This window comes from Anser brachyrhynchus (genome assembly GCF_964034855.1).
Source record: "Anser brachyrhynchus genome assembly, chromosome: 2".
NCBI lineage: Eukaryota > Metazoa > Chordata > Aves > Anseriformes > Anatidae > Anser > Anser brachyrhynchus.
In genome coordinates, this window is record NC_137695.1 from 31,948,749 (window position 1) to 32,053,683 (window position 104,935).

At 38.9% G+C, this 104,935-nt stretch overlaps 1 protein-coding gene and 1 long non-coding RNA gene across 33 annotated transcripts; one reads left to right on the forward strand and one right to left on the reverse strand.

The window, feature by feature from the left end:
• Positions 1-17,072: 17,072 nt before the first annotated feature.
• On the reverse strand, positions 17,073-89,954 carry LOC308189874 (uncharacterized protein). Of its 30 annotated transcripts, XM_080580443.1 has the most exons (5): positions 76,792-89,954; positions 76,627-76,670; positions 72,052-72,099; positions 41,172-41,206; positions 27,537-27,683 (listed from the first exon to the last, which is right to left on the reverse strand). In XM_080580443.1, the coding sequence occupies exons 1-5, from the start codon at positions 76,909-76,911 to the stop codon at positions 27,661-27,663; spliced, it is 270 nt and encodes an 89-aa protein (XP_080436569.1). In that variant the 5' UTR covers positions 76,912-89,954; the 3' UTR covers positions 27,537-27,660. The 30 variants fall into 30 exon arrangements, 5 of the variants coding, with proteins under 5 accessions (XP_080436569.1, XP_080436566.1, XP_080436567.1 ...); XR_013946667.1 differs by lacking the exons at positions 27,537-27,683; positions 41,172-41,206 and adding an exon at positions 69,939-70,066 and having other exon boundaries at positions 71,959-73,664; positions 76,627-76,667; XR_013946668.1 differs by lacking the exons at positions 27,537-27,683; positions 41,172-41,206 and adding an exon at positions 69,939-70,066 and having other exon boundaries at positions 71,959-72,099.
• Positions 24,493-72,122, forward strand: LOC308189875. Of its 3 annotated transcripts, XR_013946691.1 has the most exons (9): positions 24,493-25,798; positions 27,338-27,542; positions 42,617-42,666; positions 45,671-45,940; positions 49,516-49,755; positions 54,530-54,693; positions 64,114-64,655; positions 65,120-70,134; positions 71,983-72,122. It is a non-coding gene; the product is annotated as an uncharacterized lncRNA (long non-coding RNA). The 3 variants fall into 3 exon arrangements; XR_013946692.1 differs by lacking the exon at positions 54,530-54,693 and having other exon boundaries at positions 64,114-70,134; XR_013946693.1 differs by lacking the exons at positions 49,516-49,755; positions 54,530-54,693 and having other exon boundaries at positions 64,114-70,134.
• Positions 89,955-104,935: the final 14,981 nt, after the last annotated feature.

The window sequence follows — 104,935 nt, forward strand, 5'->3', positions numbered from 1 at the left end:
CCCTGGAGGTGTTGCGCCATCCCTGGAGGTGTTCAAGGCCAGACTGGATGGGGCCTTGGCCAACCTGAACTAGTGGGTGGCATCCCTGTCTATGGCAGGGGGGTTGGAATTAGATGATCTTTAAGGTGCCTCCCAACCTGAGCCATTCTATGATTCTATGATTATTGCTTCTCTGAGTTGTAGTTTAAAAATGATCTGATTCTTGGGACATGTTGCTTAATACAATTTTTATCTATCTTGACTAATATGGGAAAAGCACAGAATCACAGAATTTTAGGGATTTGAAGGGACCTTGAAAGATCATCTAGTCCAGTCCCCCAGCCCTTTATTTATTCCCTTTGCACAAACGAGGAGTTAGCTGGATCACCTTTTCCCTCCTCCTTGGATAGCCTTTGCATGGGAATCAGGAGCAATCCCCTTTTGGTTCTTCCTCTCCCATGTATTTGTTTATATAGACTATATTTTTAGATTTTCCTTCTCCTTTTCATGTGAAGCTTGTTTAACTTGGATGCTTTGATATATTGATGTCTGTTGTCACTGAAATATATGTGATTAACAACATATAATTCTTGCGTTGTGTTTTTCATATCTATTCAACAAGCTTTTTCAGTATGATTTCTAATATTTGTGCATAAAATATTACCTTTTCAGGTGATATCTCTGATTCTCTCCTTTCTTCCTCCTAAATATTTGCTGCTACAAAATAATCAACTGATTTTGTAATAAAAAGTGCAAAATACGACCTTCTGTATTTTTGGTGGTAAATTATCTTTATCATTTTTAATGGAGAATTCAAACTTGCACTTCCAGCTAGCTGGAAGCTGGCTGAGCTGCAAGAACTCTGCTTTGTGGGCATGAGTGTAGACAACACCGGGCTCAGTTAATATGATAATCATATCAGATTTTTTAACCTTTGCAAATTTGTTTGAGCCTTTAAGCTGAATACAAATCCGAATTTTTTGAGTGCATAATATGAGAATTCATAGTGTGAGAATAAAAGAGGAAATTAAGCATCTGAGAGAATTTCTAGGAAAAAGAGATGACCCCGTGACACATCTTCACTCTTTCTTGTTTGTCATAGGTTATGGCTTCCCCTCGTAAGGGTAGGTGTAGAATCCCTAGAATTACAGCTCAGTAGAAGAAACCCTTAATATAAGTAGAGAAAGCATATTCAATTCAAATTAGAAAGAAAATTTTCACTTTTGTTTTTGACTGTTTAAAATGTCCTCCTTCAGCACCTGCAGAACTGAAACACCCTTGTCAGGTACCTCCTGTCTGCTGCTGCCATCCCTTTGGGTCCCATGTTCTCTTCCCGTGCTCCAGGGAAGGAATGCACAGGGTGAAGCACAGCACCGCTGCAGTAACAAAGGGCAGTATTAAGAACCGTTAAAAAGCTGTTTTCTGTATTAGCATCTATGATTTAGATGCTTTGTTGGGTCCTAATATCGTAATATATCCTAATATTGGAAGCATTATAGCTTTAAAAAAGGGCAGAACAGGTCTGGTTACCTGTTTTGGAAGGAGCCTGCTGGGCCTGCTGTCTGCTGCCACAGGTGAGCCGGTCTCACTGCGGGAAGCTGAGGGGGGGCTTGCAGCTCAAACATGTTAAACCCTGACCACGTTTCTTCAGCAAATGAAAACAAATGGTTTGACCCTTTGTTTTGTAAGCCAGACAGTGTCAGCTTCCTTCTTTATGACAGTAAGACAAAAAACTCTGGGTTTAAAAAGAGAAGCAAAAGTGCTTCAGCGTCACTGATGAAGGAGAGAAATGATAATAAAGGATTCGTGTTTCAGTGACAAATTACACCTATATAAAAGATTTTGTTCTTTCTCCTTGTGAGTTGTTCTTCCAATTCCCACATGTGATGGGTGTGAATTTTTGATAATGCTGCTGCTTGTTTTGGTTGGACCATGTCATACTGAAGGCTGCGAGCAAAGTGCCTTGCCCCATGGAAGTCAATCAGCTTTTGCTTGGATGGTGAAAAGATTTTCCTCTGGAGTTTTGAAGATTGCTGCTTGTGCTAGGTATTGCCTTTCAGGGGGCATTTGAGCAACCTGGGAAGGTTGCCGTGTCTCATCCAGTGCTAGTGAACTGGGTGACTCAGCTATAACCTTAGCAGGGTTAATATTACAGCTGTGGAAGTCTGTGCTCAGTGTATATGTGCGTCCAGCCACTCCTTGATTCACTGGTACCAGGGCGTGGTATGGTGGGGCAGACATGGCACCCTGCTAACCAGTGCCTGTGAAAGCCATAAAAACCCCTCTTGTACTCACCCTTGGGCAAGCAGAAACTGAGCCCTGCAGTGGCTTGAATTCCCATGGCAGCAGCTCTCTTACCTGTGTGGAGCTCCACTGAGGTCCTGCATTTCAGAGCATATCCACCTTGGGAAAGTAGCAATTACAAAAGCCATCCTTGTTATTCACCCTACCCGGTGGGCCATTTTGTGGGGAACACATCTCATGTCATGGAGAGGCAAGATACCAGCCAAGATCAGACAAGATATTGAGTTGATAAGATGAATTCTAGAGATAAAAACAAGGCAAATAACACCAGAGCAAAGATTTGTAGAGGGTAATACTGTTGTTTGGTTGACTTCATCAGTAAATAACATGGCATGACAATTAGTTTGCAATATACACTCATTACATTATCTTTACAATTTTAATCACACAGGCATTTGTGTGGAAAGGCTTATAGTGAGTTAAATGATGATGGACCACACTGTGATGTTTGTTTCTTAGTTTTTCTTTAGTTACCTAGGAAAGCTGGTATCACAGCGAATTCCTAGTTCTGCTTATAAAAACTGCTGTGATGCATTAGTAGGGATATTAATCAATGCACAATGGTAAGTAGATCTTTTTTTCTTTGTTTTTGAACCCGTTGAAGATAACCATCTTGCGAATGAATATAATTCAAGTGCATTGTGTAATAACCAGAAATTATTCAAGAAACCCAGATTCACAAGAGGATGTAGGCACTGCATTTAATCACCTTAGCTTTGACAATGGCAAAGGCATTGCACCCAGCAGTGGTCCTGGCAGGGCTGAGCAGCTTTGTGCTGATTTCCTGGCGAACTCAGCAAGGGCCCCATAGCACATGTGCCTGTGCCTAGTTCTGAAGGGGCTTCATCCAGCCATTGGGCTCCTGTAATTCTTGTGCCCCACCAGCCTGCTCCCCAGGCTCCCCTGGTACGTATGTGCCAGGATGACACTGGAGGATGTTCTTTCTGCCTGTGTACATGGGTTTCCTTGAGCAAACAAATTTTAATACCAATTCCTTCTGTGTATTTATTCCTGTGTTACTGATACTATTTTTATTAAGCTTTTTTTTGGACCAATATAATCATAAATAAGTTCTTAGGCATATAGAGATTTTTTTCAGTTCAGCATGGAAAAATAACAGGTGGCAGATATCAGTGTCACATCTGACTGCATGAATCCTGGAGCACTTGCTTAATCATTGTACTGCCTTTCTAGGATGTGACAGTATAATATTTTGTGTCTTCATATTTCCTTTCAACCTGCTTGATCCCTTCAAATAATATACATACCTTATGATAACAGTCCTTGAAAAATTATGTAAGGATTAAACGATGTTGATGGCAAGAAGCTGGGAAGCCCTTGGGTCTGTCTTACCTAAAGACAGTACCTCACCTCCATCTAGCACATGCTAGCAGCCAGGCTGATCATCACAGGCTGATTCAGATCTGCTTTCACAGAAAGAAAAGGTGCTGATGAAGTTCTTATACTGTACAAATCTGTTTTAGCTCGTATGTACATAGCGATGAGAGCACAGCTCCCATGTCAGCTGTAATTCTGCATGGTTCCTGCAACATCCATCTATAATTCCATGAAAGAATTTTACACATGCCTAATATGCCTTGCAAATCAATAAAAAAAAATAATTAGGAAATTACATAAACACAATGCCCAAGCAAATTTTACAAAAAACAGCATGAGAAGGCTTCAGAGAGCACATATTTTTGTGGTTGAGCGGTACATCTGGCTCCTACTAACACAGGTCTGGATCTGAGGGCGCAATCAAAGAGCAAATAGTACCAGAGATGAGAACTACGCTTCAGGCTCAGAGTACTGAACATTAACTTTCACTGCCAAACAGAAACATGAATAAATGGAAAAACCCTGCAAGTGTCCGTTAGGCTTAGGCTTTGACTGACAGCCAAAAATCATTTTTAGAAAATTTCTGGTTCATTTCAATGAAGCCATTAAAAGAAATCTAGATATGACATGCTGCTTTATTTCTGTGTGTGTCTTTCAAAAAAGTCACCATTGTGGAAATGTCACTTCTGGTATTACAAGATGATTCACAACAGATGCTGCTTTTTTTTTTTTTTTTTTTTCCCCTCTGTTGAAAGCAGAGCTCTAGGTAACAGTCAAATGAATAAACTGCTCCAGTCTTGCCTGAGCCCCAGAGGTTTGATTCCACTGGACCACTGTTCTTTTTTAGCTTTGTATTCCTGTGAAGGACATAGTTATGGAACATAAGCATAATAATATAACTGGAAAAAAGATTTATTGAATTAGATTTTACAGTGGTTATACTGGCTGCAAGCTGTATTCTCAGCTTCCCAGGCCAAAGCCTATGTTTTCACTTCTAAGCCTTCATCTTATTCCAGTACTGTCACCTTCAGCCCCCTCCAGTGTTTTGTCTGCTCTTTCGGGATGCTCTGATTCCTCTGTCCTTCAACTGCGCTGTGCTATGGCCCCAGGAAAGGCTTGTATAGGTGTCAGGGGAAAAATGGAATCTATTATTTTTGATGGTTTTCACTGAGATTTACAGAATAAATGCATTTTGGTAAAAGAGGGACACCAGGACTGGATCTTGTTGGCTCCACCCTCCAGCCTAAAAGTACAAACTGTTCTGTATGGGATGTTTATTTACTGCTGTGTCAGCTCCAACAGGCAGAGCTTCCTCTTCCACCAACAGACCTTTATGTGACACTGCGTTTCTAACTGTGCAGCTTTCAGACAATCCTCTAGAGTTCTGCCAGAAGAAAAGCCATCTCTATTTAGGTTCAGGTGTCTCTCTATCTGAAGATCAGTGCAGAGGTATAGAACCTCTGGAAGGCATTTTGCCCCCCCCAAGCTGCTGGCATGCCCCAGGGTGCACACTGCCAGCCCCCTCCTTGGGAGGAGTACAGTGTGTGCACATATGGCGCATCCTCAGGCATGGAGCATCCTCAGGCACTTCAGTTTTCTCTGCACCAGGGGAGTGCCCACACAAAGGTTGTGTTGAACTTGGTGATAAAACAGTGGGGGAACTGTGGAGAAGTGTGCACCTGGAAAGAGCTTTTCCCCAGGGCTTTGTTGCAGTAACAGGAGGAGGCACAAGGACCTGCAGAAGGTCCCCGATCCTCTCTGCTCCAGCGTCCTCTTGCCAGATGCTGGGAACCTGCACACCGTTATGCCCCACCATCATAGGCACTGAAGGGGCCACCAAGCAGGGCCCTGCTTGGTGAGGCCACCTTCAGGGCCTGGAAGTATTTTTCCAAAGGTTTTTAAATGGCTTAGCAACTCTTTGAGGAGCCTGAGGTAATCTGAGATCTAACTTGTTTATATCTGAGTTTCTGGATAATGCGATTTTTAATAGAATGATAACATTTGTGGTGTTTGGATTCAATAAATTACTTACTGAAACATCAAAATCTACAAAAAATTAAATGCAAACACCACTGTGTTTGGAGGTTTGGCATGGGCTTTCTGTAGAGTAAATATGATCTTTCTGTATTTATAGCTCTACAACCCTTCACATTTATTGATGTGGTCCATAAGACAAGAATTTGATCATTCCCAATGCCTCTAGTTGGCACTGTTGCATTACTAATAGTTAAAGGACAACTGTTCTTATTTTAGATTTGCTGGATTCCAGTGATAAGTTCAAAATACAAATTGTTTAAATATAAAAGTGATTACATATAAAAATTCACAAAGCTTGGAAAAGCAATTAAAATCAATTTTGAAAAATCAGAATGCTTTTAATTTTATATATATTTTTTAATTTCAATTTTGGAAGTTACATGCACTTAAAGTAATTTGTGAGGGGACAGGGGTAGAAACCCAGACCAGATTTTAAGAAAGAGAGCCAGGAAATTCAGCATGTGTTTTGGAAGAGATTGAGAGCTCAGAAATATTCAATGAAACTTTCTGACTGCCACAAGAAATGAAAAGCGGCTGCATTCCCCTACAGTCAGAGTGTCCCAATAAAGACTTCACAAGCAGGAATGCTCTCCAGAAACACATTGGAGTACTTTGGTGCAGCTGTGAGAGTGAGTCAAGCAGGCATCTGTTGAAAGACATGCCTGTTGCTGCAATGTTTTGTGATGTTTTCCTGCAGTGACATCACTGTATCTGTTTTAAAATGTAATACCATATAACAATCACAAGACATTGTAGGCTGTAAAAAAAGAGTGTTCACAGTATCTTTGTGTCTAAGTATTCTGTACAGGTATTCCTTTAACTTTTATTATAATAAGAGGTTTATCCCAGGGCTTGCTTCCATGAAAGACTGACGCAAGAGGGCATGAGAGTAACTCAGTATCTCTCAGCTTTTGTCTCCCTTTTACTCTCTGTTCTTCAGCCAAACCTTGATCCTGCAAATTTCTGAGTCCTTGGCCCCATTCCAGCACAGCACTTGATGCATATTTAACTTTAGGCACATTAGCAGCCCTATTGATGTCTATGGGACAACTCATATGCTTAAAGTTAAGCATGTTCTTGTGTGTTTATACTGGATCAGAGAATACAGGATTGAGCTCACTGGCAAGTCTCCAGGAAGGCTTCTCCTAAAGCAGCCAGACAAACTTCTCTCCTGATGTAGACCTGTACTGGTGCAGCAGTGTTTATTTGCAACAGGCAGTTACTTGGAAAGGGCTTTTGCTGATAGTTTCTTGTGGACTGAGAAGACCATGCTGCTTTACCAACAGAAAGGTTTCAGCTCACCTGAGTGAGCACTCTGTGGAGTCACAACCTGAGGTCCCTGAATGAAGTGTGAGCTCACTCACTGCAGTTGATCCATGGAGTTGTCATCCCATCATCACCAACTTGTTGTTGATGTTGAGCAACACAGAACATTTTTCATTCAGTCTGAAAAGAATAAGTATATTCATAATAAAGAAAGCTGCTTTTGCATATATTATCTTTCACAATATATGTTAATATTTAGAGTATTCAGAAAACTTGAATCAGATTTTATATTAAAAAAAAAAAAAAAAACACAAAAAAGCAGTGCCAAAACCTTTAAGGATTACTATGGACTCCTTTTAGTACAATTCACACCTGAGAAGAAGGACAAAGATAGTATTATCTAATTGAAAACAATTTCTCTTTGAGTAGGTCTTCATTCTTCTGAACCGAACAAAGAAGAGGGGTTGAGTTCTTCATTGCAAGAAATCTTCTGTATTCACCAAGTCTACTTGCCCTTTTCTGTATCTGTTCTAGTTCAGGTTTCCTGAACAGAAGCGTACCTCAGTATGACAGATATGATCATACCTGGGGCCTGTATGACTGCTTTGTCTCTGGAAGTACATTGTCTGATATGACCCAGTGTTACATATGACTTTCTTAAGGATTTTCTGTATTAATTGCTAATGTTCAATCATAATATGATCCATCCTATGGTTGACCATGAGTCACATCTTTTCACCACATCTTTATTTTCCAGGATTTTTTCCAATTGACAGTTCTCAAACTCTGAGCAGAAATATCTGCTAGTAGTCTTTGTGGAAATAATTCTGTGTAGGAATGTCTTTTCCATCTTTAACAATCTTTATAAGATCTAGATGGGCTAGCCTGTACTGTGAAGAGAACTGGAACCACTTGTGTTTCTCCCTATAGGAGGATTCACTCAGTCTATACCTAGCCTGAAGAAGTTAGTCTCCCTAAAGCTGCTACTTTAGGCAACAGAGATGAAAATAGATGAATGCAAACGTATTGGTTAAATCTACTCTAAATCACCATCTGGAGGAGCCAAATGGGACTGGGATGGGAGGTGACAGATGAGGAGACCGTAAGAGTTTGTCTCCCACCGGCTAATGTTAGTCTCATTAGGTATCCTTCCAGCCACATCTTTGGAGGATCTCATTATATCTGCATTCTTCTTTATTAAGTTCATAAAAATAGATTATGTTAGACCCCAAATGAACCTTAGGAGACTTTAAGCCCCAAGATCTGGATATGTTAAACACTGAAATCTGTGTTACTGATACTCAAGCTAACCTAAGTGTGTCTATTATGAACCCTAGCCAACAGCATGCACCTGTTTAAGTGATATTCTGATGATGATAATTTCCAAGACCTGCATAACAGCTTCCAGATGTGGCATGCTCTGATATATATATTTTATTAATAATAATAATATATATATATAATTATTTTTTATTATTTGAGAATAAAGGATGATTTGAATTAGTGAGGTGTCTCAGAAAACAGGTATAACCTGACAGTTATATGTTATTGTTGTTGGTCATGTTGCACAAAAGATGGCGTAAGTGATTCCAGTGGCTTTATCTTTGACCCTTTCTTGAAAAAGTAACTTGTTGTTGTTGCTTATACATGTGAAGTTCTGCAACAGGCATTTGGCTGAAAAATTTTGGTGCAAAGTTTCAAGATGTGTGGCTTGTGGTGAGGTGGGGTTTGTAACTGCCATGGAGTTCTGTTCAGGTTCTGCCTTGCTGTACTTCCATGGTGAAATGCAAATTGATGAACTTTCTCTCTCAACTTCCACCACTGAAAATTAGACACAGCCCGCAGAGAGACCACTACGTTCAGATTAAAGGCTGTGAAGTGGTATTCATGTTTCTTAACTTTATGTTCCCACTGAGAAAGATACCTTGTCTATGCTAAAAAAGACTAAGCTAGACTCGTGTTCTCAGTCACCATTTTGAGAGGTCCTTTCTTTCTCAATTGACCAAAGGCAGATGTTGAGGAGATTGGCCTCATCTGCTAAGTGAGTGCTGTGCTATCACCTCCAACCATCTTTTTCTTTTGGAAATGTGGTGGTATGCCTTCTGAAACATAAGCCCATCTTTTGACAGTATGCAATTTTATCCAGAAAGTTTCCCAATTGTTTTGATAATAATAACTATATATAGTTTTGAAAATTATTTTTCTGTCAAGGTTTTCCTAAAGGGTGAAAAATCCTTATTTTAACCATAGCAATTCAGGATACCATATAAAAACCATTCTTATGCTGTCCAAAAATAATATTGCCACTCTGTTAAACAGCAGAGCTGGCTGAAGTTTATTTATTTATTTATTTTAATTATTATTCTTAGGGAAGAACATGAACGATAGCGAAGAGAGAAAAATTTTCATAAAAAGCTGAGTTTACAGGGCTGGAAGTTAGGGCAATGTGAGGGGATATTTTTACTTATAAACTGAGAAAACTGTTCAAAGTTTGTCATTTGAGACATGCATGCAAATTACATAAGGCTCTGTGACATCCCTTGAGTGAGGACAAGGAAAATTGCATAGTTACACCAGTGCTTGTATGATTTCAGTGCTGCGACTGGAATGAAAAAGAATGTCTGCCAATGACTGAGCTAATTTGCCCATACTCCAGGAAAGACAAATTTAAAAGAATTAATAAATAAAGGAAATAAATTATGTTATTAAAATATTTAATTATTGCAGGAAAATCCAACACAAATTACATACCAAAGATCAGGAGACTTGCTGGAAAGCCTGTTGTCTGTCATAAGAACATGAACTGGACCGAATTCTGAACTATGTCCACGATGTAGTGATAACTGGAGAGCTAATTGGCACAGGTTCTCACTGGTGGGAACGGGACTGGTTGGGAGAATGCTAGTGGCTTACAAATACTTTCCCCTTCTCTTGCATGTTGATTTAATTCTAGTTCAGCTTGCTGGTAGCCATAAGTTGCATGAGAGTGCTATATGGATGTAACAGCACAATTTACTATGTTTTTGTATCTATCTGAGATGAAATACCCAGATCCAGTGTGATTATAACACAAATGCCATGGGAATTTTCCCTCTGGCAAATGAAGACACCTGAAACATGGACACCTGCATCTGAGCAAGACAACCTGTCTCTCTTTGCAGTCAATGGAGATCAGCTCAGTGAAGCCAAACTGGGATTACTCTAAAGAGCAGGTCTCTTACATTCACAACATCCTCCAAACCAAAAAAAAACAGGCTTAGTCAAAAGATGGGCCATGACAAGATGTAGTGGGTTTACGTGGCAAGGTTTTGGTAGCAGGGGGCCATAGGGGTGGCTTTTGTGAGAAGGATCTAGAAGATGCCCCATGTTTGGTAAGGGCCCCACTGCTGACCAGAGCTGAGCCAATACGTGATGGTGTTTTGCGCCTCTGTGAGAGCATACTTAAGACAGGGAAAAAAAAAACACTGCACCACACAGCAGCTGGGAGAGTGAGAGGAGTGAGGAACAGCCTTGCAGGCGCCAAGGTCAGTGAAGAAGGAGGGGGAGAGGTGCGCCAGGCGCCGGAGCAGAAGTCCCCTGCGGCCTGTGGTGAGGACCATGGTGAAGCAGGCTGTCCCCCTGCAGCCCATGGAGTACCATGGCGGAGCAGGGTTCCATGTTGCAGCCTGTGGAGGAGACCATGGTGGAGCAGGTGGACCTGCACTGACAGAGACTGCGGCCTGTGGAAGACCCCTGCTGGAGCAGATTCCGGGCCGGAGCTGCAGCCCGTGGAGAGGAGCCCACGCAGGAGCAGGGGGTCTGGGGGGAGCTGCTGCCCGTGGGGGACCTGTGCTGGAGCAGTTTGCTCCTGGGGGATGGACCCCGTGGTACGGAGCCATGTGGGAGCAGTTCTTGAAGAGCTGCTGCCTGTGGGCAGCCCATGTTGGATCAGTTCGGCAAGGACTGCATCCCGTGGGAGGGACCCCACAGCACAGGGGACGAGAGTGACCGAGAAGGAGCGGCAGAGAAGAAGTGCTATAGACTGACCATAACCCCCATTCCCCCGTTCCCCTGCGTAGCTTGGGGGGAGGAGGTGGAAGAGGGTGGATGGGGGGGAGGGTGTTTTTGGTTTCTTTCCTTTGTTTCTCACTTCTCTAGCTTGTTAGTCATAAGCAATAAATCTTACTATTTCCCTATGCTGAGTCTGTTTTACCTGTCACAATAATTACTGCGTGATCTCCCTGTCCTTATGTCAACCCTTGAGCCCTTTTCATCGTGTTTTCTCCCCGTTCCTCTTTGAGGAGGGGGAGTGAGAGAGCGGTTGTGGTGGAGCTCGGCCACCCACCCGAGTAAAACCACCACTTAAGAATAGGAAAAAAACAGCAATTCCTTGTACTACACTGATCACATTTCAGAGAAACTGTTCAGAGGTACTTCGTGAAGCCAAAATTAATTGTATATCACTGAGACGGTATTTGGGTAACAGGGTGATAGGGTGATACTCTAAAACCTAGTAATTTATTTCCCGATCTTCCTGTCTTCTTCATTAATCTCTGTTGGCCAGCAGGTCATGCTATTTTGGTTTCTTTTAAAACATGCTTTTAAAACTGGAGAAATCAAAGTTTTCTTCAATTGCTTTAGCAGAAATCTATTTCCCATTTTCTAATTGAGTGCAAATTGTTTGAAAAGTACCCTTGGGAGGTCTCTTCTAGTCTCGTGTTCAAGGCAAGATTGACACTGAGTTCAGACAAGGTTGTTCAGGGCTTTGTCCAGTCAGGTCTTGAAAACATTGGAGGAGAGGTATTCTGTGACTTTTCTGGGTAACTTGAAATGATTAACCATTTTTCAGAGATTTTTTTTTTATTGTGGAACGAAGGAACCTCTCTGTTGTTCCAACTTATATTCATTTTCCCTCCAGTGGAAAGTCTGATTTCATCTTCTTTATAACCTTTATGCAGGCACTGTTAAGTTCCCCCTAAGCCATCTCTTCCTCACACTGAACAAGACCAAATCTTCCAGCCTTTCCACAAAGGACATTTGCTCCAGCTCCTGACCATCTTGTTGGCCACTTGCTAAAGCGTGTATTTTTTGAAGGGTACAAAACTGAATGCAGCTTTACAGATGCAGTCAAATAAGTGCCAAATAAAGGGGAAGAATCACTAACAGGACTCTTGTTAATTCCGTCAAGATTTTTTTTTTTTTGGTCTTTTTGAGGACAGGGCATGCTGCTGGCCTATGTTTAGCATATTGCCAAACAAGACCCCAGTCCTTTTCAGGAGGGCTGCTACTAAAGCCAGTCAGTGTCCAGACAACATCACTGTAGTGGATTAGCTCAACACAGGTTTTTGCAGGACTTTGTATTTTTATTTCTTGAATTTCATTACACTCCAGAAATATAATCATATTAAATCTGGCTTAGAACAAAGCACATTTAGTTCCTCACCCCGCTCAAACAGCCAGCAGAAATGGTTAGGATGGAAAAGCAGAAATAGTTAGAATAGAACAACACAGAATAAGACAAAGCAATTTAAACCAGGCAGGAATCTAAAGGGATACTCTTGGTTTGATTTAACAGTTCACAACTGAATATTTAAAGATAGAACCTACAACTTTATATCCATAAACATTCTATTTTCATAACCAAGTCCTAAATGAAGGAAAAGTTCTTGGGCATGAGAAGAACCAAACTGGTTTTCTCTTTTGTTCATGACACAATCTGCAAGTAACTCTTTAATCTACCTTTGATATACTCATATGTCTCTCATATTCATAGAGGAAGCATCTGGAAAATGATATTTGAAAATTTATATATCAAAATTTATCCCAGAGGTGGATCTTAAAATATTTTTTGACCTGTCAAAGGACAGGAAAACCTGGAAAAAATCATCCCAGCAGGCATAATTGAAACTAGTAGACTAGCTGTGCCGAGAGAAATGGTATTGCAAACTTATAAGTATAGTTATTAGAGAAAAACAAAACAAAACAAAATGAAAACAAACAAAAACAACAAAGAGCTAATTATCTAAGACTATCCTGAGCACCCATTTTACATCTTTATGCAACTGTACTTATCTTTCTTTTCTTCTTTTCCACTGTCCTTTGGTTCTGACTTTTGCTTTTTAACAAAATATCGTACACAATGTCTTTGGTGAGTGGTGTATCTGGACTGTATTCATTTACACAAGAAAAAGGATGTAACTTGATCTCTGATTTCTTAATCAATACACCCAACAAACAATCAATATTTACTAAATCACTGAGAAATGTTATCAATGAAAAATAAACATTTGGACAAAGTTATTGCATAATGAAAATAGCAGAAGAAATAAGGGGAGAAAGTAGAAAAGGAGAACAAAAAGGTCTGATACCTCAAGAAAAATTTCAGATTGCATGGTTCTTCACTGCCAGGGTGCCAGACACTCTTAAATAATGCAGAAAACAAATTCACAGTTTTTAAATGTCATTTTGAAATGACAGAACAGTTATATTTCTTCTCAAGTTGCAATAATTCATCCTAAAAATGATGGTCTAGTTAATCTGATGCAGGTTATCCAAGCCAGTTGTTTGGGTCTATCCAAAATGCATCAAAAAAAGTCTGGAACGCAAAAAGGTCCAAAGCTTTCTTTATGCTCTCTTAGCTGTCACATTATTTTATGCACAACACTCCTATCTCAACAGCTGCCTGTTGCACCACAAGATCAAAACAAAACACAAAATTAGTGCTCTCCAGTCTCTAGCCATGTCCTGTTTCTTTCAGTATGAGTTTCATCCTACACCAATGAAATCAACTGTGATGTGGAGGAGGCCTTAAGTTGGTGATTGATAAAATACATTGCTCTACATCACATGAGTGCAGTTGGTATAACCCACTGAGGAATGAGCTGGTGAGGTGAGGAAAGCACAAGCGATGCAGTCAATTGCACAACAGGTGAAGATGAGGCTCCACAATTGTCTCTGGGAAAGATGAGGAGGGATTCTCATTTATTCTCTATTCTAAAGTATTGCTGTGTAAACTTGAATGAGAAGAATAAATTAAAAATATCTTTTGTAGCTGTGAATGCAGACATGCAGACTTCTTCTGTGACTATTGCCGTTGAAGAAATATATCTGCCTCCTTTGATTATCTTTATTACTTAAAGGTAATTAACTTAAAGATAATTTACCTCAGTGAAGGAATGAATGAGAAAGTAGCTTTGGAAATTAATTAGTTCCTGCATCTTTTCTTTGTACATCTTAATAGTGCTTGAACATCTTGATAATGCTCCAAATTTTTTAACTTAAAAGTGAAGATCTAAGGTAGGTTTAAGGTAGGTTACTTACAACCAACTTCTATTAAAAAAGCAAACTAAAAACTCATGTGGTTTCCTTGTAACTCCTTATTCTATTCTCGTTCAAAATTTGTATCATTATGTTATATCACATTTACCATTGTCTTCGCATGCTTATGATGGCTGACATCAGGAAAATAGCTCTTGATCTTTGTCTTTGACTTAGGTATTTTGCTTTCCAAAGTATTTAATAATCTGTTAATTTTATGTCACAATTTAACTACTAATCAATATTTTACACTCATTCTTATTGATTTCCCTGAATTTTCTCTTGTATAACATTGGCTTGAATAATTTACCCAATGTTTGCTTGAACTATACTTTCTGTAACTCTGTGGCAATGCCTGTAGGTCATACTCATAAGGAGTCTCAGGAGCTGTATTTCCCACTCCTTTGGACTATCAATTTCATAAATGACTTTGGAAAGTCCCATTTCTGTATTTTGATAGCAAGGTATTTTTGGTATGCCCCATTTCTGTATTTTGATAGAAAGGTATTTTTGGTATGTTTGTGCCCTTGGGAAATGTAGCATACTGTGTTATGATGATACTGTCTACTGGTTCTAGTTATAATTTTTCTATGCTTATATGTTATCTCATATTATATCTTATATCTTTATTACATATTATATATTATATATTTATTATATATTATATATCATATATTATAGTGATACATTCATCAGAGCTTTCATGGAATAGTTCTGACACAGAGTTGTAAAGTCCGCGTGAGTTTTCATAGAAAATTTTAATGTAGCCCAATTGTAAGCTGAGCAAAGTGAAGACTACTAGGAAGTTGAAAAAATCAGCAGTTATATTTTCATTATTCCTGTTCTTACTGTAATTAATATAAAAAAAATGAACAGTAATAGAAGTTTTTCACGTGAAGTGTTTAATTTCTTTAATTTGTTCCTCATTATATGAATACTACATCCTGAATTATTGCTTTGTATTTTCATGGCAATGGTTGTGGTAAAAACAATTCCTTAAATATTAACGGTATAAAGCAATGAGCTTCTAAAAGACAATGCAGGTGATGAACAGTATTAGAAGACAAGGGAAAATGTAATCTCTTGCATTAGTGAGATGGAGATTAACTAGCAAAGTACTTACAAGGAATCTCTGAAAAACAGTGCTACCTTACTCTGGAAGTTCAATGTGCAGTCAGTTGTGCCTCTCCCCAGCTAACAGCATTATTTCCTACCACAAAAAATAACTTGTTTGAAGCTTTTAATAACTTTGCTTCATTCTTCTTCGGTTCAGAGAACAGGATGTGCAAGAGAAGCTTAACAAACCACTACCTGTATCAACCAAACTACTTTTACCACAACGGGACCTAAATCTTTTTTCAGAGATGAATAAGGTGTAGATATGTCTAAAAATGCCTAGACGGGACTTCCTTTTCAGTACTTGGCAGTATTGTGATACAAAGCAACATTCTGATAGCTTTTTAAATTTCATATTTCAAAAAAGGAAGGATGGTTTTAATAAAATAGATCTCTAATAAAAGATATCTTTAATAAAAGGGGGAAAAGTTAAGCTGATGTGTTAAAGCAATCAATTACTGGTAGTTCAGTGACATCTTTTCACAGATGGAGGTGCTCCATGGTACCGTAGCTTGTTTAGGTCCTTGCACACAGGGGTGAGCCACTGTAAGGTATCTGCCTAAGGAAATCCCTTCTGAGGGACAGATTTCAACTTAATGAAAACACCTTGAATTAAGATAGGGTGGGAAAGAGATTTTGGAAATAGGCAATGAGGATTTCTGCTTTTGGGGTTCTTCAGCTAATGTGAAGTCTATGTTGGCGTTACAGAGATTATAGATTTGAGTAGGCAATAGATACTTTATTCATGGACTCCCTCAGTTGTGTTAGAGGCTATAGATAGAAAAGGAGTATTCCTTCCTTTATAACTATCTCACTGGTGAACTTTGCAGAGGAACCAAATTATCTCAGTTTTGCAGAAACTAAAATTAATAAATTAGCACAGGTTAAGTAATACAAACCCATGCCTGCCTGACAGATTTGGTTTATATCATGTACCACAAGATGATTTCCTATCTCTAAATCACCCATTTCAGAAACTGGTAATTTATTGTTTTAAAAAAAAGATGTATTTTGTACACAGCCATCTGTAAGGTCTCTCGCTTACATTTTCTTTAAATTCCTGGCTAAACAACAGAAATCAATAACCTCATCCAAAGTTTTCATTGTCTTTGAGAGCCTTTTCACTGACTTTAGAAGGTGCTGCCTTTGGCCATGAAGAAACAATGTCTATTGATACTTACTTCTATTTGCCTGGTATGTTGGCAAGACATAACTGTAGATCTTGTGCAGCTCTGGCCACAGTGGTCAATGAAAAAATCAAATTAAATAATCCAGTAGAGCTATATTTCTCTCATGATTTCTATCCTTTCAGTGATTGCCTATGTACCTGAAGTAATTCATACTATGAAATGCTGTTTTATGTATGCAGTCTGTTCTTTCTTTCCTTCTGAGACTGACATGTACAGAAAATTTCAATAATCATGAAGTCTGGCTCTTGACAGGTAATGTGACCCAAGCAGCTGCCCTTTAAGTAAGAAGTTGTGATTGAAAAGGCATCTTCTTGAAACAAGTAATTGAAACTATCTGGCCTTATTCTAGACATTTATGGTAGTGTACTGAATTGTTATAGGAAACATGAAGGGATGACAGAAAACATCTTCAGATGTGGTCATGGACCTCTGAATGTCTTTAGAGAAAAACAGAGTTCATAGAGTTCCTGCATATGGAAAACAAACATTTTTTTTCACATACTTCTATAAAAACAGAAAGTATAGTGCATTTTTTGTCTTTTTCAAGCCACATGGCAATATTTGGGAAACGTAATGCTACAATGTTGGATAACCATAGAAAATTCTAGTTTACACTGGGATGCTATGCATAGATCCATTTAGGCTCAAGATCTTTGTCTTAAGCTCCAATACTTATCTTAAGAAGTGACAGAGACCTTGTGCCAACAAGTAAGTCCATGTTAGTTTGGATGGAGTATTATTTTACCTCACAATAATGTAAGGATTTTTAGAGGAGTGCAAAAGAGGAGAAGGGCTGAAAGAGTGACAGATGGAAGGGATGAAGAATGCAATAGAGAGGAGTTAGCTGTGTAATTGACCTGACAATTTGTTAGTAAAACTAAGGATGAATGCAAATGTGGAACTTATATATGGTGTATAACAATACTGGGTAGAAAGACACACATAAGATTTGTTTTGTATCTGAGTTATTTGAGCTTCTGTGTACAATTTGTGTCTATATAATCCTAGAAGCTAGTGCAGTTGGAATAGACTAGTCTATGCAGGCCATAGCTTGTAAGGGGGTGGTGCGCCTGATATTAAGTACAGTCACTTTTGACCTTCCAATGTGAATAACCAGGTAGCTGTTTCTAACTTGCTTGACCAAAGTCAAGGTATGGGGTTCTAACTCCTTCTCAGCACTTACAGTAAGACCTACCCTGCTAAGTGAATTTAGAAACACTGCAGATTGGAAGAGTGACATCTTAAATGTGATAAGACAGCAGAGAATCTTCCTCTTTTGCATGACCTAGTTTGTTTGTGTATAATGCTTCAGATCACCAGTCTCCCAACACTTAGCTCTGTTCAGGAGCTTTGTTATTGAGGTCTGACAGCAGAGTGCTCAGCATATGTGTTTGGCCAATATGCATCAGTAGCTAGCAAAACAAATAGGATGCTTGAATGCAGTAAATTATGGCTGTGAAGTGGAAGAGAAAGTGTTATGGACTCAAGCAACATCAATCCATGTGTTGACATGTAGTAAATCTCAAGGCTCAAAGATTTTGCTAATTAAAACACATTTGAAGGGGAAAAAAGAGAGTGTTACTCCAGAGTTTAGTAATGCTAAACACAATGCTGGAGAATGTTCTTGGGGGGATGGCAGTGTAGTGGAAAATATGTGTAACTCTTTACAAGAATCCAAAAGAAAGAGGGAAAATGATGTCATTAATGCATTTATTTAGACGTCTTCCTAGTGTTATTAATTTTTAGTGGCTGGCATAGAATAAGAAGAGATCTGTACGTTTGAAACATCTTGTGCGTATGAACTCATATTTTAGCTGGAGCTCTGAAACTGTCCGACATAAATGATGGTAAAAACAATACTGTGGTGGATTGACTTTGACCAGTAGTACTGTTTCCCTTAAGCAGTAGTTAACCAGACTGTTAACTACTCTGAATTAATGGACAAAATAGCAACCCAATTTTTTTGTATGCTCTTCTATATATTGTAAGTTATGCCTATAAGTTATAGCATAAGTTATTACTTATACATTTATATAAGAAGAGTCTTTTCCCCGCCAGTTTCCCCATCAGATACCTGTCTTTTCTTAAATATACATAAAATTAAATATACATTAAATATACATATAAATAGTGGAATGTTAAAATATCTCCACTGTTGGACATTTTAAAAAGAAAAGACAACACCAGGGGTATTTTTTCAGTTTTCAGAACACAATGTCATCAATACATCACGAAGTGGTGGTTGTATTTTTTTCTTCCCTCCATCCTAACAAAACTGAGTCAAACTTTGTTCCTTAAAATGAAAAGGTAGGTTTATCTGCATTTACCTCAAGTATTTTATCTCAAGTTTTTAAAGTCCTTGTTCTTCCTGCTTGGCCGTCTTCCAAAATTTGTTTGATAAAGATCCTTTTAAGTTCCTCTTTTTTCTTCAGACACTTTATTGCAGTTTGTCCACCAAAAATACTAGTTCCAGGAGACACATGTGAGTCTCTAAAGATCTCAACACTGAAAAAATACACACAGAATTCTAACACCTTGAAACATTTTTTTTTAAGCTATTAAATGCAAATCATTAAATAAATGTAAGCTATTGGACATTCAAAACTATTTAATAGAGTAAAGGCATGAAGACAGAAACCTGAGAACACTCTCAGCAGAGGTAGCTTTTTACTCTCAGTAGTCCCTACCCCACAAAAAGAAAAAAAAATTGTTGCCAGCAGTCAGACACCTACCTAGCTGCTCACTCACTCCCCCTCCTCAATAGTAGAATGAATGAATGATAGGATGAAAATCTTGTGGGTTGAGATAAAGACATGGAGATCACTTAGAAGTTATCATCATGGACAAAACAGTCTTGAATTGGGGAAAATTAATTTAATTTATTGCCAGTTAAAATAGATATAGATAGTGAATGATAATCATAATTTAAAAAAAAATAATAATGCAATTATGCCTTCCTCTAGTCTGTCCTTCCCCCCACCCCCCCCCCACCCCTTTTTTTTTCCACAGAAGCTCAACAAGGTGATCTTCCAGGCTCTATAGAAGATAGGGATTTGCTTTGAGCATTTAAATGTTTCTCAAAAAAGAGAATGGACAGATGTGGTAAGAATCATGACTGAGAACTCTGCAGACTGTCATGTAGACTATGTGTGGTCCCCATGTACCTGCAACTGACAAAGAAACAGCTGATGGTTTCTGTTTCTGTTCAGTTGTATTATTTGTTTGAAATTTATGAGTTCTGTCAACATATTTTAAGACTTTCTGAAAGTTTTTCTCAGATTTCATACAGTATCATATCTGCATTTCTTTAATCAGTTTGTATGCAACATAAAAAAAAGACAAAGGAGAAAGAAGTTACTTGCTAGGGCAACAAAGACAGTAAGAGTACTGGCCAAGCTGCCCATTCTGGGGGTAATCCTTCCCTTCCTTCTAGCAGGCATAGTGTTCCAGGTGTGCCAATTCCCTTGCGTGACCACTGTGATGCCTTTTTGAACCTTTCTCCCTCTTATGCTGCTTTGCATATTCTTTTTCCATTGAAAAAGAAAGAAACTAAGTTTTAGAGTTTGGGGGATGAGCGACATGAAAAACATTTTATTTATATATTTCCAGCTTGCTCCACCAAGGAAAGAAAAGTAGATAAATGAAAACAAATGGCCCCATGAGAATTTCACTGTTGTTAAAAAGCTATTTTTCATTTAAAAAAGTAATTTCACTGAACAAAATTAAACATCTGTAATTGTGCTTTTGTTGATTCAGAGCCTGCTGAAGCCAACTGGGAGCTTTCCCACTGATTTCACTGATTTTGGATGGGGTCTCTTATGAACTAATGATGTGTTGTTGATTTGATGTTTGTTAAAAGGGAAGCCAGAACTTTCTGAAACTTTTCCTCAGACTCATTATCCTCTGCTCAGTTTTGTTTCTGTATTTCTTTGATGAATGAATGTATGACATCAAAAGGAACAAGGGAGAGACGAGTATGAGTTTACATTTCCCTTTCCCAGAACTTGCAAGGATACTTCATTTATTGTCTGTTGTTTTAATGTATAGCAGGCCAGTGTTCATGTTGCTTTCAAGATGGAAGCAGAGATTTTCATTATTCTATAGGAAGCATTTCCACGGCAAGATCCTTTGAACATTTTCCATTCCAGACTAAGGGAGAATACAAAAAAGCCATGGGATACCATTAGAAAATCTGATTTCATAACATTTTAAAAAGCAGCCTGTCTTCTTTTAATCAATTTTCTAGGATCCTGCTGAGGACCCCTCCTGACAGTTTGTCATCTTGTCAAAAATAAATTTTCTTTTGCCTTTGCTCTGATGGAGGTGGGGCCTTTTTTACAGATGGCTTGGTAAAGTGAGTAGGAACCCAGAAAGAGGGATAATTATTCATAAATGACATTTCCCATTTCCGTGGTTTTTCTTGAACAGGAAAGATACTCTAATGTTTGGTTCTAATGAGAGGAAAGGATTTATTGTGTCTCTGTCTTATCTCCTGGGAGTGTAAATGCTTTACTTTCAACTCTTCAAGTAGTTTTGATTTTTATTTTTTTTAAAATCCCAAATGCATTTTACTTTCTTTTGGCACTTAACTCTAATCATTATCCAGAATCCTGGCTACATAAAGACAAAATGTTAGATAACTGGACAGCTACTTAGCTGTCTAACGTAAGCTTTTCACAATAACCCGCAGGAGTACATCATTTTAATGATATCATTTCTGAAGGTTAATCTGTACTGGGCGTGAAGCATTAGGTCACATTGTATGTTTGTTTTCAAGCCCAGGAGGTGTGAGGGAGGAAGTGTTCCCTTCTGGTGCTGAATAAAGCAGATACACAGTCATGGCAAGATGGCCAGCATGAGTCACAGGTGGGAAACCGTCGTGGCACTGAAGAATTTGGCTGTAGCCACTGTCAGCATTACCTCCATTTGAGGATACTTCCCCTTCCCACACTGTATTGTTCACTTCTGACTCACCCTCACTCAGACAGATAAACCTGGGAGTCACCATAAAGAGTCTGTAGAGCTACAGGAAAGAATACATCACATAGTTACATGCTCACAGCTCACAGGTTTTAGAGCAGCTGTTTTCTTCTTCAAAATGTGTGGAACCAAATTGTAGAAGAGGGAAGTACATAAATTAAGTAAGGTTGAAACTTCTGGGCCTTAATTGTGCAGCACATTGACTAAGCACATTGACTTTACCTGCTCTAGAGAACCTGCTTTGGCAGAGGGGTTGGACCGAATGATCTCTTAAGGTCCCTTCCAACCCCTACAATTCTGTGATTCTGTCATTCTGTGATTCTGTAAGGGCATGTGGCATTTGGGGAAGCCAGGGGGGTCTTTTCAGGCTGAGCAGCTTCTCTGTAAGCTGTCAGTCAGAGGACTGGGCCTCATCTTTTGCTCCAGTGAAAATCCTAGCTTTCTTCTTACAACATATTATCTGCTAATAAATTGAGAATGGTCTAAGACCCAATGAGGATGAATAGTTTCCAGTGGTAGGAACTAGGGAGCTGTATAAAACTGTTATTAAAAGGTGAATATAATAGAATAACAACCTCCCTCTTTGTCTTTCATTTAAAGGAAATGCTGTGTTAAGCATTAAATGGCTCAATGACTGCTACACAAAGGGGACTTTCTGTACTTTCTTGTGCACAAGGAACTCAGAGATGTTATGTGAAAACCCTTGCCTATGTAGCAGACCTAGCAGAGTCTTGAGAGTTTCCAGAAACTAGTCTGAAAATTATAGGCAGCATTGCTAAAGTCCACTGATGAACTGTGGGAAAATCACTGCAGTCCTGTGTATCTTAAACCCTTTGAAAGAAAACCACAGGGGCATCATCACTGCTAATTTTGAAGAACTCAGGCAGCACAAAAGAGAAATAGCCGCTTCTCCATTACAAGACCATGATTCATGTAACATTTCTTTTCTTCCTCCTGCTTATATAATCCCAAAGTTTTTTAAAGGCTATTGTTGCTTTATTAAAAACAGCTCAGCTCCAGTTTGCTATATGTCCATTACTCTGTGAATTTATTTTTATCTGATTGCTGAACTCAAGATGCCCAAAGTGTTCCGTTATCCTCTATAGGGTTTATGTGGCATGGTTTTGGTAGTGGGGGGCTCCAGGGGTGGCCTCTGTGAGGAAGAGTCCAAAAGCTGCCCCATGTTAGATAAGGGCCAGTTTCAGCCTGTTCCAAAGGGGAGCCACCACTGCCAGAGTTAAGCCAATAAGCGTGTGTTTTTTGCAACTCTGTGAGAGCAGACTTAAGAAAGGGAAAAGAAAAGGAATGAGAACCAGCCCTGCAGACGCCAAGGTGAGTGCAGAAGTGCCCATGGAGGAGCTCCCGGTGGAGCAGGTGGATGTGGCCTGGAGGAGGCTGCAGCCCATGGAGAGCCCCCGCAGGAGCAGGCCCCGGGCCGGAGCTGCAGCCCGTGGAGAGGAGCCCACGCAGGAGCAGGGGTCTGGGGGGAGCTGCTGCCCGTGGGGGACCCGTGCTGGAGCAGTTTGCTCCTGGGGGATGGACCCCGTGGTACGGAGCCATGTGGGAGCAGGTCTTGAGGAGCTGCTGCCTGTGGGCAGCCCCCACAGGCTCAGTTTGGGAAGGACGGCATCCCGTGGGAGGGACCCCACATGGAGCAGGGGCAGGGAGTGAAGGAGTGGCAGAGATGAAGTGTTAGGGACTGACCGCAGCCCCCCTTCCTCATTCCTCCACACCACTCAGGGGGAGGAAGTAGAAAAGGGTGTATGAGAAAGAAGGTGTTTTTAGTTTGTTTTTAGTTTCTCACCGCTCTAGGTTGTTATTGATAGGCAATAACTTACATTAATCTCCCTATGCTGAGTCTGTTTTGCCCATGATGGTAACTGTTGAGTGCTCTCCTTGTCCTTATCTCAATCCTTGAGCCCTTTCCTTCATATTTTCTCCTACTTTCACATGAGTTTAACTTCCCAGCTGAGTAAAACCACCACATCTCCTCATTTAAAATATTTTTTTTCCTACATAAAGTGCATGTAGGCTTCAACTTGTGTAATATACTCCTTCTTGGTGAAAGAAAATGTCTACATGGTGCTTTACTAAATATGCCATCTTATATTTGGCAAAAACATATCAAAACTGTTTTCAAGGAAGAGGATATGGCTGAAAAAATAACTCAGAGAGTCATGAGCTACATTATCTCTGTGAGAAAGAGAATTTTCATCACTTTTTCAAAGCCAGCTTCCTACAGCATGTGTGATCAGCACCTGCCAAGCACATGGAGAATGTATGAAGGGGGAGTTTTTTCAGTGTTTAGTGAATAAGCTGCTCATGAAAGGAAGCACAACAACAATGTGCTTACTCAAGAAATAGGCATAGCAAAGGCAAAAACAGTGCAAAGGTTCCTAGACCTCCAGTGCACTTACTCCATGATGAATGCTCTTTGCTGCTAAGGCAGAGAGAGATGAGCTTTGCTTCACTGCTTACTTCAGCTCTGTCCCCTCACCTCTCCCTGCCAACCAAACAGCTGACTCTCACATTCCCTGGCTTTATGGAAATTCCTCTGTGAGAAGCTGGACTGCACCCATAGGAATATTTTAGGAATATTCACTCTGATTGTCCACAAGGTGATTTCTGCCCTTAGCAAGAGTGAGACTATGCATTAAGCTTATTGACATGGATGCTGTAGACAGCAAAGCTCGACCACAGCTTTGCTGCTGGTAGTTTCTGAGAGAGCTCCTACCTCTAGCAGCCTGCCTGGGGTGCCCTGTAACTTTCCCAGTTAACATTCAAGTTTGTGCACAGCAAGTTACACTGACTAAAAGATGTAGCCAGCAGAGGGCAATGAAGGTTAGTTTTTGGAGCGATTGTATAAAACAGTCCCAAAGTGGTCAAAAATGTAGGACAAAAAGGTCACATAAAAGCATGTTGTGAACTATTGCTATACATCTATTTCTATTAATTACTATGAGACCTAAATGAACCCTTGTAATCATGTGAGCTATAAACCTCCTTTTTAACAGTCATATTAAACAATGTAGTTCCGTATTTATGACAATATAGTTAATAGTCTTTTCAACAGGGGGAAAAAAACTAATAAAAATGATACTGTCCTAAAATAGGACAAAGAGCTTAAGCCAATAGCCAATAAAAGTGTAGCTCTTCATATAAATCCTGTTTTATTGGTCTGTTCTGGAGAGCAGTTGTTTTGTTTAACTTGATAAACAGGCCATTTTTTCCCAAGACAATTAGGTGCCTCGAAGAAAAAAGACGGAGGGCTGGGAAAGTCAGTTCTTGCTCGGCTCAGAGAAGAAAAACTGCTTCTTTCAGTCAGATGCAAAGCTCTTTATCACAGATACTATCCAACATGCTGGAAATAATGTGAACTTACAGTAGAGAACAATTTTTTTTTAACTTGGTTGACATCTGCTAGGGACATAACTTATATCCAGGCGCTTGGGCAAGCAGTTGGTGCCAAGAGAGTGCAACATGCAAGTGTTATTCACCTCTAACAATCTGGGCAACATCTTTTTTATGAGCCTAATTGTGGCTCTGAGTGCCAAATATTTTAAAACTGATCTTTTGGCATTGCTATGTTAACCAACGAACAGCTTAATAGCAGGAAATGCCTGGAGTGTTAGTGGGAAATAGTATTTATTTATTCTGTAGAAGACCCTGAAGGAGCCCTTCAGCACTGGGACCCCATTGCGACTCTGCTATGCTGTACAGGAAGGCTCCTCTGCACAGTAGACCTGGGTTTTACTACTATATGTGTCATGCCTGCTCAGCGATCTGGGGTATGTCGCTTGATTTTTTTCTGCTGAACTTCCCATCTTGAAACAGTATTAGTAATTCCTCTATTCAACGTGCTATCAGAACAATATCTGCAAATGACTATATAAAAGCTAGGCTGTGTTTTGATAGGGTATAGGAGAGAAGAAGAATATCTATTTTGTGCATGTTGTAAGTCCAAGAGAAAAGTGCTGGGCTACTTGACTGAAATGAATAGATCACTGCCTCCCAAAATTTCAGCAGAAAGCTTGCAGCTGTAACTGTCATAGTGCAATTCCTGTCTGACTACTCAGAGTAACAGAGCCTGGCAAGGAAACTACGAGACCTCATGCAAGAAAGAAAATACTCCTTTCAAAGAGGAAAAAAAAAAAAAGGAAAGCAATTCTGTGCAATGATGGCACAACCTTGAAGAGCTCAGGAGAAGGAAGAGCGAAGTCCCAGAGGAAGCAGAGGGGTGTATACCTCATACACCCAGAAGAGCTTCCCAGGACAGGAGCAATTGGCTGGTGGTAAGTGCCCTGATGTTCCTGGCTATCAGCAGTAATGATCATTATAGCTAAAGCTCTCAGCGCCTGTGTGTACTTAATTCAGAAAGAATACAGAAGATATTACCCTGTGTCAGACCCAATAAGGAGACGTTAATAAGTACCTGTTTGCGCACGAGGCAATAGTTGCTTTTATGATGTCTCGTCAGCTAACAGCGAGGAGCCCAGCTGGCGCCAGCTCAGATGTGAAGTGGGACCTACCTGGAGAGATGGCAAATATTTGACTTGGTGCTGATGAGCTAGATTTCAGTCATGGCACTCTGCTCCCTGTCAAGTGAATCGTGGCAGAGGTAGTGGGTGTGCTTGAACCCTAACGAGTCTCCTTTTAATGACTGCTGACTTTTGTCTTTTCACTGGTCTGTCTCAGACTGAGACCCCAGCATCCCAAACTGGAGGGTTATCAGACGCAGCAGCGAGTTGTGAGTAAAGGGGCTTCACATGAGTGCAGAGTGGTACATGAGGTGGGGTGACAATCAGCTGGAACTTAGACTATGTGCTCACGATTGGTAAATTAAGTGAAATTAGTGAGCACAAGAGCTGTAGACAATTCCCAAGGAAATTGTATCCATAGGCTTTAATATTTTATAGTATACATACTTATATACATATTTATTTTGAGGCTAAGGGGGTTATTACTTCAGTCCTTCAGTCTCCTATGTCTCACCCATATGACACAGGGAACTGAAATGAAGATATAGAAAAAATAAAGCATGTTTGCTTTTGATTTAAAGACCATAATAAAGCATTCACATGAGCACAAGTGAAGTGTAATCACAGAGTGGCTCTGCTCTGAGCTCTTTGACTGCTGCCTTGAGAGCTAAGAGAAGCTGTTTCAGGGGGATAATGTCCTGGGGAGGGGAACACAGAAGGGTGACAGTCCATCCCCTGGCACGGGGACCTGCTGGGTCTTCTTTTTTCATAAATGCAGGCTTCCAGGTGTGCAGTGGAGGGCAGCCTGCTTACGCTTCCCCTCTTCTAGGGATGGCTTCCCTCCTGAGTCATCAGGGCCAGCTGAGGATTTGATAAACATAAGGTTGCTCCAGTTTAGCTGCAGCTCGGTGTTTTAATGGAGTCAGGGCACTGTAATGCAGCAGCACTTCTGCCAGCCTGATGTACTCCGCCAGCATAGATTAAGTGAAATCAGTGAGCATGAGAGTTGTAGGCAAGTCCCAAATAAATTACATTCAGAGAGTTTAAATATTTTATTCATTTTATTTTTTGAGGCTAAAGGGGTTGGTAATTCAGTCTCCTATGTCCCATCCACAACTGAGACTTTCTCCTAGCTACTCCTACCCTTTGAGGACAGATAGTAAACCTTAAGGAAAAATGCCAACATCCATTGATATCCACTCAGATGTGCAAAATAAAAATCCCTAACTCCTTGCCCTCCTTGCCCTTTAAATTAATCATCAGGGGATTTTCTTTACTTTCCTGTCTTGAGCCGTAGGAAGAAGAGGATAATGCTGAAATTTTTTTTCTTTTCTTTTTTATTTTTCCCGAGAGATGTTCACACATTAGAGCAAAGTTGAAAGCACTAACCAAGGAATAGGCAACCTTCCTTCGTGTACCTCCCCTCACAACCATTTCTTCAGTGGCCAGAGAATTATCAGCTGTTTGGGGAGCGGAGGTGAAAGGCAACTCCAAGACAGTCTCTTCCTAACCAGGGGAATGGGCATTGGCCCCCCAGGAGCCTCCCAGGAAGACACAGGTGAGTTGGAAGGCAGCTGAGTCCCATACAGATGCACTGTGGAGGTGTGTGAGCATGACAATGCCCTGGTAAAGCTCTGTGGCTGGTCACTGGACATCATCTTTGAGCTGCATACAGATCAGGCATCGTGGCTGGTGGTCCCTATGATGAACATTTAATAAGAGATCCTATTATAGTTAAATGATGAAGAAAATCTTGAAAGCCTATCAATTTATGAGAAAAGTGCAATTGGTGAAAGCACTGGGAAATACACTGGGAAGAAAGAGAAATTTTGATATTTTCAAGAAAAGCAAGATTTAGTTTCAAAACTTGTGAGAGAATCACAAATGCTTGAGGTCTAATCCTTTCTCTACCATTCTTGCTTTGGCTTCAGTGAAACATAGCCAGTCCTATTATTAAATGTGGAGAGTAATCTCTAGTGCCCTTTTATATCCAATGACAAAGTTTTATGGTTAGCACTTGCATTCTCTGAAATATCTAATATTAGGATTCTTTGCTCATAAGATCAGAGTTATGTATTTTAAATAGAGGAGCAGAAAATAACAATCAATAATAGAATATCACAAATGAAATAAATTTTTGATTCTTTTTGTATTCAAAGGCTTGAAGGTGAAAGCTTAATTTACTTTGTATTTTCTGCCACTGCAGCTACAGTTAATGACATTTAATTGAATAAGATAGAATAATGAAAAGACAAAAGAACAGTTGATCAGAGAGGTGAATGAAGTTTTTGAGTTTTATACAATAGGGAAATGGGAAGTTGACAGTGGTGAAGAAAAACATCTTAAGGGAACAGATTTGTGTAACTTTTAGAATGTTTTACATCTTCAAAAGTAAATGCTTGCTGCTGTACAGGAATCAGCTATGCCATTGTTAGAGCTTTCAACAAGGAAGCTGTGTAATTTGTGACTGGAGAAAGCAAAACACAGAAGGGTAAAAATATTTTGTAACCACAGTACAGTATAGAAGCAGGAAGTGAATTAGAGCTTTCTAAATCTGGAAATATTAATAATCAAACAATATCAGTTTATTTCCAGGTAGTCAGAATTAGGTCATTTAAAAAAATGTCTGTAATCTGATAGATAAGCTAGCAATGCATGCATTCTTAAAAATGAAAGTGCCTGCTCTCAGTATAGGCTTATTATATCTTACGATGTATCTTTACATTGAGGACTTCTGTGTTTTTAACAGCAAGTTGTAATACGTCTTTGCAGCTATGAGTTGTTTCCCGCCTTCTGACCAAAAAGTCAAAAATAGACTGGAAATTTCCATTTTGATAAGAAAGCCTTAAAACAAAAAATGGCATGGGTGTGGTAATGCAAAATGTATGTTGACATCACGGGCTCTCAGCCAGGTCTGTTCTGAGCTGATCCTACCTTCTCTCCTTCCTGCTTTCTCCTTTCCCTTCTTTTCCTTCTTTTCTATTCTTCATTGCTCCAACCCTATGATGGCCAGATATGAAATGCTGCCAGTCAGGATTCCCAGGCTTCAAAGGGATCTCTCATCAGCTGAGACAAAGCCTCTTTTGTGTAGCTCTTGGAGAGTGGCTCTGGCTGCTTCTGCGCAGTTAGGGAACTTTAGTGTTTCTCTTCCCTCCAGCCTCTCGCTGCACCATCTGGATGTTGCAGGGATGGTTTTTGTGTTTTCCCCAAGGTTGCAGGTGAAGTATGATTGCAGTCAGTGTGATATTCTGCAGGGACATATCATTCTACATGAATGGATGCAAACCAGTCTCTGCCTTTTTTCTTCTTCTTTTTTTTTTGGTCAGGAAATCTCTCCCTGTAAGGTATATGTTTTAGCCTTGTGTTTTGCCAGCGTAGAACAGCCTTAAACTACAGGAAATAGGCAATACACTTGTACTGGAAATTCGTTACCAAATGGAGTTCATGGATACAGTAACAGAAAACTGTGAAAAAGAAAAGTAATAGAATTAACACTAAAAACTTTTTGATACAATTGGAATGAGGTTCTGAGGCTCAGAAAATACTACTGTGCTTTCTGAAAGGTGTCTTGGATTTTGCAGGATCTGTCAGCTTGATTTCACAGGGCTTTGCTCTAATTTTCCATGTCCTGTTCTCCAAAAATGTGAGTGCAAACAATGTGCCAAGTGCAAGCGCTGGGAAGAGTTCACCCTTCTCCTTTGAGGAAGTGATATTAAATGGGTGAGAAGGCAGCACAAGAACAGCCACAGTGAGTCACATCTCTGATCTGTTTAACTCAGTATTCTATCAGCTAGGGTAGCTAGCAGGAAATATTTATCACGAATACCAAAAATAGGGCAAATATAGTAGTAGTCTTTCTGTAAGAGAATCCAAGAACTGGGAGAGAGGGATGAGGGCCACTGAATGAGGCTGAACTGAAGTTCTCTTACCTATTTGCAATGCAGAATTTTAAATTGCCTATGATTTACTCTCATGTAGAAAGACAGAGCTTATCAATGGCTTTGCAAAAGGAAAAACTTGCATTTAATTTCTCTTTGCTTCTGGCAGTTGAAGTTTAACATCACTGTTTTCTGGGGTCAGAGGCTTCTCAAGGCAGACGTAATGTCCTTCTGCATGTCAGCAGCAGAGTGCTGGTTCTCCCCAGCGCTTTCACACACTTGTATTTTCCTTTGTTTCCTCCACTTCACAAATCCAGAAGATCTTACCTCTGGTCAGTGGCTCGGGGCATCCATGCCTGTCTAGATCATGTGGCTCTTTTTTTTTGTTGTTGTAAGCCTATGGGACTGGGACTGTAGGAGTGAAGTTGAAGGTTGACACAAATAGCCTTCTGTGCTGACATAAAAAAAAAAAAGGCCTCAAATAAAGGTGGACATTCATTTTTGAGAAAAAACAAGCAAACAAAAAAACCCAGCAAATTGGAAAAATTACTTCCAGAGACTTGTTCACTTTCTTTTGGAACTGAGGGACCTGTGAGAGTAGTGGCCTAGTGACCACTTCATCTTCCCTGCTCAACAAGAAGGATGCGGGCATGCAAAGTTTCATGCGACAGTTTCTTGGGTAAGTGTTACATTTTTCGCAGATGTTTCAAGAGGGAATGCAATGTGGGATCTGCTTTCTATGATTCCAACTGAAGGAGAACCCAGAAAGGTGTGCTGTGAGTCACCTTTTGAAAATACTTCTAGATGCTCTTAGGAAATGCTCCTGGAACATTAGAGTATTGAAAAATGTCATAGTGAGCCTAAATCAGCACGGCCTTTTTACACTTTGTGGATAACAAAGGGCACACAAAGACACAGCTAAGGGCAGAGCTAGGGGGTACAACAAGGAGAAGGTTTTGCTGACCGCATTATACAGTGGTTACAGGATAGTGCAGTTCCTTGTCCTTCACTGGGCAAAACTCTAGCACACAACATCTTTTATTCAGCATTTAACAAAACCATTGCTGTGCCGTGGCTGCATTTCTGGGTGAAGCCAGTCTGACACTACCTTGGGGTAGAAATGTTCTAGGTATAACAGAAGTGTACCTTGCAATAATGAAAAATCCTTTTACAAGCTAGAGAGTAAAGCACTCAGAACAGAAGAGCTGCTCTGGTGGCCCCAAGGTGATGTCTCCCAGAGCAGACAGAGAGGGGAATGTACAACAGCAGCAGTATTTTACAATAATTTACATGAAGAGTAACAGAATGACAGAACATGAAGCTACAGTGAAAACAGATGAGATTTCTTTTTTCTAGCGCTAATGACAGTGAAACGTTCCCACTAAGAATTTTATTGAAACTATATGTTTGGGGGAGGAAAGAAAAATCTATTCTTTCTTTCTTTTTCCTTTTTCCTCCATCATCTTTTAGGGGACAGCTTCTCCCTAAAAGGTAAACTTAATTTAAAAATAGAGGATAGAAAAGGCATATTAATTTTCCTTATAATATGTCTCACTGTCCAAAATGAGTGTAAGCTTTTCCCTATTGCTTTCTCTGACAGATTTGTAGGAGGATGGATGGCAAAACCAACTGCAGCATGCTACCTTTATAACGTAAAAGGGCCAAGGGCCATTTGAAAGGTGGCTAAGGTCACAACATGTAACATGTTGCTCAGCGACACCTTGGAGCCAAGGAGTCTCTCATGCTGTGACTCAGCTCCTCCCAGGTATGTGCCTTGGCCGTCTCCCAGATCTGCAGCAAGACCTGGGCATGCAGCAGCCCCAGCAAGCTGTGCCTGCTTTTCCCTGGGGAGCAAATGCAGGGGCAGAGGCTGTCACATGCTGCCTGGATGACAGGGGATACAGGACAGAGGATGGGGATGGGGGCAAGAAATGCACTGCAGAACCCCACAGGTTTAATTCTGTCATTGTCTGCAGCCTATAACAAAGTGTAACAAAGGCTGAGACATACAAGTGGTTCCAAGCGAGCGGTGTCAGCACCTCCACTGAGTACTCCTCCTTCCACCATCCCTTCTCTCAGAAAATATAAAGTATTTGACAGGTAACAGATAACATTGCCAGGCAGGGGAGTTTCAAACACTTACAAAGCTTTCATTACTCAGACTAGGGTGGCTCACCAGAGCTGGCTGGGGACACCCCTCTATGGGCACCACAGCAAGGAGATGTGGATTAGCTGTAGGGCCCCAGCAGCCAGTACCTTCCTCCGCATTTGCAAATAGCCTGGGAGAAAGCAACCAAAAACCTTTGCTGCTTTTGCTTCCACTTTAAGGGGATGGAGTGGGAGGCTGGAGGCATGTAATATCTGATTCATGTGGTGCTTGGCGCAGAGGAGCCAAGAGTTATTACCATCCCAGTGGCCTAGGGCAAGAGAGGGATCTTCTGGGAAATAGCTGCAATGGCTGCTGCGGTTGAGCTATTCCGGTTTATACACAGCAGTAATGTTTCTGTGGCGCCCAATGTTTTAATCCAGATCAGCAGGTCTTTCCTATACTGACCTACAGATCTCTATCAAAACTAATGCAAGTCCCTTCTGCTTTCAGTGAAAAAGGTGGTTCGATAACCTTCTGCTGCAATGCTGCTCTTTATTACAGGAGTAATTGCCCTGGCCTAGCAAGTCTGATGCCTTTGTGTTTGTTCAGGTTTTGCACACTTGAATGGTAATGCCACGCTCAAGCAAAGAGATATAAACCACTGAGCCTCTTGTGTTTCTAACAAACAGCACATATCATCTTGCTGTCTGCTTTTGCTCTAATTTGTGGGACTCCTTTTCCCATAAAGGCCTGTGAACATGGCCTTGGAGATTTTTGCCTCAGGTCTCTTGTGGTGTTTTTGATTCCTCATTGTGTTCACAATGACAGAGCCCCTTTTAAGATTCAGTCTGAACTGGCGGTTCATTTTGCTTGCAGTATTCCAGCTGCTGTTAAAGACTGACTTCATGGGCTCGCCATGGTCTTGCCAGGGCCCCTCCTCCACATGCCTGCAGTTCCTAGGTGTGATTAACAGGGTTTCCTCATGTCTCAGCTATAAAACTGCATGATCAGATCCAATCCGACAGTGATGCTTTGTGATAAAAATCTCCTCTCCACAGACATGAAGGAGCACGATGGCTGTCAGGGAACCCCATGCCCCAGTCAGAGAGAAGGACACAGTCCCTGACGGGGCTGTCCCAGGAGTGCCATCAGCTCCATGTACCAGGGGTGACACCAGCACCGGCGGCAGCTGCTCTCTAGAGCAACCTTCAGTCTGAGAGTATGGGACACATTACAGGATGTAGGGGAAGTGCATTTGGGGACTGCACAAAGCTTATTATGGGATTTGTGGAGGAGGAAGCAAAGGTAGGGAAAAGGAGGGATCAAGGTGATCAACAAGGTGACCAAGGGCACTGCCTTCTGCGTGCATGTGTGTGTACGGAGCTCCGCGTACCGGCAGCTGGAGTCAGGCCCTGGGTCACAGCGGCCTACATGCCTGCGTGCAGCATCCTCAGCGAGTGAGAGTAACTGTTCTGGTGTGCGGTGGCTAGCAAATAACGAGCTGGACTAGCCAGCAAGTGGGATAACTGTCCTGGGAGCTGGATTGCAAAGCAGCTGTAAGATAATTGTGTCTCTGTGTCTGAGACCACCAGAGGACTTGGCTACCACGGGGACCGGGAGGCCCAGGGCAACTGCTGCAGAGACCACAGTGTCTGGGGCAGACGGAGAGGTCTGTCTGTGTGTGTGGTCCGTGTGTCTGGGCACAGGAGGGCTGCAGCCTCAGGGGCTCGTTTGCCCAGGTGCCAGCGACTGAGGAGACTGAGATCCAGGGGTCAGAAAACCTAGTGTCTCAGCTGGGGAGCTGCTGGAGGGATCCAACTTATGCATGCATACATGTGTATTCCTAGTAACAGAAATTCAGCCAAAGAGGGGAAGAGGATGAGGCCACTGGTGCCGTTTGCATTCATGTGAGTGCTGAGCGTGGCTTTGCTGATCTGCGTGGCCGGCCATGTCTATATGTGCATATGCGGTGTACATGTGTGCTTGTGTGAGCGCCCTTCAGCCTCGCCAGACCTGGAGGCATGCTGAGGGCAGCCCTGCCTCTCTCTGCCTGTTGGATTTGGCAGCTCCTTACAAGCTTTTTTTCCACCACCTTTTAAAAGTTGGTTTAGCATCATGTGCCATGTTTTGCTCTCACATGACATACAGGTACACAACTTGCTTTCATATTTAACCTCCTCTTGTTAACCAAAATCTTTTAAAAACACGGTTTGACAGACAGTGCTGTAATCAAAAAGCTGCTTTCTGTCTCCTGTTGACTCTTTTCTGTTTTGCAGTCACTCACTGCTAGCAGTAAAGCATTGCATTGAGTCTTATTCTAACACATTTCAGCATTTCAACTGGCTCCCCAGTGTTTTCGTAGCCCATTTGGTGCTGGGAAGAGCTGTCCATCATTCAACAGTCAGACCTTAACAGAGAAAGGGAGACCTGACGCACACACACCTATAAGCATTGCTTAACTTCTACATAAGACAGAAGGCATTTCTAACTGACTTACACAAAAGCTTCTTAATAATGTATCAGCTTTCTCTTCAGAAGTTGTCTTTTATTTTTGCCTAGTAGCTTGCCTAGTAGCATTTTTTTTTTTTTTGGTGGTGGAGCAGGTCCAGGGTAAAACACATAATTAAAACTTGTCATGCATCAATCACTTCAGGGCAAATCATCCAGGTAAGTATTTTGGTTTTACTATAGGGTAAGTGGGTAAGCTTGGTATTTCCTGTGCCATAATTCAAATTTACGGCAGCAGACTAATTTGTATGCCAGATCCTGTACAGAGAGCAGTAAATTTGGTGCCACAGCTTTACTTGTAGGATGATTCATATCAGACTTATAAACATAACATGTTATCACATCAGATGATGTCTAATATCTGTCTACCATTCTTGGAAGTGAACAAGAGTGATGAGATAAGAACTGTAACAGAACATCACTGATTTCAGGAAATTAACTCTTTTTCATTGGAAACCAAAAACTAAGTCTAAAGATTGGGTTTGTTTAGGCCTATTTTTTTTTTCCAAAGATCTGTCAGAAAATTATTCTTATACTATGTTTCACATTTAATGTGGGTTTTGGAAGCAATGTCCTGTGGTATTGACTTGTCATACCTACATGGAAAAGCTGAAAAGACTTAACTACAGAAATCTTTAATCTAAGAAAGGTATATGGTAGGTGGATACCATAAAAAACATTCAGGTGCAGTGTGGGAGTTAAAATACAGCCAGACCTGAAAGCAGAGTTGTAACATTGCTGAGAGACCAAATCAAACACAACCTTGATTCAACAGAATTGACTCATCTCCAGGTAGACACAGGCTATGCAAACAATCTAGACTGACATGATTTCTGAAAGTGAACAGCTTCTATCCAGCTTGTGATAAGGGAACATTGAAAGAAGGAAGTTATTTTGATTTATTTGGACTACTAGTTGAAGCAGTGCCATTCATACAATAGTTCATCCTAACCAGACTTTTACCAACTTCACAAATGCACCAAAGTTCTTTCAGAAGATCATTGTTAGAATTTTACTTTGCTGCTCAGCAAGTGACACTTTCTTTGTCACTCTACACTACAAAAACATTTTAATGGAAGACCAAATAATTTATTCTGTCACAGGATTTTCTATGTTTACAAAGTGTTTTTGTAGGAATGGGCCAAATTCATATTAAGGTTATCAGTATTCTTGTTGTATTTCCAAGTGCTTGACTTTGCTATTCTTATAATCTCTTGATGTGATTGGGATGTGAAGTTTCAGGGAGCAGGAAGAGTGGGGCTGTCCTGGGAGGCAGCTGGAGCCAGGAGACAAGCCCAGCCCAGCCCTAGCAAGGTGATGCCCACGTGGCAGGACACAGTCCAGGAGAGCAGAGGACAGGGCTGGAGACTGGTATTCTGCAGCATCACTGGGGCTAGTGATGACTTAAGGCCCTGGGCTGAGCTGAAATGGGGCTCCTAGCCCATGGCCAGGGATAAGGAGGGGAACCAGGTGAGGCTGGTAGGGCCAATAAGACACTCAGGGCTTTGATGGTCATTTTCATGAATTTTCTTTCTTTCTTTCTTTCTTTCTTTCTTTCTTTCTTTCTTTCTTTCTTTCTTTCTTTCTTTCTTTCTTTCTTTCTTTCTTTCTTTCTTTCTTTCTTCTTTCTTTCTTTCTTTCTTTCTTTCTTTCTTCCTTTCTTCCTTTCTTCCTTTCTTCCTTTCTTTCTTTCTTTTTCTTTCTCTTTCTTTCTTTCTTTCTTTCTTTCTTTCTTTCTTTCTTTCTTTCTTTCTTTCTTCCTTCCTTCCTTCCTTCCTTCCTTCCTTCCTTCCTTCCTTCCTTCCTTCCTTCCTTCCTTCTTTCCTTCCTTCCTTCCTTCCTTCCTTCCTTTCTTTCCTTTCTTTCCTTTCTTTCTTTCTTTCTTTCTTTCTTTCTTTCTTTCTTTCTTTCTTTCTTTCTTTCTTTCTCTTCTTTCTTTCTTTCTTTCTTTCTTTCTTTCTTTCTTTCCTTCCTTCCTTCCTTCCTTCCTTCCTTCCTTCCTTCCTTCCTTCCTTCCTTCTTTCTTTCTTTCTTTCTTTTTCTTTCCTTCCTTCCTTCCTTCCTTCCTTCCTTCCTTCCTTCCTTCCTTCCTTCCTTCCTTCCTTCCTTCCTTCCTTCCTTTTTCTTTCTTTCTTTCTTTTTAATCTATTTTTTATTTTTAACAAGCAAATAAAAATCTCCTAAATTCTGCCATGTAGTCTTCCGTGACATTGTAAAGTTTAAATCTATCCATGGACCTATGAGAGAGGAAGTGATGGAAGGAGCAGGTTGCTGTCACAAACTGGAGGAAGAGATGTGCATTGCAAGAAGCTTTTCCATGAAGCAGTTGCAGTTCTGGAATCAGCCTTGGTCTCTGAAGTGTCCTAGGGAATATGGATTTTTTAATCTTTTTTTTTTTTTTTCCTGAACTCAACCACTTCTTCCCTGTTCTTTTTAACTTCTGCACATCCTAATTTTGTATCTTGCTCACCCAGTTTCTCTCTTCTACTTCCCTCTTCTTAGCTAGCCAGGCCCACTCCTTTTCTCAGGAACAGATGTCCACATTGAGGTACCTTGTTGCAATCCCGTTCTTACCCAATTTGTCTGAGGGTAACCTGCCTAGCTCTTCCATCTAAGTTTGCTTTCAGACACCGTCCCTATCTCCTGTCTAGTCCCTTGTTCTGAGTCCCTTTGCCTAGCCAGTTCCTTCTTCTCCAGTCCTGGTTCCCTTTGGCCCTGAGCACTTCTGTCTTTGCTCCTCACCTTCACTGAATATCAACAGATATCCCTTCTCAGGCTGCATTCAAGATAACTCCAACAAAGCCCAAATAAGCTTTTACTATACAATATGTACTGCTGCATCCAACTCAACTGCAATAGCAAAATATCAAATAATGAAGTGATTCTTATGAATGAGAGAAAGCAACTATCAAGGTAGATGTCACAACATTTATTGCATGAATTATTTGTTAGATGTGCCACAGAAATGAGCTCTTTCCTAAGGAAGGAGTCAAAAGTGGTTGAAAACTTTGTAGTGTTGATTTACTGATTCATCTTCGCAAACAGGGTGGGAACCTAGAGAGGATTATATTGTTCATGGTATTTCTTTCAGACCTTCTGCAAATTAGAACCTGCCTTGTGAGACTGAAGTTTTTATTATTTGCTGTTAAATTATCCCCAGCCAAATCTCTTCTTTTTTATTTTTTTTTTATTTTATTTTTTTTTCCTGCAACCACGAGCCATACGACTGAAGTTACAATCACAACAGAAGTTCAAATTACTCTCCAGACTTTCCATGCTGACTTGTTATACTCAGAATTTATGGTCCAAAATTATTCCCACCCCTGGAAATTGTCATTTTTTTTTTCAGATATTTTAAATAACATCATTGCATCTTATGTTTAGAAAGCAGATGTCATCCACAGACTAGCAGGACAAACTCCAGGCAGAATGCTAGCTTAGTCTCTAGTGCTCCTTCAGTGCTTTCACAAATTACACTGACTTGTGTTTAAAGGGATAAATTGGAGTTTTGTCTGAATAAAGGCTTCATCTAAGTAAAGACTTCAATTGAGGACTTTAGTCCTACAATTAGAAGCATCTGTTCCAATGTAAAGCTAACATGATTATTGAAGCAACCTTTGATGACCAAAATTCTCAAGCCTGAAATAAAATTAGTCTTAAACAAATTTGGTTTGCTGCCCAGGGTACAGCTGAGCAATCAGATTTCAAATGATTGGTCTAACCCTTTATTCAGCTTGAAAAATTGGGGGGATTTAAAGGCTAACAGCTTTAAACTAAAATATTGTAAGTTTACACTATTGATCATTAAAGAAGGATTGGGTAGCTACAAAAGATTTTTGGTATCTGAAGTTCTGGTAAGTATTATCTCAGTCTTCTGAGGCTCAGGAATATAGGTGTATCACGTTTCTGTATTACATGGCTTGTAACTACAAAAATTATGGACAGTTATTTTCAGAATGAGCAGGAATAATAAGGTTAGTCTTCTCTGTACTATCCCTTGAACAATGTACACTGTATTTCTATATATATTAAAAATAATTTTCAGAATATGTTTTTAACATTTCCATAATGTTACCAATATTTGAAAGAAAGAAAAAAATTTTCAATATTAAATATTTTTATTGTGGTTGTGTAACCACAATAAATGTCAAAATCCTTGATTAGATTGTTCCTTATTATACTGTCCATGGACTTATCTAGCAAGCTTGGAGGAAAAACAGTCCAAATACATACAAAGAGACAGATGTATTAAGATAGCTTTGACATCTTTGTAAGGAGACACCCTCCCAAGGAGCATACTTGTATAGGTGTTGGTTTGTATTGTTCTAGCAAGGTCTAAAATCTGCCCCCTAAAATTCCTCTAAAATTTTCTGTAGGTACTGACCAGGAGACCTACAGTGTTTTTTCCCCTTGCTTATGCTCAAAAATTATGATTTGGCATCTGTTTTCACTATTATTTTTATTATTTTTTTTTTTAAACATGGAGGTTCTGAATGAAGTTCAGTGCATTGGCTCTGAAGTACAGTCTTGCTAAACAGCCAGACAGGATACACATGGTGCCCACTATCACGTGCTTCAAGTGTTCATGGCATTTAATTTTTTGTTCCCTCAGTCTTTGCCCTGAAAATATTTCCCACAAAATCACGACTGTCTCACTCAAACTGGGATGGAAGGTGACCCTAGGTTAATGATGATGTAAAATTTGATTCATTTCTTATTATAGAGTATGTCAGTTTAAAACAATATGTGTAATATCTTCAGACTTCTGTGAATTGTTTTAATAATAAATAATATTATTCTTTGGCAAAACTGTGAGAAAAGATCTAAGGAGCCAAACTGTGTCGGTGTAAATCAGTGCACTTTACCAGTCCTAGCCCAATACAGAGCTCTGAGATTTATCCTTTAAAAAGCTCAGGCTCATTTAATGTTTCATATACACATTTATGGCTCAACCCAAATACAGAGATTAGTCCTGCAGAGTCCCTAGGTTCATTGGTAGTGTCATGAAAATGCTTGGCTGTATTTGAGCAGATGTCTGAGCTGGTAGGGCTAGTTGGAACCAATGCTAACTAGTGCTGCATTTCTGCTATGGCTGGAGCCAGATTGCACGAGAGCTCTTCCTCTCTTGCATTACAGGGCCAAGATGTGGCTTATGCTACATGGTGGGAACAGAGCTAGGGTACTTGTATACTTCAGCTCTTAGCAAGAGGTGATCACCAACACAGTGCTTTTCAAACTGCAGTGGGTGAGCTTCTGGCAGGGTAGGCTTCTGTCCTTTCTGCACTTAGGAGGAAGCTCAGCCTTCACTCCGCACAAGGGTTTGCAGGCGCAGGGGTGGGAGTGGGAGATGTCGGTGTAGGTCAGGAGATTTGCTGTTTGAATGGTCCAGAGGTCAGAGCTCATTCTGACTAGCCTAGGCACAAGCCTATCTTATTCGGTAAACAGCATTACCTCCACTGCAACATTTATTTATATTTGGGCAAATTCTGCCAAGAATTCTAAACCAACCTTTTTGTACTTGCCTCTGGGAAGATGTCGAAAGCTTTCAGCTCCCATTAAACTCATCCTTTGCATAGGTATGGGTAAACCTTTAGTGCACTTTTCACTTCCTCATGCTTAGGACAACAGGGAATAAATTTTCTTTGGTCTGCAAAAGTACAGTGGTTTCTTATGCTTTCTCTAGTACTTGGGATCTGGGCATGCTCACCAACTTGCAGGCTTGGATGAGTGCCCACAGTCTTCCTGCTCTGCACCTTGCTGTTTCCAGCAGGAAGGAACCCAGATGCAGCGGCCAGACCCAAGTGTCCCACCTAAAGCAACAGGGATTGGAACTGCAAAGTACCTACATGCCCTACAGTCCTAGGGACTGGCAGGTTACAACTGACTGGCACATTCATCGTACTTTCCAGCTCTGCCTTTGTCCCTGTCTACGACTAAAACATTGTTCCAAGTCCTGGAGCTGCAGATAAGTTCCCATTTAACTCATTTTAATGCAACTTTCTGCACCATACTTAGGAAATTACATGCAATCTTCACATCTGGTATCTTCAGTGATTCCCTTGATGATCACTGGCTTGGGGGAGCAAGACCAAATCTGCAGAGTTTGTGTAGCTACGTTTTGGTATAGTCTAACAGATTTTCTGTGGACAAGTTTGGACATGAAAGTATTAAATCTGTAAGAGAAGAACTTTGAGAAGGCTGTTTGTGTCTTCTACGTTAATCATCATTACCACCCACATCATTAAAAATACTCCAGAAAACTCTGTGTTAGATAAGATAAAAATTCCTAAGCTGCTGGTTATAAATAAAGAATGATTCATGTTCGTATGTATTATGCTGCTAGTCATGATTTAATAATCTGTTTTAAAGATGCTAATTTTAGTAAGACATTGGATAAAACAAAATGACTTTTCTTTAACTACACTGTCTTTTTATTCCTGTAAAAACATTAAGCTTAGAAGAGAGAATGTCATAATATGAGGTGATCTCAAAAGAGACTTTTTGCACACGTGGGAGGCATGGCAGAGTGTAATAACAGGCTGGTTTATTTGTTGATGAATCCCAAGTTGACAACTCGGTGATAAATAGTGTGTGACATTGAATTGGTTATTTGTCTTTGTTTTTTTCTTCTTTTTTTTTTTATTTTATTATTCTCTCCCTCTCTCTCTCTCTCTCTTTTTTTTTACCCCACTTGGACTATTTTTCTGCTTACCTGGCATTTGGGAACAAACCAGAAAGCGAGAAAATCTACAAAGGAGAGAAAAAAAGTTACAGTTCTATTAAAGAAATTCATCTGTTTCTAAATTTCCAAATGAAATGAACTTAGGTCCAAATAACATTAAAACTCATGTCAAGCAGTCTTGAAAATGCACTGGTAGTTATGAAGTTCCCATTTAAAAAATATATCTTTCTGCACGAAACAGAGGCAGAGCATTTAACTCGTTTGCCTAAGCCAATGAAAGACAAGGAAACACGTGCTGCACCTTTCTGAGGAACACCTCCCACTGAAAACACTTGTTCCACATATTGGGGACACTGTCGCAGCTCCCTCTGGGGAGATGCACCTTTCCATCTGCCTGTGGGGGCAGAGGAAAAACTACTCTGTCAAAAGTGAGTTAGTAATTATGAAACCTACATCCAGCTACCTGCAGCTGAGGAAAAAAATGTATCCTCATTAAAGAGAAATTTCACGATTTCACAGCATTACTATTTCCTAGGCTGCTTGACAGTGCTCCCTGTTTCTTAGGTTTGCTCTTCTACTACAACAGAGTGTAACTTGGGAACCTGGCCAAAAGCGATAATCATATTTGATTAGAAAGACTTCAGCACCCAACAGTTGCAGATTATAGGCCCTTTCCTCTCTCACAAGAGACAAACCAATGGTGTACTACAGATTTATACTTTATCTTTCATGCCTATGAATGACATCATGATTTTTTTTTTGAGCCATGTGAGCCGTAAGGAGCATAATTTTCAGCTTGAAATCTTTCTTCAGAGATGAAGCTAGATTTTTTTTTTCTGATTTTTGTTATACAGTTCCTCTTTTCTACCAACATATTACTTTGCTTTCCTGCTTGTCCAGCTGATTTGAATGATAATATATTTTACAGATTTCTGTTGAAGTCTCTATTAAAATAGGAAGTGTTCTCACTCAGGCTTCAATTTATATTTTTCTACTTCTGCCTTTTAGTTTTTGACCCACTAAAATTTCCTGGAGTACACTGCCTCCTGCAAGTAGATAAACTATCTAGTCCAACCACACAGTGCTTTCATAAGAAAAGCTTTAAAGCCATTTATGCAACATCCTTGCATATTATCATTCAGCTATCTTGTCTTTTGATGTACATAATACTTTAGAAGATGCTGAGTAAATAATTTCAGCTCTTTGAAGTGCTAGACTTATTTCCATTCTGCAGATGGAAATCACTGGAGCATAACAGACAAGCACTCAATTACAGAATAGCACTGCATAGAGCAGAGATTTGTGTGAGCAAGAACTGTGTTATCCTGAGTGTTCCTAGTACAGTTGAGATCTTGGGGCACACTTGCAGCACCAACAGTGGTGTGCTGGTCAGATACACAGTGTGATGTGCAGAGAATACATCCACCCCATACTCCCACCCCCATGTTTTATTATTATATATTATATATTTTCAGAATAATGTATCTTGATCAAAGAAGGCAAAATTCAGAAACACATTTCCAAGGTAAGTAAAGACTTTTATCTTAATTACAGCACCACTATTAATCTTAGAAGTGTTTTATATGTATTTTCTACTAGTAATTTGTTATAGGTTTTCCTTGCATTTACAGTGCTGTAAGACCATAGCTTTAGAGGTGTCTGCATGCTTGTTATGACTTAAGAGGAAGTTACCTGGAAGTAACCATGTGTGACAGTATCCTGATCTGGCTCCCTTTGTTGTCCACGAAAGGATTTTCAAGGTCTTGAACAGAATCTGGATCATTCTCCTACTGCCATAGTCGTTTGCCCTGAGAGGCTCACTTGCAACCTCTTCAATTACCTTTCAAACACTCAAACTGTTGAGGCTAAGAGTTTGTATCTATTGTAATTTGGCTCCATCACATATTTTATGTAATGGGTGTGCATAGTGCCTTATCAAAACACAGAGCTCTGTGCTTTGCTTCACATATAGACAAATAATGATTAAAAAAAAATAAGAAAAAATATAAAAGCATGCATCGTTGTATATAACAAATGCTTCTCTTTTTTTCTGTTTCCATGGAAATTCTAAATTAAACTACAAGTTGTTGCTATTAAATGGTAACAGATCTGCACAGTCCAGAAAAGCACTTCTGCATTTGTGATCTCTCTTTTGTGATAACCACCACAATATTACAGCCTGCTCCTGCAGTGGCAGGAAATGATATTCAAATTTTGCATTTCTGCTTAGCCCACATAGATATTTAGCCAGAGATAATAAGAAAATACTTCACAATTATGCTAGCTAAGAGTCTATTATCCCTTCAAATCCATGGTCTGCACAGAAGGGAAAGCTGAAAGGACTATTTCAGTCATTTAGGGTATATGTTTCTCTGGCACACTCATAATCTGACCAAAGCCATTATTTGGAAGTCATTTGCACTCAATCATTTTGCCTGTTAATGAGGAGTTACTGAATCCTCCAAGCATTAATCCCATTTAGGAAAACACAAAGGCAATCTGTACCTTGTATCAAGCAATTATGATTGCATTGAGCTTGAGGAATTCAGTCATTTGTTGGAGGTTGATTTTCCCACAACAGACCCTCTAAATAGAATTACCAAGCCTTTCAAATGTTAATTTGTTAAGAAAAATATAATGGCTAATAAAGACAATTAGGTTTGTATTGTAAATACTGGACTGCAGGACTAAAGCTGCCATGGCTTGTCAGAACAGTGTGGCAGGAATCTGTAAAACTAAGGATGGAAACTATCTTCTTACCAGAATAAAGAACATGCAGATATTAGCATTGGTCCCCAAAATATATTTCACTCAATGTAAATGTAACACTGAGCTAAAGAAAGTGAGGCCTGATTTTATTTTATTTTTTTTCCCCATAAAATAGGTTTATGCAAGTAATACTGAAAGTCTGAGATTGTTAGTGAAAGAGTAATATGGCACTCTTGGAAAAAAAGCAGGTCATTTAGAGATAAGAGCATCATATATAAAAAAGATTTGTGCTTGTAATTCTTTACGTAGTTCTGCTTGTGCCTCAGCAAGAGCACTTTGTTCATTACTGGGTCCCAGACTTCATGACATAGCCCAGAGAAGAGCAGTACAAATAAGTTTAGAAAACATGAAGTTTTGGGAAAAGTATAAAAAATAGAAACTAAGGGAAAGTGGTAGGTAGCACAGGACAGAAAGAAATTATATATCTCTTGAAGGTTCTTCTAGCCCTGTTTGCAGATAGCATGGGCAACATTCTCTTTGATTATCTTTTCTCATCTCTGATTGCTACAAATAAAAAAAAAAATCCCGGGCTGAGTTTTCCTTCTTTTATTAAAGTGATACTCTGCAATCACTCTCTTTGTAACAATCATTTTATTCCCCAAGACAAATGCTCATAAACAGCCTAAACAATACAGAGAAATCCATGAAACCATTTAGGAGTGAATTTGACTACATGCCTAGATCTAGTTTTAGGAACTCAGTGTCTCAGGTGGTATGGAATACCACTTTTTTTTTTTTTTTCCATCAGCACCTGGATAGATATTATAACATACGAAAATGTCAGGGCAATTATTCATTTTTCATCTGCTAGCTTAGTTATTGCAATACCTTTTTGTTAGGGCTGTCATTCATACAGGTCATTCAGAAACTTCAGTTCATACAGCATGCTTTCCTGTGTTTGGTCATGAATATCAAATAATGTTCTCTATCCTTCCTCCTATGCTTTTTTTTTTTTCCCCACTATATTCTGTTATTATTTATCATGCAATCTCATGTGTTTATTTTACTTTGTTAACTATATATGCCTATGACCTCAGCTAGTTCAGAGGTTTTGCTTTTCCATGCACTTCTGGCTTAACCCAGGTGCTGAAATTCTCAGACACCAGATTTAACCAGACAGACTTGAGCAAAAAGGGGAAAAAAACAAAAACAAAAACATAGTTCAGGGATGTCCAACTATGTTTTGTGAGGGAAATGATGATAGGGAAATACTGACACATTTTGTTCCTTTTTTTTTTTTAAATAAATAATAAAAAATTATTGTAGGTCTTGTTTGGTCTTGTTTTATTCCTTTTTAATATTTTTCATTCAGAAGACAAACATGGTTTATAAAATCACAGGGCACAGGCGTAGAAGTAAGATGTAATACAGCACTGATAAATCATGCAGACCTTGATGTCTACAACTTTACATTCATATTCATATCTTGTCTAGTCACATCTATGTTGCCAAAGAAACTGCTTAATTTTCCTTAGACTGTGCAAAACTGGACAGAACATTTCCAGTACTCAATGCTTCTGTTTCATCCAGAAATACTGTGCAAAAAGTTCTCTGCTGTTTCAACACTTCCTCTTTCAATTTCACTTGGAACCGAGGAGTACAGGGAAGTAAGCAAATGAAAAATTAACAAGAGGAGAACAAATCACTCTAATTTTTGGAAAAATCATACTTTATTATTATTATTTTTTTTCAATTATTGCTCCATGTAGGTCATACACACAACACTCAATGCGCTTTTCTCTAATTTGCTGCTTTAACAGATGCGTTGTCCACAAGCACAACTCGCTCTGACCTTCAAGGACATGAGTAGGGTCCACCTTCTCCACCCCCCCTGTTGTGAATGGGTACCAACTCAGAGCACTACTGAGACTGCATCCCATTGTCAGGGGGACTCTCACAGATCATCCCAGAGGGCAGGAAGGAGAAGACACCCTTCCTTTCTTAGCATAGTTTATGTCATCTTGCATGTGCTTAACCGGATGGCTTCACACTAATATCTGTGGGAGGGAGAACGCCTGAGCTAAATGAAGGTAAGTCTGACATGGGGAAGGAAATCGTGTGGGTCTCTCTACGTTACTATGAGGTGAGTTGACCCCACAGGAATTACTTGGGATGAGTATGGGTAGAAAGTCTGAATTTTGTAAAACTGGAATTTACTACAATGAAGCATTTATCAATAACCATTTTTACTCTCCTGTCCTGTGCATGTTCTAAGGTAGATCCCTGTGTTGCTTGTTTCCAGGATTTACTCATCAAATCATGTGTTAATATTTTTGCTCTCACTTGTTTGCTGTGGTAACAAATTTTAATTATGTAGCATATGGAAATGTCATGGAATGGAGACATGAAATTCATGTATTTAAGTCAGCATATTTATAAGAGTGCTTTTACAGACAAAAGAGTTTGCTATCAGTGAACCAGTATTTTTCCCTGATCCTGATACTGTTGCGTAAGGTAAATAGAGCTAGCTTTGCAATGGTACAGTATGTTACATGTTAGCATAAAACATACTCTGGAAGAAGATCTAGCAGTCTAATTCCATTCCAAAAGAGCTGATGTGTTCAGAAACCTGACTTGGTTCAACTATAATTTTTGGCATTGAAAAGAAAAATTTCCAAATTTGGGAGGGTATTTGGCTCAGGATAGTACTATGCCTGTATTATCATTCACAGAATATTTAGGCCCACAAGTAGGTACTATGCATTGTTAATTGGGTTCAGCAAAAATTGAATTCTAGAGATACCACCTTTGGCAAAGAAATTGAGATATTGATCTGCGTTCAAGAAGATGTTCTCTTCTGCTTGGCCTGTTTGTGTTTCTACTTCACTGAAAAAAAGATTTTTAGCTGATAATGTTTTTTAACACTTTTATGAAAAAATAATTGAGTGTAATAAGTAACAGAGCTCTAATTCAGCTGATGCTCATTGCAGGGCAATGACCAATGCCACCCATTATGTTGAGAGACAAAGAGGCTGTCTCAGTGGGGAGGACACCAGCAGCTGTGCTGGTATCACTGGAGAGACCTCACTCTGTTCTCTGGCTCTGAAGCTGGGTGACATGGCCCAGCACGTGCCCATGTCTCAGTGCCTTCCTTGTGCCCCAGGCAGGGCACAGGCATCCAAACCACCTGCAAGAAATGTCCCCATGGCACTGGCATGGGCTGGAAGCTTTGCCTGCACCTCACCCATAAGAGTGGGCACAGGCCAGAGTCGTGCCCAGGACAGTTGGTTGAACGCTTCAGATGATCCTGGACTAGAGCTTGACTTCATGCCCTGGACCTGTATTTGCTAGTAACAGCACATCTGATATATAAGCTACATAAGACCCAAACGTCAGAGTAGTTTCCCAGAGATAGTCAAAGCATGTGATAAACATTTCTGTTCAAGTAACATGTTCAACTGAATTGCATCTCTCCAACAATACTGATGTGTTGTTCCTATTTCTGCTGGCCTCCAGAGACAACATAGCATGGGGCTAGGAAGCAAGATCTGTTCCTTCTCTAAAATAATACAAGGACCAAATCTGAAAATACTGAACTTGTACAACAGCTAAAAGGACATACTTTTATTCACAGGTTCTTTAAAACGCAAGTGTAAAACCTTTTAGTTACCACGGTAGCTAAAGATATACATTTTTAATGCAAGTTTATTAATTTTCAGGGCTTATAGATCAACTTTAATTTCAAAATCATGTAAGTCTGTATGTAACAATGACAAGAAACGTGAAAGATGCACAGTATGAAAAAAAAAAGACAAAACTGTTAAGAGATTATAGTAGGAAACAGCTTTATCGGATCAAACTGGCTGGGGCATGGACTGGATGATCTGAATCTTAAGAAATTGGAGTGAGTATGAAGTGGGACAAGGCCTTCCAAATTCAGTATGACCTCAAATGTTCGCACAGTAATGTTTTCGTTGAGTCACTGGTGTCATAGGAGCTGCTGATGGGTCTGATAATTATATTCATGTCAGGAAGCTATACTTTTTAATGGTTTCACAGTTGTTCTCACTAGTTATTTTCATAAAACTATTCATGCTTATTATGGAAGTGATTGAGGACAACCAGGAACAGGGTTATGCTGTGGTAGTCACCCTGCAGAGACCCTGAAGGCCAAAGAGAGTTACCTGATTACAAAATGCCACCAAAATGTCACACATGCCAGTAGTGGGTGGCCCCGCTCACTAAGCAGAGATCAGGGAAGTTGCCACATTAGCACAGTGATTAACAAAGCCTGCAGGAGCAGTGCTGTGCCCAGGAGAGTCCATGAGCACCCTGTGTGGCAGCCCACAGGAAACCCTGCAGGCAGCAAGGAGTGGTAGGGCCTTTCTCCTTGCCTGCCTCGCCCTCGCTCCTGGCTGTGGGAAGATGACCTTTCCTTTTCTGATTCATGGTCTGGGCTTCTCGCTCTCCTGCTCACTCTGCTGCTTTTCAGGAAACGAGCTGGCCTTGCTTTTTCTTTCAATATGATTGAGAAGGCAAGGTGAGTGTAATATGATATGGCTGTGCAGTGCAGTAATGGCTGGACTACCTGATGAGATGTGGAAATCCTGGGCTCAGTAATTTTGGGGGGTTGAGGAGATTTACTATGCACACCCTGTACATCCCAGAAAGAGGACTGCAGCTTTAATGTAGGAGAGGGGTACTCTCTGTCCGCATTGTTGAAACTGGGCTTTATGCTAAAAGGAGGCAGTCCCTGCAGTCCTTCTCTGACTGGATGTGTTTAAGAGAAAGGGAAGGCTTTCATGGTATTTCGTGTATTATTCCACCAGCTGCATGGTCAGTGCATGTGCAAAACCCAGGGTGAGCCATTCCCACAGCTGTTTGTTTGGGTGAATACTGGGTTCCCAGGACAGAGTGCAAGAGCTGAGTCAAGTGACCAGTTCTCTGAAAACTGAGATGCTTTAGAGCATGAACAAAAGGAAATCTTTTAGGTGGGTGGGAAACTTCAAAATAAATAAAGAAATAAACCACATCAAATGCTAAACTAGATACATCAAATTTATGGGAATTGTTTCAACACTGAAGTGCTTTCCCAGATCAGGTCCTCCAAGATCATGTAGGCAAGATCTCAATACTTCAGGCAAATTATCCCTTACAAATCAGTAATCAGCAAGCACTATACACAATCAGTTATTCTAATAAAGTCTTCATTTGCATTAAAGTAATGTGAAAGAAATGAAATGTTGGACTGTGTACAGTGTTATTCCTAAGAGGGTGAAATGGGAAAATGATGGTGTATGGTACAAAAGGAAATGTAAATAGTTTCTGAGACCATTACTGGAATTTCTGGCATAGGAAACATTTTCAAGTACTGTGCTATGAATAACTGCTGGAATGGATAAGGTAAATCACTATTGGTTATTGGTGATTCTAACAAATTGAGGAACTACTATAGAGGTCTTATTTCTGGTCTAAGATTCAGAAAAATGTACCCTTGCTAAATCAGAATATGATGACAGTCCCTGAGGGGGAAGTGGTTATTTCTTGTAAATCTCCAGATTTTTAGCTTCCTTTTTACCATCAGCTCCTTCTAGCAATCTTACAAGTGCAGAATAGAAGTGTGATTTCCTGTGATCTTTTTTTTTTTTTCTTTTTCTCTCTCCAGATTGAATTGACCACAACTGCTTAAAGTTCTTGTTTTGCTTTCAGTGCTGATGCTGGAGAAAAAAAAAAAAAAAAAAAAAAGAAAGCAACTCACATACATTCAGCTCCTTCTATTGCACATACAAGGGAAATGGGAATATTTGTGCAGTAGAGTCATCATTTGGCTCCAAACAACAAAAGAATATTTATTCAGCCTTTGGGCATAATATAATCTAAAGAGGGGCAAGTGAGATTTCAAAAGGTAAGACTTCTCTGTTTCCCAAATTTCTGCTTCTAATTAACTGAAACTCAATGTGAAAGTTCTTTTCATTTCCTTTCCTCTCTTTTTCCTGTCAGTCTGAGAGCATTAAATGCTGCATCAGAACTGAAGAAGAAGCTGTTTGTCATCAGTCTCTGCAGGATGCTGCCATTATGTCTAGTAACATTGGCATATTTATCACACTTGGCAAATTCCTCCTGTCACCACTGAATGCTGTTCACCTTCATTTTAATGTGTTCTTTCCACTTTGCTCTAAATAAACAAAACAGCAATTTTGTGATGTCTGCTTTTCCTGTTAAGACACAAATGCCCCAACTACCCCTCTGTAGATGTGGCTGGAATACCATTTCCAAAAATACCTCTGTTTATCAGAAAGATTACCACTTTCCAGTAAGCATTTTTTCAAAGTTGTGGCAGGCAGTTTGATCTAATTGGCATTACTGATCTAAAATATTTAGTGAAATAGCAAATCAAAAGGTTCTTTATTGGGTGCCATTTAGGTCTGGATTTACTTGTTGTTTTCCAATGTAATTATTAACTGGGGAGGTAAGATTTACAGAGAAGTCCTGAAACTAATGGAAACAACATCTACTGTGGATGGGCTAAACAGTTAGGACTCTCCGATGAGTTGCCTGAGTTCCCTCTACCTTCTTCCTATCCATATTTTGTTAAGTGGTCCTTCCAGTTGAGGCATACCAGTTTATTTTAGACCACGTAGATCAGACCTAATATTACCACGTTCAGTGAAGATACAGCTGATAAACATTTGCCTGTGATTTCATTCCCCTAGTAAATTTGTTCTCTTGGGCAGGATCTCCTACAATTCACTGAGGAAAAAATAATGGGGCATCTGTACCTGATGAAGGGGTGAGGGAAGAATTTTTGATGTTTGCTGCAGGGAGCCCATTTGCTCTCAAGCTTGGGATTCCTCAGTAAGCTGCAGCATGAAAAACTGCTTTGCTACTCAAGGTTTTCTGTGTAGCTGAGATACACACACTAGCTCAAGTAGATACTGCCTGAAGGGATATGTACGATGTCTTTCTGAGTCCTACCAGCACAGCTAAGCTGGTACACCTTTGATTTGGTCTTGCTTTTGGTTTCTAATTCTTGCTGTCAAGCTTCCAAGCCTTGGATACTCTTTTCAAGTCCTGATCGCTTGTTACAAGCATCTTATGGTACCAGTAGATAGTTGTGCAGCTTACACACAAAACTGACATCGGAAACAAATTTCCTATGAAGATGTGTGTGGGAAAAAAAAAAAAAACAACAATGGCTTTTAGACTTCTGCTTAAAATAGAAACTAGATTTTCTCTGAAATTCAAAAAAAGATGGATTAAGGTCTCTTCCACACCTGTCCTGTCACTTTGTACATATCCTCGTATGCCCTTACATTTTCTGGTGTTGGTCAAAAGCAGAAGTACAATACTGATCCATTGAAAGAAACATTTCTCTGAAACTGTTTTCCCCATCTTAATACAAATAAGGAAGTACCAGAAATTTCATTTGAAAGCCGACAGTTGCAAAATTTCTAACAATTTTGCAGACAAAGGAGATTAAAATACAGAAGTTACAGATGAAGAGCTATTGTTTGGGTGCTTATTCAAGCGTGGAGCTTGTCAACATATCCAGTCCTAGATAGTGTATTTTAATGCTTAGAGTTCTGGATGTTCAACTTAGCCCCAACTTTTTCCAAAGTGACAATTCAAATCACTGCTTGTTTCTAACAATCTTTGGGTGGTTATCTCTCATCTTCATAATATATGGATATTTGGAATAATTGCTAGTCATTCAAGTGTGATAGCTGTGAAAACAATGATTCAGAATGTGCATTTAATATTGTATTTTACATCACCATGCTGATAGCTATGAAAGAAAAGGTGGTCAGTAGTTTTACAATTCGGAACCATTTTAACTTATTGCATCTAGCATTTCTGTTAACCAGAGAAAAAGATCGTTATATTGAAGTGCTAAGGAGCAACAGATACACGTGCTTCCTCTGTGGATCTTTGGTGACATTTCTATGCTGGGGGATAGGGCTGTGAAAGTTGCTGCTAGGCATGAAGAGCTCTAGTCAGGTTAGTCTTCATATATACTAGTGTAAATGATTCTTGCATTAGGTCTTTCATGTCAAAGACCAGGTTAGCTAAGAAAGGAAGGAATAACGACACAACCCACAGCTTGTTGTAATGAGTTTTTCCTGACAGATTCTATCTTCATACACCCCTAATATCCTTTCAATCCATAAATGCTACATATTGTTAGCTTCATACCATAGCAAGTCTGGCAAATGCTTTACCAACACAAGAAAAAACACAGAAGTAGTGAAGAAGGCCGACTGTATAAGAGGCAAAACAGAGAACAAACTAAAAACTCCACAAAAAGGCAGGAATGCAGTAAGAAGTCATTCCTAAGGCAAGAGGGAAATAAAAGAAGATGGAAGGAAAGGAAAGCTTGATCCAGCTACAATACAAAAAGGAAGGATAAATAATGATAAAAAAAAAAAAGACGGAGCCATCACATATCTCTTAATAACTTTTTGACTGGGAATATCTGACCTGGAAAGAAAAATAATCTTAGTTGCTCAGATGTGGGGTTGGTTAGCATGTTTAGTGCTAAATGACCCATATGCATAGTCAGTGATGTTACTGTCCAGCTGAATAAGAAGTTATCTGTTGGCCTTCAGCCTCACCAGATAATTAGGTCTCTTCCAGTGCACACCATTCCTATTTCTTAATGAGTTGCTGTGGGTGTTGTAGGTACAGACCCTAGCAGGGTAGTGGCAGCCCCTTGTGTGGGGTGGAAACCACAGCTGCACATCTTTGGTATTGGGATTGCTAGGAATCTGGCTTTGAGGAAACTTGGACTGGCCCCATCTTTGCTGAGTTACATCCTTCCTGGTGTTACGTGAAAGATGAGGATGAGCTCTGAAGTTCATGGAATTAAATAGAGCTTTGTTCCTTATGGAGAGAATTTAAAGGCAAAGTCATCTATATGCCATAGCTGGATAATAGGTGAGTAAACACTTTTGCTGATCACTGTGAAAGGAGCTGAACCAGTGAAGAACCTGAGTTGCTGAAAATTTGTTTATCATCCATTGAGTTGGTGGTACTAGACAATGGGTGAAAGAAAGCTTGTTTGTCTTATCTACATTATATATCCTCCTTTGCTGCCAGTAATAATCCCATGGAGCTTGGTTTAAAGGATATTGTTAATGGCACCCATACAGAGATGACCGCACTCGGTATTTCTGATGTTTCTATTTCCTCACTAACAGTCTTTTAATCAAACAGCTGTGTAGAGAAGAAGGGGAGAGAGATCACATTTCATTAACATTGGCTTTGATAGACTTGGAGCTAAAGCCAGAGCTAAAATGGTACGTCACCGGTCTAAGAGAGCTAGGAGTGAGGTACAGTGTTTCTGTCTTTCGCTTGATCTGGGATGTAAATTATCCTTATCCCATTCTTACTTGAGTGCAGTTGTGGATCTGTGCCTTTCAGCTACTCTATTAAAGGTGTGCTTTTGATGATAGCCAGCACTGCTCAGCAAATAAGAATCAGTATGTTGATATTGGCACTATACATAGACTGTTATACTTTCCATATACAAGGAGCAAGGCATTTTCAGCTTAGTTACTGTACTTCCCTTAATGTGAAGGGAGAAATAAAACATTTGACTGTTAAAAAGTGTTTACTCTCCATTTTGGGTACCTTACAGATTTCTTCAAGTGATGGATTTCTTATGTAAAAAATGTAATACACAGAATCTATCTGTGTAGTCTTCATCCATGAAATATAGGGCCTTTCTAGATTTTAAGAATTAGAGGGTTAAGGAAGTACCTTTGTAAATGAAAAAGCTTTTTTTGCTTTTTTTTTTTTAACTCAGCTTCATTAAATATACTTACTGCACATTGTATTTTCAAGTCACTTAGTTTTTGTGCATGTCTCAGATGTGATACATGATTTTTATTTCTATCATTTTATTGAAGCGGAAGTCAAGAGATAGGTGATGTTAGTTGTCTTACAGATAACAAAATGCTTGAACAAGAGGTATTACTACTTGTTGAATTTTACAAGAAAGGCTACAGGACACATTCTTGCTCCCAGTCCCTGTTTAGTAAACAAACCTGTTTTCATCTTGAGGGGTATGTATATATGTGCACGTGTAAACAGAAAGAAAGAAAATGTTCTGGAGCATCATGTCTTTGTCTAAGTCCTTGCGGTGTACTTTATAGCAGCAAAAAGCGGTTGTTGCAAGCAACTCTGGTGAAAGCTTTTAATAATCACTTGGCTGGGTAAGAAAGAAAATGAGTTTCAGAATGTCATCAATGGTGGTGATCAACAGTCTGTACTTTCAGTCTTTTTCTCATGTTCTGAAGGAAACATCAGACGTGATTTCTTATGATGCTCTAGTACTTTCACAAGTTTAGAGGAGTCAGCCTCAGAATCCTGGGCAAGTGCCAGTTGGCACAGCACATGCTGACACTTTACTGTTAAATAGGACCATTATTCCTTCTTCATATTCTGTTCTACACTTCTCTTCTGTGAAATGTTGTTCCAGAGGTTTCATTGCTAAGTGATATGATCCCTCTGGTACACAGTTTATAAATCAATTTATAAAATGTGGTGAGTGCCTTGATCTTCTCTGGATTAGAGGTGATTTGCAAATAAACATGCACATTAATATATATATTTTTAATTTCACAGCCAGCACTGTAACTTTGAAAAATGAGTTACTTTTATAGCCTATTATTTTGCAGTGCCATGTCTGAGAATGGAAATCATCCAAGTCTGACAGATGAGCTTTCTCTGTGGACAACAGACGTAGATGGAGTACAGCAATGACAGCAGCATTAACAATGGCAGGACACCAGGGAGCGACTTGCAGAGCCCTGGAGCATGAGACTGGCCTGCTTTTACTGAGGTGGATAACAATTTTTCCAGACTTTGTAGCTTTGATCAGATTCAGTGGCTGCAAGAAAAAGTCCCCAGAGTTGATTTTTATAAGTCTTAGTGCAGAGGGTGCTGGTCTTTATTCATGTTTTACAGAAGTAGCTGCACTTGATAGTAACTTCCAATGTCTTTCCATACCTGAATTATGATTTTAACAGGAAGAGTGTTGTGATGGCTGACAAAGAATTGTTTGAAGAAATTGGATGCTTTAGGATATCTAGTGAAACTTCTTATAGGTTGAGGTCAAATTTAGTTACCCAAAAACTGGAGACAACTTCTTTAGAATACAATGAGGCAAAAATTAGTTTCTAATGAGCCTGTGGCAACAAAAAATGTAATACCTCTGACGTACAGCCATATAAAACTGCAGGGTTTTCATTCTTCTTTTTCATTAGCAGCAGCTGAATGATCCCCTGTCATAAAATACAGGTTTAAGTTTAGGACTTAAAAGGTACACACTTTAGAAGGAATGCTAGCAAGAAATACTTTAGATGTGCTGTTTTTTCCAAATGTTAGGAGGAAAAAAAAAAAAAAAAGGAAAAATTATTCATTTGTCTTGGTATCTAAATATAAGGTACAATAAAATGCATTATTTAGCCATGCCATGAGATTATAGGAATTTTATTCTTTTTTTTTTTTATTTACTTTTTCCTTTTTAGCCCTTACAGTGAAAATGTTACACCTTCCGATGTTCTGCAGATAATTTATACTCATCTGTCAAAAGAAGTATTTTTTCTTTTTTATTTCTCATTACAGAAACATAGTTCTTATGATTATACTGACCTAATTGTCAGTGTCTAACAACTTTGAATTTCCTCTTATTAATCTTTTCATGTTGGAGGGGAGCTTGCTGGACCACTTGCTCTGAAAATTAGGCTTCCACTTGGACTCACAAAATCACAAACTGTTTTTTAAAATGTAGACCATATTTTATAGACCATTAGTACTCACTGTGACACTTCTTGAACCATAAGGGCCACCCCATTAAATTACACATTCTCAGTGAGATAGGCGGTACTTGTCAGAGACATAAATAAAGTGTGAGGAATGATCAGGTGAGGGTCTAATCTCTCAGGTTGTGCAGATTTATTACACTAACTGCTCTTTGTTGCTAGCAGATTAACATTAGCATTCCTGGGAAATATGTGTGTTAAGAAAGAATTGACTGAATGCTCTTACTCTTTAGGAGAAAAGGAGTGACAGATTACCTGAAAGGAAAGGTGCTATGACAGAAGCCTAAAGACACAAGTGAAAGGAAGCTATTGGAACATACTGAGAACTGTACGCTCAAGAAGACTGGGTAGAGGAATTAGGAAAACATAAAAAATATGAGATATGAATATAATTTCACGGTTTAGAATAGTGGCTAGAAGTCTTGGTATTTAAACAGTCATATCATCAATGGGGACAGATCTCTCACTCTAAGATCTGGGTCAGAATTCCTGTGTGAAATCACAGACGGATATTGTTAAATGTGACAAAAAAACATTCAACAGAAAATGTTGCAGCATTTCCTTCTTGTCAAATGTTGTATATATATATATGCATATATGCATATTTGGAAGTCTGACTAGCCTGGAAAAGTATGTCAGTATCTGGTCTCAAGTATCCTTTTTCTTTCTGAATTTCCCAAGACATGGAGATTTTCACTGCAGTATGAATTAAACTGTTTGCAAGCTTTTATCTATAAAACATCATTTTAGTCACCAAATCTATTTTCTAGCATCTTTTTCTTCACAGTACTTTCTTTGCTAGATTTTTTTGATAACAACTACTAAACTTGGAAGACCACCTACATTGCTACAATGCCTTTCAGCAACTACAGCTTTCTAAGAAATGCATTCACTAATTTATGAACACTAAATAATAGCCTATTGTGTCTGTGTGAGCATTCCCATTTTTCCTCTAACAAAGCACCTATTTTCAACATATGGTTCTCAGTATGGTCATTTTCAACATCAGCATTTCTAGAAGAAAAATTGTCATCAGAGAAGATAGATGGTCACACACACACACACACACACAAAAAAAAGCCCTTTTGCTTGTAAAAACAGATACAAAAGGATTAATGTGCATTGGTGTATTAATCTGTATACATGCATTAACTTTAACAGAATCAGTTCATGTGATAAATGATGTAGTTGATTTTTTTTTTAATTTATAAAAATATAATGCAATAGTTTCTGTTTTATTCTTTTCTTCTCCCACAACAGATTGCTGCTTACTGCTAACCACAGTGCTAAAAATTTTAAATTAATAGGCTTTGTAGCAGAGTTCACAGACCCTTAAGAGAAATGGACCAATCTAAACAGGATAGCTTCCAATAAATGGGGAAGTACTTCATTCTCTACTCATGGAGGTGTTACCTTTCTGTTTGCATACTTCAGTACTGCAGTCTGTCAAGTCATTCAGTCGAAACTGTGAATCGAGTCTTGACAAACCTCTTACATTGCTGTACCAAGAGGAGAGCTCTTAAAATAGTTCTCACAGTTCTTGCTTCTGGCTTTGAACCTTAGGCTCCCAGTTCAGTAGAGCATGGTTGTATTCCTGGAGCACAAGGATGGAAACAGCCAGCAATGGTATGAAGTTGTTGATAATTACTTTAATCATCAAGAAAAACCATAATAAATATGAATTTAGGACATTCATAAGTAGGACATTCATAATATGTGGTTATATGTAGCTGAAATGTTTTCAAAAAGCAATCATTTAAGAGTGTTTTTCAGTTTTCTGAACAAAATAAAATATTCAAAACCAAACAAAAATTGATTTTTTTTTTCTGTTAAGTTATGTAACAAAACTTGGACAATGCTGGGAACGGGAGCTTCAGCAATCTTTCAGGCCTCCCATACCATGTGATAGTGCCCTAAGGCAACTCCAAGCAGCAGTAAATAAATGAGAGTCCTTGTCAGAAAGAGTTTATAATCCGTGGGCTTTCTCCAGAGCAGATCAAATGCAATCAGAATCTAAACAGGAGCTCAAAAGGGTTTATGAGAGAACGTCAGGCTCAAAATGTTCTGAATTAGTACTCAATGAATGATTGATTTTTTCCCTCCTTTTTTGTTCACTGGCAGTTAAAAGAAGAAATAAAAGTTATATCATACAGGTTTCTGCTACTCTCTGGGTACAAGGACAGGAGAAATTTTGAACTAATTTTACAGCTGGTAAAATCCTGTCAAGTAATATCCAAAATAAATGTCCTCCATTTTTTAAGGGAACTAGAATGCTAATGAATATGTCCTGATCAAATAACCAAAACTGAAGGACGATTTTATAAGTTATTTTCATTTTAAAATGAAAAACAAAACAAACAAACAAAAAACACCACACATAGAAACACACATGAAAGTGTTGAAATGGAAAATTTTGACTTTGAGGAAAATTTTGCTATTGACTCCCCTTCCTTTACCAAGTGCAAGTCATGTAATCTAGCAAAACTGGTCAAATCAGCTTGCCAACATCCCTGCATATTTGCAGTGAAAGAATTTGACTTGTAAATTTCAATTAACTGTTTTCTTAAGAAATTTAATGACCTCCAAATTACTGATCTAAAAAGCATCTTTAATTTCTTTGGTTTTGGAATTGTTTTCTCACCATTTGGGTGTCTATCTTTTTCCTCCTATCTACTTTTTGATGTCAGAGAACCAGTCTGTGACTCATGCCCTCTTCCTTTTTTCTGTGGCCACTTTTTGCCTCATCTGATATTTTTACCTTCTTTACTATTTCCTTTGTTCTTGTTGTTTTGGTCTCAGTCCTTGCACATTTGTTGTCCTACCCATCCCTGACTTACAAATGTCTCTCTCACTTGTTTTGTGACAAAGACTTACAACTCTCATATTTTCTGCTATCCTTGTGTCCCTGCTCCCCGTCTCCATTGCTCAAGTCCTTAACATCTCAGCTGGGAGGCCTGAAAGGCAGTTGAAGCAGAGTGACACATGCCCCCCAGGACCCGTCCTGCCTCTTTGTCAAGAGAAGTTACACATTACTGTTAGTGCTGCCAGAACTGAGGTGTGTCTCCCACGTTTATTAGGACATTATTTGCAGGGGATGTGGGTGAGAGATGAAAAGCAGCTTTCAATTTAAATTTTGTGCTGATCTGACACCTTGATTCATCTTGGAAGAGTTTAACCCCCAAACAGTCAGTGTCACTGTCTGGCATCATTCCAGAGTCATTTCTGTCTGCAATTTGCTTGCTGAATTCAGTTAATTGTGGACAAGTCCATGTTTCCCATGTGTTCCATGAATACATGAATATATCTTCATTTTAGCATTTGGCATGGAAAATGCTGCTGAATGTTCTCTATAATCAGTATTAACAATGCTCTCTGGTTTATTTACTTACATACAAATTTTATCAAGCCTTGTAGGAGCAGATGACTTTAAACTTAAGTGCTGCAGTTTCTGTACTGCAACAGGATTAAAGTGCTTTAATGTCAGGCTATTGTCTATCCTCTGTGTTCTAATGAGAGTATTTTATTACAGCTCTTAATATGACTGGACTGGAGAGTTTATGAGATCATTCTAGGTATTTAATGGCAGCGCGTCGCTAATTATGTCTCCTATTTTTGATTTAATAAACTTCAATGTCTGATGGCAGCCTGGCAAATATAAACCTTTCAACCTCATCAAGTTTTGAGAGGCTATGGGCAAAAATAAGCTGTCATGACTGTATATGAATAGTATTTAAGGTGCAATTGCTGATTCTTTAGCAAAGAAGCCAATAGTACATCAAATCTGATTTCTGATTAAAAGGAAATTAAGTGGGATGATTCTTGGACATGGGATTTCTAATAATGTAAAACTCTTGGTTCACATAAGTAACACAAGTAAGTTGACATAGATTCTGAAGCCCTGAAGTGGTCAGGCAGTTGGATTTGATGATCTTTGTAGGTCCCTTCCAACTGAATTTTCTATTCTATTCTATTCTATTCTATTCTATTCTATTCTATTCTATTCTATTCTATTCTATTCTATTCTATTCTATTCTATTCTATTCTATTCTATTCTATTCTATTCTATTCTATTCTATTCTATTCTATTCAAAATAGAAGTGAAAGACTCTCTTTCTTCCACTATCCACTTGCAAAGGGTTGTTGACCTTTTGCCAGGCCCATCTCTCCAAGAGTGGGAGAAGTTAAAAAAAAATAAACAATAAAAAAAATGTCTGCCCTCTCAGTCGTTTTCCTGAGGTCTCAATTTAGTTCTGTACTAAGAAACTGGGGACCAAATCTAGGAGTGAAGATTAAAATGGTGCACATGGGCTCTTTGTGGCTAGGTAGCTATCCATGTGATTACCCAGAAAAGATACAGGAAAAGCCACTGCAGAAGTAGCTTTTTAATTTCAAGTACCATCTCCCTCCTCTGATCACCCTTTGTCCAGCTAATCTTTGCATATCACCATACAGGTCATGCTTCTGTCATTCTCATGAGGAACCTGATATTGCATCCTGAAGGGAAACAGGACTTTTTTTTTTTTCCACTTATTTCAAAGCAAGCATGTTTAGACATTTTGATTTCTCTACAAAGACACAGGCACAAACACTTGCAGATGTCTTTGCGTTATGTGTCAGTGCTAACTCTGGCCCTGAGTCTGTATTATCGCCTCATATTATTGATTACCTTTCTCTTTGAGCTCAAAAAATCCAATGGCATTTTTTGTTTTGTTTTAAATTATGATCTTTCCCACCTAGCTATTGAACAAAATAATCTATTTCAGTGTGTGACTTTAGAAGACATTTAACAGAGCTAAACTTTTTGGTCCTACTCTCCAAATTGAGCTATAATGAAGAGCATGCAACCCTCACAATATTTTCTTTCCAATGTACATGTAAAACCACTAGAGTATTTTAACATTTTACTTCCAGCTTTAGCCAGTATTAAATGAAATATATCTTGGCCACCACAGAGCCAACAGGAAAAAGGTCAGTTTACAACTTAAAAAAAGAGTTGGAAAGTAACATTTTGGAAACTGGTCTTTGTAACACGAACACATCAAACACATTTCACAACATTAAGACTGCTATCACTGGAAAATGTTAGTTTAACAGATGTGTTTATTTAGGTGATTTTCAACTTAGCCTGTGAATTTAGATTGCAAGCCCAAGAAGAATGGCACAGATAGTATTTTGCTTTTGTTTAGCTTGACATTTCTCATCTCTAATTACTGGTGAATCAATTGAGATCAGACACCCAAGGAAAACTAAAGTAAAATCTTTGGTTATACTTTGGTTATACATTTTTTTTTCTGGTTATCTTGAATGCTTGTAGGCAGCGGGGTAGCTTCTCTCTGCAATCCAGCCTCTTTATACCACTCTTGACACACAAAACCTCTCAGACTCCATCTGATAGCACCAAGATGATACTCTTTGGTAGCATTTTAAACAACAGCCCACATCTACACCATACAGAACCCCCTGAGCTCTTCAAAATCACTCCAGCACCAGACTACAGGCGCTACCTTAGGGCAATCAGACCTATGAGGCAAGTTACTTTGCTTCACCTTCCAATAGCTCATATAAGATTATAGGTCCTCTTTTGTAGTATTGTACAGCTACCAAAATTGCAGCTAGCTGTAGCACATTTCCACTGTCTTGGGGAAAAACAAACAAAAACACAAACCAAACCAAACCTAGAGATAGGATAAGGGGGAATGTTTTTAAACTAAGACAGGGAAGATTTAGGTTAGAAATTAGGGGAAAGTTTTTCACGCAGAGGGTGGTGAGGCACTGGAACAGGTTGCCCAGAGAGGTTGTGGATGCCCTATCCTTGGAGGCATTCAAGGCCAGGCTGGATATGGCTCTGGGAAGCCTGCTCTAGCGGTTGGCAACCCTACCCAGAGCAGGAGGGTTGAAACTATATGATCTTTAAGGTCCTTTTCAACCCAGGCCATTCTATGATTCTGTCATTCAAACCAAACCAAAACCAAAACAAACAAAAAACAAGCAACCAGAAAAACACTTAAAAATCCTAAGATGCCTCCAGATCAAAGAGGTTAAGCAGTGCAGAATCCTCAGCATCATCTCAAACTGACTTAGACCATGCTAAGAGTGTTAGTTGTCTTGTGTTTTCATGACTGCTAGAGTCTGTTTCCTAGTCTATGAATAAAATTGTATGACGACAACTTATGTTGAAACACGTGGAAAACTCGGTTTTGAAAAGGATTCTCAGTTATTTGCATTGTCAGGTCAGAGTAAGATATAGGAAAACAATTGATTTGGTTCCCATTTAGCATTTGCTAGTGGACAGTTTTGTACAATGTATTTATATTTTATATAAAGTAAATGTGCATGGAAAAATAGGTGGGAAAATATTGGCATGCTAACAAAGGTTGAGTCGAAGAAGAAGAAGAAGAAGAAGAAGGAAGAAGGAGAGGAGGAGGATGAGGAGGAGGAGGAGGAGGAGGAGGAGGAGGAGGAGGAGGAGGAAGGAGAAAGGAGGAGAAGGAGAAGGAGAAGGAGAAGGAGAAGGAGAAGGAGAAGGAGAAGGAGAAGGAGAAGGAGAAGGAGAAGGAGAAGGAGAAGGAGAAGGAGAAGGAGAAGGAGAAGGAGAAGGAGAAGGAGAAGGAGAGAGAAGGAGAAGGAGAAGGAGAAGGAGAAGGAGAAGGAGAAGGAGAAGGAGAAGGAGAAGGAGAAGAAGAAAGTTTTTATTTTTAAATCTTAAAATTAAAAGGAAAAAGAAATTGCTTGAGGTTCTATTTTGCATAGTGAGGGTAAGGACTTATAAACAGCTGTTTCATGACAATGCACTCTTTTGCCCTGTCCACTGGCTCAGTTGCAGTATTTACTTTTGTAAGCCTCTGTCTGCTCAGTTCCTCATAACCTAGAATTGTGAGCCGAGGCAAAAAGCCATGAGGAGAAATGAGTATTACCTCCTTTGTACATCTGTAATATGGGAAGCCTCCATCCTAACAGGAGCCGCCATAGTCATTATCTGTGCCTAATATTTCAGTTGTGTATGCTCCCTGAATGAGGCATTACTGGTAATTGGCATTTCTTGGCTATTGTGGCTAAAAGCTGTAAACACTGCACTTTTAATTAACAAGATATGTGAAGAGACTCTGAGGAACCTTCATTAAGCATTTCCCAGTAATGTCAGGATCTGCTGATTTTTTTTTTTTTTTGTTCAAATATGCTAAAACGGGATTATTCTTAGACACAATTGTTCTCTGGGATAATGAGAAGAGGAGAAAACACAGGCACGGGGTTACTTGCCCCCCCCCCCCCCAATTGTTTTTATGGTGTGTGTTATTGCTCTGCATTTTTTACCCTGTAAATCTGCAGCTGAATTGTTTGTAGTCTGCCATTATCTTTGATTGTCGTCATAGACCCAGAGCAAGGTGACCACAGAGGAAGTGGAATAAGATCCAACAGTGCAAAAAATGAGTATAAACTTACATTTGTTCCTACAAGGTGCCTGGAAGCAAAGTGGTAATGTCCATCACACTCTACCCTCATTATATCACCATCTTTTGAAGCCAGGCATTTTTTTATGTTAGAGAGTGAAGTTAATGAGGATAATTAAAGTAGCTTTGATTTATTTGGAAGCCAAAGCTAAGTTAGTAAACCTAGAGTTAAAACAAAGAAACTGTTTAAGCACTGAAAGTCTTTGTGTAGCCCACAGTTTGTCATACAGATTTACTGATTGGTTTTAGCTCTACACTTTGTCTCCATCTGATTAAATGCCAGTCTACCATGGCTCTTCCAAAGTATGCTTTACAGGGTTTGTAATTTGATAATGAATATTCTGCATGCTAAAACTTGAAACTGTGTTCTATAATCTCTAAGCTCTAAACCAATATGGGCTTCTTCTTCCTATTTTCTTCCTTAAAAGTTGTGGAAATTTTTCCAGGCAGTGTGTATCATCTGAAGTCATCTGAAAAGTCATCTTAAATTCACTTTGATTCTTAAATGTGAGCTAATGTGCAAGTTTACAGGCAAAAGTTTATTTCAAAGCAATGTTAAATCCTTTGCTGAAACAGAGACTCGAGAATGCATCATAACAGAGTATCTTTCTGTGTTCTAGAGAAAGAAACTTAGGCAGTATTCCTGCAAATTATAAAAAGTGCCCCAAATAACTAGAGACATCAAAATGTCATCAGGTTGTTATGCTTCAAATTACAAACAGGTGATACCGTGATGTGATGCAAAAAGAGTCTATCCCTGAATTTCATATCAGGGCTCTCTTCAATATCTACTACTAATGATGTTGAACTGTGAACTACATTTAATTTAAGTTTGTACTTAACTCTGTCTGCTCTGACAGTTTTGAAATCATTAATCAGATACTCCACAAGCAAACTGTTACCCTCCGAAAAATATATATATATATATATATGCTTTTGGCCTTTCTTTTGATTTTTTTTTTCTTTTTTTTTTTTCCTGCCCATCTGCAGGAGCATGGCTGTCTTCCAGCTCAGCTGTTGTGCTGACTAGAGTTAAAGGTGGAAATGCTTTCTCTGTGGACTGCCATATAGAAGAGCTGCCCAACACCTGCAGCCCAACAACTATTCTCTTAAATGATTCTTCAAAACTAGAAGTGTGGTGAGAAGGCACCCCTGTTTGAATCGCCTGGGGAACTGGATGGATGTGCAACCTCATGATGCAGAAAATTGCAGCCTTCATAATTTGCATTCGGTGGCTCCATTTGTATCATCAGAAATCCCTTTTTATGCACTGACTACAAGAGCAGAGGAAGCTACATTAGACCTCCTGAAACTCACGTTGCACTTGAGCTGTTTCAGAGCAGTTCCTCACAGGGTGTTCCTGGAAGCAGGGCTGTGGGAGGAAGGAAGCCTCAAAGACATCTGAAACACAGATCCTGAACTGCACTGGGACACAGACACTTGCTCACTGAGCTGTGGAGGACACCTAAAGAAGGACTTTCACTTCTTGCCAACTAATTTCCCCCAGAGTTCCCCCATTTTGATTTTTTAAGGTATGTAGTATGCATCCCGGGGCTTTCAGCCTTGTGAGTATTTTTGGTACGAGTCTCAGTATTGTGACGGCTGACCATCCTGGAGTTAGAGAGCTGTGAAACTGCTTTCACTCTATCTGTAATTACAGATGTTTCCCAACTGTGACAAAACAGGAGAGGTTTTGCTGTGGTGTTGTACAGACTTTAGTTCTAGCCTCACTCACTGCCTCTGAAACAATTTTGTGCAAAGACTGGTTTCTCCTACCAAAGCTGTCAGATGTGCCACTGTTTTGTGATGATTCTGAAGTACTCAGAAGTACAGGATTCACTAGCAAGAGTGGCTGAGAATTTATGACCTCTAGATTTGTAGCTGAGATAGCTTCCCAGGGTCATAGGGCATTTTCAAGGAGAGAAAAAATAATGGCTTCCACCTTCCTGCCTCCACCCTCTACTTCGATAACCTGACTGCTGAAACTTTCATATAGTTACAGGCTTGTCCTCTGCAGGAGGCAGAGTCAGGTTGGCAAGACTTCTCTAGAGACTGCTGTTTTCATTTCCTACTTCCACATGTGCGGAGGCAGCACCGTGAGGCCAAAGATGAGGGGGATTCATGTGTCTTGGAGTACATAACTGAAGAGTGAACTACCAGGTAATGAAACTGAAGTACAGCTATTCTAAGAGTCAAGAAAACCATGTACAATGAAGGAAAAAAAAATGCAGGTACGTGGGAAACAATATTTTGCATTAAAACACCACTTAATATTTGGAGGGACTGTTACAAAGAAGTTGTGACCAATACAGAAGTTTCTCAGCCCTAGAACTTTGTTTAGGATAGTCTAAACTGTGTTTTCACTGTTAAGTCACGGAGGTGGGAGGCCTGACTTGTCAGCCAAACTGTGTCAGAGTTCTGGCCTCATGTTGGAAAAACCACTTAGGTCAGCGTTTGCCTCCAGAATTTTAATTCTGATGTTTGTGTGTATGAGAGAGAGACACACACATATAGTCCTGTTCCTATAGTCACAAAAGCTGTTTTTTTTCCCCACTTTTTCAAAAGATGACAATACACAAAACTCCTTCTGTAATACTACAATTTCTAGATTGTTGATACTTCTTAACAATCCATATCAGAAATTTTATTACTGAAGATCCAGAGAAGTCCTTGTAGAAGGAAATAGTTCTTGTCTTTCAAAGTGTAATACTGCCTGTCTTTACTTAATCATCATGAGGATTAATTCAGTCATATTTTACCTGCTTTTTTCAGGAGGATTAATAATAATTCGTCATTTTTGAAACTCTGATATACATTCTAACATGATGTTTGACAGGTTTGCATAATGTATGATTAATCAATTAGAAATTTTGTACATTTGCATGACACCACATGAATATTCTTCTGATCTTTCTCCAACACGCTTGTAGACACAGGGCTCCATACAGTAGTTGGAAAAAAGGAAATCTCTTCATTTGGCTCCCACTTATGAACAGCTTCAAAAAGAAATAGCTTTGCATTCACTAATACAAGAAAAAAAAAACAAAAAAAAAAACAGTGTGTCTATCAGGAAATCTGATATGTGCTACACTTGCTAAATCCTCTTTTCAGTGAAATGGATTAAGTGACATTATAGAAAAACCTAAGTGAAAAAGTGGGATAATAAACTGCATGCTTAAAATAGAAGGTAGGATTATGGTTGCTGCCCTGGAAAAAAAAAAAGATGTTCTTTGTACTGTGGAACAAAAAGCAGTTCCATACATGCTTCAAACCTTCATTCTGGATCTGAGTTTTTGAGTAGCTAGATGTTGTTACTGTCATGAAATTTCAATGGACAGAGGCTACACTTCATTCTTTGGAATGCAGATGAAACTTCAGCTGCCATCAGTGACATTTACAACTGTATACTAATTAGCAGGAACTGCATATGAAAACTCTTGTTTTATGAATTATTGTTCATAATCTGCAGATTAGAAAAGACCCCAAAACTTGAAGCATTCAGAATTATTACGGAACCAAGGTATACTCAAGTTTCTTTTTTTTTTTTTGTTTTGTTTTGTTAATCTTGTGGTGGAGTGAACTAAAATCCATATACTAGATACAAAAAAAAAAAAAAAACACAAAAAACCACACCCTCTTCTATTGTGAATCTTATTTACACATGCCCAATTTGGCATGGATGTAGGTGCAAAAGCAAACCACTCATCTGATACTAATTCTTGTATAATAATTCAAGATGGTTGACCAAAGATCAGCTAATGGAGAAAGGAATGTAATTTGTTGACAAACACTTCAGTTAACATGTGCAAAGTGTATGCTTATGCATGCTAGTTTAGTGGCCTCAGTGGTCAGTTAGAGGGAGAAAAGGAAATAGCTGACGCCTGTTTGTCTGATATTTTTGGCATATTGCAGAACATTAACTACAGTGAAATTTGGCAAGGAATTCTGATTTTTCAATGAAATAGTCTATTTTGTAACATACTTTCCCCTATCTTATTATTCTTTGGCATGTAATATACTTGGAGATTAGAAGATAAGATTAAAATATTCATTAGTCACCTAAAAACAGTTACGGCATCTGACAAAGAAGAAATGAAGTCACAGAAATCTCTTCCAGTGCAGGCTGTGAAAGGCTGGACTTGGTGCCAAATGTGGGACTGGTCAGACCTATGTTTAGAAACCCATGATAAGTTCTAAACACAGTTTGATGAAAACCTGATGCAAGTCTCTCCTTTCCCTGTCATCTGCTGACATTAAACTGTGAAGTTGCCTGTGATGTCAGCTCTGAATTATTCCCTCTTGATTGCTGACTCAAAGGCTGGATGCTAATGGAGAACTGAGATTTTTAAGGATCATCAGAGAAGGCATTAAAAAACTGAAAAATATGCGTATCTGGCTAGAGTATGCTCACATGGCTTTTCTGTACTCTGTTAACTATTCTTTAACAGTAATTTTGTAAGAGTGTTTTTTTATTTTTTAATTTTTCTTCTTTTTCATTTTCCCCCAAGGGCTGATAGGGCTGATTTCTTTTTGTTCTTGTCTTCTTGCTCTGTCCATTGAGAAGGGTTATTGGCATGAACACAGAAATTCTTTGCCTGAATTTGAATGCTTGAAGGAAATTTCATGTGGGAAAGACACTGATCACTCTAAACTAATAAGAAAGCTTAAAATATGTGCTAAAACGTATGTAAGAAACTTTGGGATATTTAAAATATTCAGAGAAATAATTCAACGAAAGCTTTGAAATTCTGCTCCTAAATCAGCTCAGACAAAAACCTAAGTCAGTGCAAACAGCCCTGCAGACACAAGTGCTTAGCTCTAGCAATGGGCTCCACACTTTTTTAAAGTTTTATCTCTTTGTAATCACAGTAGGGTCCCAACCAGATCCAGGCTGGCAGTCTAGGCTTGACTTCTTTAGATAACCAAAGGGTGCCTTTGTCTCAGTGTGGTTTCCAGAAATTCTCTTCAAAATGTGCTTCTTTTAAAACCGCTATTCTACCTTGTTACCTAGACTTTTTCTTGTCCTGCTATTGGCTCTAAACAATCTTCCATTGTCAAGAGAGAAGTAACTTTTCTGTTCCTATTTTTTTCTGTCCTGGTTGTTTTTTCCCTATTAATAAACAAAATCCATCTGTCTGCCAGTAACTATTCAAGTGAGCAGGTCAGCATTCAGCATTCTTAATCATTACAGGGCAGCTCCAAATCTGCTCATGTTCAGCTCACGCTTTTCAGTTTTGGCATGCTTTCTTAATGCTGGAAGCATTTCACAGATATTAGCCGGTTGTACTTTCCAAGAAATCTGGTGCAGTTAAAATAGTATACTTTCCATTCAAAATAAACTTTCATCCTTTTTTCATCCCCTCCTTTTTTTTTTTTTTCCTTGTTATTAGAGGAGGTGGCACTCTGTGGAAGTTCAAAGACAGATGTGATGTAATTTTGAATGAACGGTACCTCTTTATGACTTCTGAGAGTTGCTTGGAAACTCTTGCTCACACTGTGATATGGCAGTGATAAAGGAGAAAAGATTAGAATAAAACTCAGAGTGAGGAATCAGACTTTGGAGAAAAGTGGAGATCTGAATGAGTGGAGGAAAAAGAAGAAAGAGAGATGCAGAGAAATCTATCAAGGAAACTAGGAAACCAAATGCTGCAAGAACTATGAGAACAAAATCAAATTTAGGAAATTGTAACAGAATGAGAAAAGAGAACAGGAAAAATATTCAAATACTCAAAAAACCACCACCACCACCACCACCAACAACAAAACAACCAGTAATCCAATTATGCATATAAAGTAAAGAGAAAAAATACAGAGATAAAACAGAAGTTGTCAGACTTTAGAGAGCAACAGGAGCAGGAGATGAATGGAGTGAAGTAGGAGGGAGTAAATTGAAACCAATGCACTCAATCAGTTAAGAATTCAACTGTCTCTCTGGTATTTATGGGAAAGCATCCATAATGCTCACAGAATATACAGAATGCAATAGGGTTGTTATCTAACTTCTTGATACTTGCATTAGTATTGCACATCTTCTGGGCAGAGATAATGTTAGTTTCAAAGAGAAAGAAATTGTTTGAGTGATCCATTACTGATTTTTAGCCTGGTGAGAAAAAAAGGCTAAAAGTGGAACCTTTCCATCCTCCCTTCTCCCCAGACTCTGCGTGCAAGCAAGATCCAAACCTCCCTGGCTAATGTTGGTAGAAGGAAACAAAACTTGACAAGATTTTTTGTAAAAGCTAAATTATCCATGTTTTCTCATTATGCAACTAACCCAAACTGAAACCTCATTCAACATCTTGAACATTTCCAGTCCATCTCATGACGGATTTTTCAAAAAGCAAAATTAAGCTGTGATCTTTTCAGGTCATCACTGATTAAGGGTGAGGCATTTCTTGATGTTAGTCTGTGGTGGAGAAAAGCTTGTGTTGCTGTTGTCACCCACCCAGCACAAATCTCAATCCTTTGCATGTCGAAACACTACCTTTGGCAACAGCGCCCAACCGTGGGGCCAAGCTTCCTGGGCCAGGCTGCAGAGGCTCATTTATAGCATCTGCAGGAGCAGGAGTGGAGTGAGGGCTCCCAGGTCTTCCCACACTTGAGCTCTTTGCCTCTGAAGCCAGTTACCCCACTCTAGGTTCAAGCCAGCATGTGAATCAACACACGGGTATTGCTCATGGCCTGCAAGCTTGAGACCAACCCCTGCTCTGATTTGACACTAGGAGGTATCCAAAGATGTTCTGCTTCCTTGGCAGTTTACATTTACTCAGCAAAGCCATATGTACTTCTGGCTGTGAGGTCAAACAAGACAACACCAAGTCAAATCTAGAATGAGATGGTCGGACAGAGTTATCTGCTGGTGAAAATCCTTTCAAACCAGGAATTGCACAAACTGGAAACTGAGCTCAGGGTTTCTCTGTATTTGTCAGCTGCTGCAGAGCCGAGCCTAGAAAAGATTGAGAGAGAAAGGAAAGAAAACCAAGGTTCTTGACTTCTGGCAAAACTGGCTGTTTCGTAAGTATTAAATGCAATGCTTATTGAGGTCAACAGGAATATTTCAGTTAATATCAACCACCTACAAATTAATGATGTGCTGATGGGTAAACCTTGCCTCTTCCCCTTCCACTGCTGTCAGGGCAAGCTGCCTTTAGCAGCTACTTTATTTCCTGTTTTAAAAGCCTAACAATACTGCACCAATCGGGCCAGCATCTAATGGTTATTTACATCCTAACTGCCATATATTGCTTGCAAAGACTCCAGTTTTAATAGTTACACTCTTTTTGGTATTACAGTATAGTGGCTTTTTACTGAGATATGAACAGAGCTTTTATGAAAAGACTGACACATCATACCCGTGTTGTGTTCAAAGCAGAAATACAATACCCTTTTTGAGACTTTTCAGGACTCTCTGTTGTTAGATCTTTGAAACTCATTATGTCCAGACTCTGTGTAAACAAACTCATTCTACTAGGATTCAGCCTGGCATTTTAAGCCTTTTGAAGGAAGAAAATGGGCTAGTGTTATAGCTCAACAATTTTCAGATATATTTTTAATTTATTTTTCTGTCAACAGTGTCATTTGGTGTAGTTATTGTTGTTTGTTTGGATGTTTATTATTTGCAGCTATAAATTAAGGATGCTGTTTAAATAAGCTACAATTTACAGTGAGTGTCTGAAATTCATGCTAACGTTAATATCAGTAAAGAGATAAGTTTGCTACTTACAACCTTAATAGTTGTAAGTCAGTGGAGTCTAAACTATAAGCTTGAATTCAGAGTATTAGTAACTTTAGTCATTATTGATAGCAGAGCAGTCCTTTTCTTTTTGCCTTTATGTTTTAGTTTTATTGATTAGGGACAAACATGCAGAGATTGCTCTGAATTATAAAACTGAGGGTCAGATATTTTAAGAATTACAAATATTTTACCATACGTTTACAATGAATCATCCAGAATTTCTAAACTACAGAATGTGATAATTTATTCATAAATTGGGAGAGCAAATCCAAAGATGCACACGGCCACAGGAAACCAGAGGCCTTCCTGTTGTTAGTGGCTTCAGAAAAATTGTGCTGCTGGAGAGGTGATACACTTTACACCCGCTGATGTCTCAAATCCAACATTCTCATGTGTCCTGGGACCAAAATGGGGCTTCCTAAAGTGAAGCATAGTGAAGACCTGGAAAAATGTTTCCACAGTCAAGTCCAGTTGCGGATTTTAATATCATAGGCTAAAATTTCTAACTTTCTTGCCAAGAATGCATTTAAAAGCTGCAAAATATGCACTGAAAATCAATGCCAGATTATGGGCAGCTGGACTATTTTCAATGAAGAACAATGTTTAAGCCATCATTCATATCATAAACAAACCATGGCGGAAAATGTGTGCAGTCTTTCAATGTAGTCAAAAAACTTTCCTTTGCAGTCAGCGTGTTAGCTCATAGCCAGAACATCTTGGGGGCTCCTGCACAGAAAGAGGCCTTCGGCACACAGATCAGCCTCTGCACCAGCAGGAAGAGGGAAGGGAAGGGAAGGGAAGGGAAGGGAAGGGAAGGGAAGGGAAGGGAAGGGAAGGGAAGGGAAGGGAAGGGAAGGGAAGGGAAGGGAAGGGAAGGGAAGGGAAGGGAAGGGAAGGGAAGGGAAGGGAAGGGAAGGGAAGGGAAGGGAAGGGAAGGGAAGGGAAGGGAAGGGAAGGGAAGGGAAGGGAAGGGAAGGGAAGGGAAGGGAAGGGAAGGGAAGGGAAGGGAAGGGAAGGGAAGGGAAGGGAAGGGAAGGGAAGGGAAGGGAAGGGAAGGGAAGGGAAGGGAAGGGAAGGGAAGGGAAGGGAAGGGAAGGTGATACCTTTTATTCAATTTTAATTTCTAGGTTTGCTCAAGGTTTGTTCGTTAAAGTTCCACTTGAAGCCATGTTGGGTTCAGTAGGTTTACTGCTCACCTCTGCGACTGCTGGATCACACCCCTAGTCATCTTCCTGTGCAGAGCACTGCTAAAGGCAGAAGAAGGAAAAGCAAAGGTGCTAGCAGTACTGTGGTTGCTCATGTTACAGGACGCTAAAAGCAGAATACATGATCTGTGCAGTATTATTACACACTACCAAAAGCACTATTTCAATTCGAATCTGTGTCAGTTCCATGGTATTTTGAATCACACCTTCTTACCACTTGTTTCTTGGTGATAAAGTCGCACATTAGATTGCTTCACAGTTCTTGCGCTGATAAATTCAACTGTGTATGTATTCAGAAATGTTTTGTGTTTGACACATCTGACAAGAGGGACTGAGTGACCAGTTTGCTTCATCTCAGATATACTGAAGTCTTAAAATACAGGAAAGGATAGACAGCAGGCGTTTGTTTCCTGTTGTTGTAGTGGCAGTTTCCACAAGGCTGATTGTGAAACACGTTGGCACAACTGACAGGGCAGAAATATTTCCATTTTTGCTGTGTTGGGGTAGTGTGTTTTAAGCAAACTGCTGGAGCAGTTTTTACACATTGGAAGCCAGTATTTGCTTAGCTTTTCCCATCAACCGTCAAAATTTCACTTCAATACTGTGTGCCTGACGGGACTGTGGCCTGGAAGAGGATTGCCTGGGAGTCCTCTACTGAATTGCACCTGTTTTCCCTATTAGTTACTGGTGACATAAAAGAGAAATCATAATTGTCCTGGAGAGATTACAGCTGGCAGAAGTGCTGTAACAGAGCCGGCATAAATAAACCAATCAATAAAAAATGGTCTTTCCATGCAGATGTTAAGGCAGCTGTAGCTGAGAGACAGGATGAGATGGGATTAGACAGTACAGTCCCATGATGCTCAACACTCTGGAAGCTCAGGAATGTCTGACGTTAGAACAGTCTCTTGAGCTTTGTCACAGAGGAAATATGGGTTAGAATTCAGAATTTTGTTTAATGTATTTGTCTTTTGACTGTTAGGTGGTTTTTTTTGTTTGTTTGTTTGTTTGTTTTTCAGTCAGATTTCCAGGATTTTTGTCTTCAATGAGGGAGGAAAGACTAGCTTTTAATATTTTACTCTTACTTGACAGGACTGCACGGCAATACGTATATTTTAATTCCCTTAACATATGCAGGAAGTGGAACGACTAAATCAGGACTAACTCCACAGTTTCTTCTGTAGTATATGGTGTCTAGTGATTCACTATGATGTTGTTTGCCTTTGAAGGTGGGATGGAGATTGTATGGAGAAATATGGAGACTTCATCACCAATGAACAAAGCAAAATGTGCAAATGAAGTCTGAGAGCAGAGAGGTTAAACGTTTTTGATTCCCTTCAAACGTCAAGGGAATGAGTTACGACTGGTCAATATGTCTATTATTAAATTAACAGTAAGCAAAATGGCAGGAATGTGTCAATGAAGGAAAACCGTCTGCATGGAGATCCCAGGAAACCATGGTAAGAGACTAAGGCTCCTGAGTTAGCTTATCACAAGTTCCACCCCAGCTTGCATTACCACGCCTTTGATGTAACAGCAAGCCAGGTCCCTCTGAAAACTTCAGTCACTCTCTCCATATCTCCCCATCATATGGTAGGCGTAGGCTAAAATGACAATGAGAGTACAGTGCACTGTTATGGAGCCCTGTGGGCTGTGGTATTGACATGCTTTTATCAACAACCCAGTCTGGTAAAGGAGTCCTGAAAGTCTCTGCATTATGTGAAGGAATTAAGTTCTGCAGCAAAGAGATGCGTGTTCTGTCTAAGTCTAAAAGTGGAGGAGGAAAAATAAATCTGATTTGCTTCTCTGCATAGCACGTTTCCTCTCAGGCCTCCAAATCAACAGCCAAACTTAAAGAAGACACAAACATACTAATATATTATGTCAGTTCCAAAAAGGAAAGGACATTTATTTGGAGTTGGTCTAGCCCACCATGCTTTTAAGAATGAAAAAGAGTGGAGAAGAGTTAGCTTTCTTAAACATTTTAACTGAAAATTGGAGCATAAAGAATCACACCTTTACATATGAGTTCCTTCTAGAGTCAGCTTCACTGTAACTGCATCAGGATAGCCTCCCAGGGTCACTGAAGTGACTAGGAGAGAGCTTTAATGGCCTTTGATATGAGTTGTGAATAGTCCCTGTCTGAATGAGGGAATTCATTGAGCAAAAGTATAGCTCCTCTTGTGCTGGCAGCAACCGGGATGAACGTATGTGAAAATATCACCAAGAGGTGTTCTTTTATGTATTTTTTTACCTGTTACCACTACATCTTCCTGAACTCCTTGAAACGTTGGGTCACTGCATTGTCTAGAGCTCCCATCTTTGTTGTGCTTGATACAGCTACGCAATGGTGGGGAATCAACGTGTGTTGTGTGTTTTTTTTTTTTTTTTTTTTTTTTGTGTGTGTGTGTGTGTGTATACAGTTTATTGAGCAATTCACAGGTAAAACATACTCTCTGGAATTTTACAGAAGCTAGTATATAAAATGAATTCTTAGAAAGTAAGTAAACTGATGCAAGACCTGATGTTTTGGGAATGATTAGTGTTTAGTTATAGCTGCTTGGGATCCCAAGTTGGACCAAACCTAATTCCAAAGAGGAGAAGGAATAAGTATGGTGATAACACATACTGGAAAAAAATCTCGTGTTAAATATACATACATACATATATAAATATATATTTTACGTGAACATGTACACATTGTTCAAGAGATAGAGATCCTTTTGACTTATTAGGCTATTTCTATTTTTTTGAATAATTATTTCCTTAAGATGCCAGGATTCACAAACCTTGACAAAGTGGCTGCCATTCTGCTTGTGACTGACATTTTAATATAGCTCTTTAATCATGTGCATATAAATTCACAAATATATACCTATAAATCATTTTAAAATACCAATGTTAGAAATAAATACGGAAGTATGATATCTTCCTGGCAGTCCATGTCACTTAAAAAAAAAAGCAAACAGTTTTCTCAATGAAAAATATCAATAAATGTACAGCTGTTGAACGTGACACTTAAAATAGATGCCAATTCTTTTCATTCTTTAAAATAATGGAATTTAACACCCACCCACCCAAATGCTTTGTGAAAGCGCAGCAGTGCATTGGAATTTGTAGCTCTATGTCAAAGCATTTGAATTTATGTTGGGTGGCAATGAAAACATTTGCTTCCCATTGATTTCAGGATTTAAATGCAAACTCCACACCAAGAGCCTAAAAGATTTCTTAGTTGGAAAGCTCCTTATATCAGGCTGGAAAGAAAACAAATTTCAAGAAGCAAATCAGTGAGAAGAGAAAAATGCATTTCCATTGCAAAGCAGTTGAGGTAGAGTCACATTTATCTGTGTATTTGCAAAGCTTGAGTTTATGCTGTTTATGATAACCAAGTGTAGGGCTTGAAGATCTCCCAAAGAGTTGTCTGATAGCTTACCGCCAGAGTGTTGTTAGGACAGTGTTCTCCATTTCCCACCTCTGTGGAGCAATCCGCATTTCCCCTGATCCCATCAACTCAACACATCAGATGTTACTGCCCTGCTGAATGTTGCCTGGTGAATTTGTCATTCAGCAGTGCTCTCGGGAAGGTGTAGCCCTGACTGACTACATACCACCTGAAGCAAAGCACTGCGTTACTTCAATTCTCCAATGCAACAGTCTCCCTGAGGATTTCATTTTCTTCCAAGAAAATTAGCTTCCAATTATTTCATAATTTGGACATATCTTGGGCTGTGCCAAGATAAAGGAGAGCTTGCCAGCAAACTTTGTGATTCATCTCTCTTTGCATCAGCAGTACATGAACTTGTGTTTTTGTTTGACTAGAAGTTCTCTGGATTAAGCAAATACAGTTTAACGGTGCCTTGTATTAACAGCTCAGTGCCAGTAACTGACTCCATCTTCTAGCTTTATATCATCAGAATAAAGTGCTGATTATTATCATGTCACTGGTCTCTTGGGAACTACGCTTCTGGTGTTCAGTTACCAAGGGTTTGTGATAGAAACTGAGGGGAAGAGAGAACAGTTAACAAAACGATAAAAAGTACCTAGCCTCAATAGCTGAAAGTGCTGCAACTCTAGATAGAAAAGCACAAAAGTTCTGCTGGCAGCAGTACCCAGCAGTGCTTATGAAATGTCATTTCCTACGGTGGCTGGACATCTGAACAACACTTACTGCAGGTTACCAGTTTGTACCCTACTGCAGTGAAATGGTAAAGAGTAACTTTACATAACAGTCTCTGCACCATAACCTCCTATTTGTACACTTTACAGTAAACTCACAGTATCACATTCCTAGATAAACTTGCTATAAAATCTCATCTGATCAGCAGCCTACCACATTTTAAAATGTTACCCAGTAATAGCTGCTTTATCAAGCCCTGAAACTTGTGATTGATTCTGAAAATTATTCAGCATTGAGTAATAATTCATGCAAATCCTCTTTTTGGCTGGGTAAAATGCAGCTCTGGTTAATAACATGATTAGCAAAAATTCTGCAAGCCCAGAGCCAGCGCTGACTGCCCCCAGCCCTGCTAACACAGCAGAGGCTCTTGGTAGGTGGAACCTACTTACCCAGTTCCTGCAGCCGGAGACATTTTCCACTGACAGACAGGCTGCTGAAAACAAAAACACGGCTATTGCAGAAGCAGCTGCCCCTTTGTACCAGCTGCATTTGACTTGTTAGACCACAGAATTGACAGGTAATTAGATATTTGCTGTAGCCCTGCCCTGCTGTACCTGCAAGGGAAAGCCATCAGAGAAAGTCTGCCCTGAGAAGAGCAGAGCTGTGTAGGTTGGCACTTGCTTTGGCATGCCCCTGAAAATGACGAGTAGACTTGATTCTTGCTGTGCAAACATGTCAGTGACAGCATAAAATCAGAGTAAAATATTTATCTGCTAGATTCAGTGTATGCTTGTCAGTATGAATAAAAAAAAAAAAAGAACTTGTAGAAACATATCTGAAAGGAGGAGACATTTTGCCTCCTCCTCATTCACCTAAATATGCTGTCCTTTCGTATCTGTCACTGGTTTAAAAAATATTTCCTCTCACATTTGTCAGCAAACTTTTGGACAAATCACATTCCTTCTCTTTTGTCCTTGTGAAGAGGTCAAAAATAATAACACTTCCCAGGATAAATATATATGCACATTTTATTTCTTTGAACAGTGCAGCAGATACAGTGACCACCTATGTTGGGCTGCTTGGCAATCCAGGTCTTAGAGACTAATGAAAGTTTCACTTTTGAGAAGCCAGTCGTGATAGGACCTGAGAAATGCTTAGTTCTGAATGAATGGTGCAACAGCTCGTTTCAGGGATTTCATGAGACAGAAGGAGGGCCTGTACTCTGCCTAGTCTTCAGCTCAGCTGAAGAGTGTTTTTGAAGGCTTTAGGCACCATCTACAGATGAACAGGAATTCACAGAGCTTACAGGACATGAAAACACTGATTCTTAACCATGTGCGCCAGCATCAAGGCACCCCTCTTTAGGACACTTGGGACATTTGGGACACTGAGCCATGTTCAGAGTAAACACTGTTTTGGGAGAGGGTTGTTTTTTACCCTGCATTAGTTTAATGCTTCAGCAAAGAGCTACATACACGTTGTATTTCCTTGGCAGGGATGGCGATGCAGGAGCGGGTTGATTAGACCAGTCCATGAGAGGACTGCTGCAGCAGCCTATGAATTTTTCCTTTGATATTCACCCACCACCATTTCAATCCATCGTTTTATGCAGATGCCAATATGGGGAAAGATACCCTGTGTTAAAGAGACATCAAAGATTGTCACTGAGCCAATCCTGCACAAACGTCTAAAACTTCCCTGTAGTTTTTCAGGTTAAAAGACAAAGTTAGCGTGCTCTGAACATGATAGGCTTTGGATAAAAATCTAAAGGTCAAAAAATCAAAGCTTGGAAACTCAAAATGCATTTTAAGTAGGACTTCCCACACTATAGTCACTCTCCTTTATGGTTTGAGAGCAATTTTATACTGCTAAAATGTTCCTACGGCATTGTTTCCTACCTTAAAAAAAGGAACTTGAAGTAGGGAGAAAAGCTGAAGCAGCCATAATTAAGCAACTGTAGCTTCTCAGGAATGTCTCTTTTCTCTGAAGCCATCACACATGATTAAATTTGGAAGTAAAATTAAGTCAATATTTGCTACAGTGTTTTAAGTGAGATGTCTCATAAACGTCTGTTAGAAATATGCTGCAAAAAAAAAAACCAAACCCACAACAGTGAAGGTACTACAATTACAGTATGAGTCTGACAGCCAGCCCAAAGTACTTACAGATTGTAGCCCAAATGGTCTTGACTTTTAAAAATGTATGTCAAATTTGAGTGCTCCCTTAAAACAACACAGAATAGATTAGCAGTGGTGTCTAGTGGGAATCTAGCTAACGTAGACTCCCTATGTCAGAAACTTTGAAAATCAGGTTGCCCGTCAAATTAGCTTTAAAATTCACATCACTTTTTTAAAAATCCATTTCCTATTCTGTAAGTTAAAGAAATGCTTATACTCCTACAGAGCATTGGGAAAGTAATTCATTAACAGTATGATGTCTTGAGGACCTCGTACCTACAGAAATGAGAGGAAGGAAATTTCAGCTTTGCTAGGTGGCTGCTTTGGTGGCTTGTAAGATCTAGGTAAACACAATTCAAAAACCATAATAAACAATAACAAAGGTTGCTATTTTTTCATTAAAAAAATCATAAGTTAGAATTTTCATAGAGAGAGCTATTTCTGAAAAACAGACAAGCATGCAGTCATCAGCATAATACGTGGCAGATAAATTAAACCCTTTCTCACTCAGGGTCCCAAACTTTTGTTGCTGTTGTTTTGTTTTGTTTCTAAAGAGAATTCAAAGACAGAGAAGTATCCATCAGTATAAAATTAAGTTATGGAAATTTCACAGAAAATTTCTTTCTTGAAATAATATTTTTGCAATACATGGGGCTTGGTTTGGATTGGAAAAAGCGTAAAGTTACAAGAAAAAGGCTCCACTGCTTCCTTATCTGTAAATTTTCCCTTTTCAACCAATAAGCATGAAAAAAAAATATGCAAAAAATGAGGAAAAAGAAAAGACTTAAGGCTAATTCTCCTGTTTTTTACTCTGCTCTGAGTCAGAATAGCTCAATTTACCTGACTGGAAATATGTTTAGCTTAGAGGAGGAAAAAAACATGGCCTCTTTGCTTTGAACAGGCCACATGTGCAATGACCATTTTTCAGTTTAAGCTCCTTGTCTTAATGTATTAAATCTGGTATTTCCTTTCTATCTATTATGATGTCATACATTAGGGAGTAATGAGAAAGACACAGACCTCACAGTCTGGCATTCCCTTTTGTTCTGAGTTCATTCAACAAGGCCTCATTTTCTCTCCATGGCTTTCCTGCCTCCTTGGCTAGCTCTGCACCACATTTGAAGCACAAACCATGCCTCATTTAGCACAGACCTTGGCCCGCCGTTGACAAAGCGGACACACCATGCCTGGTTCTGATGCATCGCTATTTTGTTTTCACTGTTGTCACAATAGTATGACAGCAGAAATCTCCCTGCAAGTGTAGATGCCTACAGATGAGCTTTAAGATTTTGGCAGGTGGTAATATGGACTGTGCTCCTGGCTTAGCCCGGCTGCGAGGTCAAACCTTGTGAGGCTGCTGGCTGCTGATCAAAGAAGCTGCTCAGCTGCTCGTTGGTAGCTGGGGCGGGGTGGGGGGGAGGCTGGTTATTCTTAGTGCTGCCCATTTTGTAGGCTAGTCCGTAGTCACTGAAGCATAGTCATAACCTGGGATTGGTACCTGGAACGCACAACACGCATTGGTTACCAGAACTGTAAAGAACAGATGGGAGGCAAGAGGCGGATACACGTCTTTCAGGATTAAGCAGATAGCTTTACAGGCAGATTTCTCAATGGAAATGGCTGTGTAGTTAACTCTTAGCAAAAATCAATATTAGTTTTGATACTAGTCCTAAATTTTGGGAAGGATTCTGGCTGTAGATGTCAAACAGCTTCTTCTTATGACCATGTCTCCTGCCCAGCCCAGGCCTGTAGCATACTTACCCCTGCAGATCCATGTGTGCAAATGCTATTGAAACTGGTGGCAGTTACTCATGAGTATCAGCAGACATAATTTGGCTTGATATATCTAACTGTGCTGCCAAAAGCAGAGATGAAACAATGAGTTGAAATCTCGTCTGTTCAGCACACTACGGATTGGTGTGACTATGGCAAGCATTCCCAAAAGCTGGTGTTTCATGCACTCACTCTTTGTTCCTCTTGTTATTCTAAATAACCTCCACATTGATAAGATGCTAGCAGAACTGATCTTAAGGTCACACAAGAGCTTGCAGTCACACAGATGGCTTCCCTTGCCCTTTATAAATAAACAACATACAGGCTACTGTGTTCAAAAATCTGGCCATTCCTACTCATCCCAAGGAAAGATTAAGCACTGACTGAGGACAGGTTGAGTGACATCACCCTCCATTTGGTTAAAGTCCCACAATTGTTTTTCAATTTCAGCTTTATTTCTTACTCTAAAACTGATAAATGAAATTCTTCTCCTCTCATCTGATCTGAAAACTTCCTGGAAGGTGTCTATGCCAGCTGAGTCTCATGATAGCTTTGTAACTCCCAGTCCCTGCCTGGCTGGTCTCCAAAGACATCTTTATAAAAAAGTGAAGCCATATTCTGTTCCAAATGCTAACCACTCTATCTGTGAAAATCTTCTATGGCTAGAACAAATGTGGGGGAGAAGAAAAGGTTGGTTTTCTCCCGTGCAGATGACTTCTGAATTGCTTACCAAAAACTGACTGCAAAAACAATGCTTTTCTTTTTTCATTTGTATTTGCTACAGGCTAGGATTTCTGATTTATAAGGAGTACTTGCTTAGAACTAGTATGGTATACAAAGCAGAAACTGTAGTGTATTTTTTGAAAAGGAAGACATAGAGATTGAGGAAACAGGTGACAGTGAGGTTATCTTCCAAGATCCAGACAAGAACAACTGGGAGAAAAGGAACCCAGTTACCATCTGAGGAGCAAATCCTTGTCTACACAGTCTGAAGGGCTGCTAATTTCTTTTTGAAAGGCCCCAGAGACTGGCAAGTGGCTGAAATTCACAGAAACATTTGCATGTTGCGCTATCTGCTCTGCAATTACTGGCATTTCTGAAGAACTGTCCTTCCTACTGGGGTTTTGTACAGTTTGTTGTGGTCTGTATCACATCATTTCTCTCAAGAATGGAAAAAAATAATAATAAAAAGAGAAAAAGAAAAACACCTGTGCATTTAAATTACATTTAACAACCACAAAGCAACTTAAATACCTACTTATATACACATAACAGAATTAAAGAGGCAAAACCCACATTAATTTATCTTCAAAATCCCTTTTTTTTTTTTAGATTATTCAAAATTGCATATGCTTCTATTACTTTTTTTCCCCCCTCAAGGCAGTTCAAATACAACTCTCTGTTGTGTAGCTCATCATCACTGCTTTGAAATATTTTTTCCCACAAACCACTTCCTGCAGGGTCTATAATGCCAGCAAATGAGGACTTAAAAGCATGGATAAAGACAAAATACTAGGGTAAAACAAGAGCTGTTTGGGGGTAAGGTTTTTTAAGCCTTCAATCCTGAGCTCTTTAGTATTTCTTTCTCTCTTTTTACCTAGTTCAAAAGGTGTGGGAAAAAATTGTTCTTATATTTAAATAAATGGGCTGCTCTGGCTGAGGTTCCAAAACACAAAACATCCTCTAATCTTTGCAATATTAGTTAAAATCAGTGGATGAAAACTCCCATGTAAAATCTCCTAAAAGCATTTCTGTGATTAGGACAGATGACCTGATATTATCAGAATGCCCTATCCTTACTTTTTATGGGCAGAAAGGTCAGACTGAAAACTGAATAGAAATTGAATTGGCATAAGCTAGCTTTTTTGACCACAGATGTAAGCTGCATTCATAGGAAGCTTAGGACCTTGTTCTGCAGTGAGATGAATGGGGGGCAGACAGCTGTCTAACAGTTCTTGTTAAAACCTGGAATTATTTTTCCTAGTTTATACTTGCCACTGCAAATTGTTTAACAACTGTGTAATCTGAAGCAAATTCAAGAAAATAATCAACAAGGAAGTGCTATAAGAATTTCAGCTCAAGCATTTTACATTTTGTAGCCTTGGTGTTGTTGTATGTTGTTGTTATTATAATTATTATTAAATAAGGTTTATACACAAGCCTTTTCAATTTCGCATACAGGTTCCTATTTATGCTTAAGGTGTGTTGGGTATCACTGCACAGTCAAATTGCTGGGTCAACCTAATACTAGAATATTGTATTAACATGTCAGTGACTGAACAACAGAAGATACATATTTAATCACTAATTTATATCAGTAGGGATGTTTCATGTACTGTCATGGGTTCTTAAGTAAAATAACTCATCACAAAATGTATGTTAGGAGCAGGATTTTGAGGTGAAACCGCACTCAGAAAAAAAAAAAAAATCCAGAAAGTGTGGCAGTCTGAGTTCCACAACTTGCTTTTGGAAGCAATAGGAAATTGGAGGTGTAGAAAGCAAATCCTGTGGAAGAATGTACTGTAGACAGCAGTCTGCCAGCAAGGGAGAGCAAGGTGGCACAGAAAACATCTTTCCATTTTTGTTGTTTTCATGTGAGAGAGATTGTAACTACAATAGAAGGAATCGTATACACTTTGGGATACCATCAAGACTTTTCAAAGATTTTTGAAAAATTAGTGAGAGGGATGCTAACCCTGGAACAGAGATGGAGAGAGCACTTCCTGGCATTGCTGGCTAGTCAGAGCATTCACCTCAGTGCTGACAACAGCAGAGCAGGAAGGTGAACATGAGCCAGTTGCTCCAATCAGTGTTCCCTCCTCAGTCTATATGAATTACTATTAATAAAACATGAAATGCCTTCAAGAATAGTATAGCCAAGAGCCTAGTGTCAAGTTCAAGCTTGTTCATTCTCATAAAAAGAGCTGATTTAGAAGAAATGGCATTTTCCAGCAAGAACTCACTTTACAGAAGACCTCTCAGACAGTTTTATTTTAAACACAACACAGCCTATGAAAATTAAACATGAAGTGATCCTAACAGAAGAATCAAAATTTTTTTCAAAGTCAACTTCAGTGGGTCTAATTCCACTGATATACATAAATTTCAGGTTAGATCTATGAAACTGATGATTTACAGTTGCAACCTGTAAAAAACATAGAAAAAAATATGTGGATTTCCTTGTCTTTTATACTGATGTTTTCCTTTAGGCACATCATTTATGTTTGTCTCTTGTTTTCTTTGTTCCTTTTTTTTTTTTTTTCTTTTTCTTACTTTGCATCTATTCTTTTTATCTGCAAAATAATCTTATTTTTTGTTGAAGGCTTTCTGTTACTCCACTTATGCAGTTCTTAACTCAGTAACAGGTTTCATCACTAGCAACAAATAATATAGCATATGTATTTATTTATGTACGCCTTGGCAATGCTCTCCTTGGGCAGACACTGCAAGGGTGGGGCACAAAGGTATACATTTGCTTCTTCTTGGCCTTAACCAGTAGTTGGCCTTTAGATATTCAATTCTCTGCCAATGCTGTACCTTCATTTCCTTCTCCATTGTCTAAGTCCTCTTACCTATCATCACAGTGAATACTTCTGACTTTGTGATCAAAACCTGACAGAGACAAGCAAAGGCATGTTGTTAATTTTATCTATGTCCGGAAAAGTGACAGGGAGCATAGAGTCACAACCAGAAATGAAGGCCTCCCCAAAGACTGAACTCACACAGCTGGTCTGAGCTTGATCGTGTTCGGAGATCAAAAAGAGACGAAGAAGCCGCCTATTGGCATAAGCATAGCATCAAGGCAGAAAGGGCAGCACAGGGTTGGAGCAAGTTTTATGTGGAGACAAGTTATAGTAGGTGTTCAGAAACAAGCTAAGATTTCAATCTTAACAAAAATGGTTTTGGAAGTGATCTGGAATCCTGTAACTTACACTGACTCTTGCTTTTTTGTCATCTGGATACTTCTCAGCTGTCAGGTATAATCTAATTTCTCCGTAGGAGACAGATTCTATTTCATCAAAACCAGCAAACCTCTTCAGTGATTTTTACACAATGCAAAGTACTATAAAATGGTGTCAGCTGAGCTATTATTGCAGAGTTGGGGAACCTATACAGAAGTAAAGTCAGCTGGTTTCTTTTTTATTACACAAACTTCTTAGTTTTACTTGTGAATTCCAGTCCCAAAAGTGCCAAAACCTAACCTCAGCTATAACAATATAATTCCCATGAAGTCATTGGTAGTAGCTTAATTTGAGACCCGGGTTCATTTTGTTAGAAAAGTAGTTTCCACATTTATGATTTACATGGTTTTATCACTTAAACATCTTCCTTATGGAGGCATTACGTCTGTGGCTTGTGTTGCACTTCAAAGAAGAAGAGTAATATAGGAATGACTCTCTGTCTTCCACTGTCTCCAGAAATGGAAAAAGAGTGTGAAGACACCAAGATACTTCTTCACAGTCAATTATAAAACATGTGCTTAGCAAGTTTGGACTTGCATGCTTTGTGTTGTAAAACCTGATAATGTGCTAAAAATGTGTGGGAGTGTGTCTTCTCTGTCAGTCTCTGTATATGCTTGGGGAGGGGGGGTGCTGATGGTGGGATAGGGGTAGAGGCAGGGAAGCTTCCTCCCACATACTTGTCTTTACAGTTCTCCAAGGATATGTACGGAGCTGATGAGCCACCAAAACTGTATGGAACAAGTGAGACTGCTTATAACAGATCTGGCAGGAAAGGTGTTGGAAATGTTGGCTTTTTCTCTTCCCCTGTAGTTGCATAGGACCCCCACGCATTTCATTTAGCTAGAAATGATGCTTGTTGGAAGTATGCAAAACATGAATAAAACTACATTTTCTGTGTGCTGATTCTGACCGTAATGGCACTAAAATACACGGGTAGTATCTTCACTCCTCCGCATTCATACGGAGAGATCAGTCATTCTGTTGGTCTTAATGCTTGCCTAGCACCAAAGACTGCAAGGCCTGGGGCACAGCGGGTGTCTCAAGATGACAACCATCTCCTTCTGCTCTCCTCACAGGCCCTCCTGGCATCCTCTCAGTGCTAAATGCACTCCCTGGGGGACTAAGCAGAGTTTTTGCTTCCCCTTTCTGTTTTGTCAGTTGAAGAGACAAAACAGAACTGAGCTACATTCCCCAGTTCTCTGCAGAGCGCTCAATGTATTAAGGATGGAAAATCTGTTTTGTGAAAGGCCATTGGATATCAATGTTTCCGTTTGGTTCCACTTGGAACAAATACTCCAAAATTCCTCATGTGGTGGGGGCAGGGGAAGCCAAACAAATAAAAGATAGTTTCCATTACAATGTACAATATGGGTAATTACCTTTACCTCCTACTTAGGCAAAAAGGCATTTAATGTCAAACATTTCATTCTGTAACTAAAACGCAATCATTTTGATATTTGTCAGGGCCCATTTCTGTTTCAGTGAAAGAAATTATGGTTGGAGTGGTCATGATTACAGGAAGCATTTGTGTTCAGATGCCAAACGGCTCCATCAAAGCCTTCCCTATGAGTGCTGGTTATATCACTTGGTAGTCTTACTTCTGCCCTAGGCAAGAGAGAACAGACTGGCTCAGCAACAATGAAAGGGTGCAAAAACCCATAAAGCTCTTTCAGAGTTGATATAACAGCATGCACTGGGTGGGGCACAGGAAAGAAAATATACCCGCTGCTCTTCACACAAATGATCAGAAGAGCCTCCCCATAAGGAGAAAGAGACAGAGAACTGCCTCTGCTCTGCTCTGTTTGAAGTGTTATAATTAGAGCTGATTTGCTACAAGAAAGTAAGTGTTCTGAATCTAGATTAAAATTGTATTAGTGTACTCCCCGTGGAAACTAGAAAGGGATTTTATGACATAATATTAAAAATCCTTCTTGGGTCTTCTCTGGGAGTGACACCAGTCATTACGCAAAGGCTCTCGCCAGTCCAAATCAATTTTACTATTTTTATCCATAATTTCTAGAACTACAATAAAGACATGAAAAATGCTTATTTCCTAAGATGAACTGGAATAGCTCCCAGAGGATTTAATTGGTGATAACTTATGCTGCAAATGCATGCTTGAAAGTGTTTATAAATATCCCACTTCATGGAAAAAAAGTTATGAGTGGTGATAGAAATCTGTCTGGCAGAAAATAGCATGTTATCTGCCAGCAAGAACAGATTCCCAGTACAATGCAATGCAGTCCCAGCTGTGTTAAAAAGCCATATATTAAGGATAATTAAAATATTATAAATCACCACTCAGAATGGCTTACTCCAGAAGTAGCCTTCTGAGTCAACTGCTACTGAAGCTCGAGAGGAAACTACAAGGCTAAAATAAAAGGTTGAAATCAGAGAAAAGAATCCAAATAGTTACTTCTGAGAAGAATTCACTTCTTTAAGCTTATTTCTTAAGAGCACTGATTCTCTCCACTAATAAAAGGACAAAGTCAATGCTTGGGAGTGAATAATGTCATCAAAAGAGCACTTCCAGCCAATTCATAAGCAGTCTAGCAAGACTTTAGTATAAAAATCTTAGTCTTCCCACACATTCAAAACCTATCCAGAAAGTCTACTTACCTATAGTGAGGTCAGTGTAGTGCTATTGATTTCCTCCAAGGAGCATGCCCCACAGTCATTTTATTTTATCCCAGTTACTTACTTTTATTTTATATACATATATATATATGTATGCATATTTACCAATAAAAGGGAAGTTAGCACTAACTGAAACATATTGTTGACGTCTGTCAATAGCTGCTAACAAGACTTAACTATAACTGAACACTGAAAGGGGAAGAAAAAATATCTCATAGCAAGCAACACTTTTGCAGGACATTTGATATACAATATTATGCACTATAAACTACAATCAAAAAGAAAAAAAATCAACTTGATGACATATACTGCATCTGGGTCATGGGCAACTTGACAGTGTTTTTGCCTTGAGCCATGGCCATGTCAGCTTTAATGTGACATTTAATATATTTAACCATAAACATATGACACATCCTTAGAAATCCTTATTGTCTAAATAGCCTATTCTTACATGCATAATTGCCAACAACAGTAAATAAAATTCAGCATGAAGTGACATTTTGTAAGACCTTATCAGTTTTGTCCTGTGGCATTAGTCTAGCATATGCTATAAAGCACGAGCCACATCCTGGATATATATATACATATATATATAATTCTGCACATTGACATTATATTTAAGATTCAATGCTAATAGTAACAAGAAATATGAACTTTACATGGAACTGAGCTGTCCGCTTGTGTTTTCAAGACCTTTGGACAACAACGTAAAATCCCTGTAACTGACTGCAGTAATTTATGACAAGGACCAGGGCAACTTACCTTGGTAGGTGTCAGTAACTGCATCCAATGTTATTACCCAGTGCATAGAAGTACCTGAGTAGCAAATCTGGTGATGCTTAAATCTCTGGTGCTCTGTAATCAACAGCTTGGTGTGAGGCACCTTTTAAGTTGATTAATTCTTTACACTTAGAGACTCAATAAGCTTCTCTGAAGAGAATGGAACATATTTCTTTTCCAGTTTATAATGACATTGCTTCTAAATTTAGAGCACAACATGAATCTTCCAGGGTATCAAGAGTCACACTGTGTTAATAAAGGATATAATTGTTACATATTTGCCAAAATTCAGCTAAATTAATGTTCAAAATTAAGGAAAGAGACCATGAAATTGAATAGGAGATACATTTTAGTTTTGGCTTTTATCTGAATTTTTAAGCACTTATTTGTAACTCTCAGAACCTGTTAGGATTGAACCACTTGAAATTTGTCAGCTCTGTGACAGAGGTTATGCAGCCTTCTTACCCTTTTTAGGAAGACTGATAATTTTGGAAGCAGTCAGAAAGTACAAAGACATATTTCAACAAGGTGAACTGGAATTCAGGACTTGGTGAAGGAAGAGGAATAGTGCCCTCCTCAATTTCTTGCTAAGCCGAGCTCTTTCATTATTGGAATGACAGATGTTTATGCCAGCAAAGGCTACTTCTTTTTAATCAAAAACATACTTGGTCATATAGTTTGAGCTTTACATAAATAACAAAAGTATATGGGAGGACGAGTCTATGTATGCCTCTATATGAGGAAGTTACTTAGTGTACATCTATGACAGATGTTATTGCAATGTGTGCCAGTCTTTTGCTATGATGCAGACATCATAGATAAATGGATAGCAAGAAAAAAAATCATTCTTGCCATCCTTATGTCTGTGGTTTTGTCTGTAGTAAAAATGGAGTGCTACTGCAGTCTTTGTTGTCACAAAACCTGTAAATCTTGCCTGTACCTGTGTGATAGAAGAGCAGAATGTTGCACATTGCAATAGCAGAAGCAGGTGGTGACAGTGCTAACATACATTTTCAAGATTTTCTCTGGCTGTGCTTTGTGTGGTTTGGAGCTTCTTCATCTTGCTATAAATTTATTGCTTGAAATACCTTACACAGGTGAGTTCACAAACAATTATTTATATGTTGTCCTGCCCAAACTGCATCCGTTGTTGCATAAACTTATTTTTACTTTTAGTGACTAGAAGCTTTGTAGCATTTCTCCCCCCCTGTAAATTAAGGGAATTTAGCATCGATGGCCAGCTGATGATCACTTTATTCACAGACTAGTTTGCTCTTTGCTGTTTCTCCTCTTCACTTTGGCAGGGTCTCACAAGTCCAGCTTTGCAAAGAAGACAGCAGAAGCTATGTTTATTACTTATTTACATTTTTTTAAACTAGTATCTGCATTCTGCATTCGCCTTGAACTTGTGTTTAGAGATCTTTGGAGAAAACTCCATAGGCATGTTCTGAAAAAAATAAAATCTATCCTGACCAAGTGCTGAGCTTTTTGAAGGAGCAAAGGTAAAATGCTGTGAAAAGGCCATGGAAGAGGCCAGGTTAGATGATAATAATGGTACAGTGTCAGCCGACGAAAAGATTTTTTGGTGGAATAACAAGAAGAATATTTCATTAAGTAACTATATTTCCTTTGCTACTCTTAAACTAGATGACTGGATAACTGTGTTAGACTTCAAGGTTGCAATCATATCAGTACTGTATAAATACTATTGCTCAAAAAGTACCTGGTACGTTTTACGGTACTGAAGTGATTGTGCTCTGAAGTTTGGTTTACCTTTTTGACCCATTGATGAAGTGTATAGTTAAGTTTTGAATAATATAAAAACAGAAGTTTCTCAGTCACAGCTTTGTGCTAAAATAGGTTTTAACTAAAAAGAACTGAGACTTCTTATATGGTGTGATGTCTTCATCATGTTTGTGTTAAGAGAAACAAGTATGGAAAACGAGACTATCTGATCTAACTGAACCAAAACAAAGCAGACTTAAATCTTTTTCAGAAGAATTTACAAGTTTCCAAACTACCTACAAATTAAGTTATAGAAATTGATTTTATTTTATTTTATATTTTTTTAGTTACATGATATGTATTACGTACAAATATGATAACTGATACATGACTTAATAATACTTAATAATACTTATATGCTGGGAACATGGGAACAGTTATTTTCCAGAGTAAATAATACTGTTATTAGTAACAGTAGTCTCCCATGCTACAATAGTAGGATATATGCTATAAATTATTTCTGTTTTCTTCATTGGTATTTTCTGGATATTTCTTTGTGAAAGGTTTCTATTGTCAGCTAGCAAGTTCTGGCTGACATGGTAAAATCATGAACTGTTTGAATGTGCTGAGACATACCATGAGTTACCAGGGTTTTAGAAAGAATCTGCTAAAACAAGAGCCCCAGTCATGATGGGACTTTAAAAGTGAGCAGTACAAATTGGAGCTGAGCAAAATGATTCCTCCAACTATATATATATAAAAAATATATATATAGTAAAATATACTATATAATATGATATAAATGTATATAATATATAATATATAGTAATAGTATATAATATAGTATATAGTAAAAGTATATAGCATAATAGTAAAATATACTATATATATGTAAAAGAACACAGAGACTTGAAAATCTTGACCAGATCAAAAGGTCATAACTGACAAAAATAGACATTTTCAAAAAGAATAGAAACAGTTTAGGCCTTTCACAAGAATAAAAATTGATGAACTAAAAGGAGAATCAGGGGGATATGTTCATACAGTGGGAAAGACATTTAGTTGCTGGACCATTGATGTTCAGAGGAAGTCTATATGGAACAGAGAGGGAAAAAAAAAAAAAAAGAGACATAAACAGACAAACTTATGTACTCCCAGATTAAGAAGGGATCCTATGAAGACAGCAGATGCTCAGGAGCACAGTTAACCACTGAACTGACTAACTGGAGGCTGGGATGCATTGCTCCTAGAGTACTGTGCAGCTCCTCTGTCAGCAATGTGGTTGCCTCCAGGCTGACAGGGAGTTGTAGCCTAGCGCAGCAGGAAATGTTTCAAAGCTGCTATCTGAAGAAAGGAAAATTTGGCTCCCTGGTCTTCCCATCCATAACGTGCTGAGCTTCAGTTCCCCAGGTTTACAGTTAGGGTAATGATGTTTGCGTGGAAATATAAATAAAAGGTTGGAAATTGTACTTGCATCTCCATTACAGTATATGCATGCCTGTGCATGCATGCACTAGGTTTTGTATAAGTTTTTCTGTTTTAGCTTACAAGAACATTTCAAGGTTTTATTATATACCCATAATTTCTTAATTCTTGATTTATAGCAGAGATTGTGTATATACTTATAACTCTCATCTATATTTCAATGATTTTCATCTATGTTGCCTAATTTCCTTTGTTCATCAATTTTAAAATTTTCCACAAATGTTTGTTTTTGCATCTGTAATGATATGTTAAAGAAAGAAGCAATAATGTCATTTACTTTTTAGAGTTAACTTAATTTATTACATCATCTCTGTTTGTTGTATGCCTCTTCCCATGACTATATTAATCCATTTTAAACTGTTGATCTTATCAAGCTAAAACAAATTAACATAAACAGTAGAACAACAGATTTCAAATGTGGGATTAATTTAATGTAAATTTCAGTTTTATTTGCAGTGTCTTGGTATTTTGTCACCCTTGTGTAGTCATAGGTTGTTGCATTTCAATTTGGAAACCTTTGGCTGCTTAACATCTTGATCATTTAGAAGAGGACTTCTGTGTTATTTTACAGTTTGTTCTAGTTTAAAATTAAGTGAGATTATTACATTTCTTTTTCAATAATAGCTTTTCTTTTTTTTGAATACTAAGAGCCATTGAAAAAAATAACATTTTTTACCAGAAGCCCTTTCTGACAGAACTACTATGTTTTCAATAAAACCTGATGGAAATACATTTTATGGGATAAAATGGTCTTAATGGAAATATTCTCAAGGGAAAACAGTACCCCAGCCTCTTTTAATAATGGAACAGTTTTGTCAAAATAGAAACTTAGAGGAAAGTAAGGTTGATAGTTTTTCCTTTAAGCAGTTGGAGCTATAAGTATGTGTAAAGTATATATTACATAGTTTGTATTTCCTTGCCATAGTAATTTTTATCAGCATGCAACATGTCCATAACTTCTCATTTTTATTGATGGGCATTGTGGAGAATAATCCCATGAGGTCAATTTCTGGTTAAAAAGACAAAAGAAATATCTTTCAGCATACCTACCACACATTAGTCATTGAACTGTACAAAACTTTGTATAAGCCCACACTCTGCCAGTAATAAAGAATGAGGAAATTAAAGAGATTTTTTTTTAAATTCCCAAACCTTAGTATAAGAAAACATTCATGTCTTAGTTTGATTCTTGTGATCTCCCCACATCTTCCTTCTTCGCTGAAAATCACACTGCAAAAGTTTTCTTACTCTCCAGCTGCTCTGTCCCCACACCATACTGCCTCTGAGGACCATCTCATTGACTTGCTGGCTTTTACTACATCAGCGTCCTTTCTCCATTTGTTCGGCTACATGAAAATACTATTTGCCCTGTTTTTCTACTTTTCAGTCTTTTTCTGTTATCCTTCTTTTACAGAAAAAAAAATTTAAAAAAAATAAAAGTAGCTTGTCAAGGATAAGCCAGAGTGAATAAATTAATTAACAGGTCAGCATTAACAAATTGCCCCAGGCTGGCTGTAAACAGGCACCGTAGCGTGCCTGAACAGTACACAGTGAGAGGGGCACCTGGTGTCGCCTCAAAGCCCCACTTCAAAGATGTCTTTGGCTTGTTGTTGCCAGCCCAACACTCCCAAACTGAGCCACTGATGAGATGCTACTGGTCCCTGCAATCAGGGGGCTCACAGACACGAGAGAGTAGTATTTCTCCTTCACTGCTGATACATAGAAACATCCCACAAGAGGTAACTCTGAAAGAAAGGTTTTTAAATTTTTTTTTTTTTAATCAATATCAGTTCAATTCAAAGGGAAAGTCTTAAATGGACTGACACAATCTCCCTAATTATGTGCATGTTTCCTTGCCTATACTGAGATGTTATTTGGTCTGCTCTCTTCCTCAGTGTAACCTGGTATCTGTGGAAATAATAGAGAAGTCAGACAACATTCACTGTTCAAAGATATATACTCATATATAAATACATGTGACTTTTTATACCTAGAACTACACATTTATGGGATATTTTATAGGTTTAAATACAGTCAGACTGGAGTTATTTTTTCTACTCTGTGTTATTTCTTACTTTCAAATTAGTTAAAAACAAAATATTTGTAGCTCTGTGCACTTTAAATTCCTCCATCACCTTTGTTTATATCCATATTATACAGCCATCCATAATTGCGACCAATAATTCAACCTATTTACCCTTTTGTTTGGCTCAGTTTGATAACTTTACATTATGGGGACAACATCAAGGAAATTAAGTAATTTTGTTATTTCATTTGTATAATTGAATTTGTCTGAACTATAGCTGAACCGGAATCTAAACTTCGGTAGAGAGGATTAATATATGCTTGCAGATTTAGCGTGAGAAGGAATATTTTTTTTTGATCATAGGTTAATTTTATACCAAGACCACTGGACAAAGATGACTGTCATAAAAGGAGAGATCAAGGAAAGTTGAGACTGCAGCTACCCAAAGGATGGGAGTTGAAGCAGCTGTTTGCACAGGAAAAAGCTAATGTGAGCTGATGCTGAGGGGAAACACAGGATGTTGCTTGCCCAGAGGGTCAGGAACAGACCTTCTGGGAAGGAGAAACCCTTTTGAACATCTCCAGCCTATGTGTTGTCCTCACATAGGACCTAAACAGCAAGTGTAGTGCAGGGATGCAGCTTTCCTAGTGACAACTCTACAGCCATGGTGTGCAAGAAGGAAATGTGCCCAGTGTGGTGCAGGCTGGAGGATTAACTTTGATGGCAACACCAACTAGAGATCTGTGCTCAGGGCAAGCAGCCTGCTGTGGCCACTGTAATTTACACTTGTCAGATGTTCACATGGTTCTTGAGAGCAGAGAATAATTATTTCACCCTAGACATGTTATCACACATTCCTGGGCCAATGTCCATTAGGTCTGAAATGAAGTAGCTTGGATAAGTGAAGGCAAAACTTTTCAGTGTCTGGTGCTAGCTCAATTTGTTTTAAGAAGCACTATAGCTTGCTGTCCCTAATGCCCACCCAAAGATGTCAGTGCAAAACTTGGCATTGGTTCAAACACTCTGAGATCATCGGCTTAGACAACGGAAAGGCTCTTTGTAATTTGAGTTGACCATTGAATGTGGATTATACAATCCTGCTAGCCTGGCTGCCATTGTCCTCCTAAAGGAATATTTTTCTCACACAGAGAATTTAGCTCAAAAGAAATATTTGATGTCTATTGCATTTCTTTTCCCATCTGTAGAGGATAAGAAAGCTCTTAAACTACCCAAATCAGTACCCAAAACTACCCAAACTACCCTAATTCTCTACATCCAATTTTCAGCACAACGGCGACATGTTTCTCTTCCTTCAGAACAATGTGCTTAACGCTCTACAGAAGCTTATATGGGATACTTTCTATTGATGAAAGTTTCACACTAACCCCTACTAGTCTGAGATTATTTTATGCCTTTAAGGATGACAGTTCTCATTCATTCCAAAATCACTTCTAGTTGACAGTCACCTTTAAAAAAAATGAGGGCTGGTTTAAAAGATTAGATTTACAGACAGTATTGCGAAAGACACTTCAATGGGAAGCCTGTTGCATTGCCTAGCAGTTGATTTTTGTATCTGAGTTCCAGTTATTTGTTTATCTATTCTGAGGTCTTGTTTGTCCTTTTTGTTTTGTTTTGTTTTTAATGTAGACATACACTAAGCTTGATTCTGTCATTCAGTGTTTTTTTTTTTTTGGGGAGGGGGGGTGAGAGGGAGCTTTATGGCTTATCTATTTATGCATACTTGCTATTTTGGTTTCTTGTCCTCCAAATCTATGTAGAATATTTACATTACTGTTCTAGTTGCATTCTTCACTGCTGAACCATTCACCTAAAAGCAGGATGTGAATGCAGGGGGCGTTGGTTAAATGCTGTCCTTTTCCCTACAGTGAAAGAAAGGCAAGGTAAATGGATTCGATAGTTCTGCTCATTGAATGTGTGCCATTCCAGGGTAGGGTAAGTCCAAGGAGACACATAGTGAGACTTGCCTGCAACATATCTAGAAAGTAGACTTTGAGGATGTTCAGACCACTACTGAACAACACACAAGCAGGGGCAATAGAGTCAGACAAAACCAGAGCACAGTCCCTTCATTTTAAGAAAAGTAGGAAGTGTTGGCTCAGGTAGAAGTCTATTTATTGTCATTCCACATGATCTGTGCAACACACTTCTCCACCTCCTTTCCATCCTTGTGCTCCTCTTGTCTCTATTTGGCTTTCACCTTAACTTTCAATATGCCATATATCAGTTTCACAGCAACTTATTTATTCAGGTGTGTGACTTTGTCCCTGTCCATTCACTCCACTTATAAACTTACTGTGAAAGAAATGGTTAAACACGAGACGTGACAAAGCCTAAGCACAAAGAGCAATCAAGGAGCTCTTCAACAGCTGTTGCTGCTCTGAAATTTGTTGTAAAAACAACCTTACAAATGAGCTTCTAACACTTCATGAGAAGAAAACATCACCTGGACTCTGCTACCTGATGGTTCAATGCCATCACAGCAAGAAGTGTCCAATCAAAATGTGAGAAATAGGGCTTCAGAGGATACTGGTATGCTGGTTAGCCTGTTGTGTGTTCTTTGCTGAGCTACAATACAGATTTTTGGTATTAGCTCAATTGAGGGGTGGGGTTAAATGTATATTCATTGCTCTGTTGTAACTTTAGACAGCCATATGAACAGAGCTTGTTGCTGTTTCTTTTGTGAAGCACAAAGACCAAACACTTGCCTTCCTAAAAAAAAAGAACTGAGTGAACATCTAATGCCTTTCCCACAGATATCCTGCGAGGAACTAGGAAATCAAATTGAGCTGATTTACTGCTCTTTGTTGTGATACTCGAAACACAATTACATTTTTTTTTTTTAAAGGCAACTATTGCCCAAAGTGGTAGGAGAGCCAATATTTTAGAGGTAGTTAACGCAATACAAACATTCCACACGCAGTTGATTAAATGAAAAGCAACACTAAATAACACTCTATCTATAGTACATATTTCATTCATTGCGCAGACCTGGCCTGAGGCTTGTTTAAAAAAGCACCAGATGTTTCTCCAAGAAATGTATTTGTCTTTGTGTGATGACAGATGCTCTTTGAAATCACAAAGTATGTAATAGCAGAGTTTGCCATTTGAAATCAGGAAATTCAATTTGTTTCCTTAGAGGCACAACTGAAGGGCAAAATCCAGTAAGAATTGCTGTATAAACTAATGCTTTTTAACATTATGTACTCTTCTTGCTACTTTGAACCTTATTTCCAACACAGTTCCCAGAAAGAAATGGGAAAATCAGCTTCTAAATACAAGAGACCTCTGCCAGTGGGATTCTTTCCTGTGTACTTTCCCAGTATGCTGTTTTTCTTAAGCACAAATTTACCTTTTGTATTAGTCACATCACATGGTCCTGCAGACTGAGTTTTAAATAAGTTAATCAAAAGGCCCGAGGGAGGAAAATGTACTCAGTATGAGCTAATAAATGAAATTTCTAAATACCATGTAGCATATCCTCTCAGTAATTCTCACATTGTAGTGAATTCAAATAATGCAATGCAACAAAAGACGGTTACATGCTTAAATTTGATAGAATGGATTTGTTTAAAAAAGTAAAAAATAAAAGACATAAAAAGTCACTAAGATGAGCACAGCACATGAATTCATAGCTATTAATAATCCAGAGAAAACAATGAGCAAGAAGAAACAGGAGGTTTGATTGAAAATAAGATTTCTACCAAACCTACATCAAAACTGTGGAGAGAAAGCCTAAATTTACTCCATTTTGGCTTCCATTGCAAATCCAGAAGTTCTGCCTCTTTCATGGTAAGTTTTTTCAGATCCAAAACCTGGAAGACTCCGTATATCCTTAGATCATTAGCATGGGATTAAAAAATAATGTAAAACTCAGTGGTTTGGGCAAAAGCTAAAGATAAGTTTCAGGTCATGAGTCCTTAAGAAGAGAAAACAGTGGTTTGAAAACTGTCTCATAATGTATATATCCTGTAACATGTCTGAATATGCAGGATGTAATTCCTTTCACATTGAAAGCAGAAGAGTTGTTTCAGGCTATAGTGATTTAAATTGAAATTACTTTGAAGTGTGTAAGTTAAGAAAGTGTTTTACTTTGTTTAATCTTTCAGTGGTCTCAGTGTTAAGCATTTATTTTGGAATAAGCTCTGAAAAACTGTAATGCTTGTATGAAAACCCTCAAATTTCCTTTGCTAAGAAATAATGTAATGCTTAGATGAAAAATTTTCAAACTCCTTTTGCTTGTAAGATATTTGGTATCCTGTGACTAGAAATAGAACAGAAAAACATTTCTTGAAGTATCCTAACTTTTGTACTTCAAGTTTGGCATAAGCTAACATGTTTGCATTAAAAATATGATTTTTGTATCACAGTTCAGCTCAATTAATCTGTAGCAATATAAAATATTCACAATTCTCTAATAATAAAAAATATTATGGATTTTTCCATTGCTTTGAATGGACACAGAAAAGGTACACCTAATCCTTTTCTCACTTGTATGACTGGGTGGGTCAGTGACAATAGCCAGGAAGAGAGGAAATTCAGGGCCAAGACTTGTTCACACAGGAAACCTAGTGTGAATAAAACTAAGACATATAGTACAGTGCCCCTGGAAAAGGCAGTCCTGCCCTCCTGCTCCTCTCCACCTCTGCCTGCCTTGTGCCAGCATCAACATGTGCATGGCCACATGCTAAAGTAGATCCAGAAACTGATCTGGGTAGAAACTGAGTTGTCAAATAAGAGGTTTTTGGCGAGAGCAGTGACAGCATTAGGCTATGATGGGTGAGGAGGGAACAGGAGAGATCTTGGCCTCAGACACCGTATTGAGGTGTGACTATCCCTATCTTTTGGTGATAGGGAAGGTCTTGGGAAAATGGTTTCTTAACTTGGGCTGTCTACCTAGCTTCTTGCCTCCCTTTTTCTTTTCTTCCAACCTCCTGCCAACATGTGCTGAAGACACAGCAGAACACCCATCTTTCAAATTGTCACAGTGAAGATGAGGTCAGAAGCAGCTGCTGGGCTCTATATTGGCCTTCTGCTTAACAGTATGCTAACTTTCCTACCTTGAAAACACTCTAGAGAGAAAAAAGCCTCATTGCAATTCTGCACTGTAAAAATTGGGTCTTTCAGTTAAGTTGACTGAGTTTATATAAGTGCAGAATGAGTATTAAAGAAGTCAGAATTTGACTCACAGATTCATATTGCAGAGCCAGTGTTGGGGAATTCCTGAATATAACACTTCTCCAGATTTTATAATGCATACAAATTGTGGTACATTTATGCCTATTTCCAGTAACTGCCTGCTCATTACTGAAAAAAACATGCATTTAGTTAAATTGTTTTAGGAAGTAATTATTGAATTCTTAACCCTGTAGTAACCGGTACACAGAAGACCTGTCACCTCTGAACATCATAAACTTCATGTCTACAAGACTTCCATTAACGTATGAACTCTTCCTTCATTTTTTAATTATTGGCAGATCTTTCTCAATAAAATTAAAATCCTCAAAATAGATAATGTATTTTTTTAACTCCTCTTTCATCATAACTTAAAAATATATCCTGACAACTCATATGTTCTTATGTGGCATACTGGTTTTGATTACACTATTTCTCTTACCCGGCAATATACTCCTGGAAGAGGTATTTAGAATACAAAGAGTCACATGAGCATGTGGATGAGTCTTCGTGGAACTGGGGTCTTAGAAGGCACATTTTTTTCAATGTGTTGCATTTTCAGCATTTGCTTTTTCCAAATGTATATACAAAATCAGAGATCAGGTTCCTGTATGTCAGACTTGAATTCTATAATGAATTCATTTTTAGTGCCCAAGTCATTAAGTCAGGGCTTGAATTCCACAGCCAAGACAATTCCGCCAGTGGTTGTTTTGGGGCCAATCTACCTCTCATCCTTGATCACATCACCTCTGCTTGTTCCTAGCAAGCCTATGCACTGCAATTAGGTTCATCTCATTAAAGCATCAGAAAATGACGCTGCCAAATTAAGTGGTTTGTTTGCTGCTGTTTTAGTTTTCTGAAATGGTGTGGCACAGGGTCTGGTGTAATCACTTCTCAAAGGGCTGGCAGAGGATATGTGTGTGGTGGCCGGTAGCCTGGTTGTCCAAGGCCATGGTGGAGCAATAGCAGTCACCGGATGAATTTGAAGTCTGAGATGCATTCAGAGCCTATGGGGAGATGTGGGCTCTTCCAGATGTTAATTTTGATCAAGTAACTGACAAATCTTTACCTCTCCATTGACTGTGGCATGAAAATTAAATGCCTTATGAAGTCTGTGTGAATACCACTTCCTTGTGTCTAACTTCTAGCTCACCCAAGCAGCAGGGAGGTGTGCATGAAATTCCTACCAGGTATCAGTGAGGATTGTTTTAAAGGCTCCTCTGTGAAAATTTTCCCTGAAAAGTCCTGCTGCTAAATTCAGTGGGACTGGACATTGGTGCAGCTTATGAAGTTTTCTGAAGTTAATGTCTAAGAGCAGAGTTTTGAACCCTGTGGAATCTCTGAGAAATGTGAAATTTAATGTCAATGCAGACAAATAATTTTGTGCTTAATGATAGACACATACTTGCACCTTGTGCTGAACTGCAGCTTCAGTGAAAAGCATTTTTTTCATTTCTTCAAGTTTCCTATAACCACTTTAAGACTTCAGTTCATCCCGTTCCATCAATAAGACTGAGTATTTAGTCCAGAAGGAGTCATTCTGGTTCATAAACTCCTTTCTCCTACCATAAAATAGAGTTCCTTTCATTAGTTTATTTTCCTCCACATCTCCAAGACATTTTCTATGAATTTAGTTTTATCCTTGAAGGTTCCAAAATGTGTTGCATTTAAATTATTTTATTCTTTTGATACTATATTTAAGATAATTCCATGCTCTCATAGGAACCAGCACAGAGGGGCCATCAGCATAGAACAAACACACATAAAATTGTTACCAAATGTTTTTAGTATATACTTTTCAATAGAAGAGAAACAAAAAACATGCATAGTCTGACTTCTCAACATGGCCACTTAATTACTTACTTAACAAACATCAAATAATAAAATGCAAAATGAATTCCTTCAAGATTTTGAATTCTTCTAGCTGAAAGGTACAGAAGATTTTCAGTTAGTGGGTGGTCTAAGAAATTGCCTTTTGTTCAACAAATTTTCTTGAGATGTGAATAGGTCTGTGTTTTACTAAATGAATCAGTGCAACAGTGATGTATTATCAGACAATTCACAAGGCAAATGGGTGGGGATGATGGGAGAAAACATGAATGAACATCTTTTTGTAAAATATTGACTACTGAAAGTAGGGGCTACTGGTAATGAGCTCCAGACATACTGCTGTAGGAGCGATAAGAACAGGAAATGCTTTGGGCAACATTGTTCTGCAAAAATAGCCCTTTTAAAATGCAACATGGCTGGCCTGTCTTTAGCAGCATAGCTGTTGAAAGGATTGCATTAAGTGAATTGTACGATAGATGACTTGACATGCTGGGCTCCTCCTTGTTTCAGATTCTACATTATGGATCATGTTTAGCTCTGGAACTGGAACAGCAGACTCTTTCAACAGATAACATGAAGAAGTTCATCTAGTCGTCTCTGTAGCTCCCTGTTATCTAGCACTAATGAAAAGATTACTAATATCAGCTTGTTTTCATTTGATGGGAAAGGCTCTGGGTATTTCTTTTCAGCCATGAAAGAAGAGTCTGACACAATCTGGGAAAGCACTGGCATTCAAACAAGTATTCTTCTGAAACCAGACTGTTATATAAGATTCACTGGGTGCCATTGCCAATTTACTGAAAGCAATTTTTTGATATTACACATCATTTCAATGATGTTGTAAAGACACTGAAAATTGGAATATTGCTACCTCTTGTTCTAAAGACTTTATTAGTTTGGGAACGTCAGATTCCAAACAATGCAATTATTCATCATTAACTTTTTTTCCACTCTTCCCTCTGTAATAAACTCCATTTTAGGCCAAGCTTGTTGGGAAACTTCAAATGAGGGAGAGAGCAACCAGACAGTAAACAAATGCAGAAGTTTGGTTGTCATGGATGTATTTTTAATGCATGTCCCAAAAGCATTGCTCATCCAAAGGTGTGCAGGTGTGTAAGCATGACTGTAGCTTATACAATACAATAATTATGTAGGTCTAAGGACTTTGCTATTGGTAGAGGAAAAAAATCAACATTTTCAGTTAGCAGCCCACAATTTAGGCACAGAAAATTCATAGCAGATGTTCTTTGCAAAAGCTTGGTTTGTTGGAGAAAGATAAGACTTTTGGATATGTATTTCTACAAAATACACACCAGCACCTTTTCAAGGCATTTATTTGCAGCTTGGGTACAAAAGAGAATTTATTTATTTTTTTCTCATAGACCAGATACTTTAGTTGAAAGAGACATTTAATTAGTTACTTGAATGACTCCTTGCAAAAGAATCTACTTATATAACTTCTTGCTCTTCTTTAAACAATCTTAGTTTTACAGCCTAGTTACCAACATATTAGGTTTTTCTGAAGGGAATTCACAAGCAGTCAGAAGTGAGGCACATGGTTTCCACACTTTTCTGACTACAACTGTAAGCAGAAATTGTTTTATGAAACCATCCTTTAACTGTAGGCTACAGATATACAAAGTTATTATGGTAACTAACCTATTGAAAACATTTTTTTTGTCTGAAAAATGGAAATAAAATAGCTTGCTGATACATTAAATAAATCTTGTACTAAATAACATTATGTAAACATGGAAAACACCATCTTTAGAAGTTCCAAAGATTTAAAAAGCATGAAGAGTATATTCTTCCAACAAAATGGGATGCAGGAGGGACAAGGAGGTGACATGGCTGAGGTAAGGTTATTCTTCATTTCCCACATCCCATCTGAAGCCCATGAGAAGCAAAATATAAACTGAAGTGGTACAGGTTTTACTTAAATATAATCAGAAACCCGTTGGCTTGAAAGTGTCCAAATTCTTACAAGTCATTTTATATCAGATGTAAGAATTATGTAATGGATATCTCTGTGATATTTTGTTGAATATTTTTCTCTCAAGAAAGCAGCACATGCATTTTAAACTTGTGAAGATAAAATTTTCAGGTACCTTTAGAAAACAGATAGATGTGACAAATCCATAAATAGTACAGTCTAGCAAACTATTCTTATATTCTGATTTGAGGATTTGTCTTCTGGTCCTAAGCAAAGTGTACATTCATGCATTTGTTAAATGGGAATGGGATGAAGCTTGGCATTGCCAAACCTACTTTTATTTATTTATTTATTTATTTATTTTCCAGAAAAGCTACTGCACCTAATCATGTTTCTGGTGCCAGTGTGGTCTTTTCAGCATATCCCATCTTTTCCTGAAGGCTGGATGTCTCCCATTAGCCCATTATTATAAGCCCTGGGCTAGTCTGTCAGACACTCAAGGATGTTTAAAATTATACCAAATGCCTATATTTAAGCACCTGAAACCTTCTTGATGTATTTGGTAATCTAGGTGACTAGCAGGAGATTGTGAATCAATTTTGATGCCTGGATCTACAGAAATTGACTCAGTCTTTGCAGCAGTGTTCAACATTTTGAATGACTCAATTTTATAGCCCTATGGAAGGACTTTTAAGACACCACAGAGAGTTTAACAGTCCTCATATTCAGCTTAAGTTTTGAGTAGAACAGAACACGAAATACAATTGCAGTTAGAAAACCATTTTTCTCCATTCTGACTGTTTGTTAATGAAAAAGTAAAAGGGAAGTAATTTTCTTCTCTAAAATCAATAACCTATTACTCTGATGAAAATTGTCTTCAGCTACCAGCCAGTTGCAATAATTGCGGAATCTGCTATGTACTTTTCTACTAATTAGTGAGCAATATTCCATAAAAGCAATTGTGTGTGATCTTTTTCCTTTAAAAACACAACCCTCAGTGGGAGTTGACTTCCTTACTCTCCTTTGAAAATTCCATCCCTGGTATTTATTATTATATTAGTAAGCAGTTATTATACAAAATTTGTTACTGGCTAATTACATTAATTGGAGAAGGCAGATAAGGAGGAAACCTCATGATTAACTAATTACAGTAAATAGTATGCATGTAATATTAATGGTGGGCATACAGTGACTTCTGCAAGGAACTCCAGTTAAGAGCTGCAGAGGGTCCAGAAATAGGTAATTCCTTCTTCTGAAGACATGTACCCTGTTCAAAGAACTTTCCATTTTTCCCATGATTACACTTGCATTTTGTCTCAGGCTGTTCACTGCTAACTCATAGAATCATAGAATGATTTGGATTGGAAGGAAATTTAAACGACCATCTAATTCCAACACCCCTACCATGGGCAGGGACACCTCCCACCAGACCTGGTTGCTCAAAGCCCCATCCAACCTGGCCTTGAATACTTCCAGGGATGGGGCAACCACAGCTTCTCTGGGCAGCCTGTTTCAGCACCCCACCAATCTCATAGTAAAGAATTTCTTCCTAATATCTAATTTTATTCTATCTTCTTTTAGTTTAAAACCATTACCCCTTGTCCTGTCCCTACACTCCCTGACAGAGTCCCTCTCTATCTTTCCTGTAGGTCCTCTTTAAGTACTGGAAGGCCACTGTAAGGTCTGCTCAGAGCCTTCTCTTCACCAGGCTGAACAACCCAAACTCTCTCAGCCTGTCTTCATAGGAGAGGTGCTCCAGCACTCCAGTCATCCTTGTGGCCCTTCTCTGGGCCTGCTCTAACAGGTCCATGTTTTTCTTATGCTGGGGTACCCAGAGCTGAACCCAGCACTCCAGGTGGGGTCTCACAAGAGTGGAGTAGATGGGGAGAATCATCTCCCTTGACCTGCTGGTCATGCTTCATTTAATGCAGACCAGGATATGATTGGCTTTCTGGGCTGAAATCACACATTGCCAATCATGTCTGATTTTTCATCCATCAACATCCTCAAATCCTTCTCAGCAGGTCTGCTCTCAATCCACTCATTGCAGGATCTTGCACCACCCATGTGAAGGATCTTGCACTTATCTTTGTTGAACTTCAAGAGGTTTGCATGGCCTCACCTCTCAAGCCTGTCCCTCTGGATGGCATCTCTTCCCTCCAATGTGTCGACTGCACCACTCAGCCTGGTGTTGTCTGCAAGGTTGCTGAGGGTGCATTCAATCCCACTGTCCACGTCACCACTAGAGATATTAGATGTAGAGCTTAGTGATATGGTTTAGTGGAGGACTTGTTAGTGTTAGGTCAGAGGTTGGACTAGGTGATCTTGGAGGTCTCTTACAACCTAGAAGATTCTGTGTTTCTGTGATTAAATAATACCCATCCCAGTACAGACCCCCAAGGGACACCACTCATCGCTGGTCTCCACATGGACAATGAGATGTTAAAAAAGTCCTATATGATTGAGGCAACATGGGTTATGAACCTGTCACTGCTGAGGTTGTCACAATGACTAAACCAGTCAAATTTATACTCAGAATCTTGCTAGGTACAACATGAAACAGTAATGCATTTATCACACAGACATTTATTGGAGCATTGGCTTTTCTCTCTCAAAAGAAATATAAATGTTCATAACTACAAGGAACTGAAGCATGGCAAATAAGCTCAGCCCAGTCAGGAGAACTTCAAGTGAGTTGAAAAAGGCCACTGAGTCCCAGATGACACAACAAATGGGTGCGAGTGCACATTACACACACTCTGAATATGCTTTAATGTTGTTGCTCCAAATGCCTGCTTGGATGTTTTTCTGATTGTTTTTGGCAATTTCTCTTAGCATGAAACTGTGATCTGTGTTGAAACGATAAAGGAGACATTGTTAAAATGGAGTCAGTGGATCTGAATCATACCCCCTGCATAAGTGTTTCTCTCTTTCACTGGCAACCCACTAATATTGAGGATGTTTTTGGGTGCCTATTCTCTGCTACTGAGGTATTTCCTGTTCCCTGTGGTGAGCATTTTCATGAAACAAAGAGTATGAGTAAATGGTCTGTTTAAAGGACTGATCTGTGGTGTCTGGGTATAACAGAGAAATAGATTGATTTGCATTCACAAGTTGAAGTATGCCTACAACGCAGTTAAGTATTGCTATTCTACTTTTAATAGTTCATGGTATTGTCAATGAATGCGTTATTAGAGCGTAAGAGCAACCACAGCAGGTCAGGTGAGAGGATTCTGC

Excerpts from the sequence above, each read along its gene's own strand:
- LOC308189874 (XM_080580439.1), bottom strand. The coding sequence starts at position 76,911 with ATGTTTGCACAGCAAGAATCAAGTCTACTCGTCATTTTCAGGGGCATG. Across the intron at positions 72,103-76,626 it reads TCTCCGGCTGCAGGAACTGG|CAGTGCTCTGCACAGGAAGA; the intron begins GTAAGTAGGTTC and ends TTCTGCCTTTAG. Across the intron at positions 70,067-72,051 it reads GTGATCCAGCAGTCGCAGAG|GCTCGGCTCTGCAGCAGCTG; the intron begins GTGAGCAGTAAA and ends AATCTTTTCTAG.